At 47.4% G+C, this 114,687-nt stretch overlaps 4 protein-coding genes across 7 annotated transcripts; 1 reads left to right on the top strand and 3 right to left on the bottom strand.

Annotated features, from left to right (window-relative positions):
• Positions 1-597: 597 nt before the first annotated feature.
• PHC1 (polyhomeotic homolog 1) lies at positions 598-19,037 on the bottom strand. Of its 3 annotated transcripts, none has more exons than XM_075761977.1 (15): positions 18,488-19,037; positions 14,353-14,509; positions 12,843-12,953; positions 11,389-11,466; positions 10,486-10,635; positions 9,392-9,523; positions 7,778-8,270; positions 6,689-7,452; positions 5,078-5,225; positions 4,758-4,966; positions 4,055-4,169; positions 3,376-3,484; positions 2,547-2,697; positions 1,721-1,952; positions 598-1,419 (listed from the first exon to the last, which is right to left on the bottom strand). In XM_075761977.1, the coding sequence occupies exons 2-15, from the start codon at positions 14,464-14,466 to the stop codon at positions 1,265-1,267; spliced, it is 2,961 nt and encodes a 986-aa protein (XP_075618092.1). In that variant the 5' UTR covers positions 14,467-14,509; positions 18,488-19,037; the 3' UTR covers positions 598-1,264. The 3 variants fall into 3 exon arrangements, with proteins under 3 accessions (XP_075618092.1, XP_075618085.1, XP_075618094.1); XM_075761970.1 differs by having other exon boundaries at positions 9,392-9,547; positions 18,488-19,035; XM_075761979.1 differs by lacking the exon at positions 9,392-9,523.
• Positions 19,038-25,635: 6,598 nt separating this feature from the next.
• On the bottom strand, positions 25,636-60,220 carry LOC104636515 (alpha-2-macroglobulin-like protein 1). Its single transcript, XM_010303697.2, has 37 exons — positions 60,096-60,220; positions 59,301-59,484; positions 57,990-58,034; positions 57,508-57,652; positions 56,798-56,850; positions 56,457-56,477; positions 55,771-55,930; positions 55,090-55,174; positions 54,601-54,715; positions 53,193-53,301; positions 52,238-52,347; positions 51,278-51,442; positions 49,798-50,031; positions 48,860-48,923; positions 48,220-48,365; positions 47,532-47,678; positions 46,188-46,361; positions 44,544-44,649; positions 43,893-44,001; positions 43,573-43,798; positions 43,246-43,372; positions 42,980-43,101; positions 42,752-42,803; positions 42,347-42,430; positions 41,602-41,778; positions 40,287-40,368; positions 40,033-40,189; positions 38,551-38,625; positions 34,464-34,617; positions 31,412-31,593; positions 30,785-31,000; positions 29,414-29,535; positions 28,571-28,661; positions 27,834-27,902; positions 27,483-27,585; positions 26,200-26,241; positions 25,636-25,770 (listed from the first exon to the last, which is right to left on the bottom strand). Exons 1-37 carry the CDS (start codon positions 60,161-60,163, stop codon positions 25,745-25,747), a joined length of 4,347 nt encoding a protein of 1,448 aa, XP_010301999.2. The 5' UTR covers positions 60,164-60,220; the 3' UTR covers positions 25,636-25,744.
• A 1,778-nt stretch (positions 60,221-61,998) lies between these two features.
• On the top strand, positions 61,999-90,138 carry LOC104636514 (alpha-2-macroglobulin-like protein 1). Of its 2 annotated transcripts, XM_075761904.1 has the most exons (36): positions 61,999-62,215; positions 65,243-65,429; positions 65,765-65,927; positions 66,669-66,721; positions 67,027-67,047; positions 68,447-68,600; positions 69,444-69,528; positions 70,074-70,194; positions 71,020-71,137; positions 72,222-72,331; positions 72,676-72,846; positions 73,415-73,639; positions 73,774-73,837; positions 74,364-74,509; positions 74,663-74,812; positions 75,670-75,867; positions 76,561-76,648; positions 77,260-77,413; positions 79,253-79,481; positions 79,835-79,958; positions 80,123-80,244; positions 80,668-80,719; positions 81,106-81,189; positions 81,583-81,759; positions 82,086-82,167; positions 82,782-82,938; positions 83,731-83,805; positions 83,975-84,146; positions 84,586-84,800; positions 85,119-85,334; positions 85,772-85,887; positions 86,571-86,661; positions 86,952-87,020; positions 88,271-88,373; positions 89,058-89,099; positions 89,968-90,138. In XM_075761904.1, exons 1-35 carry the CDS (start codon positions 62,145-62,147, stop codon positions 89,096-89,098), a joined length of 4,404 nt encoding a protein of 1,467 aa, XP_075618019.1. In that variant the 5' UTR covers positions 61,999-62,144; the 3' UTR covers position 89,099; positions 89,968-90,138. The 2 variants fall into 2 exon arrangements, with proteins under 2 accessions (XP_075618019.1, XP_075618026.1); XM_075761911.1 differs by lacking the exons at positions 89,058-89,099; positions 89,968-90,138 and having other exon boundaries at positions 86,453-86,661; positions 88,271-88,371.
• A 731-nt stretch (positions 90,139-90,869) lies between these two features.
• Positions 90,870-107,795, bottom strand: A2ML1 (alpha-2-macroglobulin like 1). Its single transcript, XM_075761960.1, has 29 exons — positions 107,686-107,795; positions 106,908-107,022; positions 106,378-106,487; positions 105,705-105,872; positions 105,259-105,489; positions 104,516-104,579; positions 103,995-104,140; positions 103,554-103,703; positions 103,160-103,312; positions 102,110-102,194; positions 101,188-101,302; positions 100,278-100,503; positions 100,022-100,148; positions 99,308-99,429; positions 98,743-98,797; positions 98,040-98,123; positions 96,850-97,026; positions 96,627-96,708; positions 95,696-95,852; positions 95,382-95,456; positions 94,834-94,996; positions 94,200-94,414; positions 93,849-94,064; positions 93,617-93,741; positions 93,208-93,298; positions 92,399-92,467; positions 91,982-92,084; positions 91,810-91,851; positions 90,870-90,996 (listed from the first exon to the last, which is right to left on the bottom strand). Exons 1-28 carry the CDS (start codon positions 107,764-107,766, stop codon positions 91,811-91,813), a joined length of 3,546 nt encoding a protein of 1,181 aa, XP_075618075.1. The 5' UTR covers positions 107,767-107,795; the 3' UTR covers positions 90,870-90,996; position 91,810.
• Positions 107,796-114,687: the final 6,892 nt, after the last annotated feature.

Raw genomic sequence — 114,687 nt, forward strand, 5'->3', positions numbered from 1 at the left:
ACCTTTGGCAAACTGGTTACAAAACTTCAGAGTATCACTTTCAGTCCTTAAAAAAAAAAATACAACCCCAAACCTGGAGGGGCTAAAAGGGAAGGACTCAGCCTATAACATCATTCCACCCCTTAGAAAGGAGAAGTAGCATTAAAGGATCAGTATTCAGTTGTTGTAGGGTATAGTTTTGTTTGTTTGGTTTTTTTAACTGAGGAAGAGAAATATTTGTTTGACAACAACAACAAAAAAAGAGCCTGAGGCAGGTGATACAATCCTACTAGCTTAAACTTTGTCCCATAAGCTCTCCTGAGGATAATGAAGACAGACACAAAAAATAATACAAACTGATAAGAAAACACAAAAAAAACCCCAAACCCAAAATCTGAGTCCATTTTATGAAGAGCCTTGGCACTCCTGGAGACTGCTTTGGATCTGTAAGTTATGCCTTAGAACAATGGGGAGACAAACCCAGTGCTGCAGGGTTCCCTAATGCAAGACAATCTCCCTCCCCTTCTATTTTCCCATCACCTTGTCATAAGTACTCAGGATAAATCCTCCTCTGACTGGTTCAGAAAGAAGCATCCGGAGGGAATAGCTGCCACAACACTTCACTCTGCATCTCTACAGGAGACAGTAAAGCTAAGGCAGCTCCTATTGCCACAGGCCTTCAAGTTTGGTACGTGTGTTGGAATAGCTATTAAACCCAGTTCATGAACAGCCTAGGGTGGATTTTTTTGTTGGTTTTTTTTAGAGTGGAACAGCAGCAGCCCCTTTTGCTCTAATTTTTGTTTGTCCACCTCTGTCACTTGGAATTCACTAGTTTCCCCTCCTAAACACCCCACGCACAGCAACTCCCACTGTCCGTGTAGGGCCAGCTCTTCGTATGCCTCAAGTTCTGGCACAGCAAGATTCAAAACTAAGATCTAGCAGACCTGCTGTAGCAAAAAGGGGCGAGGGCCATTCCCTTTCAGAAGTCTGCTAAGAACAGAAAGAGGTCCCCTTTCTGTCTTTATGTGGTATACAGGAGAGGCATATTCAAAATCAGGAAGAAGGAAAGATGTTTCAAGGCCTCAGGTGGGAGTTTTCCTCCCCCTTGTAGCACCATTAAGAGACCAAGACACAGGCTTGTGCATAGCAGTTTCAATCAGTTAAATTCCTTCTCTTTCTTCTTGAATGCAAGACCACTGAGGACTGTCCCGCCCCAACAGGATGCTCCAAAGCTGGCAGCTGCCCTCGGGTCAGAGCAAAAGTGAGACCTCTGGCTTCAGAGCTGTTAGGTCTCCTTGAGGACATTGATCTTGGCACAGATCTTGAGAGCTGGTCCCAGCTTGATGTTCATGGCACTCATGAGGTGCTCCTCCTTTAGAAGCAACAGGGCCTGGCCATCAATTTCCTGTGACCGAAACTCCTCAGCAATCTCCTGGCATCCTGTGAAAGCAAAAAAACAGCACTGAGAAACAGATGTGCCCTGGGCATTCCCTTCCTTCCCACTCTTCTGGCCGGCACAGAAAGCAAGCTAGGAATCTAACCAACCCCACTCTACTCCACAGTCTGCTGCTTGAAGGGTATAACTCATCTGTCTGTATGACCTACTCCAATTCAGAACCATGTACAGAAGTACAACAAAAGCACTAGGCACCACTGACACCACTTTCTTTCCAGAAAGAGAGCCCACAAGTTTCCCCATACTACTGGATGACAGGACTGCAGGAGAGGATTCCAACTTCACCTTGCAGTGATGCAATGAACTCATACACTTCCTCCACACTCCAACAACTGGGGTTGCTGGACAGGAAGACTGGGTTGATGCCATGTAGATCTGGTGTAGGTGGAGTCATACTAGAGTTTGCCAGGTCCCTCTCTCCATGACTGGCCCTCACTGACAGGGGTCCTGGAGATGTAGGGGACAAAGCTTCATCATAGCTGGAGTTATCGGAGCCTCGACTTGAGTCTTCCTGGCCCTACAAGCCCATAGGAAAGAAAGAAAACAAAAGGTGTTTTGTAAGAAATTCACAATCACTAGGTGCAAAACAAGACACTGGGAACAGCACTGTCTCAATAGTCTGGGACAGCTGTTTCAGGCTGTTGGTCCAGGGGCAGCTGACACAAGAGCTCCCTGATGTCAGAAAGGGGAGATTTTAGTCTCACCCCCCTTCCTCTTCCTTCTCCCGATCCTCCCCCACTCCATCCCTCTTCCTCATGTCAGCTCTGAAGCTCATTTGGTTCTTCTGTAATTTGATTCAAATCACTCATCTGGAAGAATGCTAATCAAATGGGAAAAGTGGATTGTTTTCTACCAAGGCTGTCAGCTGATCTCACCATTGACACACACGTGGGAGTGAACACAGTGAAAAGAACAAGTACAAATGTGAATCCACTTTTTACAGTCGATGAACGATTAGAACAGCCCACTGTGCCTTGTGTAACCACTGTGTCAGTGTGTACTTTTCATGTCCTGTATGACTACATCTACTGTGAGAAAGTGGTACCTCCAGCAGTGACAACTTTTACACTGAGATCTGCCTTGGCAGAGGCAGACAGTATGACATCCTTACCCTGTGGCGCTTGCCCTGGATCTTTGTTCGAGCAATTTCAGAGCTGCTGCGCCGCGGCCCCCGTCGGCGCACACGAGCATAGTTAGCTTCCTGGAATTCCTTCATCTTCTTTCTCTGCAGCCGAAACTGATGGCTGCAGCTGACATTGTACCTCAAATAAGTAGAAGCAGAGCAGCAGTTAGGAAACAGCAACTATCTAAACCTATTGCTTCTCCTTGCTCTAGGTGAGGATAAAACTCCTCTTTACCAGCAAGTTCTGTTCCTCCTCCTTCTAAGACTTCCCCTTGGAAGGAACCAGTGCAGACTTCTGACACAAGCAATATTTGGACACCAGAGGCTTGATCTAACATCTGAAGGGTCAATTAAGTCATTCCCCTAAGGGAAAAAAGACCCATAACAAGCACTCTGCTATCAATATCTATCTGCAGCAATGACTAGTCTCACTTCTCCCCATTTTTTCCCCAGTGCTCCCTTGTGTCTTTGTCTAGTAGATGCAATGCAGCAGACAGCTACCAATATGCATTCGTTTAGTCAGTCAAATGTACATTTGACTGAAGAGAGGTTCTTTGGAGCGCAAGAAGTTCCCCCTTGCCATTTCGTTTTTCTGAGCAAATCAGAAATCCTGTTTACACTCAACACCACATCCACCTCTCCAGACCTAGAAGCATTCACAAATCATTTTGAGTCCTAAAGGATCTCTGTGGCCAGTGCATCCCATGGAGGGAGGATCAGATGTACTTAAGTGTTGTACAACACCTGGAGAAGGTGCACATGCTCAGTTCCAGAGAATGTATAGTCAGAGAAAAGGAAGATTATATCATGCTATTACCTTTTAGCACAGGTCATGGAACAAAACCTCTTGGAGCCACGGAACTGGGTTGCTGGGGCATACTTCCCACAGTATTCACACTTCAGCAAGTTTGCCTTCTTATCAAGCTCTAGTGAGATACAGAGATATGCAACAATTGATGATTTGAACTGAAGCAGTTCATACACAACAATTCCCTATTCCACTACTCTTCCTCTGAGCAGACAGATTCCAAGCACTATCTAGTAAGCAGTTACCTTGTGGAAGAAGCTGGGGGAAGAGAGGCAGAAGCTCCACTAATGAGTACCTCAGGATATTGAGCAGAACAGTTTATTTTTCCTTGTCAGTACCATTTCTCTGAACAAAAAATAGCATATCCCTCATATCCTACAAGGCTGTGGGAGAAATCTCCATCACTGCACTATCTGCTTTGTTTAGACATCCTTCCCAGCCTTCTCATTAGAGACAGTTACAGTTCAGATTCTCCTGCTTACTACTGACACAGTGTGCGTTAGATCATATTAATAACAAAGTATTGTATTCTGGCACTCAAGAAAAGGAGATCCTAGGTCCATAGCTTGAGTCTCTAAGGAGCTAGCAGGAAGAGACACAAGTCCATAATGTATAAAGTTAGTAATTCAGTATCAGAGAGCAGAAACTTTCATTAACACTAGCTAGGCCTCCCGGTGCTGAAACTCACCCACAGAAGCACTGTCGCCTCCTGGAGAATTGCTGGACAGGTTTTCACTCTGGCCAGAAGGAGCCTCTCCTTGCATTGGTTTCTCAGATTCTTTCAGCAGCTGAGAACAACCCACCTGGACAGGAAGAAAAAAGAGTTGGTCCCATCAGTAAAGGACTCTCTGTGTCTACCACCCTCTGCAAAGTATCTACCACTCATACCTTACTACAGCTCAGAAAGATCCCTCTGCCTACTAAGGAAGGAGAGATGCTGAACAAAGTTATTATTACTCCTTCCTGACTCACAGGCTTGGCAGTTCATTCAAAGATCACAAAGAACTATCTGCCTTGGATATCCTGCAATTCCATGTAACTGCATCTCCCCTTATTTGCTTTAACTTCACTTGCTGCTTGTTCAAAATGCAATGCATCTTTCCCTCTCAAAAATCAGAGAGAAGAACCTTATTACAATTCTTGCATGAATTACAGTTTTGAGGACTACTGCAGAAAACAGTTCCCATCATGTTTGTTTTACTCATTCCAACCTATTTAATGCCACCACTTAAAGCCTTGCTTCATGCATGACACCTCCCCCTTCTTCTCTATCTCAAGCTAAAAAATGCTGACTTGGAACATAAGGAAAGAAACTCCTGTCCAAAGATAGAAACTCACCACCCTCCCAAGACAGCATTACACCTCCTTCCCTCACAGCAGAGAATCCCTACCGGAAAGGGCTCTGCTCCTTCCTGGATGACAAAGCCTTCAATGATGTGTGTGAGGATCTGGGGCTTGACAATGGCTTGTGGGGGTTTGGAGTCTCCCATCTGACGTGACACCATTGCCAGGTTAGGGGTGGAAGCAGAGGTGGGGGTGACTGATGTTCCTTCACTTGAGGTGGTATTTGGGGTTGCAGTGGCAGCAGGATCTGATTTATCTGGAAAATTAACAGCACAGGAGTCAGTTACCTTTGCCCCATCTACTTCAAATGGAATATGAGATCAAATCATTAGCGCGCACACAAGCAGAGCTCTCCTTTGTACCTCACCTCCAAGGCCACTCTTCTCCTCCATGCTTTTGGGGCTGTCTGTCACAGGAGAGGACCTGGCAGGCAGGAGTGCAGTGACACTGGGCGACTCCTCCTTCTCCTCCTCTGACTCTGCCTTGCGCTTTACCGCTAAGTTCTGAGACTTGCCCTGCGTGAATAGAGATGAACACATAAGCAGAGAGAGGAGCCCCAAAGCAAAGAACAAGACAGACTGAAAGCAAAAAGAAAATACATCCTGCTCCATCATACTTCATCTCCAGCCTGATTCGTTCTCCTAGAAATGCCTCTAGATCCCTCACAGGATATAGCTCTACTTAGGAGCATTTACCTAGCAGGGAGCAAAGTTTCACAAAGCAACATGAATTGGCATGTTGATGTAATACCAAGACACTGTGTGAACCTCAGAGGATTATTCCAGGAAGAAGGAAATGGAATAGCAGTCACCCAGCAGTCTCCAAAGAGGCTTTTGGCTAGATCAGATCAGTTTCAATAAAGGAGAGTCAAAACAGTAGGGGAAACACGTTGGATGAGAGCAGACTTGTCCCTCCCACTCTAGCAATCAGACAAATCCTGTGACACCTTCCTGAAGAAGCAGCCAGAGTTTAGAAACAGTCTCAGCAACTGGCTAAGGGTATCTGAGCTGGCAAAGCGCTGTTGTCCCCAGGGAGCTAGGCAGACCCTAGCCGGACAATTCAGAATAGCACAGACAAGACCTGTGGAACATGAGCCATCTTTGTTTTCCTCTGTTTGCTGGCAGGACTTGTGACTTGTGACCCCATGGGGGACCCACACTGGACCAGTCTGTTCCTGAAGGACTGCACCCCGTGGAAGGGACCCACGCTGGAGCAGTTCGTGAAGAACTGTAGCCCATGGGAAGGACTCATGTTGGAGAAGTTCACGAAGGACTTTATCCCATGGGAGGAACCCCAGACTGGAGCAAGGGCAAAGCATGAGGAGGAAGGAGTGGCAGAGACAAAATGATATGAGTGTTACAACCCCCATTCCCCATCCTCCTGCACCACTCAGGAGGAGGAGGTAGAAGAGTCAGGAGTGAAGTTGAGCCCGTGAAGAAGGGGAAGTGTTTTTTAGATTTGTTCTTATTTCTCATTATCCTATTCTGATTAACTGACAGTAAATTAAGTTTCCCTAAATTGAGTTTGTTTTGCCCATGATGATAACTGGCAATTGGATCTCCTTGTCCTTATCTCAGCCCCCAAGCTTTGCGTTGTATTTTTCTCCCCCAGTCTTGTTGTGAAGGTGGAGTGATAGAGCAGCTTGGTGGTCACGCAGCAGCCAGCCAAGGTCGACCCACCACATTGTTAAATGTGATATTTAGTAAGTGATGTGGACACCTGCTCTATTTGGGGCAGGGTCTGAGTCTCACCTACTTACTTCATGCAAGCCTTTGAATGATAATGTGGAAGAAAAATGCTTGTAGTCCCAAGGGTTACATTGGAATTAGTGTTTTTGAGAGGAAAAAGTCTCCACATCCCTTTACCCAAACCCCTTACCCATCCCATCCCACTGACCTGGGCCTGGACTGCGATTGGTGTCCTAGGAATGAACAAAGAGAATCCATATGCTATTCTCCTTCTCAATGGTATCACTTACTGGCAACTGGACAGACTGCATGTAGAATGCTGCTGGCATCTGAGCCACAACTGGAGAGGAGGCTGGGCTCTTCACCATGTGGGCTGTGCCTTGAACTTGTGCCAAATTCACCCCTGTGGTAAGAGGAGGAGCTTCCTGTGAGGACGCTGGAGCTGAAGATGACGACGGAGAAGCAGCATGGGCTTGGGAAACAGGCTGGACCACAGCTGGCATTCCCCGGGATGTTGGCACTGCTGCAGCAATCTGAGCCAAACCCAGTGCTTGGGCTTGGCCCGAGCCCTGCTGCCGAGTACCCACCACCTGCACTGGGATGTGTGGTGGAGGCTGCTGCGCTGCTGACATTTTGGCAGGCCCAAGCTGAGGTGGTTTGATGGGGGTGACCAGAGATTTTGACTGAATGGGAACAGGCGACTTGGTGGCTGGCTGGCAAGGACTGTCCTGCTGGAGCTGCACAGGCTGTGGCTGGGACTGCAACATAGGTTGTACCACAAGGGTCTGAGCCTGCTGCTGGTTCTGAGGTGGAGCCTGCTGCTGCGGAGGTTGAGCTTGTTGTTGCTGCTGTTGGGCCAGAGATGGTGCTTGCTGCTGTTGCTGCTGTTGGGCCAGCTGGAGATGGGTGGCTGTGTGGAGAAGCTGGGACTGACGGTGCTGGAACTGCTGCTGGTGATGAATGGCGATCTGCTGCTGGATCACCACCTGCTTCTGCAGGTGGATCTGCTGCTGCTGCTGGATCAGCGAGTGTGGCTGGATCTGGGTATATGTGGCTATACAAACACAGAGTAGGAAAAGAGGAGAGCACAAAAGTTAGCAACAGTGCAGCTGGGAACAACAACAACAAAAAAAAAAGGCAGGCAGCCACTGCACTGATTTGAGTCATTAAGTTCTAAAATGACCAACAGCTTTCTGGCAGAGGACATGGGGGACTAAATCAACTTTGCTTGCTAATAGAGAGGGACAACACCTAGAGACCCGCCTCCAGGAGTGTACAGGCTTGGAGGCATGTTGGGAAACATCTCACCACTGGGCTTTCAAATGGCACTCTTGCAAAAGCCCAGTGGGCTCAAAGAGAAGGAACAGGTCTGCCCTTACCTGAGCTGATCAATGTCTGGCTGGGTGCTGGTGTAGCAGTCCTGGTCAGGTTCATGCCCACCGTTTGCTGTCCACTGCTGTCCGTTTCGCCCTTCTTTGTAGCTGCATTCTCTGTCTCCGTCTGGCTTCCCTGGCTGACAGTCACAGCCTGGGCAGCTGCCACTGGCAACGGCTGAACCACCCCAGTGCCTTTCCTTTGGCAACTGCCTGCGGCACCTGCCGAGGAGGTCTGGCTCAATCCCGTGGAGGTCTGGCTCCCACCACTTGCCATCACACCCCCGGAGACACCATTGCTGCCTGGTGCCCCCTGGCTCAAGTTGAGGGACTGGCTGCCGGAGGAGGTTTGAGCCACGGCCAAGGTCTGGCCCGTACTGGTGGCCTGCGGTAAGCCAGAAGCCTGGGAGCTTCCTGGCAGAGCTGCCTTCTGAGCAGAGCCTTGGAGCTGGGCATTAGCAGCCGAGGTCTGCTGCCCCCTCACAGCCAAGTTCTGCACCTAGAAACACACATACAAAACAGAGTTCATTTGCTTTGCATACATTACTGGCTGGAAGTTTGGCAGAGAACTCATAAGCAACACACTCTACTGGGATGCTGGTTAAGTTAGTGCTTCAAATCTCACGTGGGGAGCTGGCTAACACTGCAGGGCAAAGCTCAGGTGCAACCTCCCCAGGAAACACATTATCCTGGACTTCCTCCTGCCCCTTCTCTGATGGAAGTTAAAGATCTCGTGGCACTTTCTGAACAGCACGAGGACACCACCATTCTCCGAGGCATGGTGCAGCATTCAGACCTGCCTGCTGTGCCCTTGCATTAGTAGGATTCAGTTTAGTATGGCTCTAAAGGTGCCGAGATACCCCTTTCAAGACCAGTAATTCCTTTTCAATTTTTGTGCCACCTGCCTCCTCCCAATGTGCAGGGCTTTCCACTCCAGAGGCCCACAGATCTACTCATGGCCTGCAGCCCTTCTGATTTCACCAGTTTCTCTGCACTTTGGTGCTGCCATCTTCTGTGTTTACTCCCCTTCCAAATGCAGTGTTATCTTCAAGTCTGATCATGGCTGACTTTCCTTCAAAGAAAGTGCTCCAGACAACACAAATATGAAGTAACTGGAAATCCCAAGAATGACTGGGGATAGGACAAGGAAAATGGGAAGCCATGGCAGCTCCCTGACCTTAAGAACTACTTATAGATGAATGCAGGAGCTAAGAGCTTGTGGCCTCTTTGGTCTGTGACATCTTTACCACAACAAACAAACTGGGTGAAGGAATAGTACCACGGGCAAAGACTCTTCATTGCAGAGTGACTGAAAACTGGACATAGGACTCAACAGTTCTTTTAACACAGGGACAACCAAGAAACTGTGAAGACAGGATTGATCCAGCCTGTGGCTCACCCCAGAAATTTTAAGCAGAAACGAATCCCATCTCTGGAGGCAAAAAGCAAACATGAAAAAAGGGTGGCAAGAGAGAACAGAATCTCCTGCTTGCAGAGGAACACAGGTTGGGGATAAAATAGAGCTAATCTGCTACACAGGGATGGCTGGAGACGAAGACCAGAGTGCAGGGTGACAGAGAGCAGGGGAAGGGGAGGACTCTGGGAAGGGGTGTCACTGACCTGGTCTGTGTCTGCATGGACCCCAGGAGACTGAGTGGGTGGTACCTCCTGCTGGACAGCGGCCACAGCCCCGTTGGGCATCAGGATGAGTTGGGAGGCAAGAGGTACATTGCGGCCCAAGGTCCGGTTTACCTGCAACAGGTTCCCCAGCTGTGGCTGTTGAAGGAGGTGATGTGGAATGAAAGGAACGGAGGGGAACAGAGAAAGAAAGACAGCGAACCACAAGCAAACAGATTACAAAGCAACACTGGGCTGCAATGTCACACATTGCAAAAACCCCAACCCTCCCTGCACTGTAACGCTGAACATAACCCTCGGGGCAGGAAATTGGGAACAGTTTCCTTACAGAAACAATCTCTCTTCTATCAAACACAGGCCTGGGCCAACTCCCACAGACTGCCCAAGGCTGGCTGAAAGACTGGGGTATTGTTTAATATTCAGATGTATATCCAGGACTGGTTGAGAAACACCAATAAAATACATACATCCAAGACCAAGTTTGCTTGAAAAGAAGGGGATTACAATATGTATCTAAAGTCAACTGAGATGCAGAAAATATTTTTCAAGTAGGTAACCAAACCCCAGACTGAGTATAGTCAAGCCTAATGTTTTCTATTTAGCAGTACTTCAAACTGATTAAAAGGATGAAATATTTGTTCATGTTGATTTGTTTCTAGACTTACATCCCTGAGCTCAGCAGTAGTAAAAGAAAGTAATTTACCATATATCTGTTCCAGCATTGAACCAGAAGAGTAGATTTATTTCTGTGAGCTACATTCAAGTCTACGACACATATTTCACATTTACGTTCTAGTGAGAAGTGCCATGGGATCTTTAACATCTATGCAGAGCAGAAATAAACATGATTCTTAACAATCTCACCTGAGACACACAATACAAAGCTCATCTACCCTCAAAAGCTGAGCCCAGAGTCATACTTGTGATTTCAGGGACAAGAGCTTCCCCATCTGAATTTAAAATATAGTGCATCATTCTTAAAGCTAGAGTTGGTCCAAAGGTGTTGGTAATCCCAAGCAGCAAAACACTGAAGTAGGGTTCATGGTCAGGACACATTTTGCATACACATCTCTTACCCGGAGGTACATCTGGGCCTGTGACTGGTTGAGAGGTGGTGAGGTGGTATTCCCAAGGAGCACAGACTGTGTCAGGGTTGTCGCGCTGGGGGAACTCACACTCTGTGACCGACTGATCAGCTGAGCAGCTGATGTGGTGGCTAGGTTAATCTTAAAACAGAGAAAAGCTTCAAATCATATATGAAGAGATGGAGGCAAAGAAATAATTACAAATTATCTTAGTGGGGTACAGCCAGAGCAGACATTTTACAGGTTTTTTTCCCTGTATCCCACAGGGGACCAATAAAATTGTTCCTGTCTTAAGGTGCTACGCAATCTAAACTAGCCAAAGCCCTGGATGCTGAGCCTCAGTATCACCATGATTAGCACACAACTGCAATAAGAGATCCCAAAGAAATACATCATTTTCTCCAGCCTCTCAAGTAAAGAAAAAACCTCCTCACAAAGTAGTTTCTACCCTACCAACTCATCTGCTCTCTGAAAAAATCCCAGTTCCTCAATACTCACTACAAAACCAGACTTGCTCTCATCAACAAACTACTACTCTGCCAAAAAAAAACCCCCAGCAACCCCTTTCAAGCTGCTCATGACACTTCCTCTTAGAAGTCCTGATCTTTTTCTAAACCATGACAACGTATCTCCAAAGCCTCAGCAAAGAGAGATCAGTTTCTACCTTTCCAGCTAAGAGCCCTCTCCCACTCAGAAACCTTTTGGTCTCCTCAACCCCCACCAATAATAATAGCACCCCAAATCCTCAAAGTTGTCTGCATCTTGTGGATTCCTAGCATTCTTAGAAGCTATGTTTCCCTGGCTAACTGCCTTCCTAAAAGATAAAGAGGAGAAAGAAAAAGGTGTGGCGTGGGAGGGAGGCTTTGGTATGTGGGTGAGGGAGTAGTTACTTACAGAGGCCTGGGTGGTGGTGGTCTGCTGCGGGGTGCTGGTGTTGGGGGAGCTGGCCTGTCTACTGGCTGCAATTGTAGCCTGCAAGAGAGATTGACACAGAAATGAGTACCTGGAACAAACTTTTCAATCCAGCCCAAATATTTGGCTTTGTCAGAACACCTAGTCCCATCATCATCATCTCTCATTCCTGAGAACAGGAGCACAATCTAACCACTACAAATCCCTGCTGTGCCCTACAAATCAGGTATAGCAACTGAGCAAGGTACCTCCTCATCTCCAACGAGTTCAGGCCTGTATAATACCCAAGACAGTGGGCAACAGTCCATCACAGTCCATCCAGACCCTTACAGTCCATGACCTCCAGTCCTTCCACCCATGGGTACATATCCCACTGTTGCTGCAGCTTGTCATGCTACACACTACAACCCTCATCCTGATGCTGCAATCCCTCTGTTAACATCCAGACGTTCCCTGCAATAGTAGCAATTTGCTGGGCTAGTTACGCAGTTTAGTAACAATGCAATGATAGCACCACAAGTAACGGATCTCAGGTTAGAGCACACATAGTTTGTGGAGGAATGTAAATATTGATAGATTATTTTTTCCCCCATCTATGATCCCATGGGAATTCCACTGTATGAGTTTAGTTAGTTTTATAACTAAGATTTGTGCAAAACTGGTGAGAGGATTCTATGCCCTCTATGCTATAAAACTGCAGGTAGGGATTTTGAAAACAACTAAATCCTGGACTAACAGCCAAGGAGCAGAGCTACTGATGGAAATATTTTTATACAGACAGAACTGTATTCACATCACATATAATTCATCTTCAACTGATGATAGTCTTGCAGCTCAGGGAAGTTGCTAAAGGAAAAAAAAATTGCTCAACAATTCTGCGTCATAAAATATCTTGATTTGTATAAACGTATCTCAATTAAAGAAACACCCTCCTGGCTAGACAAGATCTACCCCAGATCCCTCTTGCTAGTAACTGGTAAAGAAAACACGGGCTACTAAGTTTCAAGACATAAAATTCAGGGGATACTGCCTGAAATTTCACACACACAAGACCATGTTTGTTCTCAGAGAAATAACAATCCATGGTTCACTTTAAGACAGTTTTCAAATACTACTGCATCTGCTGCTGATTTAACCACCCATCTTTTATTTAAAGAAGCTGCAAGGGCTAGTCATAGGCTTCTAAAGTGCAAGTTTCCTTATGCAGATGTCAATTTTTGGCTTTCCCTGGTCTGTACCTGAAAACCAAATAAATCTTTGCATCATGCTTCCAGTTTACTAGCTGTTTGTATTAGCTCTAAAGAATATGTTTAGGGACTGTTGTCTAATCATGGATCAGGAGGATCTTGGTGTACAAGTCACTCTATAAAGAGAAAATCTCTGGATCTCCCCCAGAGAATGATCCAATTCCTCTCCTCTGCCCCTTGGCAACTCACCTGCTGGACAGCAGCCAGGCTGTGAAGCTGGGCACTGTTAAGCTGCTGTTGGAGCATAAACTGATGAAAGTACTGGGCTGCATTGGGCTGTCTCTGGAGTGCCTGCAGGGCCTAGAGAAAGAGGAAAACCCAACTGTCAAAAATAGCGTGCCCTTGAAATGTGATTAGAGAGAGAAATGAAGAAATAAATTAACAGCCATGAGCACATCCGTGGACCCCATGAAAAAAGCAAAACCACTAGATTAGCACATCAAAATACAGATTACAGCTACGAATTTGGTAACAGACTGAATCACAGGTGTATTCCAGGATAACAGGAAGCACACTTACAAGACTGTCATAAAACTCCAGGAATTTGGGGATGCGTGTGCTCAAGGAGGCAGACAAGTGTTCCAGTGTAGCATGTACATGGAGGATCATAGAATGGTTTGGGCTGGAAGGACCTTGAACATCATCTAGTTCCAACCCCCCTGCTGCGGGCAGGGACACCCTCCACTAGACCAGGTTGCCCAAAGCCCCATCCAACCTGGCCTTGAACACTTCCAGGGATGGGGTCTCCACAACCTCTCTGGGCAACCTGTTCCAGTGCTTCACCACTCTAACCGTAAAGAATTTCTTTCTAACATCTAATCTAAATTGACCCTCCTTCAGCTTAAACCCATTACCCCTTGTCCTGTCACTACACTCCCTGATAAACAGTCCCTCACCATCTTTCCTCTAGGCCCCCTTCAGGTACTGGTAAGCCACAATTAGATCTCCCCGGAGCCGCCTTTTCTCCAGGCTGAACAACCCCAACTCTCTCAGCCTGTCCTCATAGGAAAGGTGCTCCAGCCCTCTGATCAGCTTCGTGGCCCTCCTCTGGACTCTCTCCAACAGCTCCATGTCTCTCCTGTACTGGGGCCCCCAGAGCTGGACACAGTACTCCAGGTGGGGTCTCACAAGAGCGGAGTAGAGGGGCAGGATCACCTCCCTCGACCTGCTGGTCACACCTCTCTTGATGCAGCCCAGGACACGGTTGGCTTTCTGGGCTGCAAGCGCACACTGCTGGCTCATGTTGAGCTTCTCATCAATCAATACCCCCAAGTCCTTCTCCTTGGGGCTGCTTTCAGTCCATTCCTCACCCAGCCCATAGTCTTGCTTGGGATTGTGCCGACCCACGTGCAGGACCTTGCACTTGGCCTTGTTGAATATACACTACGTAGAGGAACTGGGATGCTAAAACTGAATGACTTGCTCTAGAACAGTAGGCTAAAAATCAATCTCTTGCATCACAGTACAGATTAAATCTAAGAGGCTGAACACTGGAGGAGTAACCTATAAAATATGAAGCACAGTATCAGGCTACAGGAACTAAAGATCCGGCCTAGCACAAGAATTTCTACATCTGCACGCATGACAGTCCTTCAAGCACACTTCCACCTCAACACACGACAACTCAGACGAACACAAAAGGGCTCACCATCCCCTTCCACTGATGCACATCCCATGCCAGAACATAACTGTGGCTCACCTGTACTGCCTGTCGCTCATAGAGAGACATCTGCGATATCTGGGGACGGGTGCTTCCTCCAGAACTGGAGCTCCCGCTGGCGGAGCTGGAGTTCTGCTCACTTTCGGTCTCCATGGTGACAGGATCCCGGGAGCTCAGGCTGAGACAGACTCCAGATCTACATTGAGAGAATTGGACACTAAGTCAGGATAGAGAAAGAACCAAACAGTATTTCATCGCATTACACAGCTTTTTTTATTGGAATATCCCAGTACCAGGCTCCTTGCACAGCTTTGCTACATCACAAGGAACTGGGGATACCAGGGGTGCAAAATCACTGAGAAATTATACTCACAGTTTAAATCTTTTATTATCACAGTCAGAAATGTAACATGCACATTCTCATATTTTATTGCCGTGCTACAATTGCAAGCTACAGCATCCTGAATTCTTAAAAAGGCAGCAGAGTGAAATAGCAGCTGCAGCTCATTCAGGCAATCATTTGGTTACAGACCTGATCACCTCTCCTTCAAGGCTAGCGAACTGAAGCAAATTGCACTGTGCTTCCAGTCTCCCACTGCATTTCAGCAACTTCTGATTCTCTCTTCCTCCAATCCCACAAGAGGTATAATTACCCCACAACTTCGCTACCATACTGCAGATATACCAACGCAGTCCCTCCTTCTCCCAGTTTAGCCCCCAGCCCTTAACTGTGTCTTTCTCCAATCACATGGACTTCCAGCTACTTGTTCCTGACAGATCATAACTTGAATATTAGACTGGAAGCTAGTATCTGTGGTGGTGAGTTGCTTTCAGGAGCAACAGTCAGAAGAAAAGTGGATGAAGGATTCACTGGCAACACTTGTGAGGGGACAGCTGCTGAAGAGGTCATACAAAGCCAGAGGGATCTTCCAGCCGCAGAAAAATGAGTTGCAGTGAACCACAGGACTGAGAAAGGGCTGGAGAAGGCTTTAATCAGCCAAGAGGATGAAAAGTGAGACTGAAGAGAGTGCTTAGCAGAAGGGTAACACATTGGGATGATCAGGGAGTCTCCTGCAGCAAAACACATGGGAGCTGCACAGGGAGCAACAGTAGGCGCAATTAGAGTCAGAAAAGGGAAAGAGCAAAAGTGATTATTCAACAGAATTCCACTGAAAAAAATTTTACTTTTTAGAAGGATATCGTTCCATGTAAGATTTAAAAAAAAAAAGTTTCTGATAGTCTCAATATCGCTGACATCCTGTTTGTTTCCAAAACACCAGCTGGCTCCCCTACAACCTACCTGAGAGAGCTGTAAATGAGACTCCTATTCAGGATTCCACAGCACCAGCACAGCCCCTGTATTTAGGCCTTTTTTAATCCAGAGATTTTGAGCTTCACAGCCTTCACCAAACACAAGTTTTTCCAGGTGCATAAACAAATGGACCAGCACAGCAGTAAAGGAGGTGGAACAATAGTCTCGATCAGACAACTTTTTAAATTCTGGAACGGTGTTAAGGGCAGCAGATGACTTTAAAGTAGGGCAACAGCATTAACACTGCAGAGAATGGCTGACTAAATCAGGGAACTACTGCTCCGAACCTGCTCCTCAAAACCTGGAAAATTCTATAACTGACAAGCAGATAGCTGCTGCTCAAGTCCTGGCTTCCCCACACATCTCTATCTCTGCCCTCAAGTCCTGCCCAGGCATCTCCCTGCTAATCCAGCACTGGCTTCCCGCACTGCTTCAGCAGTGGCCATTGATAATTCTGCACTGCAGTCCTCATCTTCTCAACTGAGACATGCACCCTCCTAAATGGCCACTACTGTTTTCAGGCACAACTCTATTACAGCTAGAAACAGCTGCTGAATACACCTATCTAGAACATAAAAGCTCTAGAGAAGACAACTGCCTTAAATATCTTCCCCAGGGGGCAGCACCACAAAAAAAAAGTAAATGAAGCCTGAAAATAAATAAATAGAGAAGGGAGAGAATACAGACTTTTTTGAAAGAAAGAAAGAAACTGTGGTAGATAAATGAAGTACTTCGAATTGAGCTAAAATGCTTGTCCGAGTGAAGCCACCTGCATTACACCAAGTTATCTAGTAACTCAGCTACCATTAGGAGACAATTTCTGTTCTCTTGCCCACCCTCAACCTCCCCATGCAGGTTCCTCCCAGCATTTACTTCACTTCTGGTGCTCACTAGATCAACTTGTTAACTTCACAGAAAAACTACCCTAAACATAATTTTCTGCCAGATCAGCAAGTTGAACTAGCTCACCTGTGATGCCATAAGTGCCAGTGAGAGAGAAAAGAAAGTAAGTAAGGATCAGCTTAGCTTGTAGCATATTCCCTTACCCTCAAGACCTGCACCAGGAGAAACCTGGCTTCTTACTTGGTGCTCTGCTCCACCAATATGTGTTTCCTCAGTAAACAGCAGCATTGCTTCTTAAGATCTTCAGCCGCAAAAGTTCCATGCTGACCTAGACCTTAAAATCAGGGCCTAGCACAAACAGAATCCTACTGAAACACCTCTGGGATGAGAGGCATAAAAAAATTTTGGTCTCTGTGTGGGCAAAAGGCCTTTTGGGGCCATGGATAGAGAAGCATACTCTCCCTTTGCAGAAGGATGGTAAGAATTTTAAGTCGCTCATAGCAAGCAGGGTTATCCAGCAAAACCCTTTCCAAACAAAAGTGAAAAGGCACAGTATTTCCCCAGGCAAGTTCATCTAAGGATGCAGCTCCATGTTAGTGTAATCTGATCCAAATACAGGCTATTCCCACACAAAATAGCACAGATTACACCCTCTCCTCTCCTTCAAGCGCATCTTCCAGCACCCTCCTCTTATAAAAATCTAGTAATCACTGTGGTGTCAGACCACACTTTACTCAGCTAGCTGCTCCGTGAAATGGATAACCTACCAAAAATGAGTTTTCCAACAGATCGAGTTAACTAACCTTGCAAAAATCATCAGTAGATCCCCCCCGCAAAAAAAACCAACAAAAAACAGACAAAAAAAAAATCCCAAAAAACCCCAACAGAGCAACAACGTGGCCCTTACTGGAAATTAATCTTTGAACAACAGCTAAATTGGATTAAGCCTAACACAGAACTGCATCCTAAAAGGCAGACACAGAATAAAAGGCCTGTTAACACCATGGCAGGAATGACAGCACAGCAGAAAGGAAGGGAAGGAGGGAGAGCAGTTGCAAACACGGGAACACGGGCCAGCACAGAGCCTAACCTGCGCTGCAGATCTCAGCACACACCAAGAACACCACAGGTGGCCCATCTACAAGTTCCTGACCTTTCTCAAGTGCAAGAGCAGAAGAGTCAGGCCCAAACAGCTACTCTAGTCCCTGAACACTAGGCAGGAAAGTTTTACTCACTCAATCCATCCATTCCCCCGGCACGTGACTGCTGCCTGCAGAACATTTTCTAACCTTATAACTGGTTTTGTCGCTTCACCCTTGAGAAACTAAGCAAACAAGTGAGATTTGCACAGGTTTGTACACAGGTTTGGGGGAGAAAAATTAGCAACCAGGACTGCAGCACGCTCCTCGCTCTGTTACTGCAGTTTTTTACAACACAGCTACGCAAGCAGAGGCGTGAAACTGTCGGGACACGTTAAGTCTGCTCCGGGATGCTGTGGGAGCAGCAGTAGGTGCGGCTCTCGGGCACTGCAGGACCCTCACACCACCTGTTCCCCGCCCCGCCACCCGCCTTTCCCCGCTAAGCGGGGCCGCAGGCGCCCGGGACCGAGGTGGACGCAGCGCGGCGGCAGCCCCCCCCGCCCCAGGCCGGCAGCAACTCCGGCAGCGAAGTTAAGCCGACAGAGAGCGTGCAGGCGTCCTGCCCGCCCGCCCGCCCGCAACGCGTAAGTACCGTGCACGCAGCCCCGCCGCGGCGGGAGGCGGGGATCCGCCGCAGGATGCCCGCCGCGGGGAACTAAAGAAAGGCGCGTGTTTCACGCCCGGCCACCGGCGGGGGGAGCGGCAGCTGCCCGGGAGGCGGGAGCGGGGCTACGAGGGGGGAGAGTTGTTCCTGGCCGCTGCTCCCGGGGCCGACCCGGGCAGACAATAGCTCCTCCGCCGCCGCTGTCAACTTCCAGCCCGCCCCGGCCCCGGGGAACTCTCCCCGCCACGGCCGCCCGCGCCCCGGGCCCGGCCTCACCTGCAGCCGCCGCGGCGCGGCACTGCCCCGCTCCGCTCCCGCAGCAGCGGCGGCGGCACCGCCCCCCGCCGCGCCGGGAGCCCCCGCGTCCGCCCGAGGGACCCGCGCTGCCGGCGTTACCGGAGCCCCCGGGCCGCCACCGCCGCCGCCTGACACGCCCCCCGCGCGCGGGCAGCCAGGCCGGGCCCCGGCCGGGCGGGGCGGGGCGGGGCGGTGCCCGGGGGCCCCGTTGTTGGGAGAGGGCGGGGCCGGGGGCGTTACCTCGCGGCGGCTCCCGGCGGGCCTGGCCCGGCCGCGGCCTGGCAGGGCAGCCCCGGGGCGGGCCTGGCGCGGCCGCGCGGGGCGGGGCGGGGCGGGGCGGCAGGGGCGGAGCCCACACGCGCGCACCGCACCCCGGCCGGTTCCACCTCCCCCTTTTTTTCTTATTTTTTTTCTTTTTTTCTTTTTTTTTTTTTTTTTTAAATCTTGGCCTCTGGGGCTCCCCGCTGCTCCGTCACTTCCTCCCTCGAGGCGCTTCCGGGCACGTGACCCCCTTCCCCGGGCGCCGCTTGCCGTTGCCCTGGTGACGGCAGCCGGGGCCTGGCGGGACGCGAGTTCAGGCCCGGCGGGAACGGCGGGGCCGGGCCGGGGCCTCGGCTTCGGCTTCGGCTTCGCCCGGGGCCGGGGCTGCCGGGGCGGGGTGCTCGGTACCCCGGTCGCGGCCTCCTGGCGGGCCTGCAGGGGAAGGGGACCAAGGGATCAAGATCTTGATAAGCATCACAGTCTTCACCAGTCAGAGCACATGTCCTCTGTGCTGGGACACGCTTTGCCATCGGTCCTTCTGGAGACTGGTTAACCTCGTTAAACATTTATCTTTTTATTTAAGTTGTAAAATGCTTGCCTTAGTGCCTGGGACGTGCTTTGATGAACAAACAGGACACAGCGGTAATAACAATGCCTGGGAGGTTTCCTGTCAGGTCACGTAGAGCGTGTGTAGAGGTGCACAGTGGAAACCTGCATAAACAGGGTAAAGAAACCACAGTGCCAGAGCTTACTGGCAACTTTCAGAAGAGAAGCGGCACTGTGCAGGCATTTGGGCCTTGCTTCCCTTGGTGGCTCTCAAAGAGCATCAGTTCTTCTGTCAGTTGCCTGGCTTAGGGTAAGAGTGGTCAACTAGGGTAAACTTACTCATTTGTGGCAATAGTGTTGTAGTCAGCATGACAGTTTCTAAGTACACAAGAAATGCCCTATCCAGTCAGACCAGTAGCTCATCTTGACAAGACCTGGTGAGTTTCCTCTCAAGATGATGGCTCATGCACCAAGGAAGGGTAGGAAGAAGCAAAAGACAAACACAAATGAATTGTACTCCATCTACATGTGCAAGATGCAGAAGCTCAAGCATCGCTGAGGCTATGAGCATCATAAATTCTCCTGCAAGTGACATATTTGAGCTTTACATTGCATTTGGCTGAGTAACAAAAGTGCTGGGCTATCAATTCACAGGAGATCCAGTCCTGTTGACTTAGAATATTTACTGCTGCTGCCGGAAAACCAGCAAAACACACTGTACAGGACGGCGTTTGGCCTGTTACCAAACACAACCTGCTTTAAATGCTGGGGATTCTTTTTTAATTTAGATGGAAAACTGCCTGTCTGATTACCTTAAAAAAAAAAAAAGATATTTAACGCTATTCAAAATAAAAGGTCAGATAGTGATCAAAGGAACAATGACAAGGCAGGGAACCCAGGCACTCCTAAAACCCTCAACGACTGGATGAACGACTAAGCCATTTGTCCCTGTTGCAAAACCCACTGAAGTCGATTCAAGGGAGGAAACTCTCTGGAATCTATGCAAACGAAGGGGAACTACTGCAATAAAGAGGCTTTAGGACTTACGGGGGGGGGGGGGGGGGGGGGGGCTTCAGTGGGGAGGAGGAGGGGGAAGGGATGTTGGAATCGATACAGAGAATTTGAGGATTTAGAAGACTACACTGGTATGTTTGAGGTAAGAATCACAGGCAGGGAAATGGAGGGACCAAAGTGGATCACAGACGAACAAGCGTGGGGAAAATGGAGAGAAGAGTGGGATAAACTAAGCTGGCCAAATGCAATCAGCATGTTTGCACCTGATTACCACAGTCTGTACTATATTCGTAATAATTTGTAATAATTATGTGAATTATTTCCTGTGTGATTGTGCTCTCTGTGGTGTGCATGTGTGCACGTTCCAATAACAAACTTAGGTCTTTCTAGCCAGCAAGTAGGATGAAAGATTTGAGGGGCCAGAAACCCAAGAGACTATGAAGGTGCGTTTCTCTGAGCACTGGTCCGTAGGAACAGGATCAGGCTACTGACATGGTGTTTATGTGGGTGTTTTTGAAATGCTGTCTCCCGTCAATGTTAACCTGCGCGTGCATGTCTAATTGTTGTCACTGAGGTTCATGCTACAGTTTGTGAGACCGGCTTATAGGGTCTGGCTGGAAACCTGTCAAACACTACGCCTAAATATAAGCCAGGATTGGTTTCAGAGGTAGCATCACTTGCTCACATTTTACGTGCTGATCTTCCCAGCTCTGGGCTTCTCAGAAAGCAGCAGCTCATTTTCATTCCAGTGACATTTTTTTCATTCCAAACCCAAAGGAGTTTTGCTGGAGAAACGGCATCTTGCAGAGCAAGCCACGGAGCGATGGTGACACTCAGTGGCCTTGCAGGAAAAGTGCACCTTCGGAGTTCATGGTTTTTTCCAATTTATCAGGAAGACAGTGGTAGCAAATGAACCTTATATGCAGGTGAGTAAACAACACTGCTTAGCATAAGGATGAGTCTGCATACTGTGCCGTACAGATTCATATAGTGCAAGCATAAATGGGCATCTAGCCGACGTATCTGCAATTGCCTTCTTTCCCATTCCCACACTCATTTACTCACTTCAGTCTGGAAGTGAGACCATCACCTTCAGGCACCTTGGAAGGAAAACCCTTTCTCCTGTGGTGGGGAAGACTGGAGTTTTCATACACACTGTTGGCGAACATGGCAGCTTATAATGTGTTCAGCCCTAGTCACCAAGAGCTAATCCTTAGATCTATACCATGGAGGTACAAGGGGAGCCAGAAACCTGATTCAGATTGACCTCCAAGCCTGGGATGTCTTCCTGCTCAGAGAAGAAGTTGGCATTATCCCCAGTTTACTGGGACATACAAGTGGGATAAGTCTACATTGCGGTTACAGCCATGTAGTTCTTACAGGCTGCCCAGATCTCTGCTTTTGGTGTCCACACCTTCCCACACATAGACACCAGCCCATCCACAGCCTCACTGCGTCACAGGATCTCAACACCCTCCTGCGAGCCCTGGCCAGTCTGGCTGATCACCGTCTCCAGAAGAAGGAAGCTGGCGTGGATCATAGCAAGCAACCCCAGGGTCTAATCGCCATTCTGTCCTGTCTCTGAGCAAAAGCTCAGCTAACTGTGCTAGTTTCTAAGTCCTCTCTGACCTCTCCAGCCCAGCATTTCAGACAAGTCTTTGTATACCACCACCTCTCCCATATCCCTGCCCTACACGTTATTTCCAGCATGACTGATCCAAGTGTGAATCTGCACTTCCTACCATTACAAGGCTTCCCCAAGTTTGCAAGCTGAGAAAGTAGAGAGGCTACAACCACATGTCTCCTCATCTTTGTTTCCCATCCCTGGAAAAAACAGGTCAATGCATGCCAAACCACATTTCTCCCTGGAGGGAGTGGGAAGTTGGAACACATAAAGGGAAGATCAGAATGCTTTGTCTGCCTGTGAGGAGCCAGCACCAGGGGTCAGTTACCTGCTGTACCCTGAAGGTGCCCTTCTCACCACCACCTTTAAGATGTGAACTGCATATGAAAGGAAAAGCAGGTCAGCAAGCAAAAGCTGATAGATATCAGTCAACTTCCAAATGTTACTGGGCCTGACCATCAAGACACTATCATCAACTACATTGCTTATCAAAATAGAGAGTGGGGAATTAAGCCCACTGTTGAGCAAACTGTACAACACAAGAAGTCACAAGTTTTAGACTTTTCTCGGTAAAGAAGCCTCTCTGAATGTCAAAGGTAAGCCACATCCCAGGACCTCTACCCTTAAATCAAAACAAACCACATTAACAAAAGAAATCCAAGCATGCTTTAAAAATTCCTTATACTTATTCCTTTATTGAACTGTGGATTAATACAAACACCTTAATGCAGCTATTCGAGCTTGGTAGAAAACTAACCTATAGGATAAGATTAAAAATTAGGAAGGCATCATATGTGAATCTACAGGTATGCTTACAGAGACAGTACATCTCATGAGATGGATCCATGGAGTCTCACATGGTTCACATGGTTCTCAGTAGTAGCTATTTTCAAGATCTGTTATTGTCCTGCAGCTGCAAGAAAAAAATCTAGGTCATTGTTTACCTCAAAAAGGAGGAAAAAACCTTGGAATAAACCTTAGACTCTGTATGTTGTCAACAGTGCCCAAGTAACAAGCCTTAAAATTCCAAACTACAGCTCTGCAGTTTTGTATTTCTTTCCTGTTTTGGGGGCAAAAAGTCAGAGAAATAAGGAAGGCAGATTCACAAACCATTTCTCTGTCTCCAAAGCGGGACACATTAGTTAAGCATACACTAATATGCATGAGTCAGGAAAGAAGGCATGTGTCCAAGCTTCCAGGAGAGTTTGCAACTGAGTGACAACAGACAACTCATTTGTCCTGTGTCCAAGTTCAACCAGATTAGAGGACCTTCCTCCTGAAGCTCCTTGACTCCAGCCCAAAGAAACTTGCCAGGAAGGCAACTGGGAGATTGTAGGGCCCACTTTGCTCCCTTGTCCTTTCCTGTCCATTGGCAGAGCACCATCGAACTGTCCCTATTGATTCCCACGATGTCTTGGGAAGGGGCAATGCTAGGGGAACACTGCTTGGAGAAGAGAGAGAGAAAATCTTGGTGCAGGTGGTAGAGGGAAGGAGAAAATGAGGAATGTGAGAATGAGTGGGAAGGGATTGGGGGAAGTGGAGGTGCAGGGGGGTGGTGGTGAAGGCACAGACACTGAGACAAAGCAGAAGTCTTAGGGCAGTTTGGCAACCAGGCTGTGAGAGGAGGAGACTCACCACATTGGCAAAGGGCGGGGGAATCAGGGTCTTGCCTTGTCTCTGGGTTCCCCAACACCTAGACCTCCATCCCCAATGTCACCCAAGAGGGCCCTGTCCTCCTTCCCCATCCTACGTCCCTCACAGCCCACCTGACTCAAGTCCCTGAGCTCCCCTTCTCCTCCTCTCTCCTTACATTCCCCTTCTGCTGCAGGATCCCCACTTCCAATAGGGGGGGAGAGAGGGAGAGGAGTGGTTGAAGGAGTTTTGTTTCTGGGTCAAAGCTGGTTAGTTTTAACCAGGTAAGGGGAATTTCCACTGTTGGGTTTGTTGGGGTTTTCTTTTGCTTGGTTTGCATGGTGCTATTCAGAGCCCTAAAAGTATTATCAAGGTATGTCCTATTCTTTCTCAGCCTGCTGTGCTGCCATCACCATCTTTCACAGCCAGGGTACATCATGAGTTTTCATCCTTTTTGGATTCCAAGACTGTTTTCCCAGTAAATCAGGAGTTGATGAGTAAAGAGTGAATTCACTCACACTACGATTTTGAGGGACCAGCAGTAAAGGTGGTGGGCAAGCCCCCTATGAGGCAGAAGAGGCGCATTTGCAGGGACAGTCAGCTGCAATCAGGAGCGCAATATCTTTTTTTCTTATGGAGACAGCAGAGTTCAGGTCCATGGCTGGAGCAACATAATAGGTGGGGTATGGATTGGAAGGTCTCTGCCTGCCTTTGCCACTCCTCCTAGCTAGACTGTCAGCTCCAAAGGCTCTTCTGCAACTTCTGGTCTCTTTCAGACATGTAGGCCCTTTTTTCATCTTCCAGGCTCATATCTCCTGGGCATCATTTGTTGCTTAGTCTGTGTCTTGAGGGAAGAGTGTCCTTTTCTAGCCCCAGCTCCAGGAGCACAGCACAGGACCTATGACGCTGTTCAGGTACTACCCCAGTCCTGACACTACAAGATGGTGACATGCAGCAGTCACTTACACAAGTGTTAGTCTACCCTATATCCATAGTATATGCACATGATCTTCATCTGCTAGCTTTCTGAGGTTGTGTTAGCTAGCTGCTCGATCCCCTTCTGCAAGACAGGTATGTAGAGGAAGCTCTAAGGACGTCAATACCCATTTGCCATGTTATGAGGAAGGTGAAAGAAACTGCCACAACCTCAGGAAGATCATGGACAATTCACTACATGGTAACATCTGTTAATGTCTTCTGTTTGCATTAAACTTCTACAGCAGCTTTAGTTTTGCATGTCCTGCATGCACACAGAGTCCATCACTGCCTCATATTGCTATTTCTTTTTATGAAAGGTAACTGAATCACCAAAAGGAGATTACAAATGTTTGCTTCCCAGAAAGGTAGCACAGGCCATAAAAAATCAGCCCCACAAAAACATCCAGATCCAACCCTTATTTTATATGACTTTGCAGACTTGCTTTTAAAGTAGTAGGCATTGAAAGAAAATCCTGCAGCCCTTGATCTAATAGAACAGGGATCTGAAATGGAGATCTGTGGGATCATGCCCTTGAGTTTCTAAAATACTCCCACTTGACATAAAAAATGGAAATAAATAAAAGGCCACATAACTGTAGTGAATTTGGAGGGGATGCTATTTTGATCTCATAGCCTCTGTAAGGCACAGTTACACAGTTCTTTTCTGTCTGGAAGAACTGGTAAAGTAGTTCTCCCTTAGCCTCCCCTTGCCAGTTCCTACTCCAGTTGTGACAGAAAGATGATTCACAGGGCCATGTAGTGAACCAGATCAGGGTTAAAAATGCCTTTTTTTACTTGGAATTTGGTTGCAGACAAAATTTTATTTTAATTGAGAAGGTTGCCCAGAGATGGAACTCAAGGAGGAGATGAAGACTTAAGCCACTATGGTGACCAAAAGCAAAGTGTGTAATCATGACCTAAATAATGTTTCTCTTTTTCAGCCATTAAAATCTGTGCAGACTTCACCAACTGTCAAGTCACTGCCTTTCCAGGTTCCACATACTTTATTTCATTTGATCCCAAATGACTGTGTATCAAGCCAGGTTTCACACAGAAACTTAGGGCGTAGGTCAAAGGAAATAGGGTGCATCCAACACAGCAGTGAAGAGGAGAGCCAGAGCAATGAAGTTTTCTTTATGGAAGCAGAAAACTCAGATTATTGGTTGCAGACCCAAGGCATTCTAGTAGGAACCCTTCTTCGAGATATCTGTGGAAAGAAAAACCAAGAAAAGGCAAAGTGCGTGATGAATTTTTAGGAAACTATCTGAGGACTAAGAGATCTTAGGGGATGAGTTGCAACATCTTTTTGTCATTGACATAGGCATTTCCAGTTGCATTCAGATTTGGAATGCTGTGAGGACTGCACATGTGAAGAATGTATGGACATGGAATAAAAATAGATCCTTTTAACTTTCCATGGTATGCTCAAGCCTTGGTCTGCATTGAGATTATACCTGGACTCAAAAGTGTGCCCACAACTAGTAAGGTAGATCCCAATTTAACCTGCAAGTCCAAGAAGGCTCTACAGCACATGATGGAATTAAATACAGAGCAGAGGTGGGCTGCTTTGCTTGCTTACCACGAGTCCTCTGCTCCATTTCAGCTGTTCCCACCTTGGAAGCCTGTTAACACTAACCTGAACTACAAGGGAAAACATATTCTCCTGCTGTGCGGTCATCTGTAGAAGCAAAAGAGAAAGGGTGGTGAGCTGCAGAACTGCATGGTAGGGTAATGCCAAGCTTCTTTCTCTTTAACAAAACCATCCCACTACCTTAATTTTTCACTCATCAGACTGTGAATGCAGGAACAGAAAAATGTCTATGGTGGGTCTGTCTCCCCAACATGTCTCACATATAGCTGTAAAAGACCCTCTCATGCATTGTGATACATTCAAATGCAAGGACATTTTTGTAAATAGAGAACCTTTCAGTAGTATGTCCTGATAGCCCTGCTTTTTTACTAGTAATTAGTATTTTCATGTCAGATAATAATTTTTAAATTGTATGTACTAAGCACAAAAATTCTTGTACAGGATGGAATAGCAAAGAGAGAGCATATTAGGTGACAATATTTAGCTCTGTAAAGGCTGGATTAAGAAGTCTCCTCCTCTTCATGGCATGGTGTGGAAGAAGGAACAAGAATGGAATTCAGTATACAACATGTAGGCCTGTGGTGCGGCTTTCTAAATCTCCAATGGTAGTTTTTCCATTTTGTTGTCAAATTCTTTTTAAAAAATAATTCTTAATGTTCCATCTGCTGTTTTGGCTCATACAGAGCACGGGATAATCAGAGAGACTCAAAATGACTCCAAGATCTCTCTTCTGTGTGCTGATACTTCATTTAGAGCTTTAAAGCTATTATCCTCTGAGATGTAGAATCATAGAATGGTTTGGGTTGGAAGGGACCTTAAACATCATCTAGTTCCACCCCTCTGCCATGGGGAGAGACACCCTCCACTAGACCAGGTTGTTCAAAGCCCCATGGATGGTAGGATTATTACACTGTGCATGAAAAACATAGAAGTAAATTCTGCCTTCTGGTGGATCAGGGTGGCAGTATATAACATTGATTTTAAATAAATCCCTAAGTATTTTCAAGAGAGCTAGGGAGCTGGAGAAGACATGGTAAATTGACAGAGAAACTTTCTTTCCACAGAGATGTAGCTTCAAGCTAGAGGAAGTAAAAAAGCACAGTCATTTTGAACACATACACACTACAACATAATCATAGTGCCAGGCAGTTTCATCACAAGAACAGAAAAGCAAGTGATTCTGCTACTTGAATGTAGAAGTTTTGTACAGAGGAAACCCAAGCTTGGAGTTGCAGGAGAAAGTGCACTGGAATAAGGGAGATAAGGGAATAAGGGGCATAGACAGAACTGTGTCTGAATGGGGGATATAATAGTTACTCTTTGCCTACCTGGTTTATAGTAGTCATAGACATGCACTGTTGCTGCTTTCAGGTTCTGCACTTCAACATCTTGTTCCACTGAAATGTTAAACTTCAGAGAAGTCTCACCCAGCTGGAGAGAAGAGTAGAAGTAAGCAGAAATGCACTGGCCATCTCAAAGTCATCTACATAACAACTTTATTCCTCTGCATCAGAGATTTCTTTATCCTTCCAGGTTCTTCCATCCTCTTCCTCGTTCGCCAAAATTTTAGCCTGCTTGACCAGCCTAGAGATTTGTATTTCTGATCTCTGAGAGTCCCAAAACAAAGTACTGCAGTTGCTACTACTTGAATAGGCAGCTTCCTGTGGTCTTCCTCTTACCTCTTCCAAGTAGATTGTGACTTTGTCTGGTTTTATCTCTGTCTTCTTCACCAGAGGTATGTTCTCCAGCTGTATAGGAAGACAAGAGATGAGCTTGGTTAGCGTCAGCTCATTTGACTTCCCTGTTGTTGGTATTTGTCAGTGAACCACTGCTGACTAAAGCACTTTGCCTAGTCAGAGGAAGGCCTGTGTTCCCAAACTGTAATGGCACTGAGACTGCTGGGAGCACACAAAGCCTTAGAAAAGATTTTTTCAGATTTGGAACAAGTGTCCTTGAGCTGTGTTCCTACTTTCAGCACTTGTACCAAAAGGAAAGATGGTTAGTAAGAGGTTATGGTGGATCTTCCTGGCTATCTCCTGGAACACTGGACCATGTCATTGAACAAATCTAAGGGATTCAACACTGCTTTATGGACTATCCCTACAAATGACACTGGCAACAGCGAAGGGTTTAAGTGCACCCCAGATGGTTCTAACTAGGTGCTTTTCAGCTCCTCTCTAACCTCTTACTGCATATGTGATCCTCACATGAAAAACTGCACAACCAGTTGTGCAAGTGGAAAGTTGCCTGGTGAAATAGCCCACTATATCTGCACTTGCTTAGTTTAGTGAATTTGTAGCAAGCTAAGTAGCTACTGTTCTCCAGCAGTTCTTAGATGTTTGGATATTTCTGGCTGAGCTACATCTGGAAAATATATTTTCATATCTTCAGGGAAGGCCAGAGGAAAAAGTCTTACTGCTTGCATAGAGTTCTTCACAGGAATGAACCCTGACAGCATCTCCACCTCCACCAGGGCCATGTTACTGGTTTTACGGTCCCCTATGTAACTGAAAAAAGGCATGAGAGAAGCACATTAGATGTGGAAGGCATCACAGCATTTCTAATAAACACTTCCAAATTCTGGCTTGCTCTACAGTGATGTGAAAGCTCAGCACCATGTCTGATTGATGGGAGAAAGGGACAAAAAAATCTCCCCCATCTATTCACTCAATATGGAGACAGATTGTGCAGCAAATGTTTTATGGTTAATCTTTATGCTGCCCTCTCCAACAGGTGGAAGTGATCTTTGATGCTACAGGTTGAGAGCAGCAGTGTTGGCATCATTCTCTTTCAGGACAGTAGGGCATGGAGAATATGGACCAAGACACTCATCCTAGACAGATGCTGGCAAGTGAAATATTAATAGGGAGTGGAGTTTCTGCTGTCTGGTTCCAGGAGAGCTTCACACTGCAGGAGAATGCACCTCAGGGCTGGTTCAGCCCAGGCTACCAAGTGTCCCCTGGGGGGAGGTCTGGCCCTTGGGAACACTGCCATCTCAGCTGCTAGTGGTCTGGGGGCTGCTGACTGCCCCATGCTGACTGAGATAGTTGCTGTGGTTCTGCAAGCCACTGCCAATGTGTTCTCATGGCTCTCCAGACCTTAATTCTAAGTTCATGATCTCTTTGGGATCTATGGAGAAGAAATGAGTCTTCCTGTATGTCTTTGTCTACACAGACAGGAGGTTTTTATAGGGTTCTGGTCATACTACTGGGGCTCTCACTTGTTTCCACTGAAGAAAGAGCCTCAAGGGATCTCATACCTGACAGACACATGAATATCAAGCTGTTTCCTGAGACCATCACATTCTTTTGGTACTGTTTCCACATCCAGGACAAAGATCTCTTCTGTTTTTGATGGTGGGGTGTTATAGTACAAAGTGGTCTGGTGAGGGAGAAAACATCTCTGTGAAGTGTCCCAGAGCTTCCCTTTATGAGCTAAAAGACTACCTGGCCTCCAGTTTTTAACGAATTGGTAGCCAGTGGCTAACACAGTTGGCCCCAGCTATGTTTTCTGTTCAGACACGTGCTGTTTAGCACGTAGTGTCAGATACATCTGCCAAATGTAACCCTCAGCATGGAGGGTCAGCTATCTGTGATCCAAGGCCTCATTCAGTACAACATTGTCTCAATCTTACTGAAAAAATATATTGTTAAGGTGTGAGAAAGGACATTAGCTAAAGCCCTGCCCATAAGGAGAAAGAAGTGTAACTGTTAACTCTTGACATGGTAATGGCTGGTAGCTTTAGGTATCAAGAGGAAAAATACTGACAAAACAACTATAAAACCATTAAGAAAGAAAGAAAGAGCAAAGAATCAGAAGAGGACAACTCAGCAAAAGGGCTGATCACACTCTTCCAAAGAGCAATATCTTCCTCCACCTGCTTGGTGACTGGCCAGCAGGTACCCATGAGATTTCTTATAGTTATTGACTATATTCTAGTGTAGGCAAGTAGTTTGAGTCCTAGTTTCCTCCTGCATGCATTAACAATAAATAATTGTTGTGTCCTCTTGTCTGTACACTGCTTGCAGGTTCTCTGTGAGTGTCATAAGAGATGGCCGAACAGAAGTGACCTAGTGAGGGAGGTTTTCATAGGGAATGACTTGAGTTCTTTGCTCCATGAATGGCTCATAAGCAGACCACTAGCAAAGCTGCCAGAAAAAGATGTGTTCTCCTGATCGACCAATTGTGTTGGTGTACTGGGATAAGAAGACCTTGGTCCTACATCACTCCTCATCTCTGCATGTGATAACAACCCAAAGAATATTATGGCAGAAGATATACAGTGCTTGGCTCCTGAAGCAGTGACATCAGCAACATATGTTCGATATGGAAGCAAGTACTATTCCATATCTCGTCACTCCTGACTTCAGATCTACAGATCTCTTGACAATGACATGGCTCTGTAGCATGGGACAGCAAAGCTGAGACATTTCTGAGAAGAAGACACTATACATGGTTGCAATAAAACTATGTCAACAGAGTACACCTGAGCTCCTTCAAGCTTGACATGAATCTGTCTAGAAAGCCAAATTCTGCTCAGAATTTGAGGCTATAGTGCCTGCTTAGAGCCAAACCTCACTTGCATAGTCAGTGGTAAAACCTGACATCTCTGTTCTTTATATATACTCACCTGTACATAAACGCAGCCACTGCCAGTCACCTGCACTGTGTAATTCCCTGGAACTGCAGGGAGAGATGCCTGATGCAGGACCAACTTGTTGTTCCTGTGCACATGGAACTCCAACGGGGAAGCTTCTTTGGCTTTCACTGTCACCTTTACATCTCTGATCTCCTGAGGAATCAGGGCTGCATACTGAGCAAGGGCCTGCAGGCTAACAACTGTGTCCTGAAGAGAGAGTCACTTTGCTGTGGAGCTGTGCAGTACAAGATCCAGCACACTAGGTCAGGCACTGCAGAGAGAACCACACTCCTCGTGGCCTTGATTCACACCCTGACACAAGTGGGGACTGTGCCACTATGTGCACAGGTAGGGTCTATGCCACAGGCAGCAGGATGACTTCTGTTACCTGGAAAGGATGGCTTCTGAGCCCTGGAGTTAGCGGTCCCAGGCCCTGAGTAATCCCAATTACACAATTACAGAAAAAGAGTTTCCCCATGGCGTTCTCCTTCCCATGCAGGCCTCATGTACGCCTGTCTGCAAAGGATGGATCTAGAGTGACATGCACGTGAGAGATGTGCGCATGAGTCCAGCCACAGTATCTCTCTCCTTCCCCCATGACTTTCCCTGGCTTGTTACCTGTGTGGAAGCAAATCCGCCAAAGGCGTTTCTTTGTCTGCTTAGCCAGTGCACCAGCTTGCTCACTGAGGCTTCATTGGGTGCCAAGTCTGGTTTGGAGACATGAGCCAGGAGGATGTAGGCTACTGTCTCAATCATAGAAGATGATTCTTCACCACTGGAATGTGAGGTCAGGAGCTCTGCTGATGGGGGGAGAAACACGTGGAACAGAAGAAGAGTAAATCCCAATGAACATCAGGTTCTCCTGCCCTGGTACCCTTTGAGTACTGGCAGTTTCCTGTACACCATTAGAAATGTATGCACCTTTCTGGGGCACCTCAGAGTGCAGAAGCCAGTCCCTCCTGTTCTTTTTGCACTCTCAAGGGTCAGCCATCTATGATAGGCTCCATTTCTTCCTTCAAAATCACAGAGAGATCCCGGCCCCAAGTGACCTCTAGGAAAAAGTTCCCCTAGAAACTGATTGACTCTGAACAGAGGCTCTTTGCTTAAAGTACAGTCCTAGTCTTATTCAACTCTGTGTATATTCAAAGCTATGTCCCCAAGTTACAGCATTTTTTCTGTTTCTGCATTTACCTAGGATAGTCTAACAAGGCTCCCTGTGCTGAAAAGCTCTAAGACTCATTTCCAGTCAGTTGTATCTAATGCACAAGAATTGGTCACTCTGTGAGGGAGAGTTGGTGGCAGGCTACTGGAGGAGCAAGAGTACCCAACTTATTTTGTTGACATCCTCACTACACAGTGCATAGGCTAGAAGAATTGAAGCTAAAGCTGGGCTCCCACCCATGGGCCAAGTTCACAGGCACTGAATGCATGTGAATCTGGTTGAATGTCTTGCTATAGTGACAGTAGGGGGCTAACCAAAATTCAGCTAAGAATTTAGCTTAATTTGCCAGTGTAGACTGGCAATGGTATAAATGTGAAAAACTGAAATGCTTTTAAATTCGAAGTGAGTTTTCAGAATAAACCTTCACGTTTGAAATAAGAATAAGAAAATCACTTGTTTGCATAACACCAGCAAAAGACTTTAGAATTTAGCTCAGGGACTCTATGGACTGGTATTACTTCATTAGGGTTATCACAATGCAAGGTTTTGCATGAAGGATTTGATTTGCGACATAAGCAGATGTGCTGGTTTTGGCTGGGATAGAGTTAATTTTCTTCACAGTAACTAGTATGGGGCCATGTTTTGGATTTGGGCTGAAAACTGTGTTGATAACACAGAGATGTTTTTGTTACTGCTGAGCAGTGCTTACACAGAGCCAAGGCCTTTGCTGCTCCTCACACCACCCCACCAGCAAGTAGGCTGGGGGTGCACAAAGAGTTGGGAGAGGACACAGCCAGGACAGCCAACCCAAACTGATCAAAGGGATATTCCATACCATATGATGTCATGCTCAGCATATAAAGCTGGAGGAAGAAGAAGGAAAGGGGGGATGTTCAGAGTGATGGTGTTTGTCTTCCCAAGAACTGTTACACGTGATGGAGCCCTGCTTTCCTGGAGACGGCTGAACACCTGCCTGCCCATGGCAAGTGGTAAATGAATTCCTTGTCTTGCTTTGCTTGCACACATGGCTTTTGCTTTACCTATTAAACTATCTTGATCTCAACCCATGAGTTTTCTAACTTTCACTCTTCTGATTCTCTCCTCCATCCCACCAGGGATGAAGTGAGCAAGCGGCTGCATGAGGCTCAGCTGCCAGCTGGGTGTAAACCACAACAGCAGAACAATTTTTTCATGAAGTGGTAGAAGGTGTCTTGGAGATGCAGCTACAGGTGACCTACAGATTAACCTTGATTCTTTAAAAAGCACCAAACTCCTGTTTGAGATCCAACTGTAATCCTGTTAGGGAGGCTAACAGAATCTCAACCACCTGGCCACAGAAGGTGTCTCTAGCCAGCAGAAGATAATCCTCTCTGGAAGCAATTCTCCAGCAGGCAAACTGGCTGGAATCACATCCTCAGAGTCAGTAGGCAAAACACAGACACATTTAAACATGTAGGACAACAACTTTCCCTCACATACAACTCCATTGCTCCTGCCAAGTCATTGCTAACTCTTGTCAGTGGAAGCAAGAGCCAGAGAAAACTATCACTTGACCCATAGACAGTTTGTAGTGCTCCATGCCCTAGAGCCTTAAGGTGACATTTTCCAAAGTGCTTGGTAAGTTAGGAGCATCAGACTGACTGGACATCAATGAGGATGTGCTCCAATCTCTTGATCCATTTGTACTATCTCAGAGGCAGCTCTGAAAAAGTATTACATTCAGCGTGTGCAATTCTGCTCCTTCCAACTCACCCACTAGCCACCCTGTGAAGCCAGCTGGGCAGCTTGAGTGGCTATGCAGTGAACTACACTCTGCACTGGTAGCTGGTCTGGCTGAAAAATCCTCTCTCCCCTTTTTCTTCTGTGTTATTTTTCAGTTCCCAATGTGGTTCATCATGCTGCCAGATGAACAGATGTGGAGAGGAACTTACTTAACCCAAATCAGGCAATATCGTTACCAACTGTTTAACCATAGGGTTACGTGCTTTGAAATCTCCTCCTGGCATCCTCATTCAGGATGTAAGTCCAGTTTTTTCCAAATTAAAGAGACAAAAGGGAGAACCAAGCTCAGCAGCACAGCAATAAAGATGCATCCACCCAAGGGCCCTGAACTGAGTAGAGCAGCAATGGGGAAGCAGTCAAAAGGTTTGAATTCTGCAAGTAAATGCCCTGACCAGTGGCTGAATAGACATAGTGAAGCAAGTTTCCTCTGCAAGATTTCTTGTACTTTGTATGAGTTGCTGAAGAACGATGGGACCACCACAGCTCAAGTACTTTGACTACACAAATTAAGCATGGATCACCTCTGCTGCTTTTGATTAGAAATTGTTTTCTGGGTCTAATAAAGCTAGAGACTTTCACAGCTTCATTAAATTACCATTTTCTGACAGAAAAGCCAATCAGAGAATAGTTAAGATTCCCAAACCACTGCAATTAAACCCTACAGATATCAGGCCTTAATCACAGTCGTTATCTCTAGAACCCAAAATCTAAACAGCAACAACTTACCAGTTTCCTTCTCTAGCACATTCAGGAGCTGCTGTCTCATCTCCATGTCCTTACTCAATGTGAAGACATAAGCCATCAAGGCCTTGACATAAAGACTTGTCTTATCAAGTGTTACATTCTTGAGGCAATGTAAAGCATTATCCACCATGGTGTCCTGAGAAAGGAATCCAAACCCAATGAATTTCCTCTGACTGCTTCTTGTTGTGAAAATCTATTCCCAACCCTTAAGCACGCCAGCTACACACTTAATGTATTTCAGTGCTAACATATCTCTCAGGCTGTGGAACATGAAGTAGAGTAGACAAAGGTCCACTCACTGTGCATTGAAAACAAAGATGTGACAGGACATATCACTGGAATGAGGGATTATTAATACACTGGAGAATCCAGCTGTAGGAAGTGTCTGTTAACATGCTGGCTCAGAACTGTCAGACCTGCATGCTGTGAGTCTCAGCTCCCAAGGGACTACAATGCTGGTTTCGGAGCTTCTTATAGAATCATAGCATGGTTTGGGTTGGAAGGGACCTCAAAGATCATCTAGTTCCAACCCCCCATGCTGTGGGCAGGGACACCCTCCACTAGACCAGATTGCCCAAAGCCCCATCCAACCTGGCCTTAAACACTTCCAGGGATGGGACCTCCACAACTTCTCTGGGAAACCTGTTCCAGTGCCTCACCATCCTCGCAGTGAAGAATTTCCTCCTAATAGCTAATCTAAATCTACCCTTCTTCAGCTTAAACCCATTACCCCTTGTCCTATCACTACATGCCCTTGTAAACAGTCCCTCTCCATCCTTCCTGTAGGCCCCTTTTAGGTACTGGAAGGCTGCTCTAAGGTCTCCCTGGAGCCTTCTCTTCTCCAGGCTGAACAATCCCAACTCTCTCAGCTTGTCCTCACAGGAGAGGTGCTCCAGCCCTCTGATCAGCTTCGTGGCCCTCCCCTGGACTCACTCCAACAGGTCCATGTCCTTCTTATGTTGTAGGCACCAGAGTGGATGCAGTACTCCAGGTGGGGTCTAACTAGAGCAGAGTAGAGGGGCAGAATCACCTCCCTCAACCTGGTCCCTCAGCTCCCTCAGCTGGTCATGCTGGTTTTGATACAGCCCAGGATATGGTTGGCTTTCTGGGCTGCAAGCGCACACTTCCGGCTCATGTCAAGCTTCTTGTCCACCGACACCCCCAAGTCCTTCTCCTCAGGGCTGCTCTCAATCCATTCTCTGCTCAGCCTGTAGCTGTGCTTGGGAGTGCCCTGACCCATGTGCAGGACCTTGCACTTGGCCTTGTTGAACTTCATGAGGTCTGCATGGGCCCACCTCTGAAGCCTGCAAAAGTCCCTCTGGATGGCATCCCTTACCTCCAGCGTGTCGAACACACCATACAGTTCATCAGTGAACTTGCTGAGCGTGCACTCGATCCCACTGTTCATGTTACTGACAAAGGTGTTAAGCAGCGCCAGTCCCAATACCAAACCCTGAAGAACACCACTCGTCACTGGGCTCCACTTGGACATCGAGCCATTGACTGCAACTCTTTGAGTGAGACCATCCAGCCAATTCCTTATCCACCGAGTGGTCCATCTGTCAAATCCATGTCTCTCCAATTTAAAGACAAGGATGTCATGCGGGACAGTGTCAAATGCCTTGCACAAGTCCACATAGATGATGTCACTTGCTCTTCCCTTATCCACCAACGCTGTAACCCTGTTGCAGAAGGCCACCAAATTTGTCAGGCATGATTTGCCCTTAGTGAAGCCGTGTTGGCTGTCACCAATCACCTCCTTATTTTCCATGTGCCTGAGCATAGTTTCCAGGAGGATCTGCTCCATGATCTTGCCAGGCACAGAGGTGAGACCAACCAGCCTGTAGTCTTCCCGGGGTCTTTCTTTTTTCCCTTTTGAAGATGGGAGTTATGTTTCCCTTTTTCCAGTCAGTGGGAACTTCACTGGGCTGCCATGACTTCTCAAATATGATGGACAGTAGCTTAGCAACTTCATCCGCCAGTTCCCTCAGGACCCGCAGATGCATCTCATCAGGTCCCATGGACTTGTGCACCTTCAAGTTCCTTAGATGGTCTTGAACCTGATCTTCTCCTACAGTGGCAGTTCTTCATTCTCCCAGTCCCTGTCTTTGCCTTCTGCAACTTGGGTGGTGTGGATAGAGCACTTCCCAGTAAAGACTGAGGCAAAAAAGTCATTGAATACCTCAGCCTTCTCCATATACTGGGTAAGCAGGTCTCCCGTTTTATTCTGGAGGGGGGCCACATTTTCCCTCATCTTCCTTTTATCACCAACATACCTGTAGAAGCTTTTCCTGTTGCCCTTGACATCCCTGGCCAGATTTAATTCTATGTCAGGGCTTTAGTTTTCCTAACTTGTATTCCTCTCAGGCTATCTGCCCTGCCCTTGCTTCCACTGTCTGTAGGCTTCTTTTCTGTGTCTGAGTTTGCCCAGGAGGTCCTTGTTCATCCATGCAGGCCTCCTGGTGGTCCCTGAATACTAGCCAGCTTTCTTGGGCCCTTCTTCCTTCCAGGGCTTTGTCCCATGGTATTCTACCAAGCAGGTCCCTGAAGAGGCCAAAGTCTGCTCTTTTGAAGTCCAGGGTAGGGAGCTTGCTGTGCGTCCTCCTTGCCACCCTGAGGATCTTGAACTCCACCATGTAATGGTCACTGCAGCCAAGGCTGCCCTTGAGCTTGACATCCCCTACCAGCCCCTCCTTCTTGGTAAGAACAAGGTCCAGCGTTGGCACCTTGAAGGTGAGGGAAGTTATCATCAACGCATTCCAGGAACCTCCCAGATTGCTTATGCCCTGCTGTGTTGTCCCTCCAACAGATGTCAGGGTGGCTGAAGTCCCCCATAAGGACCAGGGCTTGTGAATGTGAGGCTGCTACTATCTGCCTATAGAGGGCCTAATCTGCTCCGTCTCCCTGGTCAGGTGGCCTGTAGCAGACCCCTGCTATGATGTCCCCTGCCCCAGCCCTCCCTTTAACCCTGACCCATAAGCTCTCAGTCAGCTCCTTGTCCATCCCCAGGTGGAGCTCCATGCACTCTAGCTGGTCATTGACATAAGAGGGCGGCACCCCCTCCTCATCTCCCCTGCCTGTCCTTCCTAAAGAGCTGGTACCCTTCCGTCCCAACACTCCGGTCACAGGAGCCATCCCACCATGTCGCACGTCTCCAACTCCTCTTGTTTGTTCCCCATGCTACATGCATTTGCATAGATGCATTTCAGTTGGGCCCCCGATGAAACTGACTTACTGGCTGGAATTCCTTTAAGGTATTTCACCAGTGTTTCTCTATTGGCTCCTTTTACCTCAGGAGCCCCTGGCTTATCTCCATAAGATTGCAAGTGTGCTGCAGTATATGCAGCACATCTCCGAGCAAGACTAGGGCCTTTGCTGGCACCCAGTCCCTCTGACTTTGGTGTGTCATCCCACAGCTTGTCGCAGGCAAGTCTGATATTATCCCACTCCCCCTTCAAGCCTATTTTAAAGCTCTGTCGATGAGCCCAGCAAGCTCCTCAGCAAAGACCCTCTTCCCCCTTTAAGAAAGGTGAATCTCATCTGATGCCAGCAAGCCTGGTGCCATGTAGGCCATCCCATTATCAAAAAACCTAAAATTGTGGCGGTGACACCAGCCACAGAGCTATGTACCAGTAAGGCTGGAATATCAGCCCATTGTCGCTCGAACAGTCTACACTTGGCTTGAAGATCACTGCTTTCATTTCAGGTCTGCAGGAGGGGGGAGTCCATACCTGACAGATGGCCTTTTTTTTCCTCCTTTAGCTCTATTGGTCAGTTTAATGAAAACTATTGCCTCTCCCCGCAAGCCCTAAGCCATTTTCAGAGACAGTTGTTTCCCCTGAGATCAGCTGGGAATGGCAGATGCTCTACTTTGCTGCAAATCAGGCCATTTATATTAAGAACTCCTCACCAAGTTAAAATTTTCCTATTGACCTTATTGTGTACAAAGGTGGGACATGACAGAAACTTTCACCAACTCAAGCTGGCTACTCTCTGAAACCACAATCCTGGGGAGGAATGAAGGGTGGAGCATGCTCCCAAGCCCTGCAAGAGTTCAGATGTGACTTACATTCTTCTCCAGATGGAGCTCAACCAGTGCAGCAGTGATATAGGCTGTTAACGAGATTGTATCGTCCACACCACCCTGCAAATCACACAGACAAACATCAGAAAGGGACAAAACCAATCACTGCTTGCCTGTCATTGTAGAGCCACTGAAACTGCTTATGGATGGCATATCTGAGAGAGTACAGTAGCATGCTTCTGGGCATTCTTGGACATGTGGGCACTGAAGGAAAGCACTCCAGGCTCACTCACTGAATATCGTGAAAGTCTGGTGTTGAGGGTAGCCTCAGAGCCATACTGTGCATACAGCCTAGGCATACTTTCTTGTAGAAGGGCATGGAGCAAACTGTTAAGATATTTATTTTATTAAATATGTTACAACTGGACACTTGAACAAAGTTTTTATGATGCAGGATTTGCATACAAGAAGCAATGCAAGTTTACATATAATTTAGCTGACTGTGAGGACCTACAGGTTAATACGGGCAAACAGGCTCACAGGAGCCTTTTGTCCCATCAGAGGACATTCATTCTTGGGGAAGTTCTACTTGCATCCTCAGACATGAGACAAGACATCTAAAATGAAGGGGGAAATTTGGGCTGAGATGCTGAGAAGCATCATCACACTAAATAGCTGTAGTGTAAGGGAGTTTGGGGGGGAGCAAAACCTATTCCAGAAAGTTCTGTTCAAATAGAAAGCCTAAGCTGAGAAATTAATGAAAGTCAGACCAGGATGAACAGCCTACATGTACACTCTGGTTTTTACTGCATCCAAATTTTAAGAAAAATAGTGTAACCCTTTGCTTTGCTAAAATAGCAGCCTGCTTTCTTTCATAAACCTACCTTGTATTTCATATGGGTGACTTTGCAATCTGACCAGTCTGCATTATTCTTACCTTTACAAAGACAATGAACCAAAGTATTGCCATACTACATGCACGTTGTTTGATATCTGAGCAGTGGGGCATGTTTACCAGGAGTTTGGTGCATTTCCAGCTACATTGCAGGGATCATTTTGGGGATGCCAGGCTCCAGGAGAAGTCATACTTTTTGTGTGGTGGAGAGACAACTGTGTCTTCAGATAATCCCATATTAGAGCACATAGTCACGCTTATCTGGAGAGCATTGTGTGTCATAAAGCATGAGAAGAGGAAGAATCCAGACAGGGTATTCTAGACAAGCACTAAAATATAAAAAATATTTCTCCCTGTGCCCTTGAAGTGCCTTGGCATAATTAGCCATGGTGCCTTTTGGCTAAAGTAAAAATGAAGAAAGCCTAGCAGAGATTAAAACCTCACATAGAGGAAATAAATGCCTGCTGGTTTAGGCCACGCTTTTTCATTCTGCTCTGGGAAGCTGCCTTGGCTGTGCTAGACCATGGGGATATTGCTTTGTGCTACCGTGCACAATGGAAGAGCCTGGGGAAGCAATCCTGTGTCCCACATTATGTTCCTCCTGCTCCCACTCACATGTCTGGCAGCCATACCTTCAAGTCATTGTTGAAGAGCTTCCCCACACCCTGGAAGCAGCCACTGGGCAGCTGATGCTTCTGCAGCCAGAGCAGAGCGTTGTGCACATGATCCTTATTGATGTAAATGTAAGAGCTGGCTTGTCCAAAGGACCTGGCTACAAAAGCTGTCAGCCTGTGGGCAGAGCACAGAGGAATCCCATGTCGCAGCCAGGAGCTAAACCAGCAAGAACAATAGGTTTGGGATGACAGTACTGACTCTGGTCATTTACCATGTGTTTCCCTGGTTGTCAGCTTTCCCAAAGGCACTGTAGGAGCCATCATCATGTTTGTAGAGCAGCTGACGCTGGTAACCTATGAACACAGGTGTCAGGACACAACTCTCATTGTGAGGGCCTGTAGCATCTCAAACTGTATCTCTGCTGTGGGAAGAAGGCTTTGTCTCTTGCTGTGGCAAGACACTTCACCAGGTCCTACAGCCAGAGACACTGAGGCAAACCTACCACCCCACAATTCCCCTTGCATCCCACAGCATCGCCACGACAGGAAGCATCACTGAAGTGCACCACGTGACTGCTCTATGTTACTAGAGCTGCTATGTGCAAGTACTGGGGGTATCTGCCCTAATGTTTTGTGAAATGGTGACATGCTCACATGCCTTATGTCTCCCCGTGCCCCGGGAAACTCTCACTTGCTGTGAATAAAAAGAGCTGTAGGAGTAAGGAGAAAGGCTTTTACTAGAGGGGACCAATATGAAACCCTGTTTGCTTTTCAGCACTTCTGCTAGCCCTGTTGGGACTCAAGAAAGCGCTTTTTATGGGACATACAGAAAGCGACAAGGCCATGCCTTTAAGCTCAGAGGGCAGAATGCTGTTTGCATCAGTTTGCTCTTCCTCCACCCTCCCCACAGCCTCGCTGTTCAGCTTCCACCTTGCCCCTCTGCTGCTGCCATTCTCTTGAGTATACCCCCCTCTCCCAGACATCTGTCCTAACTCACGGTACAGGAGAGAAATGAGGAAGGAAAGGGAGTAAAATCCTATACATGGGTGGCTGCTGAGCTTGCAGCATAGCAGGATAAGGAGACTGCCAGGCTGGAATGTGAGGTACATTGCAAAATGAGACACAGACACTGGCACTGTATTAAATTCAGATTACATTGGACAGAGCTGACATGACCCCACAATACATGTCCTAAATCATGGGAAAACACTAAGCTACAAAATTCCTATCTATCCGCAAAGGCCATTCTTTATTCCAATTAATAGCTGATGCCCTGTTTCCACGAGGGACTTTGATCTGCCTTGGGCTGATAAGGGAACAAACCACAGGCATCACGTAATGATGGAGATCATTAATTACCCACACCCCTCTCAGAAAAGCAGGCTTAGTACCTCAATAGCAGGCAGAGACGGAAGTCCTGCTTCTTCAGAAACACACTTTTCCTCCCATGAGACTTGTCTACTATTCTATGTGATATCTTCCTTTGTCACAGCTCTGGCGGTGCTCCCACTCCTGCCCTGCACCTCCCCACCAGACCAGTGCCCCACACCTTCATTTTGCAGCAAAAGGAAGAAGGACAATGTTTACCTGTTCTCAGGAATTTCAGTGCTTTATTTTCAATTTCTGGGTCCAGTTGTTTAGTCTTGTTCAAGTACTGGAGTATGAAGATGTTTGGTGCAAACTGAACCATGTTCTGTTCGCCACAGCCAAAGGGCATCTCTAGCAGCTGGTCTAAATTTTGAAGTGCTGGGCCCATGATGTCCCCTTATGTTTGAGGTGGAGGGGCAGGAGAAAAGAAAAACACAGACATTCAGCAGTATGAAATGAAGGGACTGTTGCCTTCTCAAAACTCTACTGGGATCCTGGAAAACAGCCAGCCTCTCACTGAACAGAGATGATTAAGATTTCTGCTGACCCCTCCTAGATTAGGCCAGCACAGAAAGGGAAGAGGTCATGGTTCTGGGAGGAGGGAAGGAATGCAAAGATGAGGGGATCTGAAGAAAGGTGAAGACAGCTATCAATCCTGAGTGGGTACCAAAGAGAGAAAAGAATTATAGAGACAAACTAGGTGGAAATCTGCAGGGATAGTTTTGGTTCAGTGAGGTGGATGGCAATGACAGACATCAGAGGAGACACCCCCGCCACTTGGGGATCACCCAGGATCATTCCTTATAAAAGGAATAAATATTGCAAAAGATTACTTGATCTGCATTTCTGAGGCCAACATCACACCCCTTACAGTTTATCTCATGAGGAACTGGGTTGATGCATCGTTAAAGCATTGTGGAAACTCTTCCACTGGGGACCCAAGAGCAGGGAAAGCCTTTCTCACCAATCACAGAGAAACTGGCTCGGCCAGATCCCTCCAGCACTTCTGCAGGCAGCATCAGGGAGAACTCTTCAGAGACAGTGTTATCTGAGGAAGGCAGAACCCAGAAATTTATCCCACGGAAGAAAAATCACACAGAAGTGTAACATCCCAAGCAGACCCAGGTGAGGCTCAGTGTGATGTTGAGTCACAGCAGCTGAGACTTGCAAACAAATGCCTCATTACAGGAAACTTTGTCAGGTAGAAGACAGACATGGACTAGCTATAGTAGTTGTTCTTCCAGGCAGGGAAAGTGCCACCAGCGCTTGCTCTCTGACAAATTCTCCCCACCTCTGGGTACTTGCAGTAGCCCTGTCCCTTCTATCCTGCTCTCATGATCAATAGCAGTCAGGGATTTTTGTCCCGTACCTGTAGTACAGAGAAAGGCATTTTGGGTCTTCTCTTGTAGGACACCTCCTGGCTGCAGATGGAGAAAGAGTAGTTCATACAGGGAAAGCAGGAAAGGAAGTCACCATGCCTCAGCAGGCCTGTCTGCTTCCAAGAAGATAGGGCTAAACTTCCTCTTAGCATCTTGATAACTGCCTCAGGGGATGATCTGCTGCTTCCAAGTGTTCTCCACCCTGAGGTCTGACTAACCTTCACAAGTAGAGGTTTTATCACCGTGTCTCTCTCCCCTTGCAAAGGTGTCGCAGCAATCCTGTTGTAACACAGATCGTGTGAATCTTCTGCCATGCTGCTCACAGTGACATTCACTTTGCCTGCAAGGAGCACAGGGGCACATCACTGAACACTTGCAGCAGACAGCTGTATGTACCAACATTGGGACCAGACATGCAGAGGCAGGCAAATTCAACCCCTCCCACCTCCCACTAGCTGCCACTCATCCCACTGCTCAACCTCACCCAGCCTGGTGGCTATTACGTTCCACTCAAAGGTTTTTGCTTCGTTGGCACAGAGGCAGCTGGTGAACCGGCAGTCTGGACAGGTATCCAGCTTTAGTTCTGGGGTCTCTGTGAGAGTGGTGCGCACCTGAGTGTGGTGTACAAGCACACATTGGCATAATGTTAGCACCAAGCACTGCACAAAGGAACAAACACCATGGGTCACAAAGTGCAAGGCTGTGCTTTGTGCCCCCAATGCCAGTATCTAGGGCTCCTGAGAAGCTCATAGCTTGCCTTTGAGCTCAAGTTTTTGCTCTGACAGAGGTTTGTTATTGGGGAAATACTCACCTGGATACAGTCCTTGAGGTAGTTGAAGACAGTGGCTTTTATGCTGAAAGTCTCTCCTTGGATCACAGAGTACGGCAGTGACAGATCTACAAAGAAAGGCTGGAAGACCCTAAGAGTGGTCAGAGGAGAGAACCCAAAGCCAGTATCAGCAACACAGAAGGTGTTGGCATTCCATTCTGTGATGGTGTCAGGTACAGCAACCTGGACAGATGCTTGCCCATCATCCCTACAGCAGGAAGAGGGAGAGGAGAACTTGCTTAGAAGCAGTTAGAAGCCTCCAGAGGTCTCTTTGAGGAAGGCAGGTAGAGGCTGTTACCAACCCGACAGAGACCAAATCCCAAATCCAGGTCTCTGGGAAAAGCGTCCGTGGTTTTGGCTTCCTCATGTTACTAGAGTGAGGTGCAGAATCACTATGGTCAACACGATTTTCTGCAGATAAGCAAACAATACCTCAGAAAACAGCATGTGTATCTCCAGGTGAAATTAGTTCTTCATTCACAGGCAATCTAACACACACTGTAAATGCTTTGTGACACAGAACAAGAGTGGACAGGATTGGCTTTTCAGTGAGGATCTGACACAGTGTATCTTTGAGGAACACAGCTTTAGGGAGACAGCCTTGGGTGAAGTTTAGCCTGATAGATCCAACAAGTTTGGTCTGGATCCAGGGGGAGACAGCATACTCAAATGGAATTGCACTCTTAAATAATATGTGAAAGTGCTGGTGAAGAGCATACTACATTTCCTGTGAAGGGCACAGAACACAGGGACAGCCAATAAAGCGTAGATATTTGAGCTTTTATCTGTGATTTATAAATCAGGTCCATTGAACTGGACACAAGCTTCATTCCTCTCATATACAAACAAGAAACACAGCAGCTGGAAGCAAGAACCACAGTCACAGCTGCAGGCTGGCCAGAACTGAGAGAAGGGCCTCTTCAGTCAAGGAGATGTACATGTCCGTTCCTTACCAAGAAGGATGTCTTTTCCAGGATACTTCTTTTTCTCAAAGCCTGGTTGCATACAGGAAACTGGCTTCTTGATTCTCATATTGGTTAATATTTTCATGCGCAATAGCTGGGAAAACAGTGAAGAGAGTAAATCAGTGACAAATAAAAGGGAACAAGGAATGTTGAAAATATCTCATGATAGTGGGTATCATAAGGGGGCTGGTGATAGCTGAAATATTTTTAAATGCTGCTTGTTTATATACATATGCATAGACTTACAGGCTTAGACTCTGGCCAATGCATGAAGAATGAAAAACAGCTTCTGAGCAATACTGGGGCCAATTATTACCTCTCATAAAAGTAAATTTCAACTTCACATGCCTAACTCCTCTAACAATGAGCCAGAGTCAAACACCACATATCCCATGAAAAACTTAAGGGAAAAAAAAAAAATCCAAGCTTTGAATCTCTGCACAATTTTGAAATGGAAAGATCTGACTGGTTTTTCACACAAAACTATTCTTAACAGTCCTGGCTTAGAAAACTTGATGGGGAACTCAGTCACAACTTAGTATGGATTCTGCTTTTGTCTGAATGAGACTCAGACTCTCAGAGCTTTTGCTTTGCAAGGTGGGAATGTTGGACTGAATGCTCCCTCATGTGCATGGAGAAGAAGACATCATCACACCAAAAGAACACATTTGATCCTGTGAGCAATCCTTGCTTTGATTTAATGATCTGCAAGTCACTGACAACTCTTCTTTCCTGAAGTGTCAAAACTCTTCACGGAGAGTATGGGTCCTCACTCTCTCTGTGGAGGCTGCGCATGCCTGTGGATTTAGTCATCTGTTACAGGGTCACTAATAAATGAGATATAGTAGCATCTCCTTTAACTAGCATCCAACATAATCTAGGAGTAAGTATCTAGAAGACAGCAGCGTACCATGCCTTTGGAGGCAATCAGGATCTGTATTTGTAAGGAAGAGTTCTGTCAGCCTGAGAAGCCCATGCAACTCAGACTACATTTTGGGTTGTTTTCAGTGTGCTGTTACCTTCTCCTATTTTGAGGTGCTTTTACTTGCATATATTTCTTTAAACAGCATTCTGTCAGAAGCAGCACCACTGGGGTTTCAGTTAGCAGATATGTTGTTAATCTTTTTCCGGCTATTGTGCTTGTTAGTAGATTAGCTTCTTTTGTCATTTGTCTTGACAGTTAGCTATAAAGTCAAATTGTGAAGGACTTCTTTTTATTAAAACTGCTTTGAGGAGAAGTAATAAGAGACTCAATGAAACACGGAGTAAAGGAGTTTGCAAATAAAATAATAGCCAAACGGTGATTGGTCAAAACATGATGAGGTCCTCAGGTCTTACTGGGATATTCTTGCCACTCCCTCTTTGTAGATATGGTAGCCTAAACTAAGTTTATTCATTTTTTACACTGTCTTTCTCTAATCAAATGGTTTGCACTATGCTTACTTGTAAGTTTATTTTTCCCCATAGTCCCCAAATTAGTGTGGCCACACAGATGGACAAGGCACAGATGACTTGTAGCAATGAAAGTCAGGTCAGCTGAAGTTTGCTAAGAGTAAATTCTTGTAGGCATTCCAGATTGCATACTGGCAACTGCTGGCTCAGGAAAAGTTTTGTACAAGTGTAAAGACTCACCTTAAACAAATTAAAGACATCACCATCACTTTGGTACCATGGTGCTCCCATCTGAGTCTTTTTGTGGAGACTGGACTGCTGTGGCAAGCAAGGGTATGCCTCAAAGTCTTCCAAGTGATAAGGGAACCCTCGTCCTCCAATTATAAAGCTGTCATCAAAGACCTTCTCATACAGCTGCAATGGAAAAAATAGAGGTCTTCATAAGGAACTGGCCAATGAGCATGAATATGGGTCAAATATTTGGATTGTAGCCCTGTATTATACTTTGTAAAGCTTTGCAGTTGAGGAAGTTGGCACTGGCCCAGCTTATACTAAATGACATGAAGCCCAAGGAGTGGATGTAAGCATGTAGCTTTTAGTCTGCAGACTTTCATCTCTGACAGTTCAAGCTTTTTAACTCTAGGGTGAAAGATGAGGATAAAATGCATGATTCAGTTTGAGCACAAGCCATTGGCACATCTGACTTACATATTTAATGATCGCTACTTTATATACCTGTTAGTACATGATGCAAGTGTTCTGCCCTAGAAGAGCATCCCCGTAAAATGCAACACCAGATCACACTCTGGGTCCTATCTACAGGTGCAGCAAGTCCCCCTGGATTTGATGAAGCTTCCTTGTAACAGGCTGGCCTGCTATAACCCAGCTTACAACTTTGCCTGAGGTATATGTATGTGTATTATCTCTGATATACATTGTGACATTATGTTAGGATTTTCAATTCTTGCAGGATTTTTGTTCTAAGTCTTAAATTCATTCCTCTGAAACACACGACTGCTTTAAAGTAAGTTCCTTCTGCTTTAAGGTAAGTTCCTTCAAACCTTCTAGATTCTCAGAATGCACCTGGGTGCCGACAAAGTCCTGACCACTTTTCACCAGCCACTGTCTGCACTGGGTGCTGTCCCCTAGCTACTGTTTTCTAAAGAACTGCTCAGGTGCTCAGCCTGATCTGTCATATGGTTATAATTCAGCAATGTTTGGGGCAGAGGGATAGGAGGACCCTACTGGGACAGAATTCCATTTCAAAAGTTTAGTCTCACTGCCTGTTGGAAGATGGAAGAGCAGAGAGACAGGTGGATGTGAGGAAAGCTGCTAAGCACTGTCCCTCCAGGTGGAAAGCACCAGCATCTCTTTGGAGCTGCTCTCTCCACCACTCTCACAGTGCAGGGCTGATGCACGAGGAACATGATCACCACCTCAGAAGAGGCTGAGGAGGGGGATGCCAGGGCAGCCACCTAACACTGCAGCCATGTCCTGGGATGGACTTATGGGCTTCCTCCCACCAATGTGTGGAGACAGAAGGCAGGCAGACGTTAGGGGCTGATCACTGCAGGCTGCACTCACTGTGTCTGCCGTTAGGGTATTATTATTCTTCAGGAGAACACTCTTGTCAACAGCTTGGACAGAGCACAAGGACCCTGGAGCAGCCTTGAGGTCCAGACTGACTTTTGATCCTGGAACTTCCTCTTTGTGTGAGAAGTCCAGTGCCACCTGCAAAAGAAGACAGGGTCAGGGGGCTTAGCATTGGCGAGTGGGACCCTATGATGCTTAGATGTCTGGGCAGCAGAGGGAAAGACAGAGAATAAGGTAGGGAAGGGTGCTGAGATGCTGAGACAGGTCCTCCTGGAAACCCATCGGGAATGTTACAGTGTGTACAGAGCAGCCAGAATTTTCCTGCAACCACACATCCACCACCCTCTGAGAGAGAGCTAAGCAGGCTTCTCTCTGTTAGGGAGAACATGGGGGACAGCGTGTTCCAAAGTCAGTCATGGGGAATAGGGCAAGAAAACAGAGTTCAAGGGTGCCTGATTCACTCCTTGGGAAAGGCTTGCCCATCAGTGTTGGGCAGGGCAGACTAGGAATTCAGGGAAGAAGGAAGTTACCTGTTTTGTTTCCCAGCCAAAAAAAGTGGGTATCTGTTTAGGCATGTATCCAGCTTACACCACTTGGCTGAGAAAAAAAAACAGGTCCAGGAACCACAGCAGGCCAGAGCACATCAATGAAGCTATCGCGCTCGTGCATTTCTACTCACCTTGTGTCTAAAGCACTTTTCTACTTGAAACTCTTCCACATCAGCCACCACCTCTCCATCCAAGAAGACTGCATACAGTAGAAGCTTGATGTCAGGCAGGAAGTCATTGCCAATAGTCAGAGTCAATGAGAAGGAGCCCTGCAGATCTGCACAAGATAGCAGCAAGGAAGAGAGGGAAAGCATTTGATTGAATCAGCTCATTGGGGCAGGACACACAATAAGAATCAAAAGAGAGAATTTAATAATTTCTGCCTGCAGATAAGAACATCCCACAAATACCGTCATAGATTATCAACAGGATACTGGCTACTTCTTTGGCTCAAGTTTGGCAAAAATATTCCTTTTCCCTACTGCACCTGACATAAAAAGCAAGCTACACAAATTTTATATCTTCTCCAAAAGTACAAGCTATCAGCAAAGTCATAAGGTTGGATATTAGATCAATTAGACAAGGCAGCAGAAGGACAGTCACCTAGAAAGACACTGAACTGAGAGGAGATTGTGTTGGTCTAATGTGATGGACCACCACTAAGAACTCAGATCCACCTGTGGATAAGAATAACACCTGCAGAGATTGTCACTGAACAGTGGTCACTGTTTCTGCGGTGTGTTATGAGGCACTTCATGCATTTCTACTCACTCTCATGCTGGATAATTGGCACCTGCTTCTCTCCACTGAAAAGGATCTTGCCTTTTGCTATCACCTGAAGAACAAAGAGAAGAGCCATTCAGGGGCCTGGATTCTGACAGCATGAGGAGACTGGGAAAAGAACAAGAGAAGGGAGAAGGATGACTGACAGATGTTGTCACAGAAGCTCCTCTGGCAGGATATGACCCAAAGAGCTCTGCAGCAGAGATGGTGATAGCATAGCTAGGAAGGGATTTGAGAGGTGTTGGTTAGGCAATGGGAAGACATAGCTGCTTGCAAAGCCAGAGGTACAGCTGAAGCTAAGAGCAGCTCTTAAGCCCCAGTGAACTCTGATCTTCACATTACAAAGATACAGCACTTTTTGACTGCAAGAATGAGCCCAGTTCAGTAACCAAGACACTCATGACATCTCAGCTAGATTGTACTCACGCTTTTGCTTTGGACTCACTTTCTTGAGAGTGGACTTCATCAAAACATGATTACATATCTCTGGAGTGCATCAAAACCCTGTGCATTTTTTCCTGTAAATATGCAGGCCAGGAGAGGTCAGCTGCCCCAGACATTGACTCTTAGTTCACAGACAGGTTGTCCCAGACCCACATGGAAATCTGGGGCAAACCTGCTGGACAGAAACCAAGATAGTCTTCCACTGCCACCCATGTGAACATAATAGAAAGTAGGATAAATGGCAGGCATCTATCACCCAAGCTATGTCAAGACACTCCTTACAAACCAAAGCAGCTGGGGGGTAGAAGCAGGTCCAGGAACTGGAAAACAGGAGGAAGTTTGGGCAGAACAACTCACAAACTGACTTATACTGGCCTGGGAGTAGCTTACCCTTTCCTGTGAGTATCTATGTGCTGTGTGAAAAGGGTAAAATGCCAGTAAGCATAATCTTGGCCTGAGATTCAGCTGTCTTCTGTGCTCACCAAATAGTAGAAATCAATGTGTTCTGCTTCAGAGCTGAATTTATTCCGGTCAAGAATATAATCCACTTGCACTTCCTGCTCTTGATCACAGGGCATCACATTATTCCTGGCCTTGATCTCAAGGAAGCTGTTGCTCTCAGAATAGAAAGACTTCAGCCAGTGAAAGCTATCCTCAACTCCTGGGTAACTTTCAGAAGAATCTTGCTCATCGTCATTTCCAAGGTTGTAGGTACCCTTCAGAGCACAAAAACATGTGTTGGCAATCAGTATCAAGTAATACAAGGGAGCTTGTACACCTGCTGAAAACACTCAGTTATTACCTGAGCTGATGGCAGACCACAGATCTGTATGCTTAAAATATTCTTTTGTTTAAATGTAATTTTAAAGTCTCTCATGAGACTTTCTCTTACAAAGTTTTAGCAAAAATCTAAGTCTAGTAGATTTGCCCACAATCTCATTTTTCCTCTTTTATCTTCCCATGGGGACACACCCCACACCAGACTTTAACCCCAGTACAGCACCCCTGTTTTCGGTTTGTGTTTCTGGTCAGATGCCCTGAAGCACAGCAGACACCAAAACAGCTTTTGTATGGTAAAGCTCTACTTCTCTGCAAATAATTTAGGGCTCTATGGACAATAGTCATGGGCCTAGGAACAAGAACAAGAGCCTGTCCCCAGGCTCACTGAGGACAGAAATCTACCTCCTAGATTACAGAATCTCTGATCCTCAAATCCTACCCAAACAAAATTAGGGAACCTCACTCTGGATAGACAGGGGTCTCAGGGAAAAATGTCCAGAACAATAGTTGCAGTCTCTGAGAAATGAATGGCAACAGGAGAAAGTACTGCTTGGGCATGAATCCCACATCAGCTGCAGGAATGCAGGTAGTGGGAAGATGAGTGTACTGCCAGGATGGTAACAACAAGCTCCAGGTGTGGGATCAGAAGTTGTGAGGAGAAGAAGCCAAGTGCTTCAAGACCTGGTATTCAAAGTGAGGTCAAGAGCTGCTACCTGGCAAGCTGAGCCTGGGCAAGCTATGTGCTGCTGCGGGGCAAGGGCAGCCACTGGAAGTGGAGTTCAACAGGGACAGGTGTCAACTGCCAGTTCTGCTGAGCCACCTCCAACATATCCTAGAGTGGAGAAGGGGAGATTTCCTCCAAGGAAGTATTCAGAATAACAGATGTTTTTAACAGAGTCAAAGGAAGATAAGGCCAGAGGGGTTGGCGGGAGGGGTACAAAAAATTAGGGTTGTGCTTCAGATCAGGACAGCAGAGCACCTTTGGTGACCATGTGGCTCAACAGTTGCAGCACAGCCTCCAGTTTCCAGATGGCACTGGAGAGTAAAGATGCTTTCACAGACAGTCAAATGAGATCAGAAGCCAGAGGATGGTGCTCCAAAACCTCAGATTTTTTCCACTTTCTATCCCTTTCCTCAGTCTACCTTCACTTTATCCTCCTTTTTTCTTTGGCTGATGCTCACCTTCAGAGAAACCAGCGTGCCATTCCAGCTGGTGGTATCCAATGAAAAGTGGACTTCCCCATTCTCATCTGTGAGGAATGACAGGTGTGTCTCCTCATCGTTGACATCAACTGTTAGGTAGACCGTTTCATTTCTGAGGGGAGACTCGTTACTGTGGCAGAACATCTGCAGGGAAGGAGATGAAGTTAATACCCCATTCTGCCACACTCCAAGGCACTGCCAGTGCTTAATATTGTTTCCACCACTGGGTTTCCTCAACCCATCTAGCTTTCAGACAGGTTGGAAGGATCCAAATAAAATGTGACAAATACACAAAACCAACAATGTGCGGCTCTTCGGGACTAGAAATAAACAGTAGTGCAGCCAAATGAGACACCTATACTGAGGGGGGGGGAAGGTGATTTCCTCAGATCCTGAGCTTTTTCTTGGACAATGCTGTAGGATCCTTGATGATGAGAAACAGTCTTGTCTCCAGCAACTTAACTCTTGCTGTTTCTTGTCCTTCTTCATGCTGGGGTTAGTAGTGGCCCAGATGAAAGTGTTTCTAGGCCCTGTAGGACAGCAGTCCTAGCATCACCCAGGGAATTTGACTTATAAATGACTGCCAGTGAACTGATATGCAAGGCTTCAGTGATTTCTGCCAAGTTACCAGGAATATTTGTCCAAAGGGAATGTTATTTCCCTGTCGACCCCACCCCTGTTCCATATGCCTTTTATTGCACAGACTAGTTTCAGGAGCTACTCCTGGGGAAGCCTCAAGAGACTGCAGCTGGCCCTAAAATTCCTGACCAGGGAATAGACTAGGTTAGGATGGGGAGAAGAAATTGCTCCTACAGGACGCTTCACTCATAGTTGCTGGGTAGCAGCAGACCAGCACATACTTTCCTGGAGATTGTTGCTTTCTGCCTACAGAAGATTAGACCTATGATGTGTACCAGAGAAGGGATCCACGGGTGTTACCTTCCCTGTGTATGGTAGTCCACGTTTGTAGAATGGATGGATGTTGATAAACTCTATAGACTTCATTCTTGTCGCAATAGGAATTCCAGAAATTTCCTTAGTCTCTACTCCTGGGTGGAGAGATAAGAAATCTGTTAAACCCTAGCAGTGCTCTCAGGGAAGCAGAAGACAAGAAGATGTTTCAACATCCTACAACACACCTACAACATCTACAACCTCTAAATTTAGGAAAGAAAATGCATTCTTCTAGAATATGATTCACTCCACCTTTCTGGGGCCTCTGCTTCATGACATGATGCATTGTACACTATAATTACTTATTTCTCTTTTTGAAGATAAAGAGAAACTAGAAGACTGTTTAGTTACAGACAGCTACACTATAGATGCCTAAAAGTGTCCTGAAGGACCCCACCCACAGTGTGACAGTTTGAACAATGGACACATCCAGCTGCCAGAGCTAGGTGCACATTAACACTGATATTTAAAACTTATCTCCTTATACTCAATATTGTGTCAGACTAAAAGTGAGCAGAATGGGATTCCTGACAGCAGGAGTGTGCATAAGCAGTCCTGCCTGAGGCTTAGGAAAAGAGAGGACAAGAGACTGTGGGTAGGGGCTACCTGTTAGGATGGTGCACTACAATTACCAAGGACTGCAAGGGCTTGTTGCAGACTTTTCCATGGCTAGCAAGGGCTTTGCAACTGGCTGAGGAACACCTTGGTGTCCAGGCAATCACTAAAAAGTTATATATGTGCTAGTGGAGATGAAGGGTGGAAAGAATTAGGAAATCTGGTAATAATACATGGAAGAGGTACTAGAATAGATATCATCATCATGCCAGAAGACTTGGAAACCCTCAAGTTACTTTTTCAAAAGGAATTCAACTGCCACAGAAAGGCCAAAACCAAAGAAGTTGCCTGCAAGGAAGAGATTGCTTCACATATTCTCCAGTACCTGTTCCATCTTCCACCATTTCTCCTATCACAATTATGTAGCTGTTAGTTTCATTTAATTCCAGAGTCTCTGTCTTCACTGTAAAAGTAGTGCAGCCATCCTTGTTTGTCTGCAGAAAAAGAGATATAAACAGAGGGAAAGAGCATGGTGTGGAGGAAGACAAACTATTCCACAGATGCTGGGCAATCCTAAAGAAGTATTTCCAAATACTTGTGGAACAGAGGAAGCTCAAAAACTTGTAACTGCAGAAACCCACCATGGGTACCTTAGGCAGAGAAGGAAATCGACATGCTTGGATTAAAGAGTCACCAAAAAAGTGACACAAAATAGTGCTTCAGGCAAATCACATAAGGGTTAATTATGTTACAGACAAACTCAGGGGACTGTATTAAACCCAGATCCTGCAGCTGAAAGAGCATGAGTGTCTTTACCTGAGCTAAAGACCACCTCCTCCGTAAAACTATATGGCCCTGATGAATAAAGCCTGACAGTGTGGCTTTCCAGTCAAGCCCATCTCTGTGATGTGGCCATGTTAAACAAAGGCATCCAGCCTGTTACAGATTGCAAGAGCTTTGCCAAGCATGAAGGCAGAGACTAGGTATAGCCAGTCTGCCAGAGAGGGGAGGTGGACAAAGTGGTTTTAGTCATGCCTGTTAAGTTCTGCACAGAACCTTGCAGGGCCTCTTACATGCCATGTGAGAGGGAGCTGGCATTCAGTTGCTGTTTTGCACAGCTAAGACTGTACAGCGTTCCAGCTGGAGATATTTTGCTACTGCGTGCATTTTAATAGATGCACAGATCCAGCTGGACTTTTACAGTTTGGCTTGTTGCTGACTGGTCTGACATTTAGAAATATTTTCTTGTGACTTTCAGGCTGAAAGAGCTGCATCTGAAAGCCATGGGAACAACCAAGTGTGGAGCTTAAGCACAAATGTATAATGAACACAAATGTGCAGAAAGTGTAACCAGCACTGGACATAATCTCGGACAGGAAACTATCAAGCATAAGATGATCCATTAACTGCATGGATACAGCAAGAAAGAGGGCATTAAGCCACAGCCCATCTGATGCTCTGATAGCCTGTTCATTGGTGGGAGCGGTCACAGGACAGAACAGATCAGTGATCTGAGTGCATACAATATGATACAGAGGCTTGGGAAAGACCCCAGGCATCATTACTTACACAGAGCTTACACCTTCTCCTGAAACACTGAGTCAGATATGGGCAGCTAGAGCAGTAATTCAAGTCACAAGAAGAGGAATCAATGGTCTGGTAAGGTTTAAGCAAGTGGGAAGACACCATACTAAACAGGTTGGTGCGCATCAGAGGTGCATCAAGGCAGGTTAAGGTGACAGACGTACATTTCCAGCAGGTTATACTTTCCACTCTCCTATTTGTTCACCTACCCAGCTGTTTTGCTTCCTCGTCTCAGTAGAACTTGATAAATTGCCTTCCGAGAACTGGGATAATGTGATAAAAGTAATACCTATTTTCCCTTGAACGGGCTTCCCATAGGTATACCTGTGTCAAAGGGGAGAAACATTCACCTGAAGACTGGCCACTTCAGCAGAAATATTGATCCAGGCCACACACACACCCCCCCCCCCATCAGTGGGGAAGTGGAGCCTGGAAGAGCTTTGTATCTTGTTTGCTCAGGAACTTCAGCTCATCCCTTAAGATCAGTTTCCATCCCTCTCCACCACTGTACCCCACATCCTTAGTGTCTTTCAGCATCACAATAAGTGACCAGGTGTGAGAAGGAGCCCATTCCAGAGAGTGATCTGTCTTCCCCAACCACAGGGTAAAGCAAGAACATCATACTGGAAGTCACTTGGCTATGGGCAATCTGGAGGTGACTGTGGAGTCGAAGGCCAGAGATCACATCAGGTACTCACTTGCTACAGACCTTCAGCTGAAATTCTTCTTCCGCTGTAGTGATAAATGGAGGGTGCTCAATCTGTAATTCAATTTTTTTCAGCACTGCACAAAAGAGAGGAAGATAAGGATGGTGGAAAAAAAAGCAGTTCTAAGTATGGACATTGACTGTAAGTTTCTGTTACAGCTGTGGTCCAGATGCAGGGAAAGACAGTAATGTCCCAAGTTACTCATCACCATGCTGCAATAGGGGTTACTCCCTTCAGCCACGCCACCTTCTATTTGCTGCTACAGTTGCACATGGGACTGCTTTCTACTCCAACTCAGTCAAGCATGAGCATTGTAAATGGCACGGGGTTTTGTCCTTACCTGCATCACTGCAACTGAACGGGACTAAGACATGATGCCATTTCCTATTATAGCAGCTGACTGGAGCGGATAGTAAACCTAGCTTAGAAGAGGGTGGCAATGAGCAGCAGAAAGCACTCATTACAGGGCCCAGCCACAGTTAGAACGAGATGTTAGACCACAGCTTCTCCTTTGTACCCCATGCAGCTGCAGAACCTCCAGCCCAGCAGGAGATGTGTGCATAGACTCATCTGTCCCTGTCCCCAGTCTGCTGTTCTCCCAGGGCAAAAGGTCTGATGAACATGGCTGCTACCCACACTGCTTTCCCTTCACCTCTGTTGTCCAAGTCTCACCATATTCATCAACAGTGAAGGTTTTTTGAGCCATGTCTTGTTGCACTGAGATGGTATACTCCCCAAGGGGTGCTTCGGATGCCAGGGGGAAGGATAGATCCACAATGCCGTGTCTTGACTTTACATTCAGCCACTCAGCAATGCGGTTATATTCAGGATCCTGTTTGGGAAAGGACATGCAGAGCCACCAAGTCACACTGGGAGCATGGGTACCTGACAGGTCCAGCCACACTCAGGCACAAGAAGGCACCACAAGGGCTTACCCTTGCCCCAGTAGGACACCAGATCACCAGGCAAGATTCCTTCTCCTCTCTCCAGCATCCTTTTACTGAACTTTTGAATTGCAAAGGCTGCCAAGAACAGTAAAGCTACTAGGAAGACACCATAGCACTGTGGGAAGGAGAAGCCACTGTGCTGCATCTACTGAGCAGTTAGCCTTGTGCTCTGTGCACACAAGGTGTTGGGCAAAGTTTCATTACTGCCCTGCCTCTAGCTCAGCTATGTGCATCACAGAGGTGCTGGTTTGAATGAAGAACCCAGGCTGACCAGGTAGAAAAGACTTGAGATGAACCTGAACTATAACCATAACCTTATGAGATTACATTTGTGGCACAACTCTGTCCAGGAGTGAAAGGGCACAGTGAAAGAGACAGACATCTCCCTTTGGTCAGTTCTTTGTCACTTACCTCCAGCCATATCTGGGAATACTGTAAAAACAAGAGAAACAGAAGCTCAGTTTCGTACAGTGCAAAACAGCATCCATGTGAACCAGTATTAATAATACTGCCTAATGTGGACCCTGACCAGAAAGTTCTGCCCCATCCAGACCCCACACTAGGTTTCCTCCTCCCTCTGTGCTAGCTTATGCTGCAGTCTTTCTCCAAGGGACCAGTGGATGAGTGGTTTCCCTTCAAAGATCATTTGTTCTTATGGTTTAACAGACATGAAGGGAGATGTCTCTCATGAGCCTCTCAATGTGTCTCATGCTGAGGTTCCTACTTCTAGAAAAGAACAAGGTGATACTCACCCCGTTTTTAATGACCTTAAGATCCTCATCCAGGTTCACGATTCGAAATTTCACTGGAGATATAAAGAAAAGGATAGTAAAACATTCTGGCTGCAACATGTCCTTGCACAAATCTGCTTATCCTTTTCTGTGCTCCAGTATTCTTGTGTCTCTGTTTACCTCAGAGGTATTCAAGTCTTTCCTCAAACAGCCCTCCCCAGCATCTCCCACCCCAGAAGATTTCGTCTGGGAGGTCTATATGCAGCTGTGAGCTGTAGAAACTCACTTCCTTTACCTGGAAAGGTTACAATGATGTGTTAAACAGTGGGGGTGGTGTGTGTGCAGTCTGTTCATATTGTGAAGACTGTGGACTAACTCTCTGTATTTCTATAGCTTGGAACTGTCGCTCTAGGCTTTACTCAGATATTAACAACTGTCTTCAAAAACCAAGAGATTTTTCAGTATCCTGGAGAGTCCTGGCTTTCCTTTTAGGTCTCGCTAGAGATACCACACCAGAACAATACCCTGGAGCAGCAGGCTGGGCATTTGGTGGAGCACAGCTTGGAGGGGAACATCCTGACTCATACTGTTGCTGGAAAACATGCTGGAAACATCTGATAATAGAGATCTGCTTTCTTTCATCTCCAACAAGCTTAGCTTGCTGCACTTGGTGAAATCTTCCCCCAAGATGTGGCTGTTACCTTGTTCCATATGCCACCTTCTTGCCTTACCTGTTTCTCCAGGTTTGTATAAGCTCTTGTCTGTCTCTACCAGAATTACATTCTTCTGGGGCTTGACCAGAACTTTCTTGCGACCCTCAAAGAGCACGTTGTCCCCACTGTGGATCAGGACATGCAGAAAAACCACCTTCTCTGGCTGTCAAGTTAAAAAAAAAACAAACTGCCTGAGACTACAAGTAGCTTGAAGGAGAGAGGAATCAACCTGTCCTACCAAAATCTCCAAAGAGAGCCTCCCTTTCCCTCCTTTGATTTAGCTCTCTCCTTTCCCTAGTCCTAGTCCTCTCTGTGATCCCCAACTTCCTCATTCTCTTTTCTCTGCCTTTCTCCTTGTCACATTTGCCTCTTTTCAAATTTCTTTTTCCCCATTACTAACTTTCCCACCCTGCCCCTCCAACATTAACACGGCTCAGTCACAGGAGAGGCTGAAGCCCTCTAGTTTGTAAGAGGAGAGGCAGTCAAGAGAGGTGTCTTACGTGTGACGTGGAATCATTTCTTTTTCTGGGAATCAATTCTGGCACCTAGGTTGATTGATACAAGACAATGGAAAACAAATTCATCAGAAACTTTCCATATTATGCCAGATGTGAGACATCATATCACTGTTAAAAAATCCCCAAAATTCAGTGTCCAAATTCCACTGTATGGTGCTGTCTCTAACCCACTTGCCATTATAGGGAGAAGAAGCAGTCACTGCCTGTCTCTTATTCATGAACCTGAGAGCAAGTGAACTGACATGTCATTCTCCTACTTCAAATAAATGTGAGATTTTTATGAAACCAAGAAAAAACATTAGGGAAGTCAGATCTGGAGCTGACCAAGACAGTAATGGGAGATGAGATACTGATCAGGGACACCAGGACATCTCAGTATCAGAAAGACCGAGCTCACCAAGATAAAGGTTCCTTTTGCTAACGGCAGACTTTCTTGGCTTTCCAGAGCCAGGACTTGCTCTCTCCTAAGGGGTGGCACCAAACACTTGGTTAATGATTGTCTTGATGCAAGAACCAGAAGTGACTACAGCCCCGCCTTGAATCCTGCTGAATCTGCAGGACAGTCAGGGCATAGACACAGCGACTTTGTACGGTGCTGAGAAAGACGGGGGCAGTTTGTAGAGCCTCAGCACCAGACACATCTCCATGGCTCTCTAAAAATGTAACTGAAGGTCCTGTCATGCCTCAGCCTTAGTGTGTCTAGTTAAGCCAACTAGAGCAGCAGAGTTGCAATGACAGGAACTCAAGCCACCCAAGAAATATCCAGACTGCTTAGGTGAAATTCAGTTCATTGTGGGTTCAGCACCATCACCACCCATCACAGCTAAATTAAAGCAAGCTCAATGTCTGTGCAGGCTGCAACTACACCTTGCAACATAGATGCAGCTTTAGAGAAGAATGGTCCTCTTGGAGCTGGAGGGGCAGGCTTCTGAGGAAGCAAGAATGAAAAGAATGTATTCCTAATGCATTGACTTGCACTGTGATATACAAGCATTTTTAGGGACCAAACTCTCAGTAAACTGAAAGTCACTGTTTTCCAACAGGCTTTAAGTAGGATGAAATGGTCTAATACAGATCAAAAGAATAGGTTTTTATCTACACAGGGAAGATTCCCTACTTTGTCAGGCTCCAAGACACTGCTGCATTCTGCCTGGCACTGGTAGGAGAATATACTTAACATGCTTGCAACCTATGGCAAGGCAAAGGACAGTGTACCCAGAGAAATGCTGGGCTCCTGTCTGAAGAGAAGGTGAGAGTTTCCACTGCCAAATCAGCAGCCACAGCTACACTCACCTGGAAGGTGATGCACTGAAAAGTGCCTGGCTTCTCCACATCCTGTTCCACCAGCGTGTGATTCTGGGTTGTCACCTCCAAGGTGACAGCCAGGTGAACAGCTTCAGTCAGGGAGCTGAGGTGAATGTAGAGTTTCTCCTCTTGGGAATGGTGAATGAAAGCAGGAAACACCACCATGTAGTGACTAGAATAGAGCAGGAGATGTTCAAAAACAATTCAGAGGATGAGGTGGACAGGCCAGAATCCATCTCTGCTGCTTTCATGAAGAGGTAGACCAGGGGTCAGAAATGTCTGGAGGCCTGCAGTGAAGTGCAGCTCCCTTTGCATATCAGCAAGAAGCAACATGCCCAGTGTGGAACTAGAGAGCTCCTGATATCTGTCACCACCTTGCCACCAGCCAAGACACAGCTGCCCAGTGTACAATATTCCAATTGCAAGCACACAGAGCAGAGCAAGGGTGAGTGAGGAATAAAGCCAAAGACTCAGTGACTGAGGCATAAGGCTTCAGTCCTCACACCAAATTTCATCTCCACCAGCACAGGATGAACAGAGGCAAAACTTGTGACCTCTGAGCTTTGCAGTGTGTGCAGTGCAGTGCCTGCACAAGCAAACACCAGGGGTTTCACCTGCAGTGGTGCTCGACACCCAGTGCTCCAGCAGGACTCAGTAGGAGCTGCTTCTGCTCAGCCTCCCCACCATTCAGCTGTGTGATGCTAAATAGTGCAGGACCTCAGCACCACTCTGCAATGACAGTCCCTTCCACCAAGCCCCTCCGAAATCAAAAGATCATCTCACGGTTCCAGGCTTGCTGCAGCTGCGACTGGGAATAGGGTCAGGGCTAATAGGAGCACTGGTGCTCCCATTGCTGGGGCTGGGACAAAAAGCTGACAAGATCCACACAGGAGGAGAGAACTGCCTGTGCTTATGGGCTGGAGCAATCCTAAATATCGCCCTCAGATGCTCCTAAGTCCAAAGAGTGGGGGAGTTGATATATGGAGATAGTACCTCTTTCAGGCTAATGACATTAGCTAATATTTACTTGCTTCCACCAACAGCAGAGTAAAGGCCACAAAGCACAGTTCTCCACCCACATCTATCTACATTTGGATGGTGTTCCAGGCCATGGGGCACCAGAGCACTGGGTGGGGTGGAGATGTGGGGTGGGTGAACTCTGACCCTGGCTGAAGGTGACTTAGAAGAAAAACTCATCTCAGCTGTGGCTGGTCTGGATCCTGGCTGTAGCATATGATGAGAGCCAAAGCTGCACACAGCTACTGTGCTCAGCTTGTAAAAAGAATTGTCAGTACTCTTTCTGTGCACCATTAGTGATCTTTCCCTCATGTAGTGTTTAATCAGAGCTTGGAGTAAAAACCTTTCAATTCACCTCCATACCCTGCATTGCTACCTCTGTCCACCCATCCATCCCAGCCATGCCTGATCCTCCTGGGTACAGAACCTTTACAGAACCTTTTCCAGGGCTGCTCCTGCCACCCACCACCAACTCCTCTCGTAGCTCCACTGTAAGTCCTTTCCAAATAAAGCAAGAGATTTTAAGTCCCTACATATTTTAGCAAATCTCTACTTTACATCCCCTCAAGCCAGATGTCCGGGCATCTGCCAGCTTCCTCCAGCCATAAGGTAGTTCTACACTGACACCACCACCCGTCTCCTCCAGACTCTTCTCAGGCACTGCAACTTTTTGCTTCCTTTTTCTGGGTGGCAGCAGTGAACAGGGCTTAGGTGTATTTGCCCTCTAGTTACAATCTCATTTGAAGGTGGATGTCCTCATCCTACCCTGGCTCGAGCTGTGTTTTTGCAGACCATGACCAAAGGTACACAATATAGAGTGAATTTGCCATCCACTCTTTGCTCCCAGCTGAAGCAATCTCCTGGATTTACTTTGGCAGAGTCCCCATATGTGTGCTTAGCATCCACCCTCTTAGAGCACAGTCCGATGTAACAGGAACACACTAGCCTTTAACCTAGCACTGACATTGCAGATAATCTGCAGGTTTAAAGCACTATATGTCACTGATCTGGGAGCATATTTGATTCTCCAAAGTCAAGAGGGTTTTGAGTTCGAGCATAAACTATCAGGACAAAAAAACAATCTGAATTCTGTCTGATTTCAGAAACACTCCCCGTGGCTCTGCATGTCTGAATGGTCATCAAGTTGGCTGCCTCTGAAGTTAAATGGGAACAGATAGACAACAAAAAGATAATAACATACTAAAGTTCTCATCTTCTTCCAGGGAGGAATGGGTGCACTGGCAGAGCTGAGTGTCAAGCTCTGGGCTGGTCTGGCTGGGGTCTGCAGAGCAGGAGTGAAATTTCAGTAAGAAGTAAATAATACATAAAAAATAAGTTCTACAGAAGAACCCTGAAGCAAAATCCACTGACATCACAAAGAATGGATTTGCCCTAGGATGTTTCTGATGAAATCCTGGTAAAGACATCTTTCTAAAAATTGGGCCTCTGTCCCAAATGTAGCAACTGAGCAGTCCTACTCCCATCAGCTGTGCTGCATAAGGCAGAGCAAGACACCTCCAAGAGAAATATCCACAAGCCTTACAAAGTCTCAAGGCAAGTGCCTTTGGTACGTAGGCAACAGACATTGTCTCCGCCCCTTCCACCCGCCCACATCCCAGCCCCAGCCACGCGCAGCATGATTTCCACCTTCTTGGTTTCGAAGCCAAGAGAGAGACGGGCACCCTGTCAGGGCAGGACCTGCATAGTCCTTCAGCTCTGGATGAAAGAGAAGAAAGAAGACAGCAGAAGCAGGGGCGAAGGGGGGACAGAAGAGAGACTAAGCTTTCCGTGGAGGGATCCGACCTGCAATCAGCTATGTGGACCATCGCTTTCTTGTGGGGCAGCATCCTTCTCCTGCCTAGCATGGCTGGAACGTCCGCAATGCTGTAAGAACCTCGGCTGCTTCGCATACGCGCTCTGGTCTGTGGGGTATGCTGGAGGGGTGGAGGTGTGTCAGAAACAGGACAGAAGTTCTAAGACCAGGAGTGTTTTTCCAGGGAGACATAATTTCTTGTATTCCCAAGGTTTCGCTTATTTCTCACCCCCTGCCCCTCCTCACTGGCTCTCCCTTTAGTGCCTTTGATGTAAACCATGTATTTCTGCATGACTCAGGCAGAGCAACTCTGCCAGTTTTCTGCTTGTGTTTAATTCTGACCTGCGAACATCTCACGTCTCCTGCTGTGCTCCAGAATATATTTCTTTTTGGGCTATGCTTTTTTACCCAGAGTCATAGGTAGTCATAGGTCACCATTTAAATCTAGCTGACAAAGCTGAGTGCCTTTAAAACTGGGAAAACGTGAGCCGGAATGCTCTCTGTAAAGCAGCATGTTCATTCTGGCTTGGCTGGCCATCTGCTCCCTCCATGCCTTTTCTCAGACCTCTGGCAAGGACAATTCCCAGCACTGCTTCTCTTCATATACTTTATCAGGAATGCAACTCCTGTTCCAGCAGGCACTGCTGTGATATACTGGCTTGTGAACTTGCTCTTGCTTTTTGAAGGCCTTTGCTTTTGCAGCCATAGCCTAAGTGCAAACAGAAATGTGGCTGTGCTTGAACAGTAGATATTACAGCAGGAAATACGTTGCTGGGTTGTAGCTGGGTTCTCTCCTGCCATGTGTGGTATGGCATGCACAAGTCTAGTTTTAAAAATCTTTTCCAGTGGGAGTACAGCCTCTTCCTCTAGGACATAGGCTGACACAGCTCCCGCTCAAATGATGGTTTACTGCTACCTGTTTCCAACTGTGACCTTCAGCATGAAGCTTTGCTTATGGAAATACTGCTTGCTTCAGTAGGCTGTCTGCTGTCCCACCTGTATGCCAATGTTTTTTGTAGATTCATGAGAAAGTAATCCAGCCTGGCTCTTGGGATCCTTCAATGACAGCCTCAGAGATGCTGTCTAGTATTTTCATAGCTCAGAAAGCAAGGACAAGACATGAATTGTCAAAGGGGTGTAAGAAAATGTTCCAGAGTAAAGGGTTGTCGTGGTTTTACCCCAGCCGGCAGCTGAGTACCACGCAGCCGCTCGTTCACTCCCCCCCATCGGGATGGGAAAGAGAATTGGAAGAGTTAAAGTGAGAAAACTCGTGGGTTGAGATAAAGACAGTTTAATAGGTAAAGCAAAAGCCGCACGCACAAGCAAAGCAAAACAAGGAATTCATTCACCACTTCCCATGGGCAGGCAGGTGTTCAGCCATCTCCAGGAAAGCAGGGCTCTATCACGTGTAACGGTTACTTGGGAAGACAAACGCCATTGCTCCAAACGCCGCCGCCCCCCCCCTCCTCTTCCTCCAAGCTCCTTATAAACTGAGCATGACGTCATATAGTATGGAATACCCCTTTGGTCAGTTTGGGTCACCTGTCCTGTCTGTGTCTCCTCCCAACTTCTTGTCCACCCCCAGCCATCCCGCTGGCAGGGCAGTGCAAGAAGCAGAAAAGGCCTTGGCCTCGTGTAAACACTGCTCAACAATAAGTCCATAGAACAAAAACATCTCTATATTATCAATGCTGTCTCCAGCACAAATCCAAAACGTATCCCCACACTAGCTACTATGAAGAAAAATCAATCCTCTCAGCTGAAACCAGGACAAGGGTCTTTAGGAGCAAAAGAGGTATGGGAGGTTCAAGCAGTGAGTCTTTAGTGCTCATTCCATCCTTTGGCCCAGTGGCAGGAGGGAGGTGCCATGAGTCAGCTTAAGTAGGAAAATCAAAATGTTGTCGTGTTGTGGTTTAACCTGGCAGGCAGCTAAAATCGTTCGCACAGCTGATCGCTTAGTCCGTCCCCCCCCCAGTGGGATGGGGGAGAGAATCTAAAAGGTAAAATTTATGGGTTGAGATAAAGATAGTTTAATAAGACAGAAAAGGATGGTGATGATGACGACGATGATGATGATGATAATAATAATAGCATATACAAACACAAGTGATGCACAGCACAATTGCTCATCACCCAGAACGGATGCTCAGCCAGTTTCTAAGATGCACCGCCTCCTGGCCAACACCCCCGTTATATACGGAGCATGACATCATATGGTATGGAATATCCCTTTGGCCAGTTTGGGTCAGTTGTCCTGCCTGTGTCCCCTCCCAGCTTTTTGGGCATCCCCCACCTTCTTGTTGGCAGACCAGTATGAGAAGCTGAAAAGTCCTTGACTGCTTGGCAACAACTAAAACATCAGTGTGTTATCAACGTTATTCTCATACTAAATCCAAAACACAGCATTATACCAGCTGCTAGGAAGAAAATTAACTGTCTCCCTGCCAAAACCAGGACACGTTGTCATCTGTTATCAAATCCCCTAATATTAGCATCAGACAAGCTGTTCAAGGCAGCTTGACAGCAGTCAAGCGTGAAAGCACTCAAGACTCCTGGCAAGCAGGACTTTGATTCCCTCTTCCAGGGTGCTGAGCTCCAATGAAGAACTGCCACCAGGTCACATCCCTGCCTCTTGCTGTTCTGATCTTTCCAGGCCCTGCTCTCCTGTTGCTGCAAAACATGCCACTGCTGAACCTGTCCAGAGGCAGTAAGCAGGAGGAGTCAATGATAAGAGTGTTTCAAACCTGCTTGAATGTTGGCTTTTCTTTGGTCCTAGTTGCTGCAGTGCAGCATAAGAAGAAAAAAACAACAAAAAAAATTTAACATCTTCTTGGTGTTGTCCGTGGGCACAGCTATGAGAGTAGCTACAGAGGTGTGAGATCTGGCATAAGAGAGCAAGGAGGACAGGAGTGTCAGGAGCTGCAAAGATTCACTACAGTACCTATAGATGAGAAAAAGGGTGTGATCTTGTCCCACTGGAATCGTGACAGTGGAATGAAGAGACCAGAAGTCTTGTTAGGAAGTACCCAAATCCTATGGTCAAAACCTGTCCTCTTAGAAAATCAATTTCACCTGACTTTTTTTTTTTCTTTCTTAATAGAAATTATGCTGTGGCAATACCATCTCAGCTCTACTACCCCTTCTCAGAGACAGTGTGCCTCCAGCTCAGCAGAAAGCAAGCAGTCCCAATCCATGCGACAGTAACCTTGCAAAGCAGAGCTGGGAATGAGACTCTGATCACTCAGTCCATCTCTCAGCTCACCTTCTTTCATTGCACAAGCTTCCAGGTGAGGAAGATTTTTTCAAGGGTTGTCAGTAGGGTGGACAGTGCATGAGTTCTGCTCTTGCCAGGCAGGAAGGCAAAGAATTGTGTCTTCCCATGGAGGCATCTTAATTGGGCACTGAATCTTCTGCTTCAGCCTGTATAGGTCTGCCAGTGTCCTTCCTGCTGTGTAGCCCCACTGATGTTTTACTCTTCTAGAAAACGTTCTGAAAAGTACTGTGAGGTCTTTCAGAGCAAGAACTGGAACAATATAAAAGCAGTATGATAATTGTTATTCCAAAAGCCTAGGGATCCACGGATGGGATCCACCCTGAATGATGGTTACAACTATGCCTGCAGGTCCCTCCTCCTGTTGGAAACCCTGATGAAGTGGCTTTTATTGTTATCACAGTCCTGGAAGCCAACTCAGAGTTTCAGAAGAAACAGAAAGTCCTAATCAGGCACGCAGACAAGAAGACTTTTATCCAGACAGACAAACCTGTGTACAAACCTGGACAGATTGGTATGGACAGAATGCCATGTCTTGTGAGAGAGGCCACAAAATACGGGGTAGCCTCTAGCACTTGGAGTGGGACCTGCTCTGCAAGGGACATGGCTTCATTTCCCTTCTAGGCTTTGAGGGATTTGGGGATACCTCTCTCCTACATCAGCACAGCGCATGTTTTCTCCAGTATTAGCCATACTCAGACAGCATGCCAGTGTGAACAGGGCTTGTGTGTTTTGGCTGATGTGTGATGAAACATTCAGATGCCAGTGTGTTATATTCATGATTGCTCCAGTCAAAGCCACAATAGTCTGTCAGTGCCCCAAGCCCCTCTCTCTCCCACAGACTTCCTCAGAGGAGGATCGTGGTCCTGGCGGCCCCATCACTGCCCTAGCACAGCTCAGATCACCACAAGGTCCAGCTGTTTGCCCCATGCCTCTCCACACTTTCCACTGGCATGACCTTCACTGCAGGCAAGACTGAGTGTCCCACCACAGGTCCAGTGTCCAGAAAAATGCTGTTTCTCATCAGCACAGCCAGCCTTCCCAGAAAGCCCACACAGCCTCTCTTACCTCTTTTTTTTCCAGCAGACTGCCAGCTTGCAGCAGGGCTTTGAGCATAGGCCCAGGAGTGGATGGCTCTAGCTGCTGCCCACACTCAGTGAAGCGCATGGGCACGTCTTTCTTAGCCATCTGTTCTTATTGTTATTAACAGACTTGATTTCCTTTCAGCCAATCCTGTTTTTCTTTTTCTCTGTAGTCAAGTTGCGAATTGTAACCTTGGATCAGAACTTTATTGCCAGCAACGAAACGGTAAGTCCAGAGGGGAGAAACCTTATTAAGTCTGAAAATGCTATGGGCTGCCTCCATGACTTCTCGATCGATGCTTGGCCCAGCTGGGTGATCCTTTTGTGGACAGCTAGTCTCAGTGTTGCTTTTGCTGCTTACAAACAGCATTGGGCACCACCTGCAATGCCATGAGGTGTTGGGTTACAGGCAATCCCTGGGAATTGCTTTAGGGAAAACTCATGGATGGTTGGGGGATAAAAAAGTCCACGAAGGTGGATGGCACCTTACCTGAAAGCATCCCACCAGTAACTGTTATTTCCTCCCCACAGCACCGCCTGGTGGAACTGAAGGTAAAGAACCTACTTTATTGAAAGTGGTGATCTCTTCTCACCTTGGGGAAGACACAGGTTTGGAGATGGTGGTGGGGAAATATGGATGCAGACAGCCAGTTACCTCAGAATGAATGGGAACAGTCCTTGATGACTTGCCCTTCCTTCCTTCCTTTAGTATCCACGCAAGTTTGGCAGTGCAGAGTCATGATACTGATCACACAGGGGTCCCTAGAGTAAGTGATGGGTGCCACTGAAAATCAGTCCAGAAAACTTTTCTAGAGTGGTCACAGGACTTTTAGTCCCTCTAGCCTGTGAATCGAAGATTTCTGAAAAGTCTGAAGTTTCTTTAAGGAGACTTTTATATTTAACATACAGAAAATAAAAGTTTGACCAGTTAGTGTGGTGGCTACACAGCTAGAGAAAATTCCTAAAGCAGCATTCAGTATATTGTTCTTAAAATCTCTTAGTTTAGTTTTAATATGATAGGTAAAATATGGACTGCAATCACCTGAGCTAAGATACCTGAAAGTGGTGGGGTGTTTGTAATAACCCATGCAGAGAGGTCACAGTTCCAACTAGCAATTGGCAGTAGCTAATGCACATTTGCATGCCATATCAACCAAGCAATCAATACATAAACACATGGTTTCAGAGACACTTATGCAATGCTTTATGCCAGTTTATACAAACATCGTACTCTGATCCAGCGTCACCCTTTCAAACAGTTCCCATTTGTTCCATATGTTTATAAAGCACCTATCAACTCGTCAGAGTCCTTCCTGGCTGGGCAGTGTGACCGTGGCCAGAGTTCTGCATCTTGCCCTCCCAAGAACCAGCAGTGGGAGAACACTGTCCGTCATGGATTGAACGTGACAGTTAAAAAAGCCTCCCAATGCCCTTGCATCCCAGGTCTTTACAGCCTCCTTTCTATACTGGGCCTCATGGTCCCCTGCATTCAGGGGACTCATTTCCCTAGACTGTCCTGGGGATTCAAGACATCAGACTCCCCAGTAATCACTCCCAAGTAGCTCATGGCTTAGGCATCATATGTTGTCAGGATTGACCCTCTCCACAGTGATCTGGGGGCTATGCCAGCTCAGATTACCACAGGGGTCTCTAAGAGGGACCACCTGTGTCTCCTAGTGAGACAGGTAGGCAGTAAACCACAGTTTTGCAGTAGTCATTGAGATGGCCGTGCCACCAGAGAGCAATAATATGATAGATTTTGTCAATGACACAGGGAGAAAAGCCCTATCCTCTTCAAGCTCAGACTCACCTGAGCACTGTAGCTGTGTCATAGACCTGGACTCTCAGGACAAGATGATATGTGCTCAGACCATGCGGTGGTAGCTTGGACATCCTGCAAGAGTCTCTTTTTGCACTGGGAAATAACTATGCTCTACTACTGCCTATGCAGGACCCCAAAGGGAACCAAATTGCACAGTGGCTGAATGTTATGCCTCTGGGAGGAATTGTGGATCTGTCCTTCCCTCTGGCTGCAGAAGCACCGGTTGGAGAGTACACCATCAAAATGCCTGACCGCACACATACCTTCAGGGTCGAGGAGTATGGTAAGAGTTTCAGGGAGCTGACAGCAGCAGAGAAAGATGTATTGCCTCCAGCCCCCCTCTCTCACACAGAGTTGAATGGGCCATGCAGCTTGTGAACAGCTGTGCTAGTTGTGCTAGCACCTGAGATGCCCAACCGCCTGCCAGTAGGTGTAATCACTGACTTTTGCTCAGGCCCACTGGCTTTCTCCTCCCCCATGTCCTAAGGATGGACTGAGGCACTGTTCCACAGCTGTGCTCTGGGGAGGAGACTAAGGCTGTCTGCTCCCACCACACTCCTCTGGCTGGGCTGCTGGTGCATTGCTACCAGGCCCTGTGCTGGTAGTCAGGTGTCCTGGTTCTGGCAAGGATAGAGTTAATTTCCCAAGGAGCCAGGACAGGTGAGCCAAGCTGGCCGGGGGCTATTCCATACCATGTGAGGTCATGCTCACCATAAAAGGGGGCTAGTCGGGCAGGGGTGGGTTCGGGGTGTTGGCGCGGCTGCGGGACGGGTGGAGCATGCGGTCAGTCGGTCATTGGGTCGGTAAATCGTTCTCTGTTATCACCCATTGTTACTATCTGTTATCAGCACTGTTGTTGATTGTTTTCCCTCTCCCTTGCTGTCCCAGTAAACTGCCCTTATCCCAACCCTCGAGGCTTTGCCGTTGTTTTTCTGTTCTCCTCCACATCCCGCCGGGGGAGGGGTGAGTGAGCGGCGCGTGGCACTTAGCTACCGGCTGGGGCTAAACCACGTCATCAGGGAATGAAAGGAGAGATTTGTTTTCTGTGAACAACCATTTGGGAAGGATTAGAACAAATGACTTGTCTCTGTTCTCACTGAATTATATTTCTCCTGCTTTTGCACAGTGCTTCCCAAGTTCAGTGTCTCCATCCAGATGCCTCAGGTGGTCACCATCTTAGAGGAGAACTTCCATCTCCACGTCTGTGGCATGTGAGCTGACTTATTGTGACAGAAGGTGCACTCTTACTGGTTTGGAAACTGCACAGCTATCAATAACTGAGCTCCAAGTGGTCTCTGCCAACCCTACCCCAAAGTCTGGTACCCTGGCATCCTTTGCTAAGGAATTCTCCTAAACTCTCACCTTTCTCCATATTCTCTCTCCCTACTTCTTTTTCTGTGAGTTTGAAAGTGTGGCAGTGGATCCCCTCAGTGGGGCATGTGCCCTACAATACAGTACCTCTGCTGCATTGATTAGTGCCCATGCGGAAGGAATAATGACTCAACTTGTGGCCAGCACCATGTCTCCTAGCACTGCCTGGTAGAGCTAGTGTTGTCTTGGAGAGAACTCACCCACCACTGCCTCCTGTCTTAATCTGATAAAGTCATTTTAACTTCTTGGCCTCTGCTGAGCTCATGAACCATGAAGATAGTGCTGGCTGCTGGGTTGTATAGCTGCAAACCACAGGCTAAAGCCGATACTATTCACCCTTATGCCAGTGTTTCTGTATGTAAGTCCTCTCTGCTATGTTTGCCAGGTACACGTATGGGAAAGCAGTCCTAGGTAGTGTGAAGGCTGTGGTCTGCCGTAAACATATTCGCTATCATCGGAAGTCTTCCAAAGCCAAGCACAGTATTTGTAAGGATTACACTGGCGAGGTGAGCACACGGGACATCCACTCCTCTTGCAAAAGAGAGCAACAGGGGCAAATAGAGGGAAGAATACTAAAGGAAGGAGTGGGACAGACATCAGCAATTGAAGCAGCATGCTCTTTGCTCGGGGATGAATGATGAGTTAAGGACTGGTATGTCCTTAACACCCCAGTGTAGCAATCTTAGCCCCTGTCAGTGACTTTGACTGCACTTAGATGCACTCAAAGTAAGAAGCATCTGTAGGCAAGCTATTTCAGATTTGCCTACAAAGCAGGTATTGCAACAGGGCAATAAAAAAATACAGACACTGTTCATATCAATTCACTTTCACTGGATGCTTTTTAGCACCACCTTTTAATCTGGTGGAAACATCTATGTGCTGTTTCCCAGAAACAGCTGTTTTGGAGACACAGAAATTACATCTTGCATCTAAGCAAGCAATTACAGTTCAGCACAGGCTTTACTCATTCATCTCTAGGATTGAATGAATGTATCTATATTTTTTACATATTTTTAAGTAACCCAGCACATGTCTTAAAGATAAATCCTACCCTAGCAGAAGAAATCATATTGTCAGGGAGAAATGACAGCTCATATTTGCTACTGGCACATGAGTGAGTGTGTAAAGATGAAACGCATGTGAAACAGCAACTCCTATTAGTGACAGCTCCACAGAAAAGAAGTACGTTTCATGCCTGTGTAGGAGTTGCTCCTTTAACTCAAGTGTCTTAGTCATGTACTTTTAGACTGCTGGGCCTTGGGTTTGATCTGCACTGCAGAAGGGATTAGTGCATTCATGAATGGTTAACAGATACAATTTCACATCCCCAGACAAACAAGAATGGCTGCTTTGACACTGAGGTGAATATTAAGATCTACCACCAGAAGCGTAGTGACAATTATGATTTCAACCTGGAAGCTGTGGCTTTTCTGAAAGAAAGTGGAACAGGTAGCAAAAACTGATTCCACACTTTGTGGAAAATCTTTTAATTTTGTAACACTCATACAACATGCTTGTAAGACTCCTTACGGATCCTTGCGTCTTCCCATCAAACCACTGGAGCTTTCTGTACTGGCTCCCATGGGGTCAAGTGTTCAGAGGGTTGTGTCTTCCCTGGGAGCACTACGGCAGCATTGATGTTCTCGTGTACCATACCACCCAGGGCTTACTCACACAGGACATGTGAGTTCTCCCAGTTGCAGGATGGATTTTACCAGTACACTTGCTCCTCCACAAGCTGTTGTGGCCAGTCCAGCTCTGCCAGTCACTTTGGTTTAGCAGAGACAGGAAGAGCTGCTTTTTCTCATCTTCTAGTCACAGAAGAAATGTGCACAGAGGTGGGCCAGGCCAGGTGTTTTTGTTCTTAAACCATACTTTAGGAAAGTCCATTGGAATGAGGAGATACTCAGAGCAACCAGTGACAACCAAGACCCTGACTGTGTACTGTTAATAGCTCCTCATCAGATTTATCTCCACATCCCAGATAGGGAGATGAGGCTACTTGTCCAGAGCTACCATTAAATACTCCATCCTGTAAGGTTCCTTCTCTTACAAAATTTTACAAACCTTTCCTTACAAGAAAATGTTTTGCAGTCCCTTGCTGAAAGCAGTGATGCATGTTCACTTAGCAAACAACTGCAGTGATTTCAGATGGGCACCACATGACAAGACAGCAGATTGTAAACTAACGTGGTGAAGGCAAGGAAAAACGTTGCCTTCTAGTGACTCTGCTGTGAGAATGGGAGGAGAATGGAAGTGGACAATTATGAGTAGGACCATCTGAAACAAAGTCAGAAAGCGCATTTGAGAAGTGTCTGGCAGAGACCTCCTGGTTGACTGCTGTCATTCTAGCAGGTCAGAATGTAGGAGGCACTATTGCTGAGCGTGTGTGTATTAAATGACTCCTGAAGTTATATGGAGAACCTACAATCCCCTATGAGTGATAGTCCATCCCTTACCTCAGTCCACCCAATCTTGCTGCCTTTGCTCAGACGCATGGTACTCACCTGCATGCACCTCCTGTCTTTCCTAGGGGTGGAATTCAACACCACTGAAAACTGCAAGGTCACTTTTGATATCACAACTCTCCAATTCTGGGGGACAAGCTACTACTATCAGCAAGGAGTTCCCTACTATGGACATGTAAGTGAACAGGGCAGAAACATGGAAAGCCTGGCAGCTGGGCCTAAGGGGATGGTGGGCACAGAACTACTGAGGGGTCCCCTTGCTCTGAGCTGCCCAAGGCTGCTAGAACAGTCCTCTGTCCCAGTTTCTCCTTTGACATTTCTGCCAAGATGTAATCCAAAGGTGTGACCACAGGATAGACACATGGCTTTGCCAGATGAGATGGCTGCTGCATAAATGGGGAGGGATTGGAGGAATTAGAGTTCACGCTGAGAGTCCCTTGCAGAGAGGGGAACTGGGACCTCTACCAGGAGGTAGATTTTCAATCTCCTATTCTCTGACTGTTCTCTGCATCATTACAGCTGGAACTCAAAAGTGCAAATGGGACACACCTGAAGAACAGGGAGGTGATTCTTACAGTGTCCTATGGTAGCAAGAAGCAGACCAAGACCTACTTCACGGATGACACTGGGATGGCCTCTTTCACCTTAGAGACGTTAGCATGGGACAACAGCAGTAAAGTTCTACTACAGGTCAAGCCCAATAATTACATTGGATTTGGCTAGCACTAAGCAATGCATCCCTCAGACCTATAGACTATGTCAGTGTCTCGGTATAGCCAAGGAGATAGAGGCATGGAGAAGTGAAATGACAGATCTAGGGCCAGAGGAATAGCCCACAGCAGAACCACAGTTCTGTCCCCTGGTGCCACACATGGTCCCTGAGCAGTCAGGAGACATGATGAGAGATGGGCCAGTGAACAGAGGCCCCATGAAGTTGTGACTGAGGTCTACCTACATAGCACCTCTGTCTGAGGTGGAAAGGGCTTTGTGGGGCTGGGCAGGAACAGGGAGCAAAGGAAGAACTCCAACATGGTATGGAACGGAAAGACGGAAAAGAACTGGGGAAGAAGCATCCCAGAGCGTGGTGGAGCAGGCAATGCCAAACGCCACAGAAAGGGTCTCACTGAGCTTGGCTTAGGTGGAAATAGACACCTCACCCTGGCAGAGTTCAGAGCCCACTGTCCAGTCAGTCTTGGTTTTGGTGTGGGGAGAGCTGTAAGAAACCTTCAGACATCAAGCCACCTTTTCTGTGCCACAGGCAAAGACCCAGCCGGAGGACTTAAGCGGTCGAAATCTGAGGGTGTCTTATGGCACTGCATCCCTCACACTGAGGGCCTTCTACTCTTCCAGCCGCAGCTCTGTGAGGATCCAGCCAGTGCAGGTGATGCTGCCCTGTGGGGACATGCAGCAGGTCACTGTGCACTATTGCATCCTAGCCACAGAGCTAGGGGACAGGGCTGCCAGAGCAGACTTCTACCACCTGGTGAGTGCAGGGCAGAACCAGCAATGAGGTCAGCTTTGTGATGGGTCTGTGTCAGCACAGGGCCCTTTGCTGGCCCAGAGACATGGAGCAGAGAGAGGCACTATCAACCCTTTGCTCTGTTCATTACTCTTTAGGTTTTGGCCAGAGGATCCCTTGTGCATCATGGCCAAACAACAGTACTTCTTGATACAATATTAGGTAAGAGCTTCTAAATACCAGGAACAGAATAAGGACCCAACAAGAAAGCCCTTCCAGCCTAAACGGGGAAGGAGAGAAAAGAGATCTGAGACCAACAGGAAACAACATAGCTAGCACAATAAATCAAGAGAAAATGGCAACTATGCTCTCTCTCTCCTGTCTTTTAATTTCCCTAGTTTTTTTCTGATCAAATGATGAAGTTGTCACAGTTTATCTGCCAAGCAGTAATTATCAGAGACCTCCAAGAAAACTCACGGGATCTTTTTTCTGGACTCAAGTGGAAAGTCATTTCTCTTCCAAGTGCACACTGTTGCCAAGATCCCTCATGATGTAAGGTCACTGCTATAAAATGGACTAACCTACATCCTGCTCTAGCTGTGGCCTCCCCAGAAGCAAGACAGAATAGTTTTTATCCAAATAACTGTACAGAAGTATTATAGAGGATGAGCATGTTGCTGCTGTAATCCTGGGAGACAGACTTCCTTGCCTCTTCCTATATTTTTTCTGTTTTTCCTTGTTCCTTCAGGTCAGTATAGTGGGGATTTCAATGTCACTCTGCCCATTGACCTCATTTCACCCATGGCTACCCTCTTTGTTTACACTGCCTTCCCTGAGGGACAAGTGGCAGCTGACACCTTCAGTCTGAAAGTCCCCAAGTGCCTCAGGAACCATGTAAGTATTGCGCAAAACATAAAGGGACAGGTAGGCTGGAGGGTAGCTCATTAACTACAAATTGGCAATAGATGTCCAGCAGAATCCAGTAGTCAGTCTCTCCTTTCTTTCCTCTGTCAATGTCTTCAGTCCCTCTTTCTTCTGCTGTTTCAGGTGAAGCTTGGCTTCTCAGACACAGTGGCTCTCCCAGGATCGTCCGTGCATCTCCATTTGCAGGCTGCACCAGGCTCCCTGTGTAGCATCCGTGCTGTAGACCAGAGCGTCCTTCTCCTGAGGCCAGAGGCTGAGCTATCCAGGGATAGTGTGAGTCACTTTAGTGCTGAGTCTTGCTAATATTGGAGATGCCTTTTGAGTATCTGGTGGCAGGCACTGCTTAATAAGGCACAATGGATATACCAACAGGTACTTGAATGGGGACAGGACATGGGAAGAAAATGAAGGCCAACATCAAACACCAGTCAAAACTTCCAGTTTCCACGGAGGGATCTAATAGAATAACCCACTGTTATCCCCAAGTACAGCCCAAAGTCACATCCTTGTTAAAGTTAGAGTGCTTTTCCACAGTGGCAATCATATGGCAAGAGAGTTCCATCTCCTGAACTAATTCATGACAGTACTCTGAAAAACAGAGTTACATTTTAAAAAAAAAAAAATGCCCACTGTGTGATAGGCTCCATGTCTCTGTTCCAGCTGACAAGAACCAGACAGTCCTTCCGTTCAGAGACTGGACTGTAAGTGGTGCCTTGGGAGTGGAAGGGCCCCATTTCTCCTCTAGACCTGGAATGCATTTGGACCCTTGAATTGCCTCTTGCCACTGTCTTGGTGGATCCAGGATGTGCCTTCAGTGAGACAAGAAGCTGTCTAATGACTCTTACAGGGAAGGAGTCCTCACTGTATGCATTGAGTTCACAGGTACAATCTATGAGCTAGAACTGGCCACAGTTATGCAGCTGTACACCAGAGGGGTTCACGTTCATCTCTGGTGCTGTGCATCTAAAACTTGTGGAGGCTCTCCCTGGAGCTCAAAAACCTTTGGGGCTGAGCTTTTGTGGAAGGCAGGATCCGAGCTCTGCTTCTGCGGTCACAGGAAATCTCTGGCTAGAAGTAAAAAATTCCTACTTCTCACACTGACCTGTACTGTTTTCATTCTCTGTCTATAGGTGCACAATATGTTCAGCTCTTCTCAGGAGCACCCCAGCACCCTCACAGACTCTTACAGTGACTACTGTACTATCCACAAGAGCCCAGGAATCATCGGTTCCCCTCAGACCACCCTTCCACCAGGAACAATGTCACCATTCATGTACAATAGATACGCTTATGCAGTGTCCCAACCAGATGTTTATGAACTTCTGAAGGTAAATCCAATTTCCAGAAAACCTGAAATGTCAGAGCTGAGCCCTTTTGTATCCCAGGTCAGCACTGGGTAGCTTCACAGAGTGTCTTTCCTGTAAACACTGGCAACTTCAGGTTCCGAATTTGCCAAGCTTCTGAACTAGAGATCTCTGACACTCCATGCTCCCAGCTTAATAAATTCCCATTGATCGGGCAGGTCCCTAGAACCCAGCTGCCCATTTATCCCAAGCTCAACACCCTCAGACTTTCCAGGGGTTGGAAGGAGAGCGTCAGCCTGAGTCAGATAAAATTGGAGGTTGGAAAAGCAAAGCACCTGAGAGAAAAGGGGGACTGGGGAAATGAGGGAAAAAATACTAGAAAGGAGTAGCAGGTGAAAGACGAGAACAAGTTTGTGTTAGGGTGGGGAGCAAACTGTGGTGCCAAAATAATGACTTTGGGTGTGGGCATGCACATCTGAGTGGTCACCTTTACAATTCTGACAGGAGAGAGCCTCCTTTGGCGTGAGGGGCGGGGACCAGGTTTTGGGAGCAGAGTGGTTCTGCATTCTCTCCCTATATAAATTCACATGTCAGGCTGAAGTGCAACAACACAGGGTGGCTGATATGCTGGAAGGCGGCGGGGGCAGAGAGAGACCCTCAGACACACCACTCCCTCCACTGAAATCTACCTTCTTTTCTTCCCCTTCTTTCCTCCAGAATTCAGGCCTGACATTTTTAACCAGCCTTAAAATTAAGTCTCCAATTGAGTGCCGCACGCAGACCACTTTATACTACGACTACATGTGTACATCTCGATTTATCCTGTTTCTTTGGAAATCATGGGTAACATACAGGCTGCACGAGGGCAGCTGAACATGCAGTATGCTGAGGAACTGGGGATGGCTTCCAAAGATGAGTGGAGGTTGCACAGGAGATGTGCACTGCAGGAAGAGGGGAAGGGTCCTGACGTGTGTGTGTGTCCAGTGCACTGGAGGGGCAGAGACATGTCTGCATAGGATGAACATGCCTGGAAGCTTCTGCTGGCAAACAGGAAGATAAGATGGTGAAGGGGGGAAATGAGGCAGCTGTCTCAGGAAAAAACATCTGTAAGACTAGGAAAGGTCTTGCTGGAAACCAGAGAATGAGCCAAGATTGGCACTGGGCAGCATCTAGGCCTTTCTGCAGGGGCTGAGAGGAAAAGTGTGAGCAGGTGGAGTTCCTCATGGCATCCACGTGGTCTCCTGGGTTGTCTCATGGAAGACAATACCTACTCCATGTAGGTTGAGGGCATCTTGCAGAGGACAAGGGGGATTGGAGTGGGAGTGGGAGGGATGGAGATCTGAACTTTTCCCAGCTGAACTCTATCCTGATTTCACAGTTACTCTGCCTTTGAATGAATGCTTGTATTCCCAATAGCTTATGGCGAGCTGGCAGACTTGGACAACTTGGACCCAGAAACAGATGCTGCTGTTGAACGTGCTGACTCAGAGCACGTTGAGCTGGGTAGCGAGGCAGGGCCAGTACGTACCTGGTTTCCAGAGACATTCATCTGGACTCTGGTTCCCATCAAGTGAGTAATTATGGGCTGTGGCATCACATGGATCCAGACCTCCTACCAGCCACAGCAGAGAGGGAATGGTCAGGAGCAGAGCCAGGGCATTATTGCCTTCTGTGTCCACAAAGAAAAGGGAGGTGTGAAGAAGTGGATAAGGCCAATGGAGGTTTGGTTCAGTTCCTGGCTCTGCCTGAGATTTTCCAAATGATCCTGGGGAACTTAAAATCACAGACTCCTATAGGGTCGAAGAGGTCTCCAAATCTCTGTAGCTCAAAATGCTGCACAAGGCAGGTCCAGTTAGATCAGGTTGTAGTCAAGTTCTCTGTATCTCCAAGGATGGAGATTCCACAAACTGGGCACCTGTTCCAGTGTTTGATCATCCTCATGTTATTTTTTTTTTCTTATCTCAAGTCAGAATTTCCCATGTTCTAACTTGTGTCCATTACTGTTCATCCTATCATTATATACCTCAGAAGAGACTGGTTCCATTGTCTCTACACCCTCCCAATACGTAGCTTTAGAAAGCTGAAAGATCTCTCCCTAGCCTTTCCCTCTTAAGCTTGAAAACCCTGGTTCTTTCAGCCATTCCTTGTACATGAAATGTCCCAGCCTTCTGACGATCTTGGTAGTCCTCCACTGAATACATGCAAGTATATCAGTATCTTTCTTATACTAGAAGGCAAAAATGGGATACAGTACTATAGATGTGGTCCCACAATGAAGGAATACAGCGGAAAAAGAACTTTCCTCAATCCAGTGGCTGCAGTCTTCTTAATACAGTCCAGAAGTAGATGGCCTTCATTGCTGTAAGGGCACATGACATGTCTCATGCTCAACTTGTTATCCACCAGGACCTCCACCTCTTTTTCTGCAAAGCTGCTTACTAGCCAGTCACTGCCTAGCCTGGACTGTCGCATGGTATAATTCCATCCGAGATACAAAATTTACCCATGTTCCAGCCCATTTTTCCAGCTTGTCAAAGTACATCTTAATAGCAACCTTTCCCTCCAGCATATCAGGAACCCCTCCCCAACAAGGTGTAGTCTAATACATAGCAAGATTAATCTGCTAATTGCTGAGGATGTCCTCTCTCCTACTATCCAGATCATTAATAAAGCCATTAAGCAGTATTGGCCCAAGTGTCAGTCCCTGAGGGATGCCATGGGTAAACAGCCATCAGATGAACTTTGTGTCACCAATAACCATCCTTCGTCCCCAGTGGTCCAGTCAATTTTCTGCTCACCTTATCATCGACTTGTCCAGTACACACTAATGTGGCTACAAGGATACTATGGGAGACTGTGACAAAGGCCTTGCCAAAGTCAAGTTATGCACTGTTCTTCCCTTATTCACACACCTCATCCTAATTCTCCCACGTGCCAATGTTGTCCATCTGTAAAACAGGATCTCTACCTCTCCATCTCATTTGGCTGGATTATGCCCATTTCAGGGCAGGGACCATCTTCCATTTTGTGCATGCAGATCTGTAAGTGACACTTATAATGATGTCTGCCAAGCTGTGGTTGCAAGTTTGGGTGGTAGTGTGGTGGAAGTGTCACACGGTAGTCTCTGGCACAGGCCAGGTATATAACATGGATCCCTGGGAACCCTGTGTGCCCACACAAAACAAGAATTTAAAGTACAACACTGTCAAGAAGTAAATTTTGGGTTGCATTTGCCTCTCAGTCCTTCCTTGCCCACCTATTTGCTAACCTTCCCATACGTCTATCCTACTTCCTAGGAATCCCCACACCTTCACACGCCCTTCCAGTTCATAGTCCTTCTGTATTCGTCTTCCCAAGAGAAATCCTTACAGGGATGGAGACAATCCCTTTCATTCTGTTTTGTCCTCAGTGATTCAGGGGCTGCTGAGCTAGCTGTCACAGTACCTGACAGTATCACAGACTGGAGAGCCATGACCTTCTGCACCTCAGAGAGCCATGGCTTGGGAATCTCAGATACCACCAGCCTACGGAGCTTCAAGCCCTTCTTCGTGGAACCTGTCTTGCCCTACTCTGTTTTCCGAGGAGAGTCATTTCCCCTGAAAGTCAAAGTCTTCAGCTACCTGAAGCAGTGCATGGTGGTGAGTGGCTCCCTCCAGGATGGTTTTTGGGCTGGCGGATGTGTGGTAACAGTACGTCACTGACAGAGACCCAGAGAAGGGGCTGCCTCCTCAGGCACTGGGCCAAAGAGACCAAGGAAGCTCTTCACAAAGTTCCATCCAGAGCCATTTCTGTTCAGCTTACCCCTCCCCATAAGCTCAACCCTACAGGACTGCAATGTCCGTGGGCTGTTGGTTTCCCACAGGTATTGCAACAGGGCCATCATCATACTCACCCTGGGCTTCTGAGCTTGACTGACATTTGGATTAAGGACTTGAAAAGAAAAACAAAGCAGCAGCTCTGTAACCCGAACTCCCTTTTGTTTCACCTCTAGCTCCAGCTTAGCCTAATGGACTCCAAGGATTTTGAATTTGTGCATGCAAATGTCAAGTTCACTATTTGTCTGTGTCCTGATTCAGCAAAAACATTTTTCTGGGACGTGAAGGCTACAAAATTAGGTAAGGGAACAAGGGAGGGGCAGGAATGGGAGGCACTGGCTTGAGGAAACGAGCTGGGCTGGAAGGGAGAGTGTGAGCAAAGCATGAGTGAGCAGCCTTAGGCTGAGCAAACTAAAACATACGCATGGCTGTGCCAACTGGCCTCTTGATTTTTTGTTCTTTAGGGAAGGTGAATTTCACTGTCACTGCTGAGGTGATGGAGCAGGCAGATGTTTGCACGGAGGGTACAGCTGTTGTGCCAGAGTCTGGAGGGAAGGACACAGTGGTTAAACACCTGCTGGTGAAGGTGAGACTATGCTTCAGGGTCCTGGCAAGGTCGGAACTGGGCCAGGCTTAAAACAGCTGAGTGGGAGGCTCTGGGAAGGGAGAGTTGGCCAGGCAGGTAGGTACGTGGCTTGGGTAGGCTGCTGAAGGAGTGATTCTAAGGGTAGGTTGGGTTGGTGCATGAGCAGAGCACCTCCACTTGATGGGACAGACACTTCAGAACTGCTTGCTAGCAAGGCAATGGGGGCAAAGACGATGTAGCAGCTTAGAAGCCTGCTTCCCAGTGAAACTCCACTGTCAGCATGTACATCCCTGCTGTCTGCATGAGGCCCTGTGCATGGCCCACGAGGATGGAAAAGGTGCTTGCAGGAAGGTGGGGTGCTGTGCAGCTGCTTTCTCATTTTACTGCTCTCCCTTCTGAGCTGACCAGCCTTTTCCCCACCAGGCAGAGGGACTGCTGGAGGAAAAGACCCACACCTCAGTCCTGTGCCCTAAAGGTAGGTGCAGGTACCCCAAAGACGGGGACTGTCTTACCACAGGAGCTGTACATGCACACAGAGCAAGGAGACCAAACAGAAGCAGTGTGGTGTGTGAACAAATCTAGGTCTTCCTGAAGGTGCATGGGGAGGGGAAAGTCAAGGATTTTGGAGCTTTTATGGAGAGGCAAAGCCATTCAGCTATATCCAGTACTACAAGCTCCTGGCAGCACCAAGTCACTGCCTAACCACATCACAGTCACTCATGAGTTATTCTCTCTTTTGAATGCTGATTTCAACAACTGATGAGGTGATCCCAGCCTTGTTTACACCATCTCCTGAGTATGCCTGTGGGTCTGCCATCTCCCTCCTGCCTGTTGTTGTTCTGATGCTTTTGCCATTTGCAGGAACTTCAGCTTCAGAGACAATCACATTCACTATGCCAGAGAACATGGTCCTTGGGTCGGAGAGAGCCCACATCTCTTTCTTAGGTGAGATTTAAGAGGGTCTTAGAAAGTAAGATTTTTCCCAGCAGGAGTCTTTTCTTCTGGTGCCACCATGTCTGCTTCAACAAACAGAGTAACAAGAGGGAATGTGTACAGTGAGGTGTGATACTGGGCCGTTATGTCTTCCAGAGAAGCATCCCATCTCTCCGATACAAGTGACGCTGGGTCAGATGGATATATAATTTCACCAGCCAAGGGAAAGATAGACAAGCACAAAAGCACTGTTCCTACAGGGCTCTATAAACATTAAAGTCACCCCAGTGCGAGCAGAATTGAACTGAGACCAGTCTTAGCAGGTTATCTGGGAATCAGTGAGACCAGATATTTTTTACATGCAAGAATAAGTAAAGCTCCCAAAGCTGTCGTTCTGTCCGACAGGTGACATTTTGGGGACAGCACTGGACAACATAGATGAGCTCCTCCAGATGTCCAGTGGCTGTGGTGAGCAGAACATGGTTCATTTTGCCCCCAATGTCTTTATCACACGATACCTTGAAGAAACAGGACAACTGACTCCAGAAATCAAAAAGAAGGCAGTTAGCTATCTGGAAAGTGGTAAGTGGATTTCTGCTCATGTTGAGTTATTAAGCTGGTGATGTCCACTACAGTAGATTGTGCAGTAGGGATCTCAGCAGAGGTTTGGTGCTGAACAGGATTTGTGCGGCATCACTTGCCTGACACCATGGGAATTACAGCACCGTAAATCAGGCTGCTGTATCTTAGCTGAACAAGGGGTGCACGGCACCCCTCTGAAAGCCCTTTGCTGAATTCCTCAGAGACAATGCTCTCTATAATGATCAGCAGGATTGGCGGGGCAGGTCTTCACCTTGAGAACACAACAGACACAGAGCATCTTCACTATCCCCAGCCTCTTCCTGCAGGATATCAGCGGCAACTCCTGTACAAGCACACAGATGGCTCATACAGTGCCTTTGGGGAAGGAAGTGAGCCAGGGAACACGTGGTAAGCAGAGATAACCAGACACCATTGAGGAACAACAGCTTGACATGGTCAGGCTCAAGCTGGCTTGGATTTTGGTCTGGGGAAACAGGGAGACTGGAGGTATGGAGTTTTGAACAGAAACTGCTCCTGAGCCTTTTTGGAAGAGAACTGTGCCAATGAACTGACTTGAATTACACTTGTTTGATTGTTTGTGCTTGGGCACCCGAACTGAGAATGATTCTGAGAGCTTGGCTAAAAAGACACCCTCTTTCCAGGTTTTACAGAGTGCTTTGTGCCCAAACAGTATTGGGAAAGGGGCTGAACGAGCTCACTAAACATCAGTCCTCTTGGCCTTAAATCACACAAGTGCACCCCGTTGGAACTGGCAGAGCTCTGGGGGAGGCACTGAACTGTTGGTGAATTTTTTCTCTCTTCCTGCAAATGGATCTGAGCTCAAGCTTCAAGAGCACCTAATTCATGTGTTGCTTCCAATTCTCCATCTGCACAGAGGCTCTGGCCTGCTGGTATTTCTCCAGGGCTGAGATAGTGGAAAACACAGAGACTCCTGTCTCCTGCTGGAGATGGGCATCAGTGACTGGTTCAATTCAATTTTATTCTCTCTTCTTTGGCTCTAGGCTTACTGCTCTTGTCCTCAAGACCTTCAGCCAAGCCCGGGACTTCATCCACATAGATGAGCAGAATATAAAGGATGCTGCCAGTGCCCTGATTAAAAGTCAGTCTCCATCTGGCTGCTTCAAGAGTGAGGGGAAGCTCTTCAACAATGGTCTGATGGTATGACATGTCCTGGCTGTTCATTAAGTACCTCAGAGCTCCTTCACTTTCTGATCCAATTTGGGTGCCAAGAACAAACAAACCCTACTGCAGGAGGGAGGCTCTGATGTGCCCATGGTCACCCTTGGGTGACACTCAGGGTTGTGCTTAGTCATGGTGGCACTTTTTCAAGTTATGAATGATGGAGGTTTGCATGGAAACTGAACCAGTGCCCTGCCCTAGCCCCACCTCAACAGCTACCATATGCCTCAAAAAAACCAAACCAAACCAAAACAAGAAAAAAGTTTTCAAGCTCTGTATTATTCCCTTGGTAAACTGGTTTAGCTTCCTTTCCTGTTATTGAGCTGCCATTTCTTCCTTCAGTCTTAGTTCCCCCCTGTACAGAGGGAGTCAGAAATTGAGTGGATGGAGATTGATGGCAGCCACTCATGTGAGATTCACCTTACCAGGGATGTGCCCTGTATACTCAGAAACACAGCACTTACGCATGCACAGACACACACAGAGTACCACCAAAGTGGAGCTAGCAGCAGTTCGGTGGACAAGACCTCAGATAATTAATCCTCTAAGTGAAAAGAATGGTACCTTTCACTTCCCCTTGCAAAAGATACCTTTTCTTTTGCTCCTCCATACTCTTGCCACTGTCCTGGCCCTCAAGTGAGGTGCTGCCTTGCAGCGGGGTTGTGGGAACATCACTTTCCTCTGGCACTGAAATCTGCTACTGAAAATCTTTTGCAATCTTTTTCCCTTCTCATGGCAGCACTCCTCTTCTCTGTTTTGTGATGGCTGCAGGGTGCAGTGGAGGAAGGACTGGGGCTGAGCTCTGCAATCATCACAGCTCTCATACACTCAGGGATGCCACGCTCTGTGAGTATCGGCAGCAGGGACGTTAACCATGGGGTGCACACAGGGGTACGTTACCAGTTTTCTCCCCATGTGTCCCGTCCCTGTTTCCACCCTGGTCTGCACACATCGAGGCTGCATTCCCTTCCCATACACCCTGCCAGCAAACGGTGTGCTTTCGATTGTATCCTAGGATCCAGTTGTGTGGAAAGCTCTGAAATGTATAAAGGACCTGGTCAATGCTGATACTGGCAGTTCCAACCTCTACAGCCTGGCACTAGCTGCAAATGCCTTTGCAGTAGCAGGTGATAAGGCCCTCAAGCAGAAAATACTCAAAAGATTGGATAAGGCCGCCATAATATCAGGTACTAAAGACTGTGGGGCAGGAGAGAGGGCCATTGGCAGAAATGTGTGGAGATCCCAGGGCTGAACAACCAAAGAAATGGTGGGCAGGAGTGGGGGGCACTAGCAGAGCTCTGTGGGGAGCCCAAGGCTTGGACAGCCTCTGTTTGCCAAGCTGTCACAGGCTATAGGCATACTGTGAGACAGACTTAGTCTCATAGTCCTGGTCTCCCAGTCATCCAAACTAGGGGACCTTCATGGATGTTGTTGAGCTCCTTCCCAGCCCACAAACCTAGGTTTTTACTGGGAAAAGCAGGGGGGGGTCGGTAAATAGGGAGATATGCACCCATATCTTGTCCCAATGTACAGGTTCACTAGGTACCTAGGCACAGGGGCTGAGTAGGATTCCAAGGTCATTAGATACAGCTATGCACTCCATAAGCATTCCCACTCCCCCTCTAGATGACCAAATATTCTGGAGTCAACAGTCCAAACAGGAAGAAGACTCCCTATATTGGTATCGGGCTCCATCTGTTGATGTGGAATTGACATCTAGTATCCTCATGGCTCATCTTTCAAAGTCAAGTTTGTCTTCAGATGAAATCAGAAAGGCATCCCAGATTGTGTCGTGGCTCACCAAGCAGCAAAACCCTTATGGAGGCTTTGCTTCAAGCCAGGTAATCCCCTTGAGCCATCATTAGCAGAGAACCTGCCATCAGTTATGGTTTGTGCAATGGGTTCTAGCACAGCCCATAGTGAAAACAAAACAAAACAAAACAAAGCAAAACAAAAGAGATGTATGGATTTACAGCTCCTGTAAGTTGGGAAAACACAAATATTCGTATTACTCTGAGCTAATCCCATCCTAAAAGTCCAAGGAGAAAGCTCAACCCCTATTGTGCTGTGGCTGCAGTTTGAGGGAGGGAAAGGCTAAGGACTGTGCATGCACAGGAAGCAAGGACACTATTTTGCCCAACGTGTGTCTCTTTCCTCAGGACACGGTGGTTGCTCTGGAAGCCCTAGCCTTGTATGCAGCCAAGACCTTTAGCAAGGATGGCCCTGATCTTGAGGCTTCTCTCTCCTCTGAGGGTTTCAACCAAAACATCCGAGTAGACAACACCAATCGCCTCCTGCTGCAGACAGTGGAGATACCAGCCATTCCCCAGGATTATACTGTGCGTGTGCAGGGCCATGGGTGCCTCTTCCTGCAGGTAAGCCCAGCCAGGCAGAAAAGGTCTGTCTGGGGAAAAGCCTTGAAAGCCAGAGGACCTCTCACCTTGCTACTTAGCCAACACTGAAAACAGACTACAGCAGTGATTTGCAAGATCAGGGCTTTAAGGCTGGTAGGAGTAGCTGGGATCCAACAGGAAGGGAATATCAATTTCCCAAATGACATCTGGATCACCTCCATCCAGTCAGAGCTGCACCTCTTCCTCAAGAAGTTCAGTGAACACCACCAGGAGCAGTGCACTAGCAGAACCTCCACTTCCACAACATGGTTTTCTCTTACACCAGTGCAGGGCAGCAAACAGCAGCCAAAAGCTAGACAAGGATACTCTCCAGAAAAAAAAAGAAAACAACAACAACAACAACAACAACAAAACCCCCCTGTTATTTTCTACCAGCTAGCTTCCTTCTGTCCTCGCAGGCCATTCTGCGGTACCACATCCCTCCACAGAGGAGCGACGTCACCTTTGCCGTATCCGTGCAGACAGAGTGCACCGCACCCAATGCCACGCAGTTCCCTGTCACCGTTCATGCTCGGTAGGAGACGCTCAGTTGCCCCTTGCCTCCCCTGTGCCGAGAGGCTTCTTGCACCACACCAGTCTCTTGATGGCCAGGATTCTCCTTCACTCATGAGGTCTAAGTGCTAAGATGTCCCCATTCATTTAACTATGCTCTCTTCAGCTGGGTGAAAGGTACAAGGCTCCAGAGGGATAGCACAGGCTATAGTCCTATCTTGTTATCATGCCAGTGACCACAAATTCTCTCAAGGTCTGTGGTCTCAAGGTCACCCCCTTGTAGGATTAGGACTCAAAACACTAGTGATGTGAAGGTCCTGTGGGACTGACTGCTGACACTTATACCTAAGTCTTCCTTCTTCTGCTCCTGGTTGACTGTCACACCACTCTCCTCTGCTGTACCCCTGCCTGACTTGGGACAGAAATGCCAAGAGAGCAGGCGGAGACTGTGATACTCCCTGCCATGCCTAGAGAAGATAACTCCAGAAGCCTTCCAAGGAATTTATTCTCCTTGGCTCAACACAATTAAAAGAGAGATCAGGGGAAGCACAAAGATTTATTACAGTACAGAACAGGTATGCTTACAGGAGAAACACTGGAAGGAAAGGCAGATTCCTCCACCTGAGTACCAAAGCTGGGCTGGAGTATCTGGAGATCATGGCTCAGAAAGTAACATTAGTGCTGTCCCCTGGGTTCCTGCTGCAGCTACACAGGGAACCGTGTGTCCACCAACATGGTCCTGATCCAAGTGGAGCTGCTGTCTGGATACAGCCCTGCGGCAGATTCACTGGAAGAGGTGAGACTGCGAGTTTGTGTCCAGCTGGGGTGGGAACAGTGATGGATGTCCGCCATGTATGCAGATGTATGCAGAACTGTGATCACTCCTGTGGGCAGAGAAACGCGGTTCTTTTCTTCCGAAGAGATTTTTATACCCAAAGTCTCTTCCAGGCCACACCTTGCCTTCCCCTACCCCAAGGGCTTCCTTGGCCATGTGAACATATTGTCAATGCTCTCACAAGGACAAATATCCCTGAATATTTCTGCTTTCTGCCAGAGTCTTTCTGACATTTCCCCTCCTGTTTTCAGCTAAAGAAAATGCCTTTAGTGAAGAAAGTTGAAAGCGAAGCTGACCAAGTCATTCTCTACCTGGAGGAAGTGAGTGGAATTTAGGCTATCATCATCATTAAAAGGACTACAGACTGGCAGATAGCTTTTAGCTTACTCTTGTATTGGGGTTCCATTAGTATTGTAAGTATCCAGAGCTGTTGTTCCTGCATACCAGCCACATTTGCTGACCTAGAAAAGTATGTTGTGTTGGGCTGCAGTAGTTCAGCTGTAGAGCTTGTATACAGGGTCACTTGAGTGAAATGAGGCTAGCTGTGATGTTAAGCCTACATCTGTTGGCACTGTTCAGAGATTGTTGAAAGTCCATGTACAGTATCTGATCAGGATTGTGGAGTAGTAGTAGGATCCATGTAGTAAATTCAAACCAGCCCAAATTCTTAGAAAGCCCTTAAGCAGCCTGAATGTAGTAGGGAGCATCCAAGATTGCTCATGGAGTTTGCCAAGATGACTCAAAATTAAACCAGATGGTTGTGTGAGCAGCAGTGCTTGCTCCACAGCCTCATTAATCAACAGATTAACAACCACTCCCACTCCAGCCTTTCTGTAGCTACATGCATACCTAAACAGCACTAGAAACAAGACCTGGAATGAATTTTAAAACTTCAGAGTTTCCAAGGAACACTTCCACATTTCTGTGATTCTTCATTCCCAGTTGTCAATAAGCTGAGCTAAGCTAGCCTCATAGTAAGCGGGTTATTGTCGTGGGGATGCAGTAGACTTCCAGAGGTGCAGCTTTCGTTATGTCTACAGCACCGCGCAGAAAGGCAGCACAGAGAAAGATTTCAGCTCAGGCTGCCAGGTAGCACAAGGTGAAGCCCAATCAACAGCAGGTCATGTAACTACTACCATCCAGCAGATGTTCATCCACACCTTGCATTTGTCTGCTTAATGATGAGGGTTGTGTGAGACTGGAGAATAAGAGCTGAGATAATGGGACTGTGTATAAGAAAGTAGCCACTGAGGCAAGATGCATGAAGGAGCTCAGAGCAGACCTGGATGAGAATGTGGAATTCACTGGGAACACTAGTGTTACATTTAGATATCTAATGCACATTGACTCTGCCGGTTTGATGTCTCTAATGAGCTGAGTTAAATTTGGTGATCAAAAATGGGAGATGGCCACAGAACGTAAAGTAAAAGGTATTTCTGAGATGGACTAGAAAGCAGAACAGATCTGTCACAGTGGTGAGGTCTCCATAGAGCCTGAGTGAGAGCAGGTGGAAGGGATCATCTCACAGGACTTTGGTTTTGGCTGTAATCCTTGCATCTCTTGCTTTTAGCTGACTAGACAGCCTCACGCCTACACTTTGCTGGTGCAGCAGGACATGCAAGTGAAGGATCGTAAGCCAGCTAATGTCAAGGTCTATGATTACTACATGCCGGGTGAGTTCAGATGCTGTACTGCAGAAACTACCCAAATGTACCACTGGAAAGAAATTTTTTTAAGTTTTAAAGTCTAAGACAATAGAAAGATTTATCTAACTGCCCCTTAGAAGCTCTCTAGTGATGGACTTACTTACCCTCTTGGGTTTCAAAATGGTAGATCCTTCTTTCTCTGGTCCCAGAACTTGCAAGCTGGCATGTAGATCCACTTAGGGTCTAACTCTCCCAACAGGAGGGGAGCAAGGATCTCACAGCCATGATTTTGTACACTCATTTTGTGGGAGGCAGCAAGGGCAGAGGGAAGGGATGGCTTAGAAGAGTGAGGACCCCCTTAGAAGAATGACACTGAAAACAACTTGTCCTCTGTGGTCCCTAGTGGGAGGAAAAGCTAGAAATGTGCCCCAGATTGCTATTGCTTCAGAAAGTGAGGAACCCATAACTGCAATGCAGCTGTTTGGGACTTATGGCTTCAAAAGATGGCAAGCCCCATGACTTGGGCAAATCCAGACCAGCTGCATATAGAGTCTTTGACACATTCCAGTGGTTTCATGTCTCGCAGTGGAGGGGAGTCATGGCCTTTAAGCTGAGGGCACACCTCTCCTAGAAACAGAGGCACAATGCTGGGTTGTTTTAGTGAGTTTCTGGCAATGGTATCTCACCAGCACTTGTTTTCTCATCTTCCAGAAGAAACTACAGTGATGAGCTACAGTGCCCCGTGCGAGTGAGGTGAGGACCCAACGCCTCTTTTGTCATCACAGGCATGGTCCTGAAGGGTATGGAGAGGGAAGGAGATGCAGACAAAGGCCCTTGGTCAAGAAACTTACCAGGCTGCAGGTTCAGTGTAGGAAGTGATTAGCAATGCTAAGTAAGGATGAGTTCCTGTATCCGAGTGGTTAAACTGAGGGAAAGGGAGAACTGAAGTGGAAGGTTTGAGGTGCCCAGCTCATGACAGAGTTGGAGGTATGTTACAGAAATCAAGGGCTGCCTGTCCCAAGTCCTACCACCAGTCCTAGCATTTTGCATCAAATATAATTTCCTCAAGTTAACATAGTTCCTTTTCCTGGCATTTTCCCTGCAGTTCCACAGTCCTCCAGCCCTGTGCACGCAACATGCCACATTCACCTTCACTGCAGGGCCTGACTCCTTTTCATTGCCAAGCCTTTCACAGTCTCAGCCTGGCTTCTGATCCATCCTAGGGAACAGACACCTGCCCCTCCTCTTTCCAGGCTGAGCAAAGGCAAAGCTTGAACTTGACCAGTGCCTGCTCCTGTTCTAAACTTTGCTTGCATCTGTATGCTTCCTCGCCCACAGCACATGAGATGGAGAAAAACACCTGCTTCATCTATCACCTCTGGGAGGCACACAGCCCTGCTCTGGGGTGCCTGTCACAAGCCCCACACTCTTAGTAGAGATTCTGCCATAGGCTTTGTATGGCTAGAGTCAGAGAGAGCCCTGTCCTTGATGGTTTGGCAGTCCCGTTTGGTCCTGAGGTGCAAAGCACACACCTCACTCCCCACTCCCCCCCCCGAATTCCCAATGGTTAGTTTTAATACTTCAGGAACACAGATTTTTTTGTCCTTTGTTGTCTTCACAGGAACAAGGACAGACCCATCCTCTGCAGTCTCTGTCCATCAGTCCTTTGTCACCTCTGCCAACAGCCACCACGTGGAGATGGGAAGCAATGAGAAAATACTTGAAATTTCCTGCTGAACAGTTAGCTTCTGAAAGGCTCAGACCGTGCCTGGCATCTTATTAAAAGTCAGGAGACTAGAACTGTCTGATTGAGTGATTATTCAGGTTTACTGTTTTTCTCCCAAATCAGGAAAACTGCATTTAAGACCACCTGGGAAAAATAACTTCTTCATCTCTGCTCTGTGTGTGTGTGTGTGTGTGTACATGTACACATGCAAAACTCTGCCCTCCAGCAGCAGACTTGCACAGGAGGAGGTAGAGCATGCACCAAAGCAGAGTTGCTATCTGGGGGAGGTGACCATCACACAAGCTGGAGCTGAAGGCAAGAGAGAAGTGGGATATGTTCAATAGTTCCTTTGGCCAACAGTTGCATTTAGAGACCTTTATCAAGAGCAGTTGGCAAGGCTGTACTGCTGAGGGCAGTGACGGGCTAGAGTCTCAATGCACTGCATTACTATCTGGACACTGCTTCCAAGAAGAGCTGATGGCACAGGAGCTTGCAGGACGGGCACAGGAGATACAGCTGTCATAGCATGTTCAGTTGCATCTTGTATGCCAAAGCTGCCTGAGTCCTACTGCAAGAAGTATTAGGAGAAACCACAGGAAGCATGAGGAAAGACCAATAGAGGAGCTAGAAGGTTTGTACATTGGCAGTGGCAGAAACCCTATCTTCATGGGTTAAGCCCATGTTCATCAACAACTGGCACAATGGCAGCGAGGTCAGGGGTCATGCTTACTTTAATTCTTTTTCCCAGGTGCATACCAGATATGTGACACCCCCTCCCACCCCAACCCAGGCCCTCGCAGTGCAGGCACAACTGCTGGACTGTTGTGATCCATCAGTCCATCCACTCAGTTGCAGAACCACATGGGGTCAACTTTAATGTGGGCTGTGTCCCACCTGGGGCACTTCCTTGCATTCCGTACCAACCTGAAATATTGGGCAAAGGCAGGAGTCATGGTGTAGCAGTTCCTCTCCTTTTCTTTATCACAAATTTGGGAGCTCCTACACCCATTTCTGAGGAACCATGTGGGGACAGAAGGTAAGACAAGCAAGGAGGGCATGATCCAGGCCCTCCATGGCTATCACCAGGCTGTGGAAGGTGCCTTGTCTTGGCTAGTAGTGGGGGTGGCTCTCTAGGTAGGTGCCTAGGCAGCACTATCTCTGTGGAATGGTGTCAGGATGCAGCATGTACCATGTCAAGATTCTGTCTTATCCTTCCAGAAAGGACTTCTCCAGACCTGTCCTGGCTTCAGGCCACCCCCCTCCTGGCAGTTGGGTATGTCACCCCACAAGACAAAACATTACACCTTCCCAGATTCAGCTTGCTCCTTTGGCTCCCTGAATCCCCCTTCCTACCCTGCAATGAATATAGCAGGAGGTGGAGAGAATGGATCACTGTCCAGGTCTGAGGGCCCTTGTTAGCACCGGCTGCTATAGCTCTGCATTCTCACTCCACATGATGCTCAGCCCTTCCTTCCTCACTCTCATTTTGAGAGACGCTGTCCCTGTCTCCACCTTCCATCAGACCCTTCCAGCTGCCTCCCTGGCTGCAAAAGAGCCCCAATCTTAGCTCTATACACCTAGCAACAGGCAACTGCCAGTTCATCTTTCTAGCTGGATATATGCTCCCCACTGATTACCATCCTCCTTTCCGTCTTTGATTGCTTACATTCCTTTTTTCCCACCCAAGACTCATTTCCTGATGCCACTGCTTGTGCCATGCAGGGACTTGCTGCCTACCTCAACTACAGACAGCACTGTAGTCAGCCAAGGCTCGCTCCTCTGCAAAAGGAAATGAAGAAGTCGATTATACACATGCATGCACACAGAGAAGAGTGCACAACGTCTTTTCCAGTCAGAGAACTAGCAACCCAGCTCCCAACCCCACAATAGGAGGGACTCTGCAACTCACCTGGCTGGTAGTAATCGTAGACTTTGATGCTGGCTGGTTTCAGGTTCTTCATCTGAATTACTTGTTCCAGTTGCAGAGTGAAAGTCTGAGATTCATCATTGAGCTTGTGGAGGTGGAAAGAAATTAGCAAGGAAGGGGAGAAAGAAGTCATTGCATCTTCATCTTCCCTAGCTTGAATGTTTTCCTGTACTAAATCTCTCTAATCCATTAGAGATTCCAGATTTTAGAAATGGAGTATGTGTGAGGAATAGCAAAAGTTAAACCAATAACAATGAAATTGGGGAAGCTTCCTCTGCCCACAGTTCTACCAGTGCTCTTGCCCCATGCCTAGCCCAGCCCTGGGCTGCTCACACAGTTCGTTGTCCTCTGGCCTCTTGCTCTTGCTATGCCAAACCAAATGCTTTTGTTTCCACTTACCTTCTCCAGATAAATGTAGACCACATCAGCTTTCACTTCTATTTTCTTAATGATAGTTCTGCGCTCCAACTAGGATAGGAAACAATAACACAAGGAAATTCATTAGCACTTCCCTTAGGGCTTCCCGACCTGAAGGACCCACTGTCGTATTGAAGGTATGGTGTGGAGTTGGACTCTGCGTGGAACTGCGTCTTTCTCACACATAAGGGTTTTAGTGGTTATATCTTTGGTAGTCCCCCCTGGACATCCCTTGTGAGCGTCTTGGGGATGAACTATGCTGTCCCTGATCAGTTAGAGAAATCTCCCACTCTGAGGACAAAAGGCTGTGTGTGTAGGACTGATGCATTGGTCAGCAAACACGCAGACACCAGTAAAGATTCTTGTTATCTCACTGACTGCTAGACTGCTTTTAAAAACCTGCCTGGGGGCTGTGCAAATATGTCTTTCAGTTTTATGACTCAATTGGAAAAATATAATCTTTTTGGCTAGAACTAAGTCTCTCTTATAAATCTTGTCTCAGAATTTCTGGCAAACAAATCCTGGTGTTTAGCACACCCAGCAGCACATTTTGTTCCTGGCCCAAGGCAGAATAGTGTCGGTGGGAGAAGCTGAACCACCTCTGATCTCCCATAGCCAGCCTTTGTGGGCTCTTTATAGAAATGAGAGGGTTTTGTTCAATTACAACACCAAACGGCCCCTGCTAATTTAGTTACCTCACGGCCTGAAATGAACAGTTCCCAACAGGAGCAAGCAGGTGGCACCCATTCACCACAGCCGCTTTTTTTTGTTTTTAATTCCAAAGTCCTTACCAACATCCTGGATCTGGGAGCCAGGGCAAATCCAGACAGCAGGGAGACCTCCACCATCACCATGTTGGATGTGACTCTGCTCCCGATGTAGCTGTAGAAGAAGAAACCGTCAGAGGGTCTGACTCTGTGAGAATAGTGTCCTCCCAGCCCCCCTTCACTCCACCACCATGCCCTGTGTGCAGGACCCTGAGCCAGGCAGCCCATCAGGGACTGGGGACGCAGCAGCCACTGCTCCTCTCGCAGGAGGTAGTCAGCACCTTCCTTCCCCACCCCTTCCACCTATGAAATTCACCCTCTATCCTGTCCACCCCAAGTGCCAGGTCCCTCCATCGCAGCTCTGAGACATTCCCGGCTGCTGTCCCCAAGCACAGCAGGTCTTACTGGAGGAGGAAACAACCCTCGGGGTCACCTGGCAAGGATGTGGACGGTGAGGACACGCGCATTGGCCTGGCTACAGTTGGTCAGCTCTGTGGTGACACGCAGAGTGAAGGTTACAGCAGCCCGTGGGGGAGGCTCGTGGTACCTCAGCACTGTCTGCAGGGCGAGGGCCAGGAGGGGAAAAGACAGGCCAGGCATGATCTCATGCTGGGAGAAGAGGCAGAGTCCTCCACTTCTTTCCCATGCTTGTCCCACCACCTCACCTGAGCGAAGATGCAGCTGCTGCCGTGGACCTGCACCAGGAACTGCCCTGGGACCTCTGTCAGCGCTGCCTGCTGCACCAGCAGCCGCTTCTGGCGGTTGACTTGGAAAGCCTTCCCGAAGCCCCTCTGGGACTTCACCCTTACAAGCACCTGGCCTGATGGACTGAACGTCCTTGCTGCGTATTTTGCTAAGGCTTGCAAGGCAACAACTGTGTCCTAGGGAGGGAGAGACAGTCACCCCTCTGAAAGCAGCTCTAGTGAAGCTGACTTGGAGCAGGAAGACCTCAAGAGGACTCCCCCTGCCAACCTCGGGTACAAAAGTAAATCAATCCACAGGGAGGTACTTGTTACCTGGGTGGAGGCAAAGCCCCCGTAAGCATTCTGCTGCCGGGTCAGCCATGCCACAATACCAGCTGCAGTTGTCATGTCACCTGCATGCACCCGTGGCTTAGAGAGGTACGCCAGAAGCACGTAGGCTGTCAACTCTACGTCCACTGACTGAGTACCAGGCCAGAAGTCTGTGGAAGCTGGAGAGCTTGGCTTGGGGCTCCAGTGGATTTGTCCTCCTGCAGAAGGAAAAGGAGGATGCAGACTATCTAGAGAGGACATAATTGGGGGTTCACAGGAAACAAAACCCAGAGTGCTTTTAGGGCTCCTTCAGCTCATTCCCTGTACTCAGGCCAGGATCACTTTCTTCAGTTTATTCTCCAGGACTTCATCTGGTCTTAGCTCACAGATTCCTACCTCCTTCCTACCTTTCAAGAGGATCTTGAAATCCTCCAGGCTGAGGAAACTCTTTCTGATAAGTCACTCTCACAGTATGTGAAACAAATTACTGTATTTTTAGTCACACAGTTCAGCTACTGCACAAATACAAGGAATATGCACAAATGCATATGTCATTTTTAACCGCTCCAGCTGGGCGTACGTTACTTCAGATCCCAGCAGGTGGACGAGAAGCATTACCCCAACCAGCAGTCAGCACCTGATTTGATGGCCTGTTCCTCCAGTTTATACAGCAGCTCCTGAGTTGTCTCATAGTCCCCAGCCAGGGCAAAGGCATAGGCCAGCACGGCTTCTGTGTATATGTTGGTGATGTTGTGAACTGCCTGCTGCAGGCAGTGGAGGGTAGTCTGCATCAGCTTGCCCTGCATTGGGAAAAGAGACGCGTGCCAAACTCTTGACAGGAGCAAAACAGGGGGCAGGGAAGCTCATTCCAGGGAGCCAGAGTATGTCTGCCTGATGTAGCTCCAGAGAAACCCATTAAACTACACACTCTCTTGAGAAAACAGGCAGTGCAGCCCCAGTGTGCACTGGGAGCCACAGCCACCAAACACTTGCACCATGCCAGTTTCAGAGCACTGTCTCTTTAGAGGAATGACTTCACAGTTTGGCCAAACATTGGCTTCCTCCCAGCAGCTCCCTACCTGTGCCTGGCCTGGAGATGCCAGCATCACAAGCTGACGTATCCCCATAGTGGTGCCTGGGCACGGGAGCATACAGGACAGCAGGAGGGAGGGGGAGCATGCTCACCTTCAGTGGCTGACCCAGCTCCAGCAGCGCTGCAGCGATATATGCCCCCAGGGAGATTTCATCATCCACGCTGCCCTGTGAAGGGAATGCACCTTTCATTCACACAGTGGTGTTTGGACATCACAGGCAGTGACTCCCCAGAAGGAAAAGCATCCTTTTCATGTTCCCCACCTCGTACCCTGCTCTCTTTAAGGCTGGTTGCACAGGTTGCAGGAGTGACTTTCCAGGATCCGTTGGGATCCCACAATCTTTTGCTGCCACAACATCTGTCCAGTGATTCCCCAGCTGTGCTGCCTGGCTCGGCCCTCATTTACCTTTAGGGAGGAGTGAAAGAGGCTTCCTTTGGTTGCAAAGCAGCCACTGGGGAGCTGGTTTTGCTCTAGCCAGCGTAGGGCATCCTGGATGTTCTTCTCATCTACATAGATGTATTTTCTGGCTTGGCCAAAACTCTTGACTACAAAAGCTGTCAGCCTACGAAGAGGATGAGTTGTGAGAGAAAGAGAAACACAAAGAAGGTAAAGAGAAAGTCAAAGGCCTCCTGGTGTTTGTCCCTGAAGTTAACACTGATATAGTGGGGTGCCAAAAAAGAGTCATTTTCTTACAGAAAAGCAAGCTAAAAGTGGAAATGGTCCACAGGACCCAAGTGGCTCCTCTCCCTCAGCCTGGCTCCACAAATGTGCTATTCATGCATTACTGCTTTACCCAGTCATTTCACAGGTGAAAAACCTCTTACCCCTTCTACTTTTACCCATTGCAGTTTATCTATCTCCCCCAAATACCTAGAGACAATCTTGAATTCCCCATTTTCTTCCTCCCTCCCTTTCTCCATTGACACCACAGGGTCAAGCTGGGCCAATGCAGCTCTTTCAAAATCTCCCAAGAGAGACAATTTTTTATTGCTTGTCCTGATCTACCTCTAGTCAGTATTGACCACTCTTGGCTGCTGGGACACCCCCAGCAGTACCTGGTGTTGTCTGTGGGGCAACAGCAGGGCCATAGTGACAAAAAGGGACCTCCCACCCCCCTGGGACCACAGCTTTGTTGTTCCACTTTCCCAGAAAGTCTGCTACCCTGCCTCACTGCTTTTTCAAGTGGCTGGAGTCCCTCAATCTCTCTCCCTGCCAGACAGCTCCTGGGATCTCCATCCAAAAGAAGGAACACATAACCCAACATTTTTCCCAGGCACATTAGCTGCTCTGGCCCAGACAGGAAAAATCAGGAGTAAAGGATATTTGCAGTGCTTACCAAGTGTTCCCTTCTTCATCCTGCTGCCCAAAGACATTGTAGGACCCATCTCTCTGCCTATAAAGAAGCTGCATCTGATACCCTGGGGAGATGGGAACAGTGATTAATACAGCATAGCAACACAGAGGTGCCAAAATCGACAGAGTGAGAGCAAAGGGCAAGAGCTATTGGTAGGCTGGATGCAGTGGAAGGCAGAGGAGCAAGGTGGGTCTGTTGTCCTTGCCATTGCGCAGGAATCCTGTTGCCCTCTCCTTGATCTCAGGGGTCAGCTGCCTTGTCTTCTCCAGGTACTGCAGCACATAGACAATGGGGGCAAACAGCACCATGTTCTGCTCCCCACAGCCGTGAGGCATCTGCACCAGGTGGTCCAGGTTCTGCAGTGCCGTCCCCAGGAGGTCACCTACGCAAGGATGTAAGAAACAAAGCAAGTGTAGGTATGATTTGAGGAGCTACTCAGCCAGGCAGTGGATAATAGTGCTTTATCTCAGCACAGGAGGAAAACCCTCTTCCCAGTCTGGCATCATGATACAGGGTGACCACACTATGGAGTCCCTGAGGAACTTCCCCTTATCAGCCTTTGCAGTCAGAAGGGCTCCAACCGTAACAAGTACTATTTGTAAAAGGCTATGAGCAGAGCTGCAGTTGCTTAGTGTGTGTCACACAGACAGACAAATATTAAAGCACTTAAGGAAAGGTTGAGATATTTCTGGTCTTTAGCCAGGCCTGCTCTACCTGGCCATATGTCAAGCATCAAAATGTCAGTAAGCCAGCAGGAGTGCTAGTCAGTTGGTGTGAAGGTGTCCATATGTCCTCCAGCCAGCCAGAAAAGCCTTGTATTCAGTTTCCTCCTTTGGGGCTCTGTTGCATAATATCCATAATATCCATGGCTACTTATGCCAGGCCTGGCTTCTTACCAGTTCTGGCATGGGGGCAAATGAGCCCAGTGCAAAGAAGTGTATTGAATGGTAGGTATGTCTGGTCCCAGTAGCCTCTCAAAAATGTTCTTTCATATCTTGGCAATGCTGAGAAGGATTTCTTCTGTCCAGGACCTTCTGTTGTAGCAGTAAAACTTAACAGGGAGACAAGGTGGTTATGAGCTTTGCTGATTGTATCTACATAGAACTAGCCAAGGTCCCAAAGTCCCAGTAAAAATAATGGCCTAGAGTCTCTGCTCCAAAGTCCTAGCTAGAAAAATAAGGATTATTCTCCTCTGCGGATTACTTTTCCCATGAAAGCCTAAGTGCTGATCCAAAAATCTGAAAGCCAGGTGTTGGCAAACCTTGCAGAGAACAGAAACACAGCATTGTCTCTTTTGAGCAGTTTCATGTCAAATGGATCTCCTGACACCATCACCAAGTTAAGCCTTGCTCATCTGTAACAGCAGTCAGTGAGCCCACAATAGAAATCACTTACCTGAGATGGAAATGGAAGCCCTGGCAGATCCCTTTACTACATTGTCAGGGAGCTGAAGGGACACAGGTTCTTCAACCATGTTTCCTGATAACGACAGGATAAAGGTGTAGCATGAAAAATCAAGCCAAATGCATCTAACCAGAGGGACTAGACTGGCACAGATAAATGGGACACTGCCTACATCCCATCCCGCTCACACAGACTACTCCCTACAGTCTGTCCCAGTCATCACACCAAGTTCCATTGCCTGGAAACTTTTCAGATTAGAAGATACATGAGAGCTGCTGGCCAGGCTGAGGGCTCACCAAGCTTCACAACTCAATTCACTATGCTTCACAAGCTTCACAAGAATCACAGTTGGTCATCACTGGGCAGGGGGACATCCTGGAGAGCCTTGCAATGCTGCAGGGACAGGGTGGGAGGGCTGAAGCAGCTCTCACTATCAAGCCCCAGGAATGCCTGGGGGCTACAGGGCGGGAAGGAGGCTACAGGGCAGGATTTTGTCATCTATACTCAGTGGCAAATTCAGTAGGACAGCACATGTGGAAATAATATTTCTTGTTCTTTCCTGTCTAATAGGACATGAAATTTCCTATATGAAAAATCATTTGAAAACATTCTTTCATCAGACCTCCCACAGTTTAGTCCTACTCTCAGGTCTAGTTATTTCAGGCTGGAGAACCCATTCAGGCTGTCCACATACCTCCTCTCGGGCAAAGAAAAGAGCTGTAAGACTTCTCCACTAACACACCTTCTGGCTGCCAGCGCAGAAACATGAACATGGGACAGGAGAAACAAGATTACACACAAAATTTCCAAAACAGAAGCAAAATTTCAGAGTAATTTCAGGTCTTAATTCAGTAGTTAGTCCCCGGGCTGTCAGAGGACTCCATCTTCCTCACCTTTGGCAGGTCTGCACTGAAGCTACCTGCTTCACTGCTCAAGAGAGCAAGAGCAAGCCTGAGGAACAGGGCTCTCTGGTCAGTGAGCATATACAAAAGCTCTTGTACAATGGGTGATTGAGCAGGGAAAGGTACAGGGAGAAACACCGACATGGTGTATGAATACAGCTCAAGAAAGAGTACCACAAGAAGGTTACATACAGGCTTGGCTACGTCCTGCGGAGAACAAAGCAATCTGAGCTACAGACTTAGTATGCTAATGCTGGCTAAAAAATGAGGAGAGAAAATCATTCATCCCAGCTCAGCCTCCCTTCCCCCAGTGGCAGGGATACTCAGAGAAAGAAGAGAGCCTGCTCTCATACTGACCCGGACCAGCAAGTGTTTGACCACCGTATGCCTCCGCCTCATGGTAGCTGGCAAGGGCTTCCTGCCCCCACACCGTGGCGTGGTGTCCAGTACCTCTATCCTCACTGTGATATTCAGAGTCCCTAGCAAATAAATTGAGCAGAGCCTGTTTGTTATACCAGTAGACAAACAGAGTCAATTTGCTTTAACTGACAGTGGTCTGAGATCCTTAGGGTGGCTGGTCTTCATAGCCTCAGCGGTGTGGCCAGTAAAGGTGAACGAGCCAGTACTGATGGCTTGTTCAGACACCCTACGCATGAGGGAACTAGGTAATGTATCACCAACAGTGACTTCATTGCGCTACATATGACTGTAACCACAGAAGGTCCAGAAGCCCCTTGGACCCCAGTATCCCCTTCTCATTGCATATGAAGCACAGCACCAGCAATACAAGGTTTCCCCACCCACATCCACGCAGCCCCCTCCTCCCCAGCTGGTACCACAGCCCTCTTTTTAAGAGTTCTCCATGCCACCCATTCAGTTCCTACCCTCTCTGATGAGCCTGTCTAAAAAAGACAAAGAAAGGAGGCATGATGGATCGCATGCTTGAACCACCACACATAAATTTCAGGATCCAGAGGAATCAAGGCTCTGCCAGCTTCTCTGGAACTCTCACTCCCTCTCACTCAATGGTGATAGGTTTCCCCATCACCATTCCCATTTTTGCTGCCGTACCCAGCTGGACTGCTGTCACATTCCACATGAAGGTCTTGGACTCCTCTGCACACAGACACTCCTTGTCCCTGCAGGTCCGACATGGCTCTATCTGGAAGTCTGAGGATTTAGCCAGGGCCACATGGATCTGAGAGAATGACAGATGCAGGTGAGCGACTAGGCAACTCAGGAGAGATGGCTTGGCAGAACACGCTCTAAAACTGGAAGTCATGGTAGGTCTGTCCCACAGAGTGTTACCTGTGGCACAGGCACACACCTGTACGCACTGCTGCAGGTAGTTGAAGACAGTAGCTTGCAGCACAAAGGTCTCTCCTCGGATGACAGAATATGGCAGCGTCACATCCACAAAAAAGGGCTGGACCGTTCTGAGGCTAGTAGTCGGGGCAAGGCCAAATCCCCTCCCAGACAAGCAGAAGGCCTTGACTTTCCACTCTGCAGCAGCAGCAGGCACTGTGACCAGGACGCTCCTGCTGCCGTTGGAGCTGAGAGGAAGAGAGCACTTGCATGAAGAAAGTCATCCCACTCCGCTACAACGGGGAGGGCTCATGGCCCTGGGTGAGGGAGGCTGTGCAGGTCCTCATGCTCGGAACAACCTCTGCTATATTACCAATGACTTCTGTTCCAGTGGCTCACAGCAAGGCATCTCTCAGTAATTTGTTCCCTAAAGCCATAAACCCTGCTTAAGTGCCATTGGTAACAGCTTTGTACCCTTCTCCTGAGCAAGACATTGCTTGAGCATTCCAGCTCTGGACACTCAGTCAATAGCACAATGTTCTGGAAAGCAGCAGCACCACATCCTCCTGATGCTGATTCATCAGTCTTAATCTAAGCACTGTGGCAACTATGGCTACAAATTCAGCTGGTGCACCCACCAAATTGAGAATTTAGTAGAGTGTACCCCAATGGGTGAAGAGAGAATACTTGGTGGTTTGGTCTTGAACTGTATTGCTCTTCTCTAAACCTGTGTAGACTTCAGTTCTACAACTCAAAGTCTACTAGTCCTTCAGTCTGACACGCTACAAATGCAGGGAAGAGCCACAAAATTCACGTGCAGCCCTCTCTTTACACCTATGGCTGGACTTCTGCACAAATGCAAGTCAGCCAAGATTCAATAACAAAGGGATCATCCTTCTGTCCATTTGTAAAGTCTGGCATCACTTACTTACCCAACAGAGAATAGATTCCAGATCCAAGTCTCAGGGAAATAGTGGTGAAGTCTTTCATGGGTTGTAAATTGGGGTTGTTCCTTAGTGATTCTTTGGTCTTCTGTAGAAGGCCCCCCTGAAAGAGAGAATAAGGAGTCCCACCAGAGCAGGAGAGGGGAACTCTGCCAATGATAGACAGCATAGCACTGGGGCAAGAGGCAAAGCAAGCAGTAAGAGAGACATGGGAAGAGTTTGGCAGAGGAAAACACAAGGGAGTGGGCTGATTTGGTAGGAGAGGGAAAATAAGAAAGGAAGAGACACTGGTAACAGGAGAACCAGCTTGCAGTGAGCTGGTTGCAAGTTTTCCAAGACTTAGTTAGACAAAGCCTCTTGTTGACCTGACCCAGAGTTGGCACTAACAAGACCTTCAGAGAGTCATTTGAACCAACACTTCTGTAATTCTGTGAATAACAATATTGTTTGCTTGTCTGCAGACAAGCCTCACAGGCCTCTGCAAGCAATGGTTTAAATACAAGAAGGCATGTGAGCCAGCTTAGTATGATTATTTAGCACAAACTGAGACATAGAGGAAGGAAGCGGCTGTCCCTGCAGCCGCAGGTGGGGACAGAAGCCAGGTCTCAGCACAGCCTGTGGGGTAGTTACTGGGAAACAGATCCTGGCCCACACTTGGGTTTGGCTGTGCCAGGAAAGGGATTGCCATCCTTTAATCTTAGGGAACGTCCCGCTAGCGACATTCTTCAGAGCCCTTTTTACAGGGACTGGGTCATTCCTGCCAAGGCTGGTAGACCAGGCCGCTAGGCTGTGGCAGCCATACCCATTACTTCTCAGAGAGTCAATATCCACCACCAGCAAACCCCAGAGATCAGAGGGTTCTTCCATCTCGGTGACCTCATGTCCCAGGCAGGCTGAAAGTGCAGCTCACCAATGGTCAGCTTCCTATCCACCCGATGAAAGCACTGAGATGGCTTCTTGATTACAAGGTTTGAGAAGATTTTCAGCCCCATGTTCTGTTAGGAAAAGAAGGAGGGCAGGGAAGGCAGAAAAGCATCTGTGAGTGGGGAAAAGCAGCCACTGCTCTTCAAAATTACTCTGAAAACCATCGGGGCCAGGACAGCCCCCAGAGCAGCACTGGCCCAAGCAGACACAGTGCTGAGGGAGGCATGGCACAGCCTCCCCGATCCCTTTTTTCTCAGGACACCACTAAACCACCACCTCACTACTGGGGGACACCGGGATGTCTTGCTCTTCTCAACACATATCCAGTGGCAAGGTCACAGAGGAGAGGTGTCAGTGTCCTGCCCCATCCCCTCATGCATGCTGGCAGGAATAGCTGGATGAAATCTGCTTTCTGAAGCCATACAGAGGTGTGATGGGGAACACATCCTCCCATTCAGCCCTTGGGGCTGTGACATGGTCCTGTCCACAAACACAAGAGATGTCCCTATGCTGTGAAAGAGCCTCTTAGGATGTGTTTCTATTGCTAAATAAAAGACAGGATCTGATCCCCAGGTCCAAGGCCAAATGGCACTGCCTATCTTGTGTCCATGTTGCTTAAGGCTAGCACTTTCTAGAGGAGATCTGCCTGGGAACAGCCCAAAACAGTGCCAGAGAACAGGCTAACAACTAAGCCATGTCAACGATCTGTGGTTTAATGCTTGGGATCACTCCATGTCTCTCTTTTCTCTAATACTGTAGACAAAGAGTACAGCCCAGGATCTCATTCCCAAGCCCAAAAAGCTGGGTTTTGCTGGTCCAGGATCTCATTCATGGTCTTGCTTTCTGCTTCTGTGGAGGGGAATACAAATGTTCATACTCATAATGGGATTGTACATCTCTTGAGACAGCACAGCTAGGTCAGGACCAACAGCAGGGGCTGTCTGGAGAAGGCAAGGCATTCTCAGATTGCTTGAGGAGAAAGATGTCTCAGATGCTCATAGTTTCAACAACTCTGGGAAAAGCATGAGGTGATTACCCGGAAGAGGTTAAAGATGTCAGGCTGAAAGGAATGCTGTGGCTTCCCTCGTAGCAGAGATGACGTGGACTGGGGCTGAACACAGTGATGTGAATGCTCTTCTACTTGGGCAGGGTATCCATGTTTGTAGGCAGCAGGGAACAATCCATAGACCTAGAGAAACCCACAGGCAGGGAAGAATCGGGCAAGGAGCAGATACCTCCAGATGCTTCGCTCCACCCTCCCCTGGCATACATATCTGCTTCTGTCCACCTCCCTAGGCAGACCTTGCTTTCTCCTCCACACAAAGTCGTCCTCATCCATTGGCCTCTGGCTCTGCTTGCCACAGCCCCTGCCTGCCTCCCCCAGCTCATCTGTCATGCTTGGTTTTTTGCCCAGATACACAGACACTCACCATTTGGCTTGTTAGCTTGCTCTCTGGTCTCACAAAGAACATGTTTTCATCTGCTGCCTGTACTGCACACAGGGAGCCAGGGGCTGCCTGCAGTCGGAGCTGCACTGTTGACCCTGGGTGGGCTTCTTTCGTTGGGAATCCTACCTTGACCTTGAGCAACACACCAGGAAAGGAAATACAAAAAAGAGAGAAAGAGGGGTGAGGAGGCTGACAGACAGGCAGCACAGACAGAAAGAAGGAGACCAGCTGGCGTCTTCCCCACTCAGCCACTGCTATGAGCAGAAGTAACTGCTGAAGCTTTCCTGGTCTGTGGGCACTATGCTGCAGACATCCCCTTCTCTCTTCTCCCCAGTTCTCTCTTTGAAGGATCTGAGGGTCTCCTTTCCCCAGAGCTGCTGACTCCTGCTTGTCAGCTCTCCCTCAGCCACAGGAATGTCTCACCTGATTTTCAAAGCACAAGGCAACATCGAAACGGATGCTGTCTGCTGTTACCCCTCCATTGGGGAAGATGGTGTACACCACTAAGGAAGGTGATGGGGTGAAGTCGGCAGTGAAGGTCAAAGGTATGGAGAACGAGCCCTTCAACACTGAGGAAGGAAAGGTAAAATGTTTTCATCACAGCCCCATCGAGATCTCCTTCTTCCCTCCTTCCTTTTTCTGCTTTATAATCCCACAATGTCAAACCAATTCCTGCTGCTGCTCTGTCTGCCATCTCCCTCCATTCTCTGACCCCAGGTGCTCCATCTTCCCACAGGTCCTCCTAGTCTCTCTTGCATAGTTCTGTCTTTTCAGCCTCTTCCAGCTGACACAACTGCTTCCTCAGCCTCCCCCTGTCCTGTTCACTGATTGTCCAGGACCTATAGGTTCAGGGAATTTGGGAGAAACTCTGGCAACTCTCACTGTCCAACCTAGAAACACACCGGGCGCAACTGTTTCCCATGGTTTGGCTGCCGCAGACTTACTGTTCAGCTTCCCAACCTGGACAGTCCTCTGGCCCCTGACAACAATTCCAGCCTTCCCAGTGACCTGCAGGAGGAGCAACACAGGATGAGCAGACTGCTGTTTGCCACTGGAGCGCAGTCACACTCACCCCTGTGCATCTTGCTCTCCTAAAAAGCCTCAGAAATAAACTGTGGGTCCAAACCAACCCCACGCCTCGGGTCCAGCACATTTGCAGACATCATAATGTGGGAGGAGAAGCTTTAACATGTGAGATTCTGGTCTGGTCTGTCCAGTTAGGGCAATGGATGGGTACTGGGTTCACTGGAGATAACTGAGAGACAGCCAAGGTATTTCTGCTCTCCTAGGCAGCTCTCCAGACCAGACCAAAAGCCATTTCCACTGGGCAGCTGTTTGATAACCAGAGTGAAAAAGTGATCCCTCATACAGTTTTACAGGGGAAAGAGCTTGACAGCAAACTCTGCACAAGACACTTCCCACTGCAGCCTTGGCAGAGGTTAAGTGGGCAATGGGCTGCAAAGGTAGAAGCCTCCTCTCACGCATGGAGGTGACTGGGGCCCTGGTACCAGGATCACACTGTGGCCAGGCTGAGCTGTACTGGGTGTAGCATTCACCCAATTCTCCAAGAACAAGTTTTTCCTGTCATCCCTCCAGGCATGATCTAAATTACACCCTCAACATTTCACTGGGGTCTGGTCCCATCAGTGCAGCCTTTCCTCCCAGGTTCTCTACTACCCTTACTCACATAATATGCAAAACCTATACGGCTGGTATCTTCTCCCAGGTCATCCCGACTGAGAGTGAAGGTCACCTGGATGTTCTGCTTCAGCCCACAAGGCAGTGTTTCTACGAGTGGGTGTATGTCCAAGAAGCTCTTGGTTGTGACATGGAAGGGTTGCAGGTGATGGTAAGCATTTGTGTAACTGAAGTCAGTTTTTCGAGGTGTGTGTGTGAGATCCTCCAGTGTGAACCTTCCCTGAGAGGGGACCAGAGACACACAGAAATCAAGAGTTTCATGCTTCAGTGCTTTGTCAGGCTGTCATCAGCTTGGTTTGGGAAAGGCTGCCACTTGGTGCCTTCCAAGCAGGGAGCCCAGGCCTGAGCTGGCAGGGGGACTGCAGGGCAGCAGTGGGGAGCACTGGCAGACCTCAAGGATTCTCACTTTCCTGTATGCAGGAAAGTGGGATTTACCTCCAAAGAGACTGATGAGCTGTTCCAGGCAGTTGTGTCCAGATTGAACGATGCTATTCCACTGCCATCCGTGATGTACGTTTTGATAAACCGACGCCTCATGAACTTTATCACGAGGTAGACTTTTCTGTTTTTCATACCATTTCCATAGTGATCCTGAAGCTTAATCTGGTGACAATAGGGTGAGGCAGAAAAGCCAAAGTCAGATATTCCTTCCAGTGTCATGCCCAAAACATTCCTCCCTCTGACAAACATAGAGCCTCCTGTGCAGTTGGCCTTAACTTCAGCCTGGCCCCAAGAAGACAGGAGACCTATAAAACTCCCTCATCTCTAAAGCTAAGCTGAGAGTGATTAAAACCTGTCCACTCCAAAAGGTGTGTGTGGCTAGAGCATGAAGAGCTCATCTCCTAGCCAACAGCTGAGACATCCTTGCAACCCAGCATCCCTGCTGAGACATCACTTGTCGCTTTCAGCAGAAGCTGGAAGTGTAAAAACATCGGGGAATCTGAAATGCAGAAACTGGAGCTGCATTGTCAAGTAATGATGTGACACACTGCAAGGTAAAGTACTCTGTCTCAGGAACAGAAAATGGTTTGGGTCAGCAAAATTTATTAGACACTAAATTCCTTGGCAAATGATGGGGAGGAAGAAGCAAGGGGAAAAAAAAAATCACCTTTCCCCTGTAGGGTACTCCAGGGATGTAATATGCATTTGGCATCTCAAACACTGCCCTTGCACCTATCCTGGAGATGAGGATTTGGCTGGAGGTGTTGATCTGCACCCCTGTTGGAACACAGAGTGCAAGGGAAGAAGGATCAGTATTGGAGGTGACTACTGCACCCTAGTTTAATCTCACTTGGTTATTCCCAGCCCCTTTAAGCAGAGTATCTCAAACTTCCCTCCCAACACCAGCACCATTCAAGGTTTGGAGGCTGTTCTTGTGGCGGCTCTTTCTTTAGTTAAGATGTCCCTAAGCCTCTTTGTGGCCTCACGGACCACACTCCCAGCCACATCTCATCCGCCTGCTGCTGGCAGCATAGCTCTCCGTGGGCACATGAGTTCCTCGGGTGCGACCGCTTTCCATGTTCTGTGATGGTCCCAGCACCAGGCGGAGGAGAGGAAGAGGTGTGCCCACTCTGACCCTCATCCCCCCCACAATGGTCCCTCTCACCCTTGCACCTTCTCTGCTGAACCCGTGGGTACCTGTGCCCATCTCCAGGAGAGAGGCTTCTGCATAGAGCTTGCTGTTTTCCTCGCCGGGAGCCAAATTGAAGACTGACGTGCTTACAGAAGGGGTGAAGCACCCCTTGCTCACGGTCTGCAGTAGGAAGTGGTAGATATTATTTGGGGCTGGGGAGGAGGGAAGGAGTCAGAAGTACGAGGTATTAGTCATTCTGTCATAACTGTTGACTGCAACAAGAAATAATGCAGAATCATAGATAGATAGATATGGTTCACATTTTAAATTCTGTATTTTCTACTTTATATGAATGAATATGTGTAATTCACATTGTACAAATATAAAACAAAGCACGCATCACAGTTTTATCAAAGTTAGTTACAATGTAGGCAAGTTTCCAGCTTCAGTAGAAATCCAAAGACTGTACTAACTGGATCACAGAGCAAATATATGAGTATTTTAATAGATCTAGCTAGAAGAACTGCAGAATCAAATGAAAATTCAAAGTAACAAATCATTCCCAGAGCTGGAAGATTACAACTACCATAACAAGTCATAATGACAAATCATAAAGCATGAAAAATTTTCAACCATATATGTACAAGGGAAGAGCCCAGCTATGAAATACTTTGTTAGGAATGCATTAATGGAATAAAAACAATTACTCATTAGTCTACATATACATTACAGAGGTTGGTAAACCTTCCCTACATAACAGTTCAATCTGCTCACTCAGCCCTTGACACTTCATACTGTGTTGTGCTCCTTCACTACCCATGTATCTTCCAGGGCTTTACTCACCGGACCGCTGTACTCCCTACAGATGTCCCTGCTGGCATTTCGAGGACGCCTCCTTGCCTTCTGGCACAAAGTCACCTGCATGGTCCCTTGCACTGCTCTCCCATAGCTGTACCTGCAGGGAGAACACCAGAGGAACTGCAGAGCAGAGGCACTGCATGTTTTGCTGAGCACATTGCTCCACACAGGTGGCCTTCCCGACGAAGGGCTTAATGCAGCCCATAAGCAGGCAGGCATAAATGAAAATACAGCACACTGTGTACTTGGGGAGTGCAATAGCACAGTCCTGCAGCCAACAGAGGCAGAAACAAAGCACAGACAGGAAGGGACCCACACTCTCCAAAGCTCTCCCACTTCTGGGCACTTGCTGTCCTGAAATTGCTGGCAGACACAGAGATCAGACCTGAGCTGATGTGTCCACGCAGCACGGAGCAGCACCCAGTGGAAATACTAGCTCAGGTGTGAAAGCAGCAGAAACCTGTGTCCCTGCAGACAGCAACAGCAAGTGCATATTATGGCAGTAACGGGGCTACAGAGTGACCTCAGACCTGCCTCACTATGGGCTTATCACATGATCTGAACTCTCGTTTTCATCATCAGGCCTGCTCTGCTCTTTTTTTGCAAGGTACAGCAGAAGTGTACCCTTGGCAGTGCAGGCATTGCCCCTGCCTTGCTGCCTTTCTCTGCTTTGACTCCTCTCTGGATTTCCCTTTGGAGCAATGCTCCTGACAGTATCAGTAACAGAAAGACATCTATGACCCATCCTGGGGATGCAGAGTGCTGTACTGTTTTCCACTAGAGCTTCATATAGTCTAATTTTAAACGTCCCAATTACTGAGAAATTATGTCAGACCAGCAGCAAAGAGACACAATCTCTGGACAGCCCAGCCCCAAATACAAATGAGTTCACGCCCTTTATCTGTCTACAAAGTGCTTCCCAGATGATTCTCCTTCCTCCTTTGTGCTTATATTGTTCTGAGGTCATGCCTTCCTTCACACTCACATCTGCTCAGTTTTTGCTAATAACTACACAACTAGAGAAACCCACTTGCTGCTTGTAAGAAAGTAATAAGTCCAGCAGCATGTAAATGAGAAGGAATAGCATAACCTTCTAAAGAAACAACAGTTCCTCAGCAGATCTGTCCCATATCAAACATGCATTTTCCCCCACATAAGGTCTTTCAAGGCTGGACACACATAGCTTCCAGAGCAGAGTATCACTTGCCTAGGGCAAATCTCCCTATAGCTGGATGGTCTCTCCCAAGTGTGACTCGTGTACCTCTTCCCCAAGGAAGAACCCATCAGTTTGACTCTTGCACTATTTGGGATTCTTCGAAAGGAACGACTGTGTTTGGCCCTTCTTGAGCTACTTCTCCTTGATGGATTCAAGAGATAGCAGACGTACAGAAGGAGAGACACAGTTTTGATGAGCTCTTTCCTCTCCTCTGAACATCCTCCTTACCTGCCACACACACGCAGTGGGAAAGTTTTATCTGAAGCGTAAATCTGAGCTGGCCCCTCGAAGAAAACGTCAAACTTTTGCAACACTGGAACAAAAACCACAGAGTTACTCCATCAAAGGCAACAGACTACCGAGACATGGGATCACAAAAGGGAAGATCACAAAAAAAGTGTGGTCTTGAAGGAATGCATTCATGAGGTAAAAGCAAGGACTAATTAGAAACAGGGAAACCAAAGAATAAATCCCCTTTTTTCCCCCCAGTATATGAACAGTCTGACGGAAGTCTTTAGTGTATTCTCACTCTGTGCCAGCCTAGTTGTTAGCAGATACCTTCTCCAGGAATCTCCAGCACAATCTCCCTTGTGTTTATTTCTGATATTGCCCACTCTATACTCTATAGATTTGTGCTTAATCCTAGTTCTCAGGCAGTAAATCTTAGTTTACAAGGTTTGGCTATGTATTGTTATACAGACAGAAGCAAGCAACTTTTTCCATCCCATTCTTTGTTCTCCATGCTCCATCTTACCGCGTTCCTCCACCTTAAAGGTACTGGACACTTTTGGATTCTCCACACTGATGGTGTAAGTCCCCAGAGAGAGTTCAGCAGCCAACTGGAAAGAAAGATCTGCAATGCCTTGTTTTGGTCTCACATCCAGCCACTGGCCAATGCGGTTGTGATTTGGGTCCTGCGGTCCGAGGGAAGGCAAGAAGAGGCAGTTGTCAGCAACACCTGCTATTCTCTACCCAGAGCCCACTGGGTTCAAAGCCATTTCAGAGATTTCAGAGGCTTGCACAGGCTCCTGCTGTTTTTTCCCCAGAAGGTGCTGGAGCACCAACAGAGGTGAACCCAACCCACCCAGGGTTACTCTGTACTGCTATCAAAAAATAAGGTATGAAAGGTTCTGACATATAGACTCTCCAGTCTTACATAAAGATGAACTGTAATAGTTAGCTAAAGCCTGGCTGGCATTCCTGAATGTAGAAATGGATGGAAGCTGAACCATCTGGATTATCAATGCTTGTTAACAAGATGCGTGTGGACAGAGTATGCCTATGCATATGTATACACAGACCCTAAGAAAAGTAACTTGACTCAGTAAGACAGCAGCCTAGGTATTACCCATACTGAAATACCTTTCCTCATAACACCTGCGGAGTCTGAAACACCCACCTGGACTTCCACCACAGAGTACTGCAAAGCAAACAGACAGCAATGTCAGAAACTGGCATGACATAGCAACCTGCCTATAAACTTCTATCTTACCCACCTAGCCCACATGCTGTGACAACACCACCAGTCCCAAATATTACAGTGCAAGGAGTTTGATCCTACCAAAACCAGGAGAATGGCTTTGAAATAGTAAGAAAAATATGAAACATAAAAATCTGTGCTATTCTTTGGATATGCTTTTTGATCACTGAATTTTTAAGATGTACTTTGACAGATACTCTGCAGCTGTGAAAGCTAGAATTTACTATTAAAAAAAGGAGAAAAGTAGAGGGACTCACAAATACCACCATCTCAAGTTCACAAATATTAAAAGACATCAGTTTTGTAACATAAATCCCAAGAATTAGAAAAACTGCATCACCTATAGGAAAACTACACTCCATATTTTCCTGTAAAATCCCTGGCCTAGGAGGTAAGGCTTGGAGATATGAATTACTGCTGACAGCAGCTAACAGTAACAGGGAGGGACAAAGAAGGACGTACTTCAGCCCTTCTAGGCCTATTATTTCTCCTTTTGTTCATATACCACTGCAGCTATCAGCCAGAAGGCAGCAGTGGTGAAGGACATGTGATTTGGGAGCACAAGGCATAAGGAGGCAGGAGCAGGGGCTTGGGAGAGTAACTGGTCTGTAAACAGAAGACCATCACATTATTCATCATTCTAAGCTTTCATGCAAGTTATCATAGGCAGCTCTGTTTTCACTGAAACAAACAAACAAAAAAAAGTCCAGGTTAACTATTTTCATAACTTGAATCTAAAGTCAATGCTAAAACAAAACATGCTGGTGAATGGCACCCATGTTATCTCCAAACCATCTAATTTACAAACTATATATTATAGCTTTAATGCTGCAGTGCCCTCAAGTCTCATAATAATTTTGGTTAAACATGACCTATCTTGAATTTTCATCACAGCATTAACAGTTATAACGCTAATTTACTTATACTCACACATAGACATCAAACATTTATGGTCAAATATCTTCATGAAACAATTGTAGGCCTGGAAGCAAACATATTGTTTACTCTATTATCTAACTAACATGAGAGATATGACTTCTCTCTTGGGAGGAGAAAGGAGTGTGTGATCCAAAAAAGAGAAAATTAAGTCAGCAATAAAGAAGCCCAAAGGATCTCTCCCTTTATTTCAGTCTAGAGGGATTTGATCCAACTCTCTGCTCACATGTGCCCTTCAGCATTTTTCTGTCATGGCATGAATTCCTGTTGGCTCTCCTTAAATTGCTTGAGGACGGGAGAGTGTGAAATAGCTATAGCTGCTGGCGGCAGGTATAATTGCTTACCGTAGAAAGATGCTAGTCTTGCAGTTTCCTGGCTAGCACATATGCAAGTTTCTGGCAACTTCTCACTCCCTCGACATGGAGAGAATGAGCTGCTGCCAGCAGCAAGTCAGTATAATTTGGTTAAGCTGTTTTCTCTCTTTCATTTTGTTATGATCCCTTCATGCGTATCCTTTCCCGTATCAATTAATTTTTCTTAAAAGTTTGCAGATGCATCACAGCTTGCTTCAGACCCTGCTGCCACCCTTAGGTCCACAAAGCGCTGAGCTTTCCAGAGCTGTGGGAGGAGAGCTTTGGGTCTGGCTGAGTCTGCACACAACTTGTCTGCTGTGCCCATGGCCAGCAGCCCACAGATGTCCCCAGAAGCCCTGCCTGGTTTTTTGGTGGGGTGGGGGGTGAGCAGGTGCACACAGGTCCCGGGCTGCCCTCTACTAATTCAGCTATCAGGGAGCGCTGGCACACTCCCCAAATACCATCAGCAGCACCAACCCTCCTCACCAGCCAGCAGCCATCCTGTGAGTGCGACGGCACAGCCACCAGCAAAGGGGCGCTGCTGTTTCAATGTAGTTTATAGAGGGTTGGTGTTGGCCGCCCTGGGTGCTACAGACATTGGGACTGTCTCTGCCTCCATGGTGTGGGGCTGGCAGAGGAGGTAGAACTGACACAGGGAGCCCGGAGACTCCCTTGCTTCCACTTAGGTGGGCTTTACCTTGCTGTTAACGGGAGCAAAATCTTCAGTCAATGTCACGACCCGGAATTTCACTGAAGGGCGAAAATGGAGAAGAGAGCGTTATAGAGACAAGAGTGCATTTTGGAATGGACTTGCCCTGCACTTGCCTCGCCCCAAAAAGCACAGCTCCCCTCACAGCCCTACCCACAGCCCCCTGCCTGCAGCCCCCCCATACCCCTTGCTCAGCCCTGCTCACTGCCTCTAGCCCCAAAACATGTGGCAGCAGCACAGCAGCCAGCCTCACAATTTAGGGTCTTTCCCACGGGCTACACCTGCAGTTACCCTTACATTTCCTTGTCTGCAGTGTGAGCAGACCAGTCCCACCTGGCCCTGGCTGAGAAGACCACATCTGGGTCTGCTCCCTCTTCCAAGCCAGCTCTGTTCCTAGAGTGTGAGACCAACCCTTCCAATCCCCTCCCACCCCTAAAACATGGTGCACAGATACAGCACTACAGAAGGCAGCAGATAGCTTACCTCCCTGTCCCCATGGAGGCCGCATGGCACAAAGCACTTGGCACATCACTCACGGGAAACTGGGAACAAAGTCCAGACAGGGCAGGGGAACTGTCGGGGTGCTCCATGCAGTGCTCACCTGTCTGTCCGGGGTTATAGATGGGTTTATCCATCTGGATGAAGGTGCCTGTGCTAGCCCTGCGGATCAGGACTTGCTTCTCTTCATTTGCACTGAAGTAGTGGCCATTGGAGATGCGCAAGTGGACAGTGCCCACCTCCTGGCTGCCTGCAGGTTGGGGGACCTAGGACGCAAAAGAGGAGTCACCAGGTTAACAGGCCATAGGAGAGGACAAGGTGGCATCAGAGCAGTGCTCTTCTCCTCACTCCTGCTGCACTGTGAGGCCAGTCTCTTCTCTGTCTTACTCTGAAGACCAGCACAGGGTGTCCCCTTGGTGGCTGAGGGTTATGTATGTATGTGGAAGCACAGGGGACAACACCTTTGCACTTGGGACAGATTTTGGACAAGAGGAAAAGGGAGCCTGTTCTGGCACAGAAATTGTGTCTGCCCCTTCACAGGACCACTGTTAGAGCCTGCATGGAGCAAGATGAAGATGACTCGACCCAAGGGAAGAAAAGGTGTATTTTGATGAGAAATCTGTTTCCTAGAGTGTGCGGGTCACAGAGGCTGAAATACACTCTTATTCATCAGTACAAATCAAAAAGATAAGGTTCATGAGTTTGGCAGATTAGCAATATTTGTGCTGAGCTTGTGTGCAAACCATCCCATGTCTTTCCTAGGCCTCCAGCACATTTTCCAGCCCTTAAGGAGAAGCTTGGAGGGATGCAGACATGATGGGCGGCTGTCTGAGATGAAAGGTCTGGCTCATCCTGCATCACGAGTCACAAACAACACCCTGTGACAGTGCTTCCTTCTCAGAGGAGAGAATGAGCTGCACAGCTGACATTTGGGTGCTTCTAAGTGCCTCTGTCCTCCTCAGCCCTTTGGTGCCTGGCCAGGCAGCCTTCCCTCAGTGTGCTGCCAGGGTGGATTGTGAGATACCCAGCAGGAACAATATCATGCAGACAGGCAAAGGCAGGGACCAGACATCAGAGTCTCACTAAACACTCTCCCCTGACTTTGCATTCCCTCCATTCCATGCCCTCTCTCCTCCTGTCATCCTCTCTTTCTCTGGTGAGAGGAGTCATGAGCCAAAAGAGCATGCTGGGAGCTGCCAGCTAGAGGTCCCTGCCAAGATTGGTCCTGACCTGAAATTTGGAGCACTCGAAGATCCAGTTGTTCCGGACGACCTTGCGGTAGAGGCTGAGGTTGCCAGATGGTAACACCAGAGTTAAGGCCACACGAATAGGCTTCTCCACCCCACGGAGGTCCAAGCATACCCTCTGGGAAGAGGGGTAGCGCAGTGCAGCTGGAACAATGATCAGGTATCTCCTGCAGCGGAGAAACAAGACATCACATCCTGGGAGTAGTCTCACCCACTCTTGGCACTAATAGTCTATGGTCTGAGGAAGTAGGAGGGTTTACCACTCCTCTGGGGGCAGGAGGTGCTGCTCTGCTGGAGTGAGAGGGACAGATCAACAGTCAGACTGTGAACCTCTCACAGGGGTGATGGAAGGTATATAGTTAATTTCAGATAAATACAAGAGAAATGCTTTCAGGTGACCTCAGATCACCCTAGTGTGTATATGGGTTTGGAGGATGCCACAGTAGTGCAGAGAAACATATACAGTAGAGACCATCTCTGCTTCTTCAAAGGGAACCATTCTTAGGTGTTCCCAGTAGACATGGAAAATGTAACAATCCAGCCCCTCA

The sequence above is a fragment of the Balearica regulorum genome, chromosome 1 (genome assembly GCF_011004875.1).
Source record: "Balearica regulorum gibbericeps isolate bBalReg1 chromosome 1, bBalReg1.pri, whole genome shotgun sequence".
In the NCBI taxonomy this organism is placed as follows: Eukaryota; Metazoa; Chordata; class Aves; order Gruiformes; family Gruidae; genus Balearica; species Balearica regulorum.

Bases quoted from the DNA above. Each gene is read 5' to 3' on its own strand.
- LOC104636515 (XM_010303697.2), bottom strand. From the start codon at position 60,163: ATGGGAGCACCAGTGCTCCTATTAGCCCTGACCCTATTCCCAGTCGCA. The intron at 41,779-42,346 runs GTGAGAAAGGCT...CTCAAACATAAG, and splicing joins AGCCAGTTTCTCTGTGATTG to GGGACATCATGGGCCCAGCA. The intron at 28,662-29,413 runs GTATGAGATCCC...GCCTTTTTTCAG, and splicing joins GATATTCATGTGTCTGTCAG to TTACATAGGGGACCGTAAAA.
- LOC104636514 (XM_075761904.1), top strand. From the start codon at position 62,145: ATGTGGACCATCGCTTTCTTGTGGGGCAGCATCCTTCTCCTGCCTAGC. The intron at 67,048-68,446 runs GTAAAGAACCTA...CTGCCTATGCAG, and splicing joins ACCGCCTGGTGGAACTGAAG to GACCCCAAAGGGAACCAAAT. The intron at 73,838-74,363 runs GTAAGAGCTTCT...TTGTTCCTTCAG, and splicing joins ACTTCTTGATACAATATTAG to GTCAGTATAGTGGGGATTTC.
- A2ML1 (XM_075761960.1), bottom strand. From the start codon at position 107,766: ATGCAGGTGACTTTGTGCCAGAAGGCAAGGAGGCGTCCTCGAAATGCC. The intron at 97,027-98,039 runs GTAAGTGATTTC...ATCCTTGCGTAG, and splicing joins GGCTTCCATTTCCATCTCAG to GTGACCTCCTGGGGACGGCA. The intron at 94,997-95,381 runs GTGAGCATGCTC...TTCCCAATGCAG, and splicing joins AGCTGGGTCAGCCACTGAAG to GGCAAGCTGATGCAGACTAC.
- PHC1 (XM_075761970.1), bottom strand. From the start codon at position 14,466: ATGGAGACCGAAAGTGAGCAGAACTCCAGCTCCGCCAGCGGGAGCTCC. The intron at 11,467-12,842 runs GTGAGTTGCCAA...TCTCTCTTGCAG, and splicing joins GCCTGGCTGCTGTCCAGCAG to GCTACAATTGCAGCCAGTAG. The intron at 10,636-11,388 runs GTAAGTAACTAC...CTCTGTTTTAAG, and splicing joins CCACCACCACCCAGGCCTCT to ATTAACCTAGCCACCACATC.